The following is a 144,179-nucleotide window of genomic DNA, read 5'->3' as shown; positions in this document are numbered from 1 at the left end:
AAATCAGGACCAAGCTGTTTTGCAGAAGAAAAAAAATAGCTACGGATAAAAGAATTCTAGATCTAACGTATAAATATAGAGAACGAATAAATATACCTGTATAAGATATAGAAAAGACGACTTCGGAGTGCGGAGACAACTTCCAAAAAGTCCCGCCGGAGAGGAAAAATATATTTTTAGCTAGTCAAACCAAAATATTGATTTAACCCGTAATGAATAATTTTTGGAGGCTCTATAGGTCTATATTTATAGGTGAAAAAGAGGTTTAGGGGTTAAAGGCTAGGCAATGTGGGACTAAACGTAGACGAAAAGACAAAATGGGAACGCCTCGCATGGGATGTGGGACTAAACATAGACGAAAAGACAAAAAGGGAGCGCCTCGCATGGGCCTAAAGGCCTTAGCGGTTCAGCCGGCCGCGCGGCAGTCTTCTTTTTTTTAGCAGTTGAAAAGAAAGAAAAGAAAGAAAAAAAAACTATAGAAAAAAAATATGGGGAGGAATATAGCCGGCTGGGCCTGGCCTATTTAAGAGAAAAAAAACAATGGGGCGCCAAAAGCTACTATACTGCGCATGAGGGCGACATATAGTTACAGAGTACGCGCATGTAGTTTTCTTTTTTTTAATAGAGACAGGAAAGGAAAAACTGAATAAAGAAACAATAATAAAACTTTATATAGGCATATTATATATCACAATTTGCAGAAAAAGATTTCCTACAGCATGAACATTTTTGTAAAGTCAAATAAAGTCCACACAAATTACAATAGATCAAACAATGCTACTGCCTTAATAAAATCCAATAAAAATCATTTTAAAAATACCAAAATGATTTCAAATTTATTTCTCTCAAATTTTCTGATGTAGGTAGTCATGTTACCCTATTTTCTGTATATTTTTATTTTTGGTGAAAAATAATTTGAATAAAACCCAAATAACTCCAAATTAAAATAATTTCCAAAATGACTTGAATTTGATCCTTTGAAACTCCCAACTCATATTTCATATGTTTTGAAGAAGTCATTTTATCTTCGCTCGTGAAAATCATTGAGTTGCATAAAGTTTCAGAATTGGAAATATTCTCAGATGAAATTCAATTATTTTCAACACCCCTTGTCATTTAAATAAATGGAAGAAGTCATGTCATCTTCTCTCCAGGGTTTTGTGGTGAAAAGAATTTGAATTCATGGAGATCATAACAGCAAAAATGAAAGTTTGGGAAAGTCCTTTTATTCCCTCTCATTTAACTTTCAAAAAGTTTCGAATTCCACTCAATTTCACTCAATCAATCAAACAATCAATCTATCTGTTTATTATAACATTCCAAAATTTAGAATTTTGGGATGTTGCAAACCTACCACCCTTAAAATGAATCTCGTCCTCGAGATTCGAAGAGGCTAGAAAGAAATAGGTTAGGATTTGGGGTCTTCTCAAAATCCATCGATCATCACCGGGGTCTGGGGTGCTACCACCCTTAGAAGCATGGTTACGCTTCCATCAAAACTCATATACTCCATCCATCTTTGACAGTGTCAGTCTTCTCAGATTCTCGGAAAATTCCTTCTCTGGGCTCTTCCGGTAGTGGCATAACCTTTTCCTCAATCCTTCTGTCCTTTCATCTTGGTATGGTTCTTCCATGACTCGGTCTTCTTAGCTGACGGGTCTGGCGCCAAAAGTAAACAACTATCGATATCTCATGGTGGTCAACGATTTATGGTTTCTCCTGCAGGAAATGGGTCTGGGTTGATCCTCACCGTATAACCTACGGTTGGCAACAACTACCGTGTACAAGGAAAAAAATATTTATACCATTCTAAGGTTCAAACAAGGTTTGATCGTCGTCTCTCTACTATAGGTAAGTCACTCAGATTTACCATCCCGTATAGCAAGGCGAATAATAAGAGTAAGTCGGTATGGTGATCAATCCATCCCGCACCCAAATCATTACCTTGTACATGGTTTAGCGAATCTCGCATTCTAACACTCGGTCATCCTCACAAGCATTGCAGAATTTCTCTTGTGAACGAACTAGGTTCGGATAAATCCATGGATTCTGCAAGCCAAACAAACATCTATCGTTCCTTCACAACTCTCAGGTTTTGCGTAACTCCTATAAGATCGTCTGTCGATAAAAATCGTAACTTCTTCCAGGGTTTTCCCTTCAACAAGAGTGTGCTTGCTTCTTGGCAGGTCCTGGGGCCTGTGGGTTATGGCCCATCTCATCACTGATAAACCTTGAACTCATCATCGGGCAACTGATCCTTAATCCAACATCCAACTTCCTGGTATTCTTAAATCCATCCAATTGTACTGTCTTCCTTCCTTCTATTGGCACCAAACTAGGACATGATTACTCAGACTCATCACGGAATTTCCATTGATACACATTTCCAACATCATAACTCCTTTATATCCAATAGTAATTTATCTCTTCATCCTCGTGGGATATCCCACATACCGAGATAAAAACTTATACTTATGAAGTCCATACTCCACTTCGTGGAACATCATTATCCTTTCCAGGGTCAAGCGTCCTTACAGGGGAATATTGGCCATCTCTGCATGGCACTTCTTCAACTGGGAAACGTGAAACACATCATGAATTCTTGACAGTCCTTCGGGTGACTCCAGCTTGTTGGCCACTTTTCCCATACGCTCCAAAACTCGGTATGGTCCTACAAATCTCGGGGCTAACTTTCCCTTAACTCCAAATAGTTTAACTCCTCGCAGAGGGAACACACGAAGACATGCTCCGTCTCCAATTTCATAGACTACTGCCTTTACATCCAATAATACTCCATACCCTCATATTCTTGGGGTATCCAACATATCGAGATAAAACTCATACTTATTTTGTTCGGAATCCACTTCGTGGAATATCATTACCTTTTCCAAGGGTCAAGTTTCCTCACAGGGTACTACCACCCTTAAAATGCACAATCTTCCATAGACCATTTTTCTCATATCCTCGAAAATGGTTAAAATCTTTCTTCATAGAGTAACAACTCATAAAATCCAAATCAATACCAATGATGCTAACTTTATTGATTCTCAAATTATTACAATCTCCTGCATTCCATTACATGCCTCAATCCGACACCTCACTAATAAAAGAAATGTCCACACTACTACTACTATACTTCTCGTTGCACTCAACTATTTGTCGCAAGTCTCCGTCTCCTTGGGGCATTCTCTGTTAAAGTGCCCTGCTTCATCACAACGGAAACATATTACTTCTGACATATCTCGGGGTTTCCTTGTGATTATATAGCCTCCTGGGGTCCTCATCTTCCCTTTTGGGCAATCATTTTGGTAGTGTCCTGAATTTTTGCACCTGAAACATGTGATATGACTCAGGTCTCTCTTTGTAGAAATTGGGTTGTTCCTGGGATCCAATCTACTTCTCTTCCTGGACTTTTCCGTTCCAATCAGGGCTTCTATTTCCTGTGGGTCATACTCTACTTCCTCTGTCGGGAATTCCACTAAATTCCCATTCAGACAAATTTTGGGAGATGTGTCCTTCTTCTCCACATGAATAGCATGACTTGGTGCAGGGTTTAATTGGTTCTTCTTTGGGTGTGTCCTCCACCTCTTCCTTCATCACAGATTCCTCTAAAATTTCCACGAGGGCTCTTTTCATTGCTTCTTTCTTCTGCTGGATGGTCCTTTGTACCATGGGGTAGATGTGACACTGAGCAGGGTAGTGGGTAGTCCCTTCACACAAGAAACAAGTGATCTGCCGAGTTGGTCATTCTTCAGCTGGGTGACTTCCTTCACAATTAGGGCATTCATCCTTGTGTTCCTTATGGTTGTGTCCTATTTCTCCACAAGGCTTGTATGCACAAGGTTTCTTCATATCCATTCCATAAGGCTTCAATTTCTGGGACACAAGACGAGATCTTTGTAGAGTCCACTTAAATTCTTTCCAAGTGGTTACTCCTTGCCATCCATTGGTGGTTTGGTACATCCTCCACCAAGTAGCAGCACCTCTTTCAAAACATTGAAGAGCATGTCGGGTCATATCCTTTCCGACTATAGGGTTATTCTTCATGTGATCCTCCATGTTCTGAATCCATCGGTCCGTCTCCAATTGACTCATCGGTCCAGAAAATACAAGCTCATCTCCATTCATCCTCTATTGGCTCCATGGGTTTGGGGTGAGATAAGATAGGTCGAGAGGGATGCACACAATACAAACAATAGTTTTGAAAAGACTGATTTTTATTGTGGCTGTCGGAAAAACAACAAACAAATGACAGCTCACAAACATCGCATCTAACATAGGTATAACAGGAGTTGGGTCTTCTAGAGGTCAAAAATCTTCAAAGTCGCCAAACTCTTCAAGTCTTGTTCATGCCTCCAATGGCTTCTTCCGGTCATGCTTGTCCTTCTCAAGTTCTTTTGCCAAATCATCTCTGACGCGAAGTCTCTCATGACGTCCTTTAATATTTCTGGAGTTGCGCTCCAACTTCTGGATCTCAACATCCTTGACATGAACCATGATCCTACTGTCCTTCAGTTCCTGACGAATCTTTGATGTCTCAAGGTTTTGCTCCTCTAGCTTGGCTACTTTAAGTTTCTGCTTCCTAAGTTCTTCACGAAACACTTTTTTGTCAAATACAACTTCCTGTAGGTCCATCCTAAACTTCTTGATGTAATACTCCGGATCCTAGTGATACACCGGTCTAAAGTTAAAACTTCATCTTGCTGATAGGTGCTCCATCAGCCTTCTACCATCCAATCCTTCCATGCATATGCATACTTAACTCCGTACGGTGACAATAGCATAAGCGGACGATAACATCATGGATAGCCGTGTCTATGCCCATGTTACTGCCATGAGCCTTCATTCCATAACTGATATCTCCTGCCTTGGAGTTTTCTTAACAAAACTTTGAGTTCTAATGCTCCATGTTCCGGTCTTTCTCCGATACACCTTGGTCTCGGGTATTGACGGCTTCCATAGTCTGCCAAGTTCCATAAGGGTAACCTTCCTATACCAATTTGGGAATTCTTCAGAGCCTTCAAATTCTCCTAGTCTTCAGAGTCCTTAACCGTTGTAGTTTCCATTATCATAATGCACGGTAAAATCCTCTTCATTCCGAATGGTCTTAGTTGTCCGATATCTTGTACTTCTTGAAGTGGTCTTATCCGTCGAATCATAGAGTGGTCCAAAAGGAAAAAGGGTATGGTCTCACTTAAAGGGAATATTTGAATAAGCTCAGAAAAGGAGAGAGGTAAAAGATCTTTTTGAAAAGGAAAGTTTTAGGGAAAATCCTTCCTATGGGCTTGCCAGTTTCTAGGGTCACGTCCTACAGTCAACATGTGCTCTGATACCATCTTGTAGCGACCCGACCCGAATGGATCAAGTCTCTGTGCTTAAGTGTCATCCCTGGATCGGTATGCTGACACACACAGTACTCGAGGATTTATAACAGAGGCAAATCACATGCATAAAGTAACGTAAATACTATTACCTCAATCCAAATAGCGGAAGTAACAAGGTTGTGGATTCCCATCAACACCAACGGCAAAGTTGAGTGTAGAAATCGTAACCCTAACGTATCACTTACTCGTCGTAAGATATCCTGCAACATGAAACGTTGCAGCCCGAAAACGGGTCAGCACATGGAATATGCTGGCAAATTCACACCATAGAGAAATGATGAACAAAGGCTATCACTACATGCATATATGGCTGGTGGAAAAGCTCTATGGTTATAATGTTTTTGCGAAAAGCCAATTTTTCCCTACTTCAAAGGAATAAATTTTATTTAACTATCATGGTAGTTGTGAAACATTGAGATGGTTGACAGCATCTCAATCCCAATTAAGTATCATCATTAACCCAACAAGATTAATTAAAGTAACATGATCAGATCAACGGGATAATCCAAGAACTAGATACTCAAGATGTCCATAACCGAGGACACGGCTAATCATGATTAGTTTGTACACTCTGCAGAGGTTTGTGCACTTTTCCCCACAAGACTCGATCGCCTCCGCTTGATTTCTCGCACTACATGATGTTTGAGAAACGGATGACCGAGACACAGTCTTTCCGAAGAGGTCCCCTTAACCGATAGATAGGCCGGTACACCTACAATCCCCTACATCTGCTAGCCCATCATGGAAAGGTTTCCCACAACTTACTCAACTATGCTAGAGCCCATAATAGCTTGCGGCTGCACACGGAAGTTTCTAGCATGAATAATCTTATGATCCCTTTGAGCCTGGGTGGCGGTCCTTATACAAACAGACAACACTGGGTTCTCCAGGTGCCTCAATCCACCCAGATGTGAGTTTTAGTTGCCACCTTAGGTAAACCATTATTAACAATCTCACATCTATCATGAATTTCACTCAAACCCAATCCACGTCTACGAGCATAGCATGGCAATATAATAGCAACGTAGAGGTAACTCCCAAGGGTTTGATAAATAAAACAGGTAATAGGTACTACCTCAACTACTTCCCAATACCCACAATTTAATTAGATCCTAACCATGCAATGTTTGAGGATTGATCTAATGCAATAAAAACTGGGTATGGAAGGGTATGATCAAAGTGTTACTTGCCTGCAATGTTGATGAAGATGATTCGCACTCAAAACTCTGGATAGATCTACTCGTCACACTCCGGTCAATCTATCGTGAGCAAGCAGTAGTAACCACACATAAGCAATCACTCAAAAGATCGAGAAGAACGAAGAAGACACTTCGAAAAACATCAAAACCAAGCAAATAACTCTTGTAACATAAAACAATTTCTAACAGTACCAAAATTATGTGAATTTGGCCTTATCAGAAAGTTTAGGTCAAGAGCTTGGCTTTGCAAAAAGAATCAACTCAAACGGAGTTACGGAACTCAAGTTATGAACAAAAGAAGTTCAAATACAAATCTGTTTGAAATCAAATTTTAGAACTTTCAAAAACATGTTTAAGTTGTTTTACTGGAAAAAGGAGATCATAACAAAGAAGTGGGCGTTGGTTTCATCGAAAACGGACGTACGGATAAAAAGATATGATCAAAAAAAATTTGACTATGAAACAAATTTCGAAATTTGAAAATTAAAAAAAATTGATGTGACAGGTTCACTGGATAGGTGAAAACAAGACGAAACTATAGACGCTGGTTTCATCTAATTTGGATAAACGAGTAAAAAGTTATGGCTATTTGAAAAATCAGGGCCAAGCTGTTTTGCAGAAGAAAAAAATAGCTACGGATAAAAGAATTCTAGATCTAACGTATAAATACAGAGAACGAATAAATATACCTGTATAAGATATAGAAAAGACGATTTCGGAGTGTGGAGACAACTTCCAAAAAGTCCCGCCGGAGAAGAGAAATATATTTTTAGCTAGTCAAATCAAAATATTGATTTAACCCGCAATGGATAATTTTTGAAGGCTTTATGGGTAGAAAAGAGGTTTACGGGTTAAGCCTAGGCAATGTGGGACTAAAGGTAGACGAAAAGACAAAAAGGGGAGTGCCTCGCATGGACCTAAAGGCCTTAGCGGTTCGGCCGGCCGCGCGGCAGTCTTCTTTTTTTAGCAATTGAAAGGAAAGAAAAGAAAGAAAAAAACTATAGAAAAAATATGGGGAGGAATATGGCCGGCTGGGCCTGGCCTATTTAAGAGAAAAAAAACAATGGGGCGCCAAAAGCTACTATACTGCACATGGGGGCGACATATAGTCACAGAGTACGCGCATGTAGTTTTTTTTAAATAGAGACAGGAAAGGAAAAACTGAATAAAGAAATAAAAATAAAACTTTATATAGGCATATTATATAACAAAATTTGCATAAAAAGATTTCCTACAGCATGAACATTTTTGTAAAGTCAAATAAAATCCACACAAATTTTAATAAATCAAACAGTGCTACTGCCTTAATAAAATCCAATAAAAATCATTTTAAAAATACCAAAATGATTTCAAATTTATTTCTCTCAAATTTTCTGATGTAGGGAGTCATGTTACCCTATTTTCTGTATATTTTTATTTTTGGAGAAAAATAATTTGAATAAAACCCAAATAACTCCAAATTAAAATAATTTCCAAAATGACTTGAATTTTATCCTTTGAAAGTCCCAACTCATATTTCATATGTTTTGAAGAAGTCATTTTATCTTCGCTCGTGAAAATCATTGAGTTGCATAAAGTTTCAGAATTGGAAATATTCTCAGATGAAATTCAATTATTTTCAACACCCCTTGTCATTTAAATAAATGGAAGAAGTCATGTCATCTTCTCTCCAGGGTTTTGTGGTGAAAAGAATTTGAATTCATGGAGATCATAACAGCAAAAATGAAAGTTTGGGAAAGTCCTTTTATTCCCTCTCATTTAACTTTCAAAAAGTTTCGAATTCCACTCAATTTCACTCAATCAATCAAACAATCAATCCAATCTATCTGTTTATTATAACATTCCAAAATTTAGAATTTTGGGATGTTACAGAGGAGCCACGAAGCAATATCTGACAGATGTGCAAAAGTTTTCTTTGTCAAAAAAGGATAACCATATGCCCGTAGTCCCTCGAGACTGAAAACAGTTGGCACAACTGATTTAAGGATCGTTGTACGACCAGGTCCTTGCAGAGAAGAATGGCTTGCTTGCCCAAGAGATGGAGCAGTGCCGAGCATAGCTAAATGCTGCTCCCGCCGAACTGGAAAACTTCAAGAAGTTGTCTTCTGGTAACGTTCCCCTCCATCGAGGAACAATAATTGTATACCAGCTGTGCTAATTCTGATGCTGATCGCATAATAGGGTCGCCTAATCAACTTGAAGAGAAGTTGAAGATCGCCCGAGAGAGAGAAAGAGAGGCGAAAAGGCAACACGCCGCAGGCGAGCGTGTGTTGACCCGTGTCAGAGAGGAGAAAAACAAGCTACAGGATTCCAACACAACATTGGGTGAAGAATTGAAAGATGTTCGAGCCCAGCTAGCTGATTCCGTGAAGGAGAACAAGAAGCTGCGGGGCGGCATATTCAGTATGTGTCTGAACTATTTTTAAAGTAGTTCAGAGATAAATGGAACTGATATAGTTATGTTTGCAGGCGTATTGACAGGCCGTCCTGAAGAGGAGGTGTCCAGATCATCAAGTGATCTGCTGCAAAGACTGTCGCAAGTGCACGAGCATGCCCGGCTAGCCATGCGGTGCATTGCCAAGGCCTTATGGCCATCCGCCTCCCCTCCAGGAAGTATGGAGGAGCTTGTAGAGCTGTTCAAGGGAGCGCGGCGGCGTATCCGACAATGGAAGATATCGGCCTGCTGAGAGGGTGCGCGAGAGGCCTGGGCCATGGTGAAAATGAGATATACCAAGCTGGATCCTAATCACATGGCCCGGGTTGGACCGCTAGGGTCAAATGGGGAAGAAATTCCCGTTAGTTTAGTATAATGGCTCCCACCCCCAACCTCCCACCTCTCCTCCTACTCTCCCCCTCCACGATCGTCCATTGCGATCTCTAGCTTTCTCCAGGATGGAAGGGCTACTACACTGGGATTTTGCGCCGGGCTTGGCCCTGGCCGATCAGGTGAGGCGCAGGTTTGGTTCCACGGTTCACTTTTCCCCCTCCCGGGACACCAAGGAGTTCTTTTTGGTGGTCTCGTTTTCGTCGGCATCCTTCTGTCTTTCCACCGATTCAGTTGGTATTGCTCTCCAGTGTTGTATTGGTGGCATCAGCTCTGGTTTCAAGGTTGTTCAATTGAGCTCTTGATCATTTCGGTTCTCCTTTGCTAACAATAAAGTGGGTCACCTCATCTATGGTCTCAAGGACAGAATTTGGCCTGATTTTATCTGCCATTTTCATCTTTTCAATGGGCGTTTCTCTCGGTTCTCTAATGATCACAATTGGCATGCTGATGAAGAACTAACAGATCTTTCCTATCGGAGACCCTTGGCGGTCAAATCTAATTTGGGTTTTCTTCATAAAAATGATACTTTTGATCGGGCAGATGAAGGGTGAACTCAGCAAGTTTCATATTGCTCCTCTCAGTCCCATGAATTTCTCCAATGCGAATCATGCTGAAGCATCTACTTCCTTGGTGATTTAGGATAATTCTCGGATGAACAACATGATTCTGGCCCCACAGGAATTTCAAAATTCCCACCCGAATTCGGACCAATCTGGGGCGGCCGACACGGCTAATCAGCCATTATTGCCACTCATTAATACGGCCCATTCTTTGGTGGATTTTTATTTGCACCAGGAGACATTGGAGGAGACACAAATGGCCAACTACCTCATTTTGGGAGGGTTTAAATGCTTGATTGATATACCATATCCTTCCCCTCCGCAGTGTTTTCTGAGTTCAGCTTACAAATATGCTCCCGCACATTCCAGCTGGCCTCCCGTCCTCAAGAATAAACACAAGGCGGATCTGGCCCAAGCCCATTATTCGGGAGAAGAGATTGCCACACTCGCCTCTAATTGGGCCGTGCTCTGTGCGAAATGCTTACAATGGGGGCACCCAAAGATTTCTTGCCCAGCGAGACTCATTTGCATTCAGTGCTCGGCTCATGACCATAAGGCAATTGCTTGCCCCCAAAAACCAGCAAGTCCAATCGAATCAATTACACCTGCTCTTTCCCTGACCACTCCCGGATCGAGTATACCTACCAATTCCATACACAAACCACTCCAATCCAGGAAAAAACGCACCACCGTCCGATGCGAGAGCTGCGGCCACTATGGACACATGTCATCATCTTGCCTATCGCGCAGTAGGGCTCAAAGATGGCAGTGGATTCCCAAGCGGCAAAAGGTTTCCATTCCTACCCCTCACGGTCCGCCTTCCGCCTCGGCTTCACCACCTCCCCAGCCTATCGCTGTCACTCCACCGCCCTCCTCCATCGTTGCTCTCCAAGCCGCAACAATGGCGAACTACCCTCTGAACCCCGTCCCCTTCCTGCCTCCGGGTTGGGCGACCGAACCTGGACCTGCTAACAGGGTAGTCCGCAGTGGCATAGTGGCTCTCCATTCCCGCCGCTGAATCACGACTTCCTCGCCATTGTGGAGGCTAGCCACTCTATTCCTCTGCATCGTTGCCAGGCCATCCGGGATGCGGTTGAAGGTATGCTGCATGAATCTCAGTTATTCACCACAGAGACAAGCGATCATCCTTTTGGCATTGGCATCTTCGGATTTGTTGACTCCTTTGCGAGAGATACGGCTGTAGCTACTCCTTTAGAGCTTGAAGAGGAAGACCTTCTGATCACTTTTGTACCACACAATGCTGCACTCAATAGGCGCACCACCACTTTTGGTTCACAAGTTTGGTTGCTGTACTTTGGATTTCCATATGACTATCAGACAGAGTTTTACATCAACAAATCTGTTGGGGGTTTTGGTGGACTGATTTCGTGGTATAATCCAAGGCAAGACCGCAGATATGTGATGGTTCACGTCCACTTGATTCACATGAGACTGGTCCCTAAGAGCTTTGTTGTTCGTCAGTTAGGAGGGGCCTGTGATTGTTGGACCGTTCAAGTTACTATCCTCCACAGCAACGATTGGAATGCACATCTACCAGAAGTCCCTCCTGCTGGAGAAGAATCTCCGCCCCCCAATGGTGATCCACATCCCCTGTTCGGCCCTGAGATGACTGCAGAGCAGCCCTACCAGCAGCAAGTGCATAACTGGTTTGCGTAGAATGGGGCGCCACCTGCAATGGATCGGCCAGACAGCAATGAGGGTGATTCCGAGTCTGGAGAGGTTCAGATTGATGCTGGATGGGGTGAGTGGCCGGCCCCTCCTGTCCCGCAGCCTCAACTGCCAAAATACCTGATGAACTTCCAATCATGGCTGGCGGCGCAGGGCCTGACTGTCCAGGATGGAATTGTTCCTGAGAACAATATCTCTGATAATGCTGCCCAAGCCTGGAATGACTCCATCACGGTCTCTGACAACTGCAGCAGCAATCACACTGACTTGGCTCTGATTGTTTTTGAGAACCATGAGGTTTTCGACCCTCTTAATGCCATGGCAGTAGTACAGGACCATACGGCTGAAAATATTTCCCTGTCTGTCCAAGTCCATAACACTGGGATTCAGTTCAGTTTGTCTGCACAAGGAAATGAGGTGATGAATTTTCTGCTGGCCAATCCTGCCCCCCGTTTGCAGCTCAACACCTTCCTCACAGCTGCCATTCGCCCCATCCTGGCAACATTTGGACCTTGGCGCAATGGCTATGGCATACGGAACCAGCATGAGCAGCTAGAGCTCCAAATTTCCATTAGGACGGAAGAGCTTTGTATCCTGCAACTCCCCAATACCAATATTGCTCCACATTCTTCCAGGCAGTCCACTGTTGTCATTCAGGACATCTCTGAGTCCCCTGAAGCCCAAACTGCTGCTATTCAGAACACGGAGACACAGAGTACACTGCGGTTCTGGAGTTTGAGACAAACACTTGTGAAGTTCAGAACCATGAAATTCAGATTGCTGAGGTTCACAACCAAGAAGTTCAGGTTTCTGCTGTTGATATGAATGATCTACCCAGTGGGTCTACTGTTGCATCGCCCCGTGTTCTCCCCGTCCTGGTGCCTCAACCCTCTCCTAACAAAAATTCAGTGGCTGCCAGCATCACTCCACCGTCACTGCTGAATATCCTCGAGCCGGTCCACACTGCTGCTAGCAACTCTGAAGATTCTGGGTCGACCATGTATTCACTCTTTGATGACACTTCTTCTGACTCCACAGCTTTGTCTGAGGACCTGATGCGCAAGGACAGGAAGAAGAAACCTGTCGTGGTTGATGAATCCGCTCTGCGTCCCAGCACTCGCTCCAATAAATATGATGGCTTCAAAGCCCCATCAATGGCTGATGGAAGGTCCACCAAGAGCAAGGTTAAGCAGCGTCAGGTGCCCGAGGCCCCCAATCTGAGCACCACCACCTCTGCTGCGCAGAGTTCAGTGCCTCCCCCAACACCTATCCCCATGCTCCAGATGATTGGCACTGTCAAATGCGGCGTCCCGGTGACTGAGCTCTCCGAAGATAACCTTATGGCTGTCCAGGAGAACTCGACCTCGTCCTCCACTTAAATACCCAGCTCCATGCCCCTCAAGAAGCAGTGGAACGTTTTGGTATGGAACGTTAGAGGAATAAATTCTGCTGACAAGCTCCTAGCTATTAGAAATGCTATCGATATCGGCGGGTGTGATGTAATATGCCTGCAAGAAACTAAGCGCATGCATTTTGATTTGGCTTTCCTTAAAACATTCTGCCCCAAACGTTTCGATCAATTTGCTTTTGTTCCCTCACGGGGAGCTTCTGGGGGAATTATTACCATCTGGAATGGCTCTGCATTTGATGGATCCATCTGTTATTCTAAAATTCACGCCCTTGGGGTTTCCCTTACCTCCAAAGTTTCCGGCAATGTTTGGTCATTATATAACATATATGAGCCTTGCCAAGGCAATGATTGCCTTCTTTTCACTGACTGGCTATAGGATCTGGATATACCAGACTCTGAAGATTGGCAGCTCGTAGGGGATTACAACTTTATACGCTCTTCTGAAAATAGAAATAAGGCTGGAGGTGATCCAATGACATCTTAATGTTTAATGACATTATTCGGGCGCAAGCACTAATTAAAATACCTCTCAAAGGTCGTTCTTACACCTGGAGCAATATGCAGGATGATCCGCTCCTCGAACAACTTGATTGGTTCTTCTCATCTTACCACTGGACCCAATCCTTCCCAAACACCATAGTTACTACTTTGGGGAAACCAATCTCTGATCACACACCCTGTGTGGTTCACATTGAAACAAGCATACCCAAAAGCAAGATCTTTTGATTTGAAAACTACTGGACTAACCACTCCAACTTCCTCCAAGTTGTGGCTACATCCTGGAACAAACAGTGCTATGCCACCAATGCTGCTGCTGCCATTTGCAAAAAAATGAAGAACCTTAGATATGACCTCAAAGTCTGGAGCAAACACATTTCCAAACTGTCTATACTCATCCAGAACTGCAACCAGACCCTCTTTCTACTTGATGGGTTGGAAGATCAACGACCCCTATCCCGCCCGGAGATCAATTTCCGACGCATTCTTAAAGCACACCTACTCAAATTGCTACACTTTCAGAACCAATACTGGAAGAAGAGGTGCACCATCCGATATATCAAGTTTTGATCTGAAAATACTAAGCTATTTCATGCGCTTGCCACTGAAAGGTACAGACAAAACTCCATAGCCACATTGAAAACACCCGATGGGCAAACTGTCAGTGACCACACGTCCAAGGAAGCACTCCTGTTCACAACCTACAAGCAGAGATTGGGTGAATCGTCGCCACATGAAATGAAATTTAACCTACCCAACATCATCAAGCGAATTGAAGGGCTCCATACCTTATCCATCCCCTTTACACACAAAGAGATCGATGAGGTTGTGAGAACCATGCCCAATGACCGAGCACCTGGCCCCGACGGATTCAATGGGAATTTCTTGAAATCTTGCTGGCATATCATCAAACAGGACTTCTATAGACTTTGTGAGGAATTTTATACTGGCAATTTAAACCTCACCAGCATTAACTCAGGATACATCACCCTCATCCCTAAGATTAGCTCCCCTGAGACACCCAATGAATTTAGACCGATAACACTCCTCAACTGCTGCCTGAAAATCATAACAAAGATATTGGCCAATAGGCTGCAGGTAATCGTGCTGAAAATTGTACACAAAAACCAATACGGCTTTCTCCGCACCCGTACCATACAAGACTGTCTTGCTTGGGCCTTTGAGTATATATATCAATGCAAGCAATTAGGTGCACCCATCATTCTGCTCAAGCTCGATTTCGCAAAGGCGTTTGACACCATTGACCACTCTGCCATGCTTGCTATCATGAAACAAATGGGATTCGATGACAAATGGTTGAGCTGGATCAAGAGCATATTTGAGTCTGGCACCTACTCGGTCCTTTTAAATGGTGTCCCGGGCCGACAGTTTCACTGCAGATGCGGAGTCCAGCAGGGAGACCCACTTTCTCCCCTAATTTTTGTCCTGGCTGCTGGCCTCCTACAAGCTGCAATCAATGATGCTTATAGACAGCACAAGATCCGTCTTCCAATCCCATCCAACCAACAATCTGATTACCCTGTGATCCAATACGCCGATGATACCATCCTGCTGATGCCTGCATGTCAAGAGCAAATCAAATTCATGAAACAACTGTTACTGGACTATGCTGATTCCATTGGCCTCAAACTCAACTTCCAAAAATCTCTGCTCATACCAATCAATGTAGATGACGACATGGTCAACCAACTTGCTCATCTGTGGGAATGCACTGTAGGTAAAATGCCATTCACGTACCTTGGATTGCCAATGGGTACCACCAAACCAAGCGTGACGGATCTGATGCCACTGGTGGAGCGAACTGAACGCAGATTATCCTCCTCCCTATGCATGCTGGATCATGGTTCTAAACTGACGCTCCTCAACTCGCTCATTACATCCATGATGATATTCCCAATGTGTACGCTAAAGTTCCCTCCCAAGTTGATTGAACACCTTGACAAAATCAGAACACGCTGCCTGTGGCGCAAGAAAACGGACCAAGGGGAAAAAGCCAACTCCCTCGCTGCATGGAATCTTGTTTGCCGCCCAAAAAAGTACGGAGGCCTAGGGATTCTCGATATCAAAACCCAGAACATAGCTCTCCTCCTCAAGTTCCTACACAGCTTTTACAACAAGCACGACATTCCCTGGGTACATCTGATTTGGAATACGTACTACAACAACAAGGTACCCCATGCCACAGATGCTTGCGGGTCTTTCTGGTGGAAAGATGTCATGAACCTGAGCGATCTCTACCGTGGAATCACTACGGTTCAAATTGGTAAGGGTGACACCGTGTTGTTTTGGAAAGATCTCTCGACTGCGCAGCTGAATGAGGAAGCTTTCCCACGGGCTTTTTCATTCACCAAACTGGAAGATGCCTCGGTTGCAGAGTTCTTGGCGATCACCAACCTCCACACTGGCTTCCATCTGTCTCTGACACCACAGGCACGACAAGAGTTGCAACAATTGCAAGCACAAACTGCAGACACAATCCCTGACAACAATGCACTTGACCATTGGACCTATTCCTGGGGAGCCAAATATACCTTGGCCAGATACTATAAATTCTTCTTCAGAAACGTCTTGGCCGATCCGGCCTTCTCCTGGATATGGGATTCCAAATGCACGACCAAAATCAAAGTGTTTGCATGGCTGCTCCTAGCAGATAGAGTCAACACAAGAAACATGCTGAAAAGAAGACACTACAACGTCGGAAATAGCATACAATGTGCACTTTGTGACGGCAATGAGGAGGAAACCGTGGAACACCTTTTCTTCAATTGCCCTTTTAGCCAACGATGCTGGACTGCGCTTGGTATCTCCTGGCCCGACAATGGAAACAGATTGCAACTTCTCCAGGGGGGGAAACTTCGTTGGCATTCGTCGTTATTCATGGAGATCTTCATGCTATCTGCTTGGAGCATTTGAAAAGAACGCAATGGGATCATCTTCCAAAGAATTCCCCCCACCTTTAGTTCTTGGAGGGCTAAATTACGAATAGATCTTGACCTACTACACCATAGGGTCAAGCCCCCCTTAGTGCAGTTTATTTCTGCTTTCCTTGTAACCAACTTGTAACTTTTTTGCAACCCAACACCACACCCCCACCTCTAAGGTGCCTACACACCTCTACTAATATACTGACCACCCATATTTTAACCATGTAAAGTTAACACCTTGACGTAAGTAATGAAATATATGTGTCATTAGGATCCTTTCCTACTGTCTTTGACCCCTCAAAAAAAGTAGAGGTGGCCGCCAAATGTTCCCAGCAGGATTGTAAGTTAGACTGCCTGTTGGACGGTGTAGAGGAGGAAGTGTTCGAGTCCAAGTGACTATGTACTTTCCTCGTCATATGGAACTCTAGCTGAATTGTATATCATTTTTCATGGCAGACCTTTCCGCTTCAACCTCCGGACCCGAAGGTGCAGAGTGTTTCCGAATACCACCGCGGCCGAATTGGCCGGGGTATGCATGGAAAAATAGGAGTAGGGGTCATAGTTGCTTGAACAGACAAGTTGTATCCGGCTAGCTATCTTATATTACATTGAGATTGTAAGAAACATCTTCCAAAGAGAATAATTCCGTTGAGGGTTCCTTTCCCTGGATGTGCATGCATTTAATGTACATGTCTGAATTGTGATGGGAAAATCACAGTGTATATAACTTCTGGGGGTTCGCAATGGAATAAATAAAAAGACATCTTTAATTCACCGATCGAATATTCCCTTAAGAACGCTAGCTTTCGGCTTCACCCAGTCTGAGGTACACATCCGGATGACCCGGCAGTAACAATCGCAGAGGTGCTCCCTTTATGCCCTAGCCGAACTAACGGGAATGTAGGGCATAAGCACAGGAGCCTGGCAACCCAGCTTGGCAAAAACTTAAGTCATATCGATGCATATAATGGCGAAGAAAAGGTACATATGGAAGAAAACGCACATGTGAAGAGCTTGATGCTCCGTGAATAATGAAAAAGCTTCTGTCCAAGAAGCCCCCAGGTATAATGAACGTACATATATAAAGATGTGTACGTCGGCAGTGTTTGGTCCAGCCGTATGAGAGCTTTAAAGCGAAGGAATAAAGGTGGAAAAGAGAGAAAAAGTAATGGAAACTATAGAGGGGAAGCAGACGAACAAAGAATTCGGCGCTAGGCATAGAACCTTCGGAGTCTGGCCGCGTTCCAGGGGTTCGGCTCTAGGAGATTGTCTGATGCATCACGAAGACGGTACGCTCCTCCGGTAAGAACTTCGTCAATTATGAAGGGACCCTCCCATTTGGGCTTGAGTTTGTCCTTTTTCATCTCCGACAAGCGTAGAACGAGTTCGCCGATGTTGTAAGTCTTGGCCCATACTTCTCTGCTTTGATATCTCTAAGCCTACTGTTGATAAAATGCTGAACGGGCTTTGGCGACATCGCGCTCGTCCTCCAGGCCATCTAGGCTGTCTTGCCGATCCAACTCAGCCTCTTTCTCTTCGTACATATGCACTCGAGGTGAGTCATGTATAATATCGCAGGGCAACACAGCCTCTGCACCATACACCATGAAGAGAGGTGTGTATCCAGTAGTACGGTTGGGCGTGGTCCACAGCCCCCAGAGTACGAAGTCAAGCTCCTCAACCCAGTGCTTGTCTGATTCTTTCAAAGACCACACTAGTCTGGGTTTGATGCCGCTCATAATAAGACCATTGGCTCGTTCGACTTGACCGTTGGTTTGCGGGTGGTAGACGGAGGCATAATCGAGTTTAATGCCACGATTAGCACACCAGGTTTGTACCTTGTCGGCTGTGAAATTAGAGCCGTTGTCGATGATGATGCTGTGTGGAACACCATAACGGTGCACCACACCGGATATTAATTCTATCACCGGGCCGGACTCAGCCGTTTTGACCGGTTCCACTTAGTGAATTTGTCCACCATGACCAGTAGGTATTTTTTCTTATGGCTTCCCCCTTTAAGGGGTCCGACCATGTCTAGTCCCCAGACCGCGAAAGGCCAAGTAATGGGGATAGTTTGTAAGGCAGTTGGGGGCATGTGGCTTTGGTTGGCGAAGAGTTGGCATCCGATGCAGCGTTGGACAAGGTCCTGTGCGTCTGCTCGGGCTGTCAACCAATAAATCCCAGTACAGAAGGCCTTGCTAACATGATCCCGAGCTGCGGCATGGTGTCCACTGAGACCGGCGTGAATTTCCGCTAAAAGCTGCCGCCCCTCTTCTTCGGAGATACATCTTTGAAGTACTCCGGTAGTGCTTTTCTTGTAGAGCTCTCCATCGTGAACCTTGTAGGCCTTCGAATGCCGGACAATGCGGCGGGCCTCATTGTGGTCTTCGGGAAGCTCCTTCCTATTAATGTAAGTCCAGAAAGGTTCGGTCCATGGGGAAATGACTGCCATAATGAGATGGGCCGACGGTGTTATTTCGGTGGCCGAGTCCCCGATACTATCGGTGTGTTCGGGATTTGGAGTTGTATTCGGATCTGTACTATTGTTGCCGCCCTTCCCTTGCCACACCACGAATGGCTTGAAAAGCCTTTCCAGGAAGATGCTAGGTGGGACGGGGTCACGCTTAGCGCCGATGCGAGCAAGGACGTCTGCCGCTTAATTACTCTCTCAGGCGACGTGGTGAAATTCAAGCCCCTTGAACCGAGCCGACATTTTTAATATGGCATTACGATAAGCTTCCATCTTTGGATCTTTGGCGTCAAAGTCGCCGTTTATTTGAGATATGGCGAGGTTCGAGTCCCCGTGCACCTCCAGGCGTTGTATGCCATGGATACGGCCATCCAAAGACCATGCAGTAGGGCCTCGTATTCGGCTGCGTTGTTGGAGTCTATGTATAATATCTGGAGTACATACTGGACGACGTCTCCAGTGGGGGATGTTAACACGACTCCCGCTCCTAGCCCTGCCAACATTTTGGAGCCGGCAAAATACATAACCCAATTGGAATATGTGCCGTACTCTTTAGGGAGTTTGGCCTTTGTCCATTCGGCGACGAAGTCGGCCAGTACTTGGGATTTGATGGCTTGACGTGGCTTGTATGTTATGTCGAATGGAAGTAGCTCTATGCCCCATTTTGCGATCCATCCCGTGGCATCGCGATTGTTTATTATGTCATTGAGTGGGACCTCAGAAGCCACCGTGATTGAACACTCCTGGAAGTAGTGTCGTAGCTTGCGGGATGCCATGAAGACCGCGTATGCTATCTTTTGGTAGTGGGGGTACCGGGATTTGCACGGTGTGAGGACAGTAGATACGTAGTATACTGGTTTTTGAAGTGGGAATTTGTGTCCGTCCTGTTCTCGTTCGACGACGAGCACGGCGCTCACCACCTGATGTGTTGCCGATATGTATAGCAACATGGGTCTTTATTTCATCTAGTCCGGCAGTCGCCGCGTCTGTCCATTCGAAGTTATCGGTGCACCGTAAGAGGCGATAGAGTGGTAGCGCCTTTTCTCCTAATCTGCAGATAAAGCGACTTAATGCTGCCACGCAACCAGCTAGTTTCTGGACTTGTTTGAGGTCTATTGGTGTAGCCAACTTTGACAGAGCTCGGATTTTAGCTGGGTTTGCTTCTATTCCTCTGTTGGAGACGATGAAGCCCAGCAGCTTTCCAGCGGGGACGCCGAAGACACACTTTTCTGGGTTGAGTTTAATGTCATATGCGCGGAGGTTGTCGAATGTGAGACGTAAGTCGTCTATTAGTGTTTCGACGTCCCTAGTTTTGATGACGACGTCATCGACGTAGGCCTCTACTGTCTTGCCGATCTGCTTCTCCAGGCATGTTTGAATCATGCGTTGGTATGTCGCGCCGGCGTTCTTGAGCCTGAAGGGCATGGTGCTAAAGCAGAATGGCCTGTATGGGGTAATAAATGTTGTTGCAGCTTGATCGGACTCCTTCATTTTGATTTGATGGTATCCGGAATATGCATCAAGGAAACACAGTGAGTCGTGTTCAGCGGTGGCGTCAATGATTTGATCAATGCGGGGAAGGGGGAAGGGATCCTTAGGGCAAGCCTTGTTGAGGTCCTTGAAATCGACACACAGGCGCTAGGATTTATCCTTCTTTGGTACCATCACCAGGTTTGCCAGCCAGTCCGGATGTTTGATTTCTCTAATGAATCCGGCCTCGATAAGCTTGGCCAGCTCCTCCCCCATAGCTTGTCACTTGGGTTCGGAAAAGCACCGCAGTGTTTGCTTGACCGGTTTAAATCCCTTTAATATATTGAGGCTATGTTCGGCCAACTTGCGTGGGATCCCTGGCATATCCGAAGGGTGCCAGGCAAATATGTCCCAGTTTTCACGCAGGAATTCTCGTAGTGCGGCGTCAACTGTTGTTGAGTTCAGTTGCGCTCCGATAGATGTTGTCTTCTTGGGGTCCGTTGGGTGGACCTGGAATTTGACTATTTCATCTGCTGGTTTGAAGGAGGTGGATTTGGGACATTTATCGAGGATCACATCGTCCCTGTCCACCGTGGAGCGTAGTGCGGTTAATTCTTCGGCCGTGAGGGCTTCAGATAGCGGCCCCACGACCAGGGATGCGGTTTTGTTTTAAGCGCGGAGTGCTATGTCCGGATCACTGACGAGAGTGATTATACTGTTTGGTCCGGGCATTTTGAGCTTCATATACCCGTAATGAGGTATAGCCTGGAAGCGTGTAAAAGCATCCCGCCCCAACAGGGCGTGGTATCTGCTGCTAAAAGGGGCCACTTGGAAAGTTATTTCTTCAGACCGATAGTTCTCCGGCGTGCCGAATACTACGTCAAGTGTGATTTTGACTGCGCACCGCGCCTCCCGACTGGGAATAATTCCTCGAAAGGTTGTGTTACTTTGCTTGACGCGGCTCCTGTCTATTTCCATTTTAAGGAGTGTGTCCTCATAAATGAGGTTTAGTCCGCTGCCGCCGTCCATGAGGACCTTGGTAAGTCAAAACCCGTCCACAATGGGATTGAGGACTAACGCGGCTGGCACTCGGACTGTTCTGTACTTAGGTTCGGCACCGGCATTTAATGTTATAGCCGTGTCGTTCCAAGGGTTTACTGCAGCGATTTGGCAGTCTTCGGCGAGGTCGCGAAGTGCCCTTTTGCGCTTGTTGTTTGAAGCGAATGTCTCAAAGACCGTCAATACTCTTGTGTCGTCGTCTTCTGGGGGATGCTGTTCTGGGGCGTCCTTGATATGGATGTCCTCGCCGCTCTTGGCTACCTGCCGTAGTATCCAACATGCTCTAAGGCCGTGTGTTGCCACGGTATCTGGTGTTGTATGTATTTTGCGTGGGCCATCGAGCCACCCCTCCAAAATGATGCCATGCTGCATAGTGGTTTATGTTTCTTGACTGTTGGACTGGGCGTGCCCCGGGAGTGCGCCCTCTTCTCCTGTAGGGGGAGTTGAGTTGGGACCGACGGTTCCCAGCGAGCTGCCTGAGTTTTCCAGGCGCTCTCCATCGCACTGTACTTTTGTACGATGGTTGCTAAGTTAGCGAATTTGAGTATGCGGCGGCGATTGATGGCGTTGAGGATTCCTTCGTCTGCGCAATTGTTGCAGAATGCTGATATTGTGTCCTCGTCACGACAATCTTTTACCTTGTCCTTTTGACAAGGAGGAATCTGGCCCAGAAGTGGTGGACCATTTCCTAAGATTGCTGTTTTATGCTCTTGAGAGCATCTATGTCCGGGTGGGTGGGTGGAATTAAATCCGAACCCTGACCTGACCGATTATCCAGAGTCTGAAGACCTTCCGGACTCAACAGTCTAGGTTCCTGAGTATCTTCTGATTGTTTAGGACCGCCATCCGATTCTATGTTTGGATGGCTGGTCGCATCCTTTCGTTGGTTGGTATCCGGTTCCTGCTGATCGGCGGTCCGGACATAGTCCTTCTTCTATATCGAAGGAGACTCGTCGTCCTGCTCCTCGACCACCGCTATCTGGTGGGTGACCGGTGGAGTTTCGGTTTCTCTCTGATCGGTCTTAGGCCCGATCCGATCGTAATATGTGGCGATTCCCAAAGCGGCGATGCGATCTAGGAGCTCGTTTAAGGACGAAAACTCTGCCGGATCCATCTGCTTGGAGTGTTCGGAGTTGATGCGAAGGGGGTTTTCGATGGCCCGACAGGTCCTCGTCGGCTTAACGGCCGAACGGGCGATCATGGTAAAGCCGCCCAGCCGGAGGGTTTGACCCGGGGACAGGGCTCCCCGGAGGTGATGTTGTCTTTAAGGACAAGGCGAGTCATCGAACCTTTCGTCGACATCAGAGTGGAACTCTTAATGAAAGCACCAGTGTCGGTGTCAAAACCGGTGGATCTCGGGTAGGGGGTCCCGCACTGTGCGTCTAGGATCGATGGTAACAGGAGATAGGGGACACGATGTTTACCCAGGTTCGGGCCCTCTCTATGGAGGTAATACCCTACATCCTGCTTGATTAATCTTGATGAATATGAGTATTACAAGAGTTGATCTACCACGAGATCGTAATGGCTAAACCCTAGAAGTCTAGCATGTATGACTATGGTAATGAGTATATCCTTTCCGGACTAACCCCTCCGGTTTATATAGACACCGGGGGGAACCTAGGGTTACATAGAGTAGGTTACATAAGAAGGAATCTTCATAGTCGATCGCCAAGCTTGCCTTTCACGCCAAGTAGAGTCCAATCCGGACACAGGTACAGTCTTCGGCCTTCATGTCTTCACAGCCCATCAGTCCGGCCCATGGATAACAGGTCGGACACCCGAGGACCCCTTAGTCCAGGACTCCCTCAGTCATCCCAGAAGTAATGTCTTAAATCATAGAAGAATTGTTGTTGGTATGCAATGCTAGGTGGTAAATATTTAGCAACAATGTAATTAGCATAATCAGCATACCAAGGAGTGTTATGAGAAATATTTATTGCAGCTAACTGCTCATCAGAAAAACTATCATCAATTGGTAGTGGGTCGTCAAGGACATTTTCAAGCCTAGACAAGTTATCAGCAACGGGGTTCTCTGCTCCTTTTCTATCAGTGATATGTAAATCAAATTCTTGTAGCAAGAGAACCCAATGAATAAGTCTAGGTTTAGCATCTTTCTTTTCCACAAGATATTTAATAGCAGCATGGTCGGTGTGAACGGTAACTTTAGAGTTAACAATTTAAGATCTAAATTTATCACAAGCAAACACCATTGCTAGAAATTCTTTTTCAGTAGTAGCATAATTTCGTTGTGCACTGTCTAGAGTTTTACTAGCATAATGAATAACATTTAGTTTCTTATCAACTCTTTGTCCTAGAACAGCACCAACAACATAATCACTAGCATCACACATAATTTCAAAAGGCAAGTTCCAGTCAGGTTGTTGAACAATAGGTGCAGAAATTAAGGCTTTCTTGAGTGTTTCAAAGGCTTCTAAACAATCATCATCAAAAACAAAAGGAATATCCTTTTGCAAAAGATTTGTAAGGGGCCTAGAAATTTTAGAGAATTCTTTGATAAATCTCCTACAGAAATCGGCATGACCTAAGAAACTACGAATACCTTTGATATCTTTAGGACATGGCATTTTCTCAATTGCATCAACCTTAGCTTTGTCCACCTCAATACCTCTTTCAGAAATTTTATGGCCCAAAACAATACCTTCATTAACCATAAAGTGGCACTTCTCCCAATTCAAGACAAGATTTGTTTGCTCACATCTCTGCAAAACTCGATCAAGATTGCTTAAAAATCATCAAAAGACTTCCAATAAACGGAGAAGTCATCCATGAAAACCTCAACAATCTTTTCACAAAAGTCAGAGAATATAGCAGTCATACACCTTTGAAAGGTAGCAGGTGCATTGCATAAACGAAAAGGCATACATCTATAAGCATAAGCTTTTAAGGGACAAGGGAAACTGGTCTTTTCTTGATCAGGTTGAGAAAAAAGTATTTGTGAAATGCCAGAATATCCATCAAGGAAGCAAAAATGTGTGTGCTTAGATAATCTTTCTAGCATTTGATCAATAAAAGGCAGAGGGTAATGATCTTTTCTAGTTGCTTTGTTTAATTTTCTAAAATCAATTACGATTCTATAGCCTGTAACAATTATTTGTGGAATAAGTTCATTCTTATTATTAGGAACAACAGTAATACCTCCTTTCTTAGGAACACAATGAACAGGCTTACCCATCTACTATCAGCTATAGGATAGATTATACTTGCTTCCAGAAGTTTTAATATTTCCATTCTTACCACTTCTTTCATCCTAGGATTTAACCGACGTTGGTGATCAACAACGGGTTTAGCATCAGGTTCCATATTAATCTTGTGCTGACAGAGAGTAGGACTAATTCCCTTTAAATCATCAAGAGTATATCAAATAGCCTTTAGGTGGAGGAGGACCTCCTAGAGTTTCAATATGGAAAATGTTTTAATTCAAACACAGGATCGCCTTTAGTTACAGAAGTTTGCATTAGATACAGATTACTACAGACTGTTCTGTTTTTGACAGATTCGTCTTTTCGTGTGTTGTTTTCTTATTTTGATGAATCTATGGCTAGTATCGGAGGTTATGAACCATAGAGAAGTTGGAATACAGTAGGTTTAACACCAATATAAATAAAGAATGAGTTACGCAGAAACGTACTGGAGTGTTTTTACGCCTCCACTTAAACATGTGGCAGAGGCGGGGCAGGGGCTTGAGCAGCTGACGTGCGGGTCCCACGGGTGGGGCCTGTCACTTATCCAGGTCAGCATGGCGGGGCCGGGCTCTGGGTCGATGACGCGTGGGGCCCACCGCATCTTCTCTCTCCTCCCACGCCTCCTTCTTCTTCCCCCCGCATCTGCTCCTCCTCTCCTCGACAGAATGCACGGCAGGGGTGCTGCCGTCGCCAGGCACGGCGGCTCTAGCCATCTCCGGCCAAGGGAAGGCCACCGGCGAGCGCGGTGCGGCCCACCGCATCCATCCAGAGAGGAAATGAGCGCCAGGGAGAAGCGGGATGGCGCCGAGAGGTTGCAGCGGCCGAGGGAAGAGGCGGCGCCCACCTTGGGAGCCGCACCCACATGCACTCCGGTGACGAACGGACGGGTTGGGGAGGCTATACGGGACACGGAGGAGACGATGGTGGTGGTGGAACGGAGGGAACGGGCTTGGTTCACCGGAATTGAAGCGGATAGAGACGGCGGCCATGGCGGCGATGGTGGACACAGAGAGCTCCTCGAGCTTGGTTGAGAGGCTGGGCGGGACCGTAGGAGAGTTGTGAGGCTGGTGGTGAGCTCGGAGGCGCTCGGGGTGGGCTTATATAGCCGCGGGGCGAGGTGCCGCGCTGTCGTCGCCGCGGACGCGTGTGCGTGCGCATGAGCTCGGGGAAGGCGACGGGGAAGTGATTCAGAGCTCACGGAGGAGTAGACGACGCCGGAGAGAAGAGGAAGAAGTCGAGCACCATTAAAACATGTCGGGGCACTGTGCTCCCGTGGGTGTTCGGCAGCGAGCGTCGGTGAGGAAACGGACGAAGGGGGAGTGGGGTCCAGGGGAACGGCGACGACGCGGGCCAGCTGCTGGACACGCTCACGCGCGCGAAGGCGACGAGAGGGCGAGGGGCCCGAGCAAGAATCCATCCTGGGCGCGGCCAACGGCAGCAGAGCGCGCGCACAGGCTTGCCATTAACGCGGTCACAGCGTGCACTGGCATGTAGCGGGGGAGATGAGCCGGAGTGTGTTGTCTAGTGGCAAGTTCATCCAGGGGAGGTTCCTACTACGGTGGTAGTTAGGTTAAAATCGCTCTGGTTAAATGGTAATCAAGCTCTGAAGTTTACTGCAGTAAACTTGGACGAGCACTGCTGATCCACAGAGACTTGATTGGGGTCAAAGGAGTTGTCTGGGAGGTTTAACTAAGGAAGAACTACAGTACTGGAGATTTAGAGAGGAATGGACCAATAAATAATAGGGTTGCTTTGCAACTGCATTTATGGTCCAGAAACTTGATTTGGATGACGCACTCACGTGGAGTTATGGAATGGGATGCAACTTGGCAAATCCTCATGATATGGACATATAAAGATGCTGTAAAAAGATGATACCAAATGGACAATCCAAAATGGTACTTGCTTTACAAACATCATTTCTGTCCAGAAACTTGGAAAAGTTCTAGAGGAATAATGGCTTGATGAACCATGCCCAAAATGGGTGGAGGTAGGTTATATGGATAATAGAAGGCCTAGAAAAATTGGCAGCCATAATGGAGCAAGATAAAATATACTTGCTTCACAAACTGAAATTTTGGACAGAATCAAAAAATAGAAGATGAGCTCACATGGATGCATGACAGGAGCTCTACTTTGGTGGAGAGCTATGATATGAGGATATGAGGGACCATGCAGAATGGCAACTCATTTGGATATGCCTAGCTACACCTCCTTCACAAAGCTTCTTTCTGGATAGAAACTTTGGAAAATCATAATTAAATAATTACTAGGCAAATGAGGTTGCCTTTTGGCATGTGGCAATGATATGGACAGGAAAAGGTGTCCAAGGAGTTTGGGGTCAATTGGAAGAGGAAACTAGCACTTGCTACACAATGTGCCAGTTAGGGCAGAATAGGAAATGAATTATTTGAGCATGATGATAAACAAGACAAATGAAATATTTTGCCATATTTGAGAAAGATATGACCCAAATATGAGAATTATTTGGGAATTTTAGGAGTGATGGAAATAAAGGTTGCTTCATAACCTAGGGCAATTTGAGTTCTTTCTTTAATAGAAAAGGAATATTCCCAATAAAAAGAATATTGGGATTTGGGCTAGGATGAAAATGACAGGGTCTAGGGAAGGATTTGGGAATGACAAGCCACTCTGGAAGCAAAGAAGAGTTCATCTTCTTCACTTTCCAGACCACAAAGCCACGAAAAAAAGAAAACTCAAGCAAAAAACCTCAGAAAAACAAAAGAAAAAGAAAGGGCCAAAAATCAGGCTGTCACATACCTTACCCCCTTAAAGAAATCTCATCCTCGAGATTTGGTTGCTCAGGGAACAAGTATGAAGATACTGACTTAAGGAATCCTTTTTCTTATTTTTGTTCCCCCTAAATTTTTATCTGACTGGCCCTGGGGTGGTTTGCTTTAATATATCCATATTCTGACAGATCTTACCTTGCTTGTTCATGCTTATACATGCTCCAATTTCTTTTTAGACCTACTGACTTAGCTGACTGTGATTGATTCTCACGACTGAAATATATGTCGGTCTCACAAATCCAAGAGTGATTTCCGCTGGGTGTGTCATCCGGCACTGACAATCTTTCATGAAGTGGTGATCAAAATTTTCTAGTGGGCACCCAAGCTTTAACTCCTTGCATTGGGTTTCTCCACTAAATGCAGGTCCTTCGGGTTCCAAACAGTGAGTTGGGTCACAACCGCTTTCCTGACAGATTTTGGCTTATCACGGAGGTTTCTGAATCATCTTAACGGGTCCCACTGTCTTGAGTATCGGATCCGTACCAAATATTTGATTGTCGCCTGTCGTGCTAGCATAAGAGTTTGACCTGTATGATAATATCTGTAGACTTGACTGACGGTTATTCTGCACCACCCGTGGCTTGCAACAATTTTCATACCTACATCACTGGTCTTGCTCCTTCATTATTGTTTTCTTGGCCTGGATCCTTGGCTGGAAGAGCTGGGTCATATTGCTTCTTCGTATCACCATAGGTACTGTCGGTGCAATTTTTCGGCAATCGTAGCTTATCCATATTTTTCTGACAGGGTACCCCATTAAATGGCAGGTTCAACACCCCTCAAGTTCTGACCGCAGGAAAATGATCATCCGAACCTTTGCAAGAAATCGGCAAATAAATCAGTAGCCACCAGAACGGTCTTTACAACTCAGATCTGGGACATTACTGAAATAACTCAACCATGGTTCAAGATGGCTGAAAAGCAGCTCAGAACATGAGACCAGGTTGATAAAAAGAAGGTGGCAGCTCCGTAAAATAGCCAAAAAGCAGCTATAGGGCTACTGTCACAAAAAGAAACTCAACAGTTGTACGAGACGGCTGAAAAGCAGCTCAGAACTTGTGACATTCGTTGAAGAGAGAAATAAAAGTCGGCATCCACCCCGGATAGCTAAAAACAGCTTAGATCACACACTACTAGAAAAAGGGCTATAGATGGGATTGACACTAATGGCGCACCAGACAAGCGGTGCGCCATTAGTATATACTAATGGCGCACCACCTTCTGATACGCCATTAGAGTTGAAACTACTAATGGCGCACCTGGCCCAGGGTGCGCCATTAGTATCAAAAAAATTTTTTTAACTAGTGCGCCTGTCCAAACATACTAATGGCGCATCCAGAGACAGTGCGCCATTACTAGTTGTAACTAGTAATGGCGCACCTGCCGGAAAGTGCGCCACTAATGTTGTTTTTTCTATTATATTTTTTATTCCCTTTTTTGCAAAACTACTAATGGCGCACTTTTCCACCGTGCGCCATTACTAGTTTAAACTAGTAATGGCGCACTGTGGAACAGTGCGCCATTAGTATGTTTTTTTTTTGCAAAACTACTAATGGCGCACCACCAGAAGGTGCACCATTAGTAACCTGGATTACTAATGGCGCATTTAGAGTTGGTGCGCCATTAGTAAGTGGGCAGCAACAAGATATTTTGGACAGCCTCTACTACCCACACTCACTTTCTCCCCACTTCATTCTCTCCACCTCCTCCTTGTCTCGGGTGCCTCCTCTTTTTCACCTCATTTCCACCATAGATTCATTCAATTTAAGTGGTTAAATTACCTTGTTTTGATAGGTAAGTAAGGGGGGAAGCTATATTTATGTTTTTCTCCCTACAACAATGTGCACATGCACTTTTTATGGCCTAGCTAGATCTATGTATGTTCGTGGTGTTGCATATGTTTGTGGTGTTGCATATGTGTTTGTGTTTGGAGGTGTACCGGTATTTGAAATGCGGTAGTTGCCAATATTTTGCCAGAATGTTGATTCATTTCTGTTTCGGCGAGAATTTTGGCATTAAGCATTCTTTTTGGTCCTATTTTTAGGGAAAGTCATGCCAAATTTTTTCTTGGTTCTAAAATATCGTTTTGCTCTACCCCACAGGCGACCATGGTCCGCATGATGACCGAAGGCATCGTGAATAGGTTTTTGAGGTCCGCGAAGGCCGAGATGCTTCAAAAGAACGAGACGGAGATAAGATGTCCGTGTCGAAGATGCAAGCTGAAGAGCCTTATTGCGGATCCGGAATCCGGGCAGGTGCGGGACCACCTGCTCTTGCGTGGTTTCATGGATGGCTATCGGTGGCAAGGTGATGAAGATGACTACGAAGTCGTCCATGGGGGCCAGGCAAGAAATGAGGAAGGGCAGCAAGACAACCACCGCGGCTCGGGCGGGCGAGAAGACGAAGAATCCCCAGGAGATGATCACGACGGTGATGCTGTACACAGTCATCATGTAGAAGATGCAGGACATGATGACGAGGAAGATGCCGGAGCAGACGACGGGCATGATCATGAAGATGATGATGCCGGCGGAGCAGACGACGCTGGACCATCGATGGGCTGGGTGCAGGACCCTCATATTCAAGAGCTGCTTCTCAAGCAGACGGATAACGCAAGAGCTGCCGCCCGAGAGAAAGCCAAGATGGATCAACTTGAGTTAGACGCGGTTACTCCATTGTATGAAGGATGCAGGCCCGAGGATACCCGCCTGAAAGTAACGCTCATGGCTCTGGAGATGAAGGTAAAACACAAAATGACCGACGCATGCTTCGACGAGAACATGTCATTCTGGCACGAACGTCTTCCCAAGGGGAACAAGTGCCCGACCAGTTTGGAGGAGGCGAAGAATATCATGTGTCCTCTGGATTTACCGCACGTGAAATACCATGTGTGCATGAACAATTGCATCATTTATCGGGACGAGCACGCGGAGTCTACCATATGTCCGGTGTGCGGCGTCACTCGATACAAGAAGAGGAAGAAAGCTCCTCGAAAAGTGGTGTGGTACTTTCCGATCACTCCTTGTCTACAGCGGTATTTCGCGGACCCTAAGGTAGCAAAGCTCCTGCGTTGGCACGCGGATAGGGAGGAGAAGAAGCGAGAAGATGACGCAAATGATCCGGAGATAGATAAAAAAGACAAGATGCTGAGTCACCCTAAGGATGCGAGCCAGTGGCAAGCGTTGAACTTTGAAGACCTAGAATTTGGGAACGATCCAAGGAACATCGTGCTGGACGCGAGCACCGATGGAGTCAATCCATTTGGCAGCCAGAGAAGCACACATAGCACCTGGCTTGTGTTTGTGTGGATGTACAACCTTCCCCCCTGGTTGTGCATGAAGAGGAAGTACATTCACATGAGTATGCTAATTGAAGGACCGAAACAACCAGGGAACGACATCAATCTGTATCTGGGGCTGCTGAAAGAGGAGCTTGACACGCTGTGGAAAACGCCAGCCAATACGTGGGACGCCGCAGAGAAAGAATATTTCCCTATGAGAGCCGCGCTGCTCACGACGGTGCACGACTATCTCGGTTACGGATATGTCGCGGGGCAGGTGGTCCACGGATTTTCTGGATGCGTCAGGTGCATGGATGACACAACGTATCGCCAGCTAGATAGAGATCCCGGGTCTTCGAAAACCGTGTTCATGGGACATCGAAGGTGGCTTCACGACGATGACCCGTGGAGAAAACGCAAGGATCTATTCGATGGTGAAACCGAACCCCGAGGACGCCCGCGTACGAGGAGCGGCGAGGAAATAGACGAGCTGTTGAAAAATTGGAAAGACTGCCCACTGCCGGGAAAGAAGCAAAAGGCGCCAGAGCCGGGAAAGAAGCGAAAGGCGCCAGAGCCGCTGCTGAAGGTATGGAAAACGAGGTCTGTTTTCTGGGACTTGCCGTACTGGAAGATCCACCGTGTGCCTCACAGCCTTGATGTCATGCATATCACGAAGAACGTGTGCGAGAGTCTGCTTGGTACCCTGCTCAACATGCCAGAGAGGACCAAAGATGGGCCGAAAGCAAGGGCAGACTTGAAATCAATGGGCATCAGGCAGGAGCTTCACGCTATATATGATGATGATGATGATGAGGCGAAGCAGGACACGGAAAGTCGTCGCAAAGGCAAAAAGGCCAAGAAGACCAGAAATGACTACCCTCCCGTGTGCTTCACTCTAAGTCAGGAGGAGATCGAGCAGTTTTTCACCTGCCTCGTAGGAGTAAAACTTCCTTACGGTTACGCGGGGAAGATAAGCAGATACCTAGACCTAGCGAAGCTGAAGTTCAGCGGGATGAAGTCTCACGACTGTCACGTGCTGATGACGCAGATACTTCCAGTTGCAATCCATGGGATCATGGACGCGCACGTCCGTGAAACGCTATTTGGCCTATGCAACTTTTTCGACGTCATCTCTCGGAAGTCTGTTGGCGTGAGGCAACTCAGAAGGCTACAGGAAGAGATCGTGGTGATACTATGCGAGCTTGAGATGTACTTCCCGCCCGCATTCTTCAACGTTATGGTGCATCTGCTGGTCCATATCGTGGACGATATCATCCAACTCGGGCCGACGTTCCTGCACAGCATGATGCCGTTCGAAAGGATGAATGGTGTCATCAAAGGATACGTTCGCAACATGTCACGTCCAGAGGGAAGCATAGCCAGCGGCTTTCTGACCGAAGAGTGCATCTCCTACTGCACGAATTATCTAGGCATCGAGAACCCCGTTGGTCTGCCCGTCAACAGGCACCTCGGCAGGCTCGCTGGATGGGGTCACCGTGAGGGTCGCCGCGAAATGCATGTCGACTTCGAGGGTCGACTCGCCGACTTTGAAAGAGCAAACCTAGTCGCGCTACAACACATAGACGTGGTCGATCCTTGGGTGGTAGAGCACAAAACCTTTATTAAGAAGACGTACAATGACCGAGGCCAACAGAGGACGGACGGAGATATACTCAAAGAGCACAACTCATGTTTCACGCGTTGGTTCAAGCAGAAGCTTCTGTCGTACCCTTTACATGAGGATTCTTCCGCGGAAGAACAACTCATATTCGCCTTGTCACAGGGCGCCGAGCACAACCTGATGACCTATGAGGCGTACGATATCAACGGCTACACATTCTACACCGAGGCCAAGGACATGAAGAGCGATGGTTATCAGAACTCCGGGGTAACGATGGAATCCTACACCGGTAACGACAAGGACAGATACTACGGAAGGATCGAGGAGATCTGGGAGCTGAGCTACGCTGGAGAGAAGGTCCCGATGTTCCGTGTCAGATGGGCCAAGAGCGTCCTAAAAGAAGACCGGTATTTCACCACCATGGTTATACCCGAAGCCAAATCCAAGACTGCAGGCGCAAACGTCACCGTGAAAAATGAGCCGTCAAAGCCAATGAGCAAGTGGACCAATGCTTCTTCATTACCGACCCGTCAAAGCCCAGTCGTGTTGTCGTGAGGAGAGGCAAAAGGAAGATCATCGGAATGGATGGAGTAGCCAATGAGCAAGACTTCGACAAGTACGGCGACCCGAGAATCGAACATGACGACGATGATAAAGTAGCAGCATACACCACAAGAAAAAGCAGGACCACCCTACCTAAAGGACGTCCGTTCCACAGAAGAACTCCATTTGCAAAAAAGAAGGGCAAGAAGATTGTGAACAGATAGCTAGCTAAGATCGATTGTATTTAAATCGTAGCCTTCATTTCTCGATTGTATTTCATGGGCACTTTTTGAACTATCATGAATATTTTTAAATTTCATGGACACTCGATCTCGATCCCCCTCCATCTCGATCGCTATCCCACCTCTCCAGATCCGGTCCCCCTCGCCGCCGAGCACCCCCCGGTCCACCGGCCCCCCGCACCCCGCGCACCCTCCCCCGCTCCACAGGCATTACTGTTTGATGATATTTTTTAAAAAATTATTACTGTCTTATAAAAAAATATTACTGTTATGATTTAAACAAGTTTGAACATATTTAAACACAAATAAATATCAAACAGCATTTTAAATGCATAAAAAAATTGTGGAGCCTGGGAATCGAACCCAAGACCTCCTGGTGTGAGAACAGGATGCTGACCAGTCGAGCTAGTAGAGGGAACTTGGTGTGGATCAAGTCAGGTGGAAGATAACCTGTTGGCTCGAGCAGAAATATAAAAAAATACTAATGGCGCACCAGGGTGAGGTGCGCCATTAGTATGGATGTACTTATGGCGCACCGAGGGGTGGTGCGCCATTAGTATTGTGCCCTCGCCCTCGATCCCCTTCCCCTCTCCTATCCCCGGCCCAAACCTATCCCCTCTCTCTCCCTCGCCCTCGCCCTCGATCCCCTTCCCCTCTCCTCTCCCGACGCCGCTGCCCCGCCGCCTCGACGCCGCCCCGTCGTCCTCCTCTCCGCCCCGACGCCCCGACGCCGCGACGCCGCCCTCTCCTCTCCCGACGCCGCCGCCCCGCCGCCCCGTCGTCCTCGTCTCCTCGGCGCCGCTCTCCTCGTCTCCTCGGAGCACCACCACCACCCAGACCTCGTCGCCTCCCGGACCTCGTCGCACCACCACCACCTGGACCTCGTCGCCCCACCTCGTCGCCCCGTCCACACCATCGCCCCCGTGAGTCTGTCTGTTTGTTTTCCCTATTCCATTCAATTTGAGCACTACTGAACACCAAGGCATTTTCGTTGTTTTCTACCGAAGCCCATGGCAAACTAGCGTACAAATTTAAAATGCATTTTTTTCCATATTGGCAGATTTCGTTTGATCTGATGAAAAACATTTAGCTTGAACCAATTGTTGCTTCATGCTGAAAATAGAACTCTTACCCAATGCACTGACATACACAGAGCCATAGCTTTGGCCCGAATTTTGTTTGGGAAAATCTCAGGCAAAAGAAGTCCTGGAACTGGGCCTGCTCCCAATGAAAATGCCAAGACAAACCTGCCAACAAAATGTCCAACTATAAGTACCATATGTACTATAGTGTGATCTTATAATTATAAGAAAGAAAAATATAACTGGCAAAAAAGTTGAGGAGTCCTACCATGAGAACATAGGCAAAATGCTTCATATGTTGGCGACTAGTATACAAGTTAACTGAAAGTAACTACCATAGCGGCTCAGCGGTGGCATAGCCAGATTCCTTGACCTCTACGGGTGCAAATATCGAGTGTAGCTATGGGTTTGGGGGGGCAGGTGGGGAGGGGGGAGATCATAGATCAATCCCCACACCCCTGTCACATGTGCTGCTCACTATGTGCAGTTGCCTGTATATATACAACATTTCCAGAGCTTCTTATGTAAAGTATCACCCTAGTCTTTCATATATCCATTGATTTAGTAGCCATCCAATAAGGAGTGTGATCTGTTTCCTATGTGGTTATGATTTTGGTTGTAATTTTCTGCTGTAGTGCATTATAAAATATGCTCCGACCCATTTAATTTGCTGTCAGTATGGCAAGATGACCTGTAAGCACTAAGTAAATTATTTATGCATTAGGAAAAAGAAATTGGCTTGCTTGAAAGCAGCTTGAGACAATTTCATAGCCGGTGCATCCTTCCTTGTAACCACTGAAGCTACTAACTGAGAAATCAGCTTGTACACTATGAGTAGCTTATGCATGAGTCCTGATGGAATCACTATAAACACCAGGTCACTAAGACATGTGTTGATGCTCTGAAGTAGGTTTTCACTAAGAGAATTCAAAACTAAGACATGTTCTTAAACTGAAGCAGTATTTGTATCACAGAAAAAGTTCTGAAGTTGTTGAAACTTACCTTATGTATCACAAAAAAGGCAAGGAACATCATGAACAACTCTCCATGACTTAATTTTCCTATATGCATTGGCCTGTACAGCAGGTTCACTTTTCCTATATGCATTGGCCAGTACAGCAGGTTCACTTTTCAAAACAAATTAGAGCAGACCTCATACACCCAAGAAAACCTGAAAAAAAATGAAGTTCAAACCCTCACTTTTCCTATATGCATTGGCCTGTACAGTTGGATTTGTTTCTGATTTTAGTGTTTTCAGTCTATTTTTCTATTTCTGCTTTAACATAACGGAATAACTAATGGTGGCTGCCTAATGATGACAGGCTAAGTTTCTGATTTATTTTGTTATAGAAGTGTAGATTCATTGGTAGCAATTGTTTTCAGTGTCTCATGTTGCTTGTAGTGTTTTGTCCAAAATGTTGAATGATACTGCTTGGAGATGCATATATTGTTTCACCTCTTCACATGCCAATGTATTTTCCATGTTGTGATGGAGGCCTTTTTTGCCTTGTCCACCCGAGAGGCCCTTGAGTTTGCCGGAATGTCGATTAACTTCCGTTCCGGCAAATTCAGGTACTCCATATGTCCTATTTTCAGAAAAGGTCATGCTGAAATTTTCCGTGAATTTTAGCATGACTTTGCTAAAAATAGGACATATGGGGTACTTGTGACTAATGCATGGGCCGGGTATCTTAGTAGTTAATTAAGTAGGATCAAGTGCCCCGGCGTACTTGTGACTAATGCATGGCTTTTAGGGTGCCTCGGTGTCGATAAAAACCGAAATGATGAAAGCTTAGGCTTTTAGGGTGCCTCGGCGTCGAAAAACCCTCAATGATAAAAGCTTAGCTTTTAGGATGCCTCGGTGTCGACAAACCCTAAATGATGAGACCATGATCTTGTTCCTTGACAATAACCAACTTTTTGACCAAACTTTGTTCCTATTTAGAGAGAAACATGGCCAACAACGATGAGGCTGGGGGTTCGGGCGTCAAGGCATTCTGGAAGCTGTCCCAGGAGATGGAGGAACAACCTCACTTGTATGAGGACGCCGCCTTCCCCACCGATCCTGAGACCACTGATGGTACCGCCGAGGATGACCCCACTGATGCCACCACTGATGGTGCCGCCGAGGATGCCACCACTGATGATGGCGGCGCACGCACAGATGGCAGCCAACCGAAGAGGCAACGGAAGGACCGGCGCCCGACCGTGCTCCGCACCCTCAAGGAGGAAGTTACTGAAGTGGTCTCCGACGGGAATCCAACGGCGCCCGAACGAATAGTCAAGGGGTACTCGCTTCAGCTCGGGTGCATTCTCTGGAGCACCGTCTCGATCAACACCGAGAACCTGAGGCATCCTGACCGAGGGAATTTGCACAACCTCCTCTTCACGAAGCTGCACGAACGATACAAGTTCCCCGCTGAATTTGAAAACACAAGCCTCAAAGGGAATAAAGTGAACAATGCTGCCCTCACGAAGATGAGCAAGGCTCTGTCTACTTGGAAAAGCAATGTTAAGAGAATGATCGAGAAAGGTGAGAGTTATGAGAAGATCAAGGAGAAAAATCCTTCGATCACCGAAGATGACTACAACGACTTCAAGATCAATTGCTCGAGCACCGCAAACTCCGAATCAAGTAAGTGGGGGAAAGAAATGCGGGAGCTGAACTTAGGGGAACACACACTCGGTCCCGGCGGTTACAGAGTGGCGGAGCCTATATGGGACAAGGAGGAGGCGGACCGTGCCGAGCAAGGCCTACCGCCCCTCTTCGATAAATACGGTGACAAGCAGACCAGGAACTTTGTCAGGGCCCGGTACAAGAAGGACCCGAAAACAAAGGAGCTTACCTCGGATCCGAAGACCAGGGCGCTTGAGCTTGTTCTGGTAAGGAATACACCCCCGCGTAATTAGCTCCATATGGTTGCATTCTAATTAATGAAGCCAAATTTCTAAATGGTTCACATTCCTTCCGCAGGTGACTGAAAGCAGTAGCGCGGGGTCGACTAAGAGCAACCCTTGGGACACCACTCTAAATAGGGTGTTGAATGTAATGAAGAACAAGGATAAGCTCAGTAAGCCGACGTCAGCTGGTCATGTGGCCGGCAAAGGCTTGTCGACAAAATGGTCGTCATACTATAACACTGGTGGGAGAAAGGAGAAAAAGACCAGCTCGGAAAGCCAGGCGCGCGAGGTTCAAGAACTCAGGGCACAGGTGGCGCGGATTCCGTAGATTGTCCAAGAGCAAGTGCAACAACAACTCGGAGTGACGATCACCGCCATTGTGCCTACCTTGATCCAGGGATTAGTGCGTGGATTGCGGGCGGCCAACAGGGGCCGCCCCCGATTCCTAGCTTCACGGCCAGCAACTCGCAGAACGCGATGGCGGGGCCATTGGTGTCTCCGACGCCGGCACGGGAGCTTAATGCACCCGGGTGTACGCCGGCCGGCACCTCTGCAGCAAGCGGCCCCTCCGTCAACTGCACGCCCGCCGTTGGCGGTGCCTCGACATTAGCCGAGCTCGACGCCATCATCACGGTAACTAATTAAGCCTCTCTCGGCCGAGGACTTCATCTCCTTGCCTTTGACTGGGCATCCCTAATGCCCTACATGTTTTCGCAGGGCGCCGCCGACGTTCCGTGCACTCTCCTGCACTTCGTGAACAACGAGTTGGTCGATGTCGCCAAGGGCAAAATCGTTCAACCGGGCAACCCCTTGTTCCACGGTACCCAGATGCCACCCAACTTGTTTAGGGTTCAATTGGTTCGGGTGCTGCCAGGCTGCGACGAGTTGTTACCTCCGATTCGACCCATCGGGGCCGACGATGATGACGTGATGACCCTCAGCGCGTGCCTGAGCTGGCCCCTGCTTTGGCCGAAGAGCCAGATTCGTTTGGGGGCGGGGGACACCACCCCAAAGACAACACCGCCAGTCGTGCCGGCGCCAAGTCGGCCCCATGGCAAGACCGCCGCAACGGTGCCGGACATCCCTATGCCACTGGATCCAAACATGCATATGGCACAGGATCAGAACGACGACGACGATGATACATTAGCCAACGTCGGTCAGTACTTTGCCGATCATGGGTACGGTGGCGACTTCATGGGGCCTCCTTCTCAAGAACCCAACCCAACAAAAGACGTGCGCGATCTAGCTGGTACCGCGGAGAAGCCAAGTTGCAACAGGCGTCGTCTGCAGTTCAGCTCTCAGGAGACGCCTCCAGCTGCCGACTTCACCAAGCCTCAGATAGGCGAGGTGTGAAATATGATCAGCCCCAACACACTCAAGAAGGCGGTCTGTGAGCAGAACTCGGTCCCATTACAGGAGAAGAAGAAGGCACGCAAAATAAAGACTAACAAGGGTGCGGGCCAGCCGGCACCGAATACGATCCGTGCTCAGGACGGGCCACCTTCAACTGAGGATATCTTGAGGAGGGTGCATGTGGCGGGTAGGCCGATGCTACCGAGAAATATGCTCGATGCTGCAACCGGTGCTATGCGGAGTCTGCATGACAGTGTTCTTTCTTTGGAGAAGCGGCGTCTCGGAGAGAAGGATGTGGCATACCCGGTTTTCGCGGCCAAGGTGCCAGAGGGCAAGGGCTTTGTGGATAACTCCATCGGGGGTACGATCGTCCTGCGGTTTGATGACATCCACGCTATGTTGAACCTTCATCCGCTGCACTACACCTTCGTTCGGCTATTTTCGCTGAGTATGGAGATGCGGATCATTCGCGACAAGACCCCGGACATCGTGATAGTCGACCCCTTCTACATGCGTGCCAAGATCTTGGGCAGCGCTGGGGACCGGCAAGTCGCGAGTTCTTACCTCGAAGGCGTCATTCTGGCAAACCAAGATAAGGATAACTTCCTCGTGCCTTACTTTCCCGAGTAAGTCCTCCCCTCAACCGCCCCGTAACATACGAATTCTTAGATTTCGATCGTTTTTCTTTTAACATTCCGTGTTTTCTGCAGTGACACACATTGCACGCTCATCCTCCTAAGCCCCAAATATTCCATGGCCACGTATTTCGAACCGGACCGTCAGTCGAACGTAGACTACACAAATGTCAAGAAGGTTCTTGATGATGTTCTCCCCGGCTAGCGTCAAATCTGGAGGCACCTTCACCAGGCCTATTCGTAAGTACGGCAAGCACGTGTTCTCCCACAATACGACGTTCTGCTGCGTCAAGCAGCCGCCTGGCGGTCAGAAGGGTGCCTACTACGCCATCCATCACATGCGGGCGATCGTACGGGACCATCATCAACTTCTGCTACCGAGTAGACTCAAAGATTGGGCCGCGAGCGTGTTGGCAATCCAGGACGCGGACATCAGACAAGAATTCTTTCGCATCCAGTCGGAGTTTGCGGAAATCATCCATCAAGATGTCCTTCGTACCTCGGGGCAGTTCTACCTCAGAAATCAACCGTCCAATAGTGACATCGACACAATCCTACAAATGCAGGCTGACAACGCCCGTTGTTTCATGACTCCCATGATAGACGGCGGCTTCATCCACGCTCCGATCCCTTGAGTCGAGTCGAAAGCAGTGATGCTGTGTCTAGTTCTGAAACATCGATTGGCTCATGTTGTAATTAAACTTTAATGAACTTGTAGTATGTCTCTTTGGTTTCGAGAGTCATTCAACTTAGATGTAATCGATGCTATTAATGTCTTGCTTTTCTCTTCCGATCGTTCTGTTGCATACTTATATATTGCTTATGTATTGTCTATGAATTGGTACTAACGTTTCGTTTGGCTACTGCATAGCGATGCCGTGGTATGTCGTGTACAAGGGTAAGGTTCCCGGAGTCTACGACGACTGGGAGGAGTGTCGGAGACAGGTTCACCGATTCAGCGGTAACAGTTACAAAGGGTACGCCACTAGGGCCGAGGCCGAATCTAGATACGCCCGCTATCTAGCGGGAGAGGGGAGGGAGCGTTGGAGGAACCGGATGAAGACGAGTTTCATCATGATGACCGCAGCTCTCTTCTATGTGATGGTAGTTTAGATGATCGATATCGACTTGTAATGTGAAGACAAACTCGCGGTCTCGAGACTTGTAATATAATGTTCTATCTTTGTTCGGTCTTTTCAATTCGGAGACTAATATGATGAATTGTATTCGGAGACTAAAATGATGAATTGTATTCAGAGACTAATCTTCTATTGTATTCGATGAATCTGTTGTTGATGTGTGATGTCTATATTTTGTCCAATTATACATTTTGTAACCTGTGAAAAAAACAGAAAATTAAAAAAAAAACCTAATATTCATACTAATGGCGCATCACATCATAGTGCGCCATTAGTATGCCAAAGGATACTAATGGCGCATCACTAAACAGTGCGCCATTAGTATGCCGAAGTTACTAATGGCGCATCCTGTTGTTGTGCGCCATTAGTATGCCAAAGCACCTGGGTATACATGGCCCCCTGGGAGGCATACTAATGGCGCACTGTTGTATATACTAATGGCGCATCTGGGGTGCGCCATTAGTATACCAGATACTAATGGCGCACCAGTGGTGCGCCATTAGTAAAATATACTAATGGCGTGGCACTAATGGCGCACCACTAATGCGCCATTAATGGCCAAATTAGGTGCGCCATTAGTAGGCCTTTTCCTAGTAGTGACAGGCGTGGTGCCCTCATTGGAGAAAAAGGGGACAAGGGCTCATCAGGACCATTTTCCAGGTTCACCGATACTTGCATTGAGCTCATTGATGTCGTCAATCCTCATAATCCTTTGTCACACTGCGGTGTATACTGGCTTTCTTCTCTTAACCATCCTCACGTGGTTGTCAGATCCTCATCCGAGTGACTTGTAAGATCTTGGTGGTATGCTCACCGCATATATATGAGAATCTGATTCCCTGAGACAAACGTGTATTCTGACTGATTCTTGCTTCTGACCGAAATGTTGCGGATCTGATTCTTGGGATTCACTGCCATATGCTATCAATTCGTAGCGTACTACCTTGTACCAATGTCTTACTGAGGAAGATTGGCTGGCTTGTGCTTGAAACTTCCATCGGACAGCTTGCTGAAGAAGACTGGGTATCGTGCTTAAGAAGCCTACCCCCTTAAAGACTTTGCTGGGGAAAGACTCAGTACCTTATGCCGGAAGTTTTTGCGGTTGCTTACTAAAGAAGGCAGAGTACCTTGTACGAGAAATCATCCATATATCGTACTGAGGAAGATAGATGAATCTTGCCTTGGAAGCTTCTTGGGTATCTTGCGAGGGAAGATTGGGTTGCTTACACCAGAAGCTTCTTATTGTGATATGCGGACCGATTTCCACATATATAACCATCTTAAAATTTTGTTATTGATTTCTTGTATGAAACGGGGTTTTGCAGGACTATCCTCCTTTCTGAGTACATGCCATATTTTTGCTTGCTTCCAGGTACATCGGGTTCCAAAATCATCCTCAACAAAAAATTAAACTTGTTTCTGAGCCATACCTTTGATAATATTCTGTCAACCTTGCACACCATCTTATCTTCTTGCTGATTTGATCATTTTCTGCTATGAGGAGTGCACGCTGAGAGAGGCTTGACACTCAGTAACATGATCACCCCCAATCTGAATGCAGTCGGCTGAGAATTCCATACTGTTGTGAGGAGTACACGTTAATGCAAACTTTATACTAACATTCCATCCAGGATTTCTTTGTATTCAGACGAGCTATTTCCAATTTGACTATAGTCTGCTGGCAATTCCATTCTGTTTAGCTGAGTTTCCAATTATATGCATTTCTTGCTGACTCTTCGGGACCGGTATCGGCTGACGAGCAACTTTAATAGGGGAAAATTTGTAACACCGAAGGCCCAAAGAAAGAAACAAAAGAAACGACTAAAACAAAAGCACACAAGCATACTACTAATTTAATTAATCAAGCAATCATCACATATTACTACTACTCACACCATAATATGCATGCACACCTAAGCACACAAATCGCATGGAAACTCCGATATTACGGTCTAATATACTGTGGCGGTGTGCACGAAAATTATATCCATGTGTGGAAGGAGTTGGCGTAACCGAAGCTACACCAAGCACTGGCTCTATAGTGGCTAGATCTGGATCGATACACAGGTGAGGACGAACTTGACGATGAAGTAGCGAGACACAAATGTCATGACCATATCATCATCAAACGTACGAAAGGGATTCGTACACGTCCAAAGAATAGAATGACTGACTAGGGTAGCGGTGGAAAAACAAGGCTCGCTGGCATTGCCCTTTTCTTATAACCAAGATCAGTAAGGGTTGCCAGAGGGACGAGATGGATGGCATGATTCGGGATAGAAACACGTCTATCACCGAAATAATATGGGTAGGTGGCGGAAAAATATATGCGATACCTGAGCATAACTCCTGCAAATGGTGTCTGGAACTCTGGGTACCAGGGCATCACTCTGCTGGGACAGAGATGACGCCGAACACCAAAGAGCGGACATGCTAAGAAGGAGGGTGCAGGCGGTGGACCAAAACGATGCCGCCTACACTCACAAGATCAACCATTAGTGACAAAATAATAATCTATATGCATGCTATGCGACAAACAAATGCAACAATCAAGTGCAACAAACCAACTGGGGTCTATACTACCGCTTTCTAACGTTCGCACGGGCTAAGACATCCTACAGCCAGACCTACTCTAATACCAAGCCTGTGGCACCCCGGCTCAGAGAAAACCGGAACGCCTCGTATTCCAGCCCAGAGATCGAGAAGAAGTCTTCTGGAATATGGCACTGCTTAGCATAGAACAAACCAGCTTACTATTATTACACGAATATGAATACAAGGTCTCCGATATTACAATGAATAACATCGGCACGGCGACACTACGCCATCCTCAGTTGCTCTATGCAAGCAGCAGAACAACTCAAAGCAGCGGAAAAACTTCTAGTAGCGGAACAACAACAACGGTGGTGAACTCCACTCCGCAGGTACTCTGGATGGAACGCTTATCCTAGCTCGCGAACACAGGAACAACACCAAACAAGCAAGCAATCAAGGCACGACCTGCAAACTAGCATGACACGCCAGGTCAGTACATTGAATGTACTTGCAGGCTCACAATAACCAGAAGCATTCAAGAAAAACATCAGCATGGCATTTACAGGTTAAGCAGGAATTAACATGAGATCATCAGAATAACATGGCATGAACAACATGAACATGATACAGGTAGAACAACATGAGCATGGCATTAACATATAGATTTGACGCTACTAGCATGCAACCTGATGAAACCATATGCACTATTTATTCTGCTCGGGTTACTTCATAACCATCACATGCATCACTTACCAACCTCGGACATCATACGATTATCTCAGGATCAAATCAAGCTTGGTATAAACAATACCGTAGTAATCATTAAATGACCACAAGGAGCTTGATTTTTACCCACGATTCTCGCACAACATCACGAATGTACAACAACTCGGTATCCTCGATGCCACGGTGATCATTCCGGCGATCACAACCATGACCAACACTTGGTCTCAAACGGTGCTCTTTCGGGCGATCATAACCAACTTATCTGATCATCGAACCAGGGTTGTCATTAATCAAGTTATTATTAATACTGTTGACTCATGGTGTGATCGACATGAACTGGGCCCTTATCCGTGGGCGCGGCTATCGATAGATTTAATATACACTCTGCAGAGGTTAGTACACTGTACCCACACTACGGAACCCATGGCTTCGCACTCCCATTCGGGTGGACCAACGGCGTTCCGACAAAACCGATCTACTGCCATGACACTCTCCCGGCCACTCCGACCCACTCCCAACTTGGCTAATCCTGGGTGGCCCCGTGTCTACCAAAGACACAACGACCACCGTCGTGGCTAAAACGTCCCTCACGGGGACCGGATCCATAACAACAACAATGGGCACACAAGGCTTATGTCCGCCTACCTGATCAGGGTAGGCCGCCCATAACCTTCCCTAGTTGGAGGCACCGGCAAGAGGCACGGCAATAGACCCAGTTAGGACCTTCCCATAAAGGTAAGCGTGGTTGCACTGGTCAGTTTCGATATGGTGGCACCATGACTCAGCCAACAGTTGTTCAAGTTCAATTAAATCCGATTAAACTTGAATGCAATATGCTGAGCCATGATAAAATAACATGATGCATATACAAAGCATGAGCATGATATCGACATAAGCACGGGATGCACATAACTATCCACCATATCAACTACGAATAATCTCCAACTGAACATGGCATAATGACGAGCAAAAATATTACAAGTGCAACACTACTCATAGTATAACATGACCACTAGCATCAACCATAAATACCATGCAAGAACTCATAAATAACATTACTGAGTAACACTTAACCAACTAACAGCAAACGAACAACGCATATTAACAGTACTCGATAACCGACGTTAGTCATGCACCAAAGAACATGACCAACCCAACATGTACTACTATCAAGCATGGCAATATGAAAGTAATACTAGCAACTAGCAGGGCATGCTAACCAGGTGCATAACAACATAGCAAGCAAGTAAGCACTAACCCAGAAGCATTACCGAAACAACGATAACCATATTTTAAACAAGCAATCATTTAATAAATATTCAAGTTGAAAACCATGGCTATTGCATGACTATCATGCAAGTGGGTATTGTGGCTTGCCTATGGGTGAAGAAGGCACCGGGAAGGAGTGCGGTGAAGGCGGGAAAAGATTTGCCGGAAACAGTTCTCTCCCGGAGGGGCTGTTTAAGCGTAAGGGCAAAATGGTCATTTTCACAGTGTCAACCATAGTGAAAATGAAACCAACGGAACGGGTTCGACGAAATGAAGACGTGGGCTTTGGAATCACCTCATTTGGAATTGTGGTTAAAAGGATATGAAGGGTTGAAGTTCAGGGACTTTTCCGCAAGAATATCACCACAAACAAGTCCCTGAGTTGATAAGGCAGAGGCGCAAAATTAGAAATACGCTTTCTGGTCAAGAAAACGCATTCTGGGCTGAAACAGAGAGGAAGTACGCTTCCTCTAAAAGAAAACGTACTACAGGGAAAGTACGCTTACCTTACACGTAAACGTAATGGAGTGTTTTACGCCTCCACTTAAACACGTGGCAGAGGCGGGGCAGGGGCTTGAGCAGCTGACGTGCGGGTCCCACGGGTGGGGCCCGTCACTTATCCAGGTCAGCGTGGCGGGGCCGGGCTCTGGGTCGATGACGCGTGGGGCCCGCCGCATCTTCTCTCTCCTCCCACACCTCCTTCTTCTTCACCCCGCGTCTGCTCCTCCTCTCCTCGACAGAACGCAGGGCAGGGGCGCTGCCGTCGCCAGGCACGGCGGCTTCGGCCATCTCCGGCCAAGGGAAGGCCACCGGCGAGCGTGGCGCGGCCCACCGCATCCATCCAGAGAGGAAACGAGCGCCGGGGAGAAGCAGGATGGCAGCGAGAGGTTGCAGCGGCCGAGGGTCGAGGCGGTGGCCCACCTTGGGAGCCGCGGCCACATGCACTCCGGCGACGAACGAATGGGTTGGGGAGGCTCTACGGGGCACGGAGGAGACGATGGTGGTGGTGGAACGGAGGGAACGGGCTTGGTTCGCCGGAACCGAAGCGGACAGAGACGGCGGCCATGGCGGCGATGGTGGACACAGAGAGCTCCTCGAGCTCGTTTGAGAGGCTGGGCGGGACCGGAGGAGAGTTGTGAGGCTGGTGGTGAGCTCAGAGGCGCTCAGGGTGGGCTTATATAGCCGCGGGGCGAGGTGCCGCGCTGTCGTCGCCGCGGACGCGTGGCCGGCGCCGCGGACGCGTGTGCGCGCGCATTAGCTCGGGGAAGGCGACGGGGAAGTGATTCCTAGCTCACGGAGGAGTAGACGACGCCGGAGAGCAGAGGAAGAAGTCGAGCACCATTAAAACATGTCGGGGCACTGTGCTCCCGTGGGCGTTCGGCGGCGAGCGTCGGTGAGGAAACGGACGGAGGGGGAGAGGGGTCCAGGGGAACGGCGACGACGCGGGCCAGCTGCTGGACACGCTCACGCGCGCGAAGGCGGCGAGAGGGCGAGGGGCCCGAGCAAGAATCCATCCTGGGCGCGGCCAACGGCAGCAGAGCGCGCGCACTGGCTTGCCATTAACGCGGTCACCGCATGCACTGGCATGTAGCGGGGGAGATGAGCTGGAGCGTGTTTTCTAGTCGCAAGTTCATCCAGGGGAGGTTCCTACTGCGGTGGTAGTTTGGTTAAAATCGCTCTGGTTAAACGGTAATCAAGCTCTGAAGTTTACTGCAGTAAACCTGGACGAGCACTCCTGATCCACAGAGACTTGATTGGGGTCAAAGGAGTTGTCTGGGAAGTTTACCTAAGGAAGAACTACAATACTGGAGATTTATAGAAGAAATGGACCAATAAATAATAGGGTTGCTTTGCAACTGCATTTTTGGTCCAGAAACTTGATTTGGATGATGCACTCATATGGAGTTATGGAATGGGATGCAACTTGGCAAATCCTCATGATATGGACATATAAAGATTCTATAAAAAGCACATACCAAATGGACAATCCAAAATGGTACTTGCTTTACAAACATCATTTTTGTCCAGAAACTTGGAAAAAATCTAGAGGAATAATGGCTTGATGAACCATGCCCAAAATGGGTGAAGGTAGGTTATATGGATAATAGAAGGCCTAGAAAAATTGGCAGCCATAATGGAGCAAGATAAAATATACTTGCTTCATAACTGAAATTTTGGACAGAATCAAAGAATAGAAGATGAGCTCACATGGAGGCATTACAGGAGCTCTACTTTGGTGGAGAGCTATGATATGAGGATATGACGGACCATGAAAAATGGAATCTCATTTGGATATGCCTAGCTTGCACCTCCTTCACAAAGCTTCTTTCTGGATAGAAACTTTGGAAAATCATAATTAAATAATTACTAGGCAAATGAGGTTGCATTTTGGCATGTGGCAATGATGTGGACAGGAAAAGGTGTCCAAGGAGTTTGAGGTCAATTGGGAATAGGAAACTAGCACTTGCTACACAATGTGCCAGTTAGGGCAGAATAGGAAATGAATTATTTGAGCATGATGATAAACATGTCAAATGGAATATTTTGCCATATTTGAGAAAGATATGACCCAAACAATTTATGAGAATTATTTGGGAATTTTAGGAATGATGGAAATAAAGGTTGCTTCACAACCTAGGGCAATTTGAGTTATTCCTTTAATAGAAAAGGAATATTCCCAATAAAAAGAATATTGGGATTTGGGCTAGGATGAAAAAGACAGGGTCTAGGGAAGGATTTGGGAATGACAAGCCACTCTGGAATCAAAGAAGAGTTCATCTTCTTCACTTTCCAGACCACAAAGCCACTGAAAAAGAAAACTCAAGCAAAACCTCAGAAAAACAAAAGAAAAAGAAAGGGCCAAAAATCAGGCTGTCACACCGCCGGAGGCATTCACGTAGAGTCATATTTTGTTCTAAGTATCGAGTTGTAATTTTTGAGTTGTAAGTAAATAAAAGTGTGATGATTTTCATTATTAGAGCATTGTCCCATGGGAGGAAAGGATGATGGAGACTATGATTCCCCCACAAGTCGGGATGAGACTCCGGACGAAAAAAGAGACCAAAGAAGCCCAAATAAAAAAAGAGGCCAAAGAAGCCCACATCAAAAACATTATTTTGATAAGACATAATTGCTTGGTTAGCATGCTTGAAGTATTACTATTTTTATGTCAATATTAAACCTTTGTCTAGAATCTTTTGGACCTAAACGTTCATGCCATAATAAAGAGAATTACATTGAAAATTATGTTAGGTAGCATTCCACATCAAAAATTCTGGTTTTTATCATTTACCTACTCGAGGACGAGCATGAATTAAGCTTGGGGGTGCATGATACGTCTCCAACGTATCTATAATTTTTGATTGTTCCATGCTATTATATTATCTGTTTTGGATGTTTAATGGGCTTTAATATAACTTTTTATATTATTTTTGGGACTAACCTATTAACCGAAGGCCAAGTGCAAATTGTTGTTTTTTTGCCTATTTCAGTGTTTCGCAGAAAAGGAATATCAAATGGAACGAAACCTTCGCGAGGATCTTTTTTGGAACAAATGCAATCCAGGAGACTTGGAGTGGAAGTCAAGGAAGCAACGAGGCGGACACGAGGCAGGAGGGCGCGCCCAGGAGGGTAGGCGCGCCCCCACCCTCGTGGGCCCCTCGTAGCTCCAACAACCTACTTCTTTCGCCTATATATACTCTTATACCCTGAAAACATCTAGGGAGCCACGAAACGACTTTTCCACCACCGCAACCTTCTGTATCCGTGAGATCCCATCTTGGGGCCTTTTCCGGCGATTTGCCGGAGGGGGATTCTATCATGGAGGTCTTCTACATCAACACCATAGCCTCTCCGATGATGTGTGAGTAGTTTACCACAGACCTTCGGGTCCATAGTTATTAGCTAGATGGCTTCTTCTCTCTGTTTGGATCTCAATACAGAGTTCTCCTCGATGTCCTTGGAGATCTATTCGATGTAATACTTTTCGCGGTGTGTTTGATGAGATCCGATAAATTGTGGGTTTATGATCAAGATTATCTATGAACAATATTTGATTCTTCTCTGAATTCTTATATGCATGATTTGATATCTTTGCAAGTCTCTTCGAATTATCGGTTTAGTTTGGCCTACTAGATTGATCTTTCTTGCAATGGGAGAAGTGCTTAGCTTTGGGTTCAATCTTGCGGTGCTCGATCCCAGTGACAGAAAGGGAACCGACACGTATTGTATTGTTGCCATCGAGGATAAAAAGATGGGTTTATACCATATTGCTTGAGTTTATCCCTCTACATCATGTCATCTTGCCTAATGTGTTACTCTGTTCTTATGAACTTAATACTCTAGATGCATGCTGGATAGCGATCGATGTGTGGAGTAATAGTAGTAGATGCAAAATCGTTTCGATCTACTTGACATGGACGTGATGCCTATGTTTATGATCATGCCTAGATATTCTCATAACTATGCGCTTTTCTATCAATTGCTCGGCAGTAATTTGTTCACCCACCGTAATATATGCTATCTTGAGAGAAGCCACTAGTGAAACCTATGGCCCCCGGGTCTACTTTACATCATATAAGTTTCCAATCTACAATTCTAGTTTACTATTTACTTTGCAATCTTTACTTTCCAATCTATACAACAAAAATACCAAAAATATTTATCTTATTATCTTTATCAGATCTCACTTTTGTAAGTGGCCGTGATGGGATTGACAACCCCTTTATCGCGTTGGTTGCAAGGTTCTTGATTGGTTGTGCAGGTACTAGGCGATTTGCGTGTAGTCTCCTACTGGATTGATACCTTGGTTCTCAAAAACTGAGGGAAATACTTATGCTACTTTGCTGCATCACCCTTTCCTCTTCCAGGGAAAACCAACGCATGCTCAAAAGGTAGCACCTACCCTATTGGAAAGACCTAGAGGTCCGCTTTGCAATCAACGTGATGCATGTGACAAAGATTCTTTGCGTGAACCTGCTAGGCTTCTTGGGCGTGTATGGGAAGACAAAAGATACACCGGAGGCACGGGAGGACCAGCAACGTGTGCACAAAAATGACGGCATGCATCCAAAGTAGTATGTAGGTCCTGCCAGCTATGCTCTTACAAAAGAAGAGAAGGAAATCTATTTGGTATAACTATTTGGTATGACCCACCCAGGAGGGGCTGGGTCATACCACTGGCGACTTAAAGATGAAGATGTCGGGTTATGAAGCAAGCCTATTGAAGGCCCAAGACCTAGAGGCGACTAAGGCCCAAGAGGATGAACAACCATATGTTTAACTTGTAAGGCAAGCTTGGTTAGTTACCAAGCTGGACACGTTGCGTATGAGCCGGCCGGGACTCTGTAAGCCGCTGGGCATCGACCTGTGTATATAAAGGGGTTACCCGATGGCGGGTTAGGACAAGTAACAATCAATCAAGAACTAGGTCAAGCGTATTCGCTCCCTGGTAATCGAAACCAAAGCAATACAACCTAAAGCAGGAGTAGGCTTTTACCTCATTGAGAGGGGCCGAACCTGGGTAAAACTCTCTGTGTCCTTTGTCCCGTTTAACCCCTTCAAGCTAACCTAGTTGCAATAGCTCCATGCCTAAGTCTTTTTGCTAGGGTATCTGCCGTGTTAAGTCCACGACAGTTGGCGCCCACCATAGGGCCAGCGCACGGTGGTTTTGAGCTCTTGAAGGGCAGCTTCGCAGGGATCAAGGGATATGCCATGGGCCAGATGACCAAGAGTTGTTGCGGCAAGCTCTACATAGACGGCGCTGGCTCGGGCCCCGAGGCCGGCTCAATTGAGTACGGGTATCGGGTCCCCTTCAGCGGAATCCATGTCTTCATCGGCAAGATCAGCGAGTCAGGGCCTGAGCCAGACATCTGTGCCGACATTATTGAGACGGCTCAGCTCGCACGACCCGCCAAGGTTCAAGCCGCTGTGAAGCGCACCTTTGTTGGTTTCATCCACAGGGCGGATCTTCATGAAGGATCTGTATCAAGAGGAGAGACGGTAGTCTGCTCTGATGGTGAGTCTTCAACTGGTGAGACTGATTCAATGTATCAACTGTAGGACGGTAGGCTTGGAGGTTGTTCCGATGGTGACAGTATTCCAGACCCCTATGAGCCGCCAAATAGGGTTGCACTCTTCATGGACGGCACGCAGCCGGTGTTCGGTTCGACGACTGCTACGGCTATGACCTCTAGCTCAACGGCTGCGGCAACAGCTGGTGCTAGCGCCCCCGCGCGCCCCCCGGCTCAGGTTCTGATCGAGCTGTTGGATGCTTTGGCAACTTTAATGGGAGTAGAGGTAACTCCTGAGACTCGAGAACAGCATAAAGTGGATGTCACGAAGCTACCAGATGAGATAGCTCAAGCCAAGGAAGAACTTGTGGTTGAGAACGCTAGGATGGCCACGGAACGAGCTACTTTGGACGCTCAGACACAACAGATTCAGGTAGAGTCTTTCCGGCTTACCTTGGATCAAAACGCTTCAAACGCCATCATGAGGAGGAGGCATCAAACCCGTCTACCCACAGAGTTTGAGGCTGGGAACCTATTCAACACGCCTGGGGCAGGGACCAGTGACCCGCCCGTGGTGAACCGGGTGGTTGAGCCACCCATGATGGGAGCGCCGGTTGAGCCACGCGTTGCGGACCCGCCTCGTTTGAATTTGACCCCGCCTCCGCATGTTCCGACACCACCTGGTCATTATTCTAATCCTCTAGACAATATGATCGCCGCAGCTACACGATTGGCGGTTCTCCCTGTTGAAGGCAAGTCATCGGTCGCGATGGAGATACGGAGAGCCGGAGAGCTACCCTAGACAGCGTTGGCTCAACAGACGGCTTATTCATATAGCCGTGAACGGATTCATTCAATCCCTCGCCCAAGCCGGAGTTATAGCAGGCATATTGTGTCGCCAGCGGTTTCCAGCAGTGAGCGGCACCACAACCAGCCTCGTAGGCATTACCCACCAGCTACATATTTTATTTTCCATTATGGGTGTCGCCCAGCAGATTGCGTGGGCCATCATACTAGTTGTACATACACTATCAATTCACTTAAAAAACCTAAGTTGTTACAAAAAAGTAAATAGTACTTTTTAAACTTCAATATTTTTGTTGTGACACCAGTATCTCATTTAAAATTTGTTGTCATGTTTTGCCCATTTCTTCTCATTTCTAATACAATTATTCTTATCTGGATTATCCCTCAAATTTTGTTGCCACCTAGGTTGTTGTGTATGTGTTCATCCGCTGTCATAATTTTGATTCATGACATTTCATCTGCCATAAAGCTAGATAAAAGGCGGTTTGAATTAAAAAAATTGCTCCAGTTTGCACATTCATCATCATTATTAATCAAGCAATCAAACACTTGTTCACCATACATTTATCACTTGGTACGAACAATCAAACACATTTTCTGAATGCAACAATTGACACATTAAGGAATATTGCTTTGATTGAAAAACTTTGCTTATTTTTTTGTGGGGGTTCGTGCATGGAAAACAAAAAAATTGCATCTACACGAATCTAAGGAGATGCAATTAAAAAAATGATCTAATTGAATCCCCACAGAGGAAGGATGGCGATTAGAGGCCGTGTTGATGTGCCCATACCTAGGCAAGAAGGAGATCCTTTCGCTCCCCCCTCCCGCGACCCGCGTCGCCCCCATGGCGGCCGGGCCGCGCCCCCCATCTCACGCCCCCTAGTCCCCCCACCCATTCCCTCCTTCCTCCCGCCGTCGCCGGTGTGCTGCTCCTGCCCTTGGCCGGGCGGCCCCGGTGGCGGCGGACTGCTGGCCTTTCCCCTCCTAGTTTTGGGTGGCGCGGGGCAACCCTGGCCCAGGTGGTGCTCCTCGACGGCGAAGGTCCGGCGCGGCGGCGGGTCTTCCATGGTGCACCGCGGGTGGCCAAGGTGGTGGTGGTGCTGCCGTTGATGGCGGGGTGACGGTGGTGGAGCTCCGGCCCTGCAAGCCGGGATCTGGGTCAGGGCACGTCTGCCTCGTTGCCTCCAGTTGGCCTGGTGAGCGGCTCGCGATGGAGATGGAAGCGATGACGCCACACTGCTGAAGCGTGGCGATGGGAGCTTCACGGGCCTGTGTATGTCCGGCCAAGCTTATGGGGATGATACGACCGTGTGTTCTGTCACTACCGGTCTTACTGTTATTTCACCTCATCGTAAGGATGTATATGCACCATATATACCAAGGTACCTGCCTATCATCTACGGAGATGCAGCACAATACTTTGTCTCGATTACTATGAGCCAGATTGCTAATTTGCATTGTACTGATGAGAGCAAGATTATGCACGTCAAGGAACGAGTTAGCCACATGTTACCAAGTTATGTATGCATGCAACCAATAACGTGTAGAATTAGGATTGAGCAAACAAAAGAGTCTGCATGCAACATTGATGCGCCAGAGATAAGCAAGGTCACGTGCATGCATGGGAAATTAGTCCATTACGTAGCTACAATACAAGAAAGAGTCCTGACCAAATACACGTTCCATCAGGTGCGGCCACCCGATCAGGAATTGTACTCCGTGACGTACATGAAGATTAAAGATTTGCTTTTTTTGAAAGGAACTGGGTGGGGTCCACCTGCAGACTACACGAGAAGCCTCACCACCAACCAAACAAGTCATCCGTATTTTTGTTTCGTTAGATTAAATCAAGTTGGTTGTTATCTTTTGGTAGGACAAGTTTGTTTTTCCTTTGAATTAGAGGTGTGCCTAGCGTGTTGGTCAAACCATGGTAGGCTCGGCTATAAATAGCCAGATTATGGTCATTGTAAAGACAGGTTATTTTTATAAAAATAGAAACGATGTGTTTTTAAGGGTAGACATCCGTATCAAGTTTTAGAGGGATCTTTAGAAAACCTTGTGTTGCGATTTCTTTATAGAAATTGTTTTTGCGCGTGAGTATCATCGTTGAGATTGGTTTTCTCGTGCTAAGCCACAAGGCTCAAACCCTCTATTTCATGCACATCGTGTGCGTGGGCGAGAGGCTACTGCTGCTGAAGGTGGAGAGTCGTGAAAGGTCGGGCCGCAACAATGGTTCGGATCTCGCCATCGAGGTTCGGTCCTTATCATTATGGGCTAATCAAGAGGGTAGCGGCGGCGGCGGCCTACGTGCAACAACATGGCGGCAGGGACTTTACGAGCCCCGGGGCTCGGCCGGGCCTGTTTGGCCTGATGTGTCCCTGCTGCCGTGTTCGGTCGGCACCCGCAGTTGGCGGTGGAGGTTGTCCTCCAGGTGAAGGCGCTGCTGCTGCCCTCCAGTTCCAATGGCTCGGTGTGCTCTTGTCGTCGCATCCAGACGGCTACCGTCTATGATGGTGGAGGTTGTCCCCTCCCGCGTGGTTGTGATCTTGTCGGACCTTGTCTACGGCTGCTTCGTCTCGGGCTAGCCGGCCTTGCACGTTGGCCATGGTGAGACGACGATGGTGATTGCAAGAGTGTGGTGGCGTATGTTAGTGGATGGCTTGATTGGGGGAGCGCCTCTGATTGTCCGGGAGGTGGGGTTTTGGGGGTCGGGAGAAATCCTTGTCATTTTGACAACGAGGCGGTGACGCTTGAGAGTGTCATCCCTCCTTCCTGAAGGGCGTCGGGTGTACCTCTTCCCACTCCTCGGAGCGTACCGGGGGAAACCCTAGGACATGTCCGGGCAGCAGTGTCGTCGTCGTCATTGTCCTTCTTGAAGGTGCTGCTTGGTACGCAGCGAATCAGAGTGCTAGGATCATGGTGATAATACGGAGAGGACGCAACAGCTGCTAATCATTTTCGTTTTCGTTGATTCACCGGTGTCAGCATTGTTTCCTCTTTCTTTTCTTTTGGGCGTGGATGTGCTGTTTGCCCCAGCAATGGTTCTCATGTTGTATGATGTGACTGCTATATTTATATTACGGCAATGATAACTCCCGAATGTTCGGGAGTTAAGCATGGCAACCCGAACGGGTTTAGATGGCAAGTTTAGTTTGCGTGAGATTAGGGAAACATGGCAATTTTCTGAAAAAAAAAAGAAAAAGGACGAAGTTGCCATCCCCTATCAACTAAAGTTGCCATCCCCTATGAACTAAAGTTGCCATGTAAAACCGTTCGGGACGAAATGCTCAAAATCCGAACGTTCGGGAATTATTGGATTCCTTATATTAATATAGCGGGGCGAAAGCCTATTTCGAGAAAATCAGAGGCCGTGCTACACCTTGACTTGTTGGCATGAAACTCGCAGCTGAATAAATATGTAGAGACTGATTTCTGCATGACTCATCTTCATTGGACCTGAATAAATATTTCTCACAAACCAAAACTATTTTACATAGATCTGTGTAACATGAAGGTAGCAACCCAAATGCTCTATGGAAGTCTGAGTTCAGCTCATCTTTCAACACTTTCCTCTATCCGTAAAGTAATCCTCTGAAGATGTGGTAACTCCTGGTAAAGCATTTTCTAGGAGACAAGAGTGGGTGTTGGTTTCCAAGAAAAAGAAGGCTTAGTGATTGATCCCTTATGTGTTTGAAACATATTAAAACAACCATATCCAATATTAATGCCAGGGCATAAAGGAGTACTTAGCAAGCTGGCAGCTGAAACAGAGGTGATCCCTTGCTTCTACTGTCTGAACTCTGGAGACCACGCATGGCACATGAGCACCTTGTATTCAGTCTGTCTCTCAGTACTTTTTTTTACGGGCCCTGTCTCTCAGTACTTAGTAGTAGCCAGATGAAAAAAATGATGGGAACTTTGCACCTTTGACTTTGAGAAAACGGTAAGTTGTTTGCCGACTGCAAGTATGTTCAGGAAGGAAAATGTTGTGTAGAGAGTCCGTTATGAATGGCTTACATGCTTGTGGAAGACTTTCCTTTGCTTGTGGAAGACTAAGTTCAGTTTATCTTTCCAACACTTACATGCTTCAGGAGGTAAGAGTGATTGTTGCTCTCCAAAAAAAGGGGCTTGTTGGTTGCTTGCTTAAAATTAATGGCTACATTTTCTGGACTGCACATGCTCTGCATCTCCTGCCATTCTTTTGTTATACCCCTTTGGTTAGGATTCTGAGTTCCGAAACATGAACCTGGTTCAGAAAGCCCTTTAACTAGTATACAAATTAGCTGGTTCAGAACGCTAAGCCAAACAGACCATTTAACTAATTATTAAGGCAAAGAGAGGATTACTCAAATCAACAACCAAAGGTATAGAGTAATTATGTATTCAGTTAGCCAGCGGGAGGATTAACCACATGACCAAGGAACAATACGACTCCTGTCCTCTCCTCAACCGTGGCAAATAAGAAGGGCCGATCCGCCACAAAATCCACCAAATGTTGTGGTTCGCTTTCCTCAAATGCACTACCATCCAGTAGTATGACCGTGGCAGCAGCGGCCACGGTGCCTAGCTCGTCCACCTCCATGGTGGCCTTATGTACACCCCAGAGATGGAGAGCCGCCCATGCCCATCCCCACCGCTCACCATGCCTGAGAAGTCGGCAAGTCGCCACCTTCGAAAACCTGGTGACACCATGTTCAGGCTGGCAGTTTTTGCATGCCTCGGTGCTTCGGCTTGCCTGAGCGTCGCCAAAAGGAGGTTGCAGAGGATGACAGCATCGCCGAATGGAGGTTGCAGCAAGTAGTGTTCCCACTGGAATAGTTTTGAACAGCTGAGTCAACCAAACAAAAAGATGCTGTAACTGCCACCAGAGTACTATAGCAAACAAGTGTATGTTCTGTCTTTGCGTGATGTCTCCAATCTGGCAATGTGTAGTCTGCTACTTTTAATGGTCAACTGCAATTTAATTTGGAAAAGAAAAAAGAGTAGGTGTCACTGAAATAAAAGATAAGAATTTACGTAAATATAAATGAAAAGTATAGGCCATGCAGCAGTAGATATTAGACTGCTTCAATATCTATAAATGAAAAGTATAGGCCATGCAGCAGTAGATATTAGACTGCTTCAATATCTCCAGACTCCTCAACTGATGCAACGAAAATGGAAAAAGGACAACGAGATCATAAATAATCCAAATTCGCAATAAAAAGAGATCATAAATAATTCCTCACATGGGCTGGGCTTTGATCATTCTCGTTCCCACCTAGTACATCATGGGCCATGACCCGCGTACCCTTGCAGCCGTTCCATGCTCTGGCTGAGTAGGCGCTGCTGCATGGCTCTCTCTAATTAGTCCCACCTCGCTAGTTTAGACGACGCTGGAGCAGTTTATAAGGCGAGGGGCTGCTGATGGTAGCACGGCCTTACTTGAACAGGATTTGTTCTATAGGCTCGTACCGCTGCATCCTTTACCAATAAGGAGGCAAGCACTTCAGTTTGGTTGATGCATTCTGACCTCTGGGCCAGAGCGTGATTAACGGCTTGGATTCGCCTGATGGGTGCCATCCAACGGCTGTAGAGGATCGTTCCTGTTCCAGTTCACCCTGGTGCAGGGTGGCTCAGAGGTTGTTTGACAGACTCCACAGATATTTTTTCCTTTTTGGCTGCAGAGCTAGGATGTGGGTGCCATCTATGAAGGTTGGGCTGCTTTGGAGATGCTCAAGCAGTAATCTTTTCAAAATGCTCCAGCGTGTGATGATGTTCATAAGAGTTTAAAATATTAACATCCAAAAAATCAAATCCAAGATTGATGGCCAGTGCATAAGTATAACAACTTTGCAAACTGGCAACTGAAACAGAGTAAGATGGCAGAAAGAAGTTGTTCCTTTGCACATGGCGCTTGTATCAGTCTGCTCTCAATTAGTTCTTTGGCTGGACTCTTATGAAACAGATAAAAAAAAAGGTTGACTGGAACTCTGCACCTTTGATTTTGAGAAGGAACTCTGCACATTGCCTTGGAGAAAACAGTAGGTGTGTTTGCCTGTGGAATTCTTACTGATTTGGCTGTGGAATTCAGAACAAGACTTTCTTTTGCTTGTGGAAGACTAAGTTCAGCTTTTCTTTCAACACTTTCATGCATCTGTACCAGAAGCTCCAGGGGGTGTTGCTCTCTCAAAAAAGGCCAGGGCCTAATTAGGACTGCTGCACTTCAAATATGTAGAGACTGATTTCTGCAGGATTCGTCTTGATACATGTTTGACCACACAAACATTATTTTGCAAACTGTGTGAAAAGAAGTCATTCCTTGCTTCTTATGTCTGAAGTTCTTCGGCTGCCACATGGCTCTTCTATATCAGTTAGTAAACAAGGATTTTTCTTTTATGGGAGCTCTGCACCTTTAAGAAAACTGTAGGTGGTTTGCTTACTGCAACCATGTTAGGGAGGGAAAATGTGAAAAGAGTTCCCAGTAGTGTGGCAAATGTTTTATGGCAATCCAGCTGTAGAATTCAGAGCAATGCTCCCTTTTGCTTGTGCAGTTCAGCTTGTCTTTCAACATTTCTATGCATCTGTAAAACAGTAAAAGGCTGGACACTCCTTCCTGTCCAAGAGACAAGAGTGATTATTGACTGCTTGCTTTAAGACTTTGACACAATATCAACAAAATCATATCCAAGATTAAATGCCAGGGCATAACTAGAAGAGTACGATTTCATAGCTTGCATCTCCTGCCCTTCCTTGGTTGTACCATTATTGGTTGGGATTCTGAGTTCCTAGACATTAATCTTGTGCACAAGGTTGGTTCCACATGTTCAATTACTCAAATCGAAAACCTAAGTGTTCCACATTTTATAGAGTAATCATGTACTTATTCAGTTAACTAGTCAGAGGATTGACCACATGGCCCGCGGAAATGCATGCAACATTCTAATGTTGTACTCCACTATGTTTTTGTAATACCAATAGCATGGCATTTGAGACTAAATTGCACTTAATGTTGGATGTTGTTCTATCACCCACATGATCTTAAGCTATGCATTAAGAATTTTAAATTATATTTAAGTGTGAATGTATTTTATCTTATTCGATTTATGAAATTCACAGCTGGTCTTCGATTATTTGTAAATGTTTAGGGTTCGCTCTAAATGTAAATTGGAACAAACCTTTTTAATCTAGTCATTATTGAATCGGCAACTTGAGATCTTAAGATTTTTGAATCCATTAGTTTCGAAAGGGAACCAAAAATACTATTTTGCATCATGTATAGGGTAAAGCAACATCCGAGTCACTTCGATTGCGCTAAGAAGTGATCACCCAAAAAACATATTGTTCAATTTTTACTTGAAATTTCACCAAGCTCGAACATTGACATGTGTTTTTCCTGAAATTTTGCCGATATCAAGAATACTACTTGGTTTTTTCATCAAAGAGCAGTTGCACGGTAAAGCTCTAATTTTGTGTGCATGCTTTGGAAAAGCACTATACGAAGAATTTCCAACGAAAGTTGTTAGAAAATGGCATACTCCTTCCGATCCATATTAATTGACGCACACTCAGTACAACTTTATACTAATAGAAATATGAGGAAATAAGGAGATGTACAAAACTACAAATGAATACATAGCAATGGGTGAGCGAATTTCCAACAAGTTGGACGGGTGACACAGTGAGGCATGCATGGTATATCCACGTGCATGATAGAATCATACTTCTCATGGATGTTTTACAACTCATCCTCTCTATACGTTGCTCCTAGCTGCTCCTATCTCCCTTCTTCTGCGCACCCGCCTGCCTTTTGCCAACGGAGGTAACAACATTGGTCACTCTGCCTGACTAGATGCCACCTGATGTAGAGAGCATTTGCATCGCCGGCTCTACGAATAACTTCCGCGTAAATTCCAGGAAAATCCAATCCAACTCATGCTTGGGCGAGACAGTAACCTCAAAACGGTCTGAGAAGGCAACATCGCCGAAGATACTCGCTGGTGATATGAGCGTCGGCTGGTAATCATATAGATTTGTCGGAACATCCCCAATATGTTTTAAATGCTCTGGCATGTCGTCTTTGTTCTTCAATGAGACAGCCTCCAGCCTGCGGTGGCCGCCGCAATCGCCTTCTTCCTTTTCCTCATCAATGGCCTCGTGGAGGTTGTACAAGTAGGCACCGGTAATTTTGAAGTTAGCAAACAGAAGGCCACCTCCGCAGTCCCAGGCCCCCAACAAATAATCGTGTGACCGAGAGCTTTGCTTGACCAGAGTGTATACCTTCTCCCAATGGTGATCGGGAGTGAGTAACCAGAGCACCATGTCTTGGCCCGTGCACATGTAGATGCACGGACGCCCACCTATCTGTAACATGTTGCAGGGTTGAATTGGTTGCCCTTCCGGGACAGCAACGCTTGTGACGACCTCGTCGTCGGCATCGAAAACAAGCATGGATGTCGCATCGGTCTCATACTCTTCAAGTCCCTCCTCGTCGGTGAAGCACGATGTGTATATAAGAAAGTACACTTTGTTGTCCGCCGTGTGTAGGCTGTGCTCGCTGAGAATTTCCTTGTCGCATGAGAACACCGTCCTCGGCACTTGCTGGCAGCCGACACTGTCCAATGATGCCACCATCAACGTTGCTGTCGTGCTATCGCCGTCAGCTACGAACTCCGAGATGAGAGCCTTGTAGACCTTGCTCGACGGCGCGTACCCAAACCCCAAGAAGCGGCGTAGCACATAGCCGTCGTCGTCCTCGGGAGCCGCCGGCGGTGGCAACGACGGCACGGACAGGCGCACCTCCTCCTTGGTGGCCGGGTTGAAAACGACGCCGTCGAGGGAAGACCGGGCGGCCAGGAGGACCAGCCCGTTGCAGGTGTTGGCGTACCAGCTGCCGTGCTCGAGGTTGACGGTGTGCTCGAAGGCGAACGCGGGGCCGACGGCATTGAAGTAGGTGGTCTTGCAGTAATCACGTTTGTCGTAGAGGCAAGCGGCATGAGGGAGTTCCAGGCCTGGCGCGCCGAGATGGCGGTGGCGAAGCCAGAAATATGGGCTTATGAGGAGTTGCCAGAAGCGCTTGGAGAGGCCGATGCAGCGCACGGCGCAGCGGGCCGGTAGACGGGCGAGGATCTCATCAGCCACGAACTCGTCTCCGAAGACGGCCTCGTTGTCAGCCGTAGACGCCATGATTCTTGTGTGACCAATGTACCTACACCGACGGCCACCCGCACTATATACGAGACGCAAGTAGGTATAGAACGAAACTAACTCTTGGTTGTCTTTGTGCCGAGTGATTCCTAACAAAATCGACTTGCTCGGTTGTCTTTGCGCTGCCGAAATATAAAAGGAGAATACATCCATCGGTGTGCTAGCAAACTATAATCCGAGTACACCTCGGTGTTTCTTGGCGCCAGGACTCTTGGTCCAACTCGGAGTTGGTACCGCTCGTACAGCGCTAGATTTTTTCTCTCTCCAAAGACTGGATCTTTATTTTAGGGTCACTGCTACAAATCAACCGACTGATTTTAGGGTTGACAGCAGTTTGATTGCGCTGCTGACGGACGTCGGATCAGGCCCCCCGAGCGTTTCTGTCCCTCAAGTTTCTCAGCAGCAATGTCGCCTTCCAGCAGCCGTCGGAGCAAAGCTCAACCCCTGCGGGTCATAGCAGCCGCTGTCGCCGCTGTATGTTGCACTGCAGCTCCCATCGTCGGTGAGGTCCGCTGCACTGCAGCTACCCACACCGGTGAGGTCTCAGGGTGGACACGGTCCGAGCCGGCGGTCCGGTCCGGACCGGACCGAGCAGCGCGCACCGGTAGAAAAAAGCCTTTTAGTCCCGGTTCGCAACAGCCTTTAGTCCCGGCTGTGCAACCGGGACTAAATATGCGCGACTAAAGACCCCCCCCCTTTAGTCGCGCCGATTACGGACCGCGACTAAAGGCTTTAGTCCCGGTTCTTGTGGCTGACCGGGACTAAAGGCCCGTCCACGTGGGCGCCCGTGGTCCGTCGGGGCGGAGGACCTTTAGTCCCGGTTCTCGTGGCCAACCGGGACTAAAGGGCTCCTCCGCAGGTTTAGGGTTTTAGCCCCCCTAAACCTGGTTTCTTTTTAGTTTGGAGTGTTTTATTTCTTTTATATTATATTTTGTGTTTTATTTTAATTTTGATAAAGTTTCAGTACACATATTTTACGCTACTATATACATGCATATGAAATTTCAAACAAGAAAAATTCAAGAGGAATATATAATATATATTCAATCTCGGGTGACCATATACAACTTCGAACAAGTTTCCATACACAATTAGGATGGATGACCATATACAACTTCGTACAAGTTTCAATCTCGGGTATGCATATAAATTTCTTCGTCCTCGGTATAGTGTTCTCCTTTAGGATTGATGACTTCCCTCATGAAAAATCCTGCTAATTCTTCTTGAATTGGTCGGAAGCGAGCTTCTGGACTAAGCCTCCTCCGCAAGTTATCCGTCGCGTTCCGCACGCTATCTGATGCCTTCCGCTCAGTGGTGTGTCTCCGGATGTTCTCACAAACATAGTATCCACATAGATTGGTCCCCGGTGGCTGCTTATCCACATTAACTAACCTTCTGAAATCTAGCTCATGTTTGAATTCACCGACAATTTCTTCTGAGAACCGTCTCCAAACCCTACAGGGCAAAGAAAATTAAATGAATAAGGGAGTTATTAGTTACTTGATATTAGGAAATGAACGAAAGAGACCGATCGATATAGAGCTCAAATGATTGAAAATAATTACTTTTGCAGCATTTTTCTCATGTCGGCCCAACGCTTTGGATCTGAATCCATAGAGTCCATGATTAGAACTCTGGAGGTGTGAAGTTCAATATTTAGCAGAATCCAGTGAAACCTGCGGACACGTTACATGCACAGTCATGCATAACTCATCGATTAGACATACCATGCATGGAGTAAACAAAAGAGAATGGGCACAAGAGAGAAACACTCACCCAAAATGGTAAGGAAATAGAATATGACTTTTGAGTTGATGCTTTCTAAGAAACTTGTACAGGTCTTTCTCCACGTCTTCGGGGTGATGTTGTAACACATGTCCATTAACGATATGTGGGTCAATGAACCCAACATCATGGATGTTTCTTATTTTGCATTCCCAAATCTTCAATCTGCATAATAGCGTACGCAACAATATAGTTAGGACAACATATATATATATATATATATATATATATATATATATATATATATATATATATATATATATATATATATATAGTGCAGGCAATGAAGAACGAGATGAGGTAGAAATAAATCACTTACAGAACGTAGCAACTCAGCATAGATTTGTCGAGGTCGCGCAGATTGAACAGCTGGAACAATTCACTCATATGAACTTCTACAGAGTACCGTTTGGTGTGATGCTCATCTATAACATCCGCATAAACATATTCTTTGTCGGCCCATGTTATGAATTGCTTGTACCAACGTAGCAGATTTCGCATTTGTGGTGGTAGACTCTTTTCCCGCGCAGGCTCGACGAGAGGCCCATTCCGCACATATTGTAATGCTATCTCACATACTGGCGCATCCTCAAGGCCTAAGAAGGCACGAAGAGTCAAACCCATCTCGGACGCTTGTTTCATGGCACCCGCTACAGGCAATCCAAGTGCTGCCGCAGCTGCTATGATCTCGGGGTCCTCTTCCGGACCGGCTTTCACTATGAGCGGGGGGATCGATTGTTTCTTCTGCATCCCGAGCTGGTCAACTTGTTTCCTGCTTTTTTTACTTTCTTCTTTCTCCTCCTTCAATATTTTTGCTTGCCTACGAAGTTCATGTCCATAGTCGTCAGGCATATTCAGCTCGGCTTGGGACGGTGTCGTCAAAAAATCCTTAGCCCACTTCTTTTGCTTCTCAGTGAATACTTGCTTGGGCTCAGGCTCTTTTTTTGCCTTCATATCCGCCTTCCATTTCTCATAATCAGCAGACGCGGCCAATTTGGTTTCAGCTTCACTAAGTTCCCCAGGCCTTGGGAGGAGAGGCTTCAGTGATGGCTCCGGTACCCTTGTGGTCTTAGGTACATAAGGGTCCGGGTTAATAGTCCAGGAGCGGGTTTCCTTGCTGTCCGCCTGCTTCTGCTTCTTCGCCGGAGGTGGATTGGGGGGCGTCGTACCCGCCGGAGGAGGATTGGGGGGCGTCGTACCCGCCGGAGGTTGTGGATCGGGGGACGGCGTCGAATGGCGTGAAGGAGGTGTAGGTGAACCACCACGACCACCACCACCGCCGCCACCGCCACCACCACCACCACCATCGGAGGGGGGTGGACTTGCTAGCCTTGGCGCCTCGCCTGGAAACACCATGTACTTCTTTTTCCATAGAATGAACTGGCGCTTGACATCTCCAAGTCTTCTCTCCCCTTCGGGTGTAGGTTTGTCAATCTCCAGGTCCTCAAACCCTTGGACTATGTCTTCCACCGTGACACGAGCATAGCCATATGCAATGGGGTTGTTGTGGTGGAGTGCTCCAGGTGTACAGGGTAAAGCACTGCCGCTAGCTACCTTCGTGGAAACGTTCCCCACGGGATAATGCAGATCACATTCTTTCATCTCCTTTACATCATCCACGGGGTAGTGAGGCTCCGGTGCACGAATCTCGATCATCGGTGCACTAGCACCAGGCGGGGCATCCGTGGAAGCCACGCTGCTTCTCCGCTGCTGGCTTCCGCGATCCGCTTCATGATCTTCATGCGGCCCTGCAGCCGATTTTTCTTTCACTAGTTCATGCACGGTCTGCTTCAACTCATGGAGTTCCGATGCAAACTTCGTCATAAGATCTGCATCCCGGTCCGTCTTTCTCTTACGGCTTCTGTAACAGTACGGGTCATTGTCCTGGGAAAACCCTACTTTCCACGGAACTTTGCCTTTGCCTCGTACACGTCCTCCGTGTTCATCATTCCCGAGGGCTGTTGTCAGTGCGTCTTTCTCTCTATTGAACTTGATCAAGCCCTCTTGAGCTTGGGTCATTGCGTCAATAAGGGCTTGGGTCGGAGCAAACTGTCTCTGCCGGTGAACACACACCCCTGTCTCCGGGTCTAGCGATCCCCCATGCCCGTACCACCAGCTTTTGGCCCTTGGGTCCCATCCCTCTGTACCTAGAGGGATTCCTCGCACCCTCAGGTCCTCCTCCATCTTCTGCCACCTAGGCTCCGAAAGGCGGTATCCTCCTGGCCCCATAATATGATGGAACTTTTTCTTACTCGCATTATCCTTATTTTTTTCGATATTTCCTTGAAATGCTCCGATTGCTTTTGCCTCACAAATTCTGGCCAATCATCTTTCAGTTTCTCATGTTGTCCATTGAAATCCGGAGTCTTGCCCTTGTTGACATAGTCACGGGTTAAATTTTTCTTGAAGTTCCGGAATGCTTCGCCCATCTTCTGAAGAGCGAACTCTTTAACTAGCCTCCTCCTCTAACGTCCACCCGGAACCTCGTTACCGAATTCATCGACTTTGTTGTATTCCGGAGGTAGAATGAAATGTTCCATAAGCTTTCTCCAGCAATCCTTTTTCGTTCTCTTGTCGACAAAACTGAAACCAAGACGTGCCTTCTTTGGCTCCTTCCATTCCTGGACGGTGATCGGGACGTTGTCTCTAACAACGACTCCGCATTGGTTGATAAACTTTGAGGTGTGCTGTAGGGGCTTGCCGGTTTCACTGACAAACTCAATGGCATATGTTTCTCCTGTTTTCATCGCCTTGGATTTGCCACGCTTTGTCGTACTCGATCCGGAGGGCTAAAAAAAGAAAGAGAGTCGCGCGCGTTAATACATATGTATTCACATTTCAGTAAGTTTGTATCACGAGAGGCTCTCAATGTATATATATACCTCGCCGGAGGTGGTTGCTACTTGCAATTCGAGATCGTCGGTTGTTGACGGTTGACCTCCGTCGACAATGTCCGTTCCTTCACCTTCTTGATCATCGACAATCTCTGTTCCACCGTCAAGGTTCAGATAAGAAGAGACTACATCCTCTTGTTGCTCATATTCTGAGCCCGGCACATAAGGAATCTCGTTGTTGATGATGCCCATTAAATAACGTTCAGCCTCCGGATCCCTAAGCGGCTCGGTTCTATCGTCCGCCATATGTCACTCCTGCATGTAGTAAAAATTCTTTAAGTATAAAGGAATTAAAAAATAAGATTAAGGGGACATAGAGGAGGAGGAATTAAAAAATAAGATTCTTTAAGTAAAAATTCTTTTTTTCTTCTTCTTCCTTTCTTCTTCCTCTTTCTTCTTTCTTTCTTCTTCTTCCTTTCTTCTTCCTCTTTCTTCTTCTTCCTTTCTTCTTCTTCCTTTTTCCTTTCTTCTTCTTTCTTTCTTCTTCTTCCTTTCTTCTTCTTCCTTTCTTCTTTCTTTCTTCTTCTTCCTTCTTCTTTTTTCTTTCTTTCTTCTTCTTCCTTTCTTCTTCCTTTCTTCTTCTTTTTTTCTTCTTCCTTTTTCTTTCTTCTTTCTTTTGGTTTTCATTTGGTTTTCATTTTTTTCTTCTTCCTTTTTCTTTCTTGTTTTTTCTTCTTCCTTTTTCTTTCTTCTTTCTTTTTTTTCTTCTTCCTTTTTCTTCTTTCTTTTTTTCTTCTTCCTTTGTTTTTCTTCTTCCTTTCTTTTTCTTCTTCCTTTTTCTTTCTTGTTTTTTCTTCTTCCTTTTCTTTCTTCTTTCTTTCTTCTTTCTTTTTTTCTTCTTCCTTTTTTTTCTTCTTTCTTTTTTTCTTCTTCCTTTGTTTTTCTTCTTCCTTTGTTTTTCTTCTTCCTTTTTTTTCTTCCTCCTTTGTTTTTCTTCTTTCTTTTTTTCTTCTTCCTTTGTTTTTCTTCCTCCTTTTTTTTGATTTTTTGTTTTCTTTTCTTTTTTTCTTCTTCCTTTGTTTTTCTTCTGTTTTTTTGTTTCCTTTTGTTTTTTTCTTCTGTTTGTTTTTCTTGTGTTTTCTTTTTTTCTTCTTCCTTTGTTTTTCTTCTGTTGTTTTCTTCCTTTTTCTTTTTTTCTTCCTTTTTCCTTTTTTCTTCCTTTTTCTTGTTTTTCTTCTGTTTTTCTTTTGTTTTCTTCTTACTTCTTTCTTCTTCTTCCTTTTTCCTTTTTCTTTCTTCTTCTTCTTCCTTTTTCTTCTTCCTTCTTCTTCTTCTGCCGGCGCGCGGAGGACGGCAGGCAGGGCCAGCGGGCGGCGGGCGGCGGGCGGCGGGCCGGCAAGGGCGCAGGGCACGGGCGGCGGGCAAGGGCAGGGCACGGGTGGAGGCGGCGCTCACTGGGGACGGGGACGGCGGCGCGCAGGGCTTCGGCGTCGGCGTCGGCGTCGGGGCAGGGCTTCGGCGTCGATCGGCGTCGGGGCAGCGCTTCGGCGTCGAGAGAGAGGAGAATGGGAAGTGGCGAAACTGCTAAGTGCAGTATTTATAGACGCACCTTTAGTCACGGTTGGGGAGGCGGACCGCGACTAAAGGTACCCTTTAGTCGCGGTCCGCCTCCCCAACCGGGACTAAAGGGTTTTGGCGCCGCTTTCGCTCCCGCGCAGAAAGACCCTTTAGTCGCGGTTGGGGACAACAACCGCGACTAAAGGGTACCCTTTAGTCGCGGTCCGCCTCCCCAACCGGGACTAAAGGGTCTGTGCTGGAACTGGCGCGGTGCGGTGGGATGTTTAGTCCCACCTCGCTAGCCGAGAGGCTTCGACAGTGGTTTATAAGCGCAGCTGCGCTCACCACTTCGAGCTCCTCTCAAATGCAGGCTTACGGGCCTATTCTGTCACTGTGTGCCTGTGGGCCTACTGGGCCTTCTGCGGGCCTGAATCCTGGCCCATTAATGGGTTTCTAGTCATATTCAGGCCGTGGTGGCCCAGTAGGTGGCATATTTTTTATTTTTTGCCTGTTTTTTGTTTTATTTATTTTGTTTTGTTTTTCTTCTTTTTTTTCTTCCTTTTTTCCTTTTTCCTTTTTTCTTCTGTTTTTTTCTTCTGTTTGTTTTTTTCTTCTGTTTTTTTCTTATGTTTTTCTTCTATTTGTTTTTTTCTTCTGTTTTTTCTTCCTTTTTCCTTCTTTCTTTTTTGCTTTATTTATTTTGTTTTGTTTTTCTTCTTTTTCTTCTTCCTTTTTTCCTTTTTCCTTTTTTCTTCTGTTTTTTCTTCTGTTTTTTTCTTCTGTTTGTTTTTTTCTTCTGTTTTTTCTTCCTTTTTCCTTCTTTCTTTTTTGCTTTATTTATTTTGTTTTGTTTTTCTTCTTTTTTTTTTCCTTTTTTTCCTTTTTCCTTTTTTCTTCTGTTTTTTCTTCTGTTTTTTTCTTCTGTTTGTTTTTTTCTTCTGTTTTTTTCTTCCTTTTTCCTTCTTTCTTTTTTGCTTTATTTATTTTGTTTTGTTTTTCTTCTTTCTTCTTCTTCCTTTTTCCTTCAGGTTTTGGAACTTTTTCTCCGCCATGTTTATTATTCCCTTTATATTCGACGAGAAGCCAGACGGGACCTTCATACTGCTCAGGCATTCAAAAAAAATGACCTTCTCTTCTTTGGTAAGAGCGTAGCTGGCACGACCTTGAAACCATTCCAGATGCCGGTCATCTGGGTCTTTCAAAAGTTGCTGGTCCTGCCGTGCTTCCTTTGTATCATTTGTCTTCCCATACACGCCCAAGAAGCTTAGCAGGTTCACGCAAATATTCTTCGTAACATGCATCACGTCGATTGCAGAGCGGACATCTAGGACTTTCCAATATTCTAGCTCCCAAAATATAGATTTCTTCTTCCACATGGGTGCGTGCCCGTCAACTCCCCGCGGAACTGATTGTCCGCCAGGACCCTTTCCAAAGATGACTTTCAAATCCTTGACCATATCAAATATCTCAGCACCAGTACGTTCCGCAGGCTTCGGCCGGTGATCTGCCTTGCCGTTGAAATGCTTGCCTTTCTTTCTTACGTTATGATTTCGGGGAAGAAATCGACGATGACCCAGGTACACGTTCTTCTTACAATTAACCAAACGTACACTTTCAGTCTCATGTAAGCAGTGCGTGCATGCATTGTATCCCTTATTTGTCTGTCCCGAAAGGTTACTGAGAGCAGGCCAATCGTTGATGGTTACAAAAAGCAACGCTCGTAGGTCAAATTCCTCTTCGTTGTGCTCATCCCAGACACGTACACCAGGTCTGGCCCACAACTGTAAAAGTTCTTCAACTAATGGCCTTAGGTACACATCGATGTCGTTGCCGGGTTGCTTAGGGCCTTGGATGAGAATTGGCATCATAATGAACTTCCGCTTCATGCACAACCAAGGAGGAAGGTTGTAGATGCATAGAGTCACGGGCCAGGTGCTATGGCTAGAGCTCTGCTCGCCAAAAGGATTAATGCCATCAGTATTTAGACCAAATCTTATGTTCCTTGCGTCAGCTGCAAAATCTTTGAATACTCTGTCGATCTTTCTCCATTGTGTTCCATCAGCGGTGTGTCTCAACTCCCCGTCGGACTTACGGTCCTCTTTGTGCCATCGCAACGACTTGGCATGTTTTTTGTTCATGAACAGACGTTTCAACCGTGGTATTATAGGAGCATACCACATCACCTTGGCGGGAACCCTCTTCCTGGGTTTCTCGCCCTCAACATCGTCACCAGGATCATCGCCTTTGATCTTATAACGCAATGCAGTGCATACAGGGCATTCATTCAAATTCTCGTATTCACCGCGGTAGAGGATGCAGTCGTTAATGCATGCATGTATCTTCAGAACCTCTAAACCTAGAGGGCAGACAGCCTTCTTTGCTTCGTACGTACTGGCGGGCAACTCGTTATTCTTCGGGAACATATTCTTCAACATTTTCAGCAAATTTTCAAATGATGAGTCACCTACACCTTCCTGTGCCTTCCATTTTAGCAAATCCAGTGTGCAGCCCAGCTTTTTCAGACTATTATCGCATCCTGGATACAACGACTTTTTGTGATCCTCTAACATGCGATCCAAATTCTCCCTATCCTTGTCAGTTTCGCAGCGTCTCCGTGCATCAGCAATGGTCCGACCAAGATCATCAGCGGGCTCATCATGTGCCTCTTCTTCACCTTCACCTAACCCTTCCCCACCTTCAGCATCATCCTCCATGAAAGTATCACCGAAATGATCATGATAGTTGTCATCGATATCATCCCCTTCTTCATCTTCTTCCATTCTAACCCCTCTTTCTCCATGCTTGGTCCAACAATTATAGCTTCGCATGAAACCGTGCCGAAGCAGGTGCATGTGAACGTCTCTTGAGGAGGAGTAACCCTTCTGATTCTTACAGACAGCACATGGACATATAATAAAACCTTGCTGCTTGTTCGCATTTGCCACTACGAGGAAATCTTTCAAACCCGTAGTGAACTCGCCGGAGAGTCGGGGACCGTACATCCATTGTCGATTCATCTGCATTATTATTATATAAAGTATATAATTAACCATCATGCATTTATTAAACTAACTAGCTAGAAATAATACAAATTAAACAATGAACTACACACATGCATATTTTATCAATGACACATGAAAGGTTCAAGTTGCTAACCGCGATCGCGGAGGAAAAATAAATGAGAAAGCTCAAGTGTGGCTCGGACACTTCATATCATGTTTGTTTCAGGCTCTCGGGCATTTCATCAAACACCTTGTGTGCATAGGAGAAACCAAAAGCAAACCCACCACCCCCTTCTGAAAATTGTGAAGTGAGCTGAGTGAAGTGAAGTGAGCTGAGTCCTATATATAGGGATGGGCCTTTAGTCGCGGTTGGCCAGGCCAACCGGGACTAAAGCCCCTCCCGTCCGCCAGCTGGATGGGCCTTTAGTCCCGGTTGGCCTGGCCAACCGCGACTAAAGCCCCTCCCGTCCGCCAGCTGTCGACCGAGCGCGCTGGGCCCAGATAGTTGGTCGCGGGTCTTCTCCCGAACCGCGACTAAAGACCCCTTTGGTCGCGGTTCGATTGTTTTGGGGACTAATGGGGGCGTATGGAAGCCTCTTTTTCTACCAGTGGCGGCGGGCCTGTTTTCAGGGACCGGACCGACGGCGGTGAAGCCCGGGCCGGACCGAGATGACCGGCGGTCTTGTTTCCATGGTGGTCATGGCGAGGCGGTGGTGACCAGATTGTCGGCAAGAGGATGGGTGTTGTGGCAGGAACAGTGAACAAAGGCAGCAGCGAGGTGGGAGACGTGCGTCGGTGCTGTGGCGAGGTGGGCGACATGCACGAGCGCCGGCGGCGAGGTGGGCGATGTGCCATGGGAAGTGCGCTCTGCGATCGCGGCGGTTAGCCATGAACATTCCTTAGAAGTTTTTTTGTTGCATGCAACTAATGTGGGACGTGCATGAGCCCACGATTTTCTGTCTGCGGGTGTTGCTATAATTAGAGGATCAAACCTGACGTGAAGTCAATTGTCAAATGGCGCCGCGATTTGCGGATCAAGCCTTGTTTTTCTCGTACTTTCGTATTTATTGTTCGACTGAATAAAAGTGCAGAAAGTTAACACACGAACAGGACTGAATACAGTCATATTCAGTTATGGAGGTGTACATTTATACAAGATATATACATGTAGGTGCCGCCACTAACCCAACTAACTCCTGAGCTAACCTCCACTAATCCTGTACACGCGATAAAGACGCACACAACTAGGCAAGGTTTACAGAGAGAACAACGGGTAGACCTGAACATACGCTTCACCAAAAAGAAAACGGCAGCGTAGGATCAAGGCACGTGATTATAGGCAGAGCGTTTCTCCCACTATTTGCGCCTTCCAAAAAATACTTGCCTGATTTGTTGGGTGCGAAAATCACGGCCGATCGAGCTTTTTCCCCTAGTTGATGGCCTGCGTGCGTGCTGTGCTGAAACGGCTGCCATGGCAAGGGTCGAGAACGCGAGATCGTCCGCAGTGCACACACGACAGTGACGGCGACCGGCGGCGAGAGGCTATGGCGCATGGCGAGGAGAGGGAGGAAGGAGTCAGGAAGCTTGGGGACATGGTGGTTCACCCGGGGTCTGCCGTTGGCCGCGATGACGACGAACAGCGGCGGCGCTGCCATTTTTTTCCTCGGTCCTCTCGGTCGGACCGGTTAAAGACCGGACCGGACCGACAAATTTTCGAGCCGTATTTGGCAGACCGGACCGACCCTTTTCTCTAGCGGGCCAGGACCGAGTGGGCCAAGACCGAGCGAGCCACGAGCGGGCCGAAAAGCCCGCTCGTTACGTCCAGCCCTAGTGAGGTCCACCGGTCACAACACGACACGCGCACTCCTCCTCCGCCCGCCTCGCCTCGTCACTGAAGGAAATATGCCCTAGAGGCAATAAAAAAGTTATTATTTATTTCCTTATATCATGATAAATGTTTATTATTCATGCTAGAATTGTATTAACCGGAAACATAATACTTGTATGAATACATAGGCAAACAGAGTGTCACTAGTATGCCTCTACTTGACTAGCTCGTTGATCAAAGATGGTTATGTTTCCTAGCCATAGACATGAGTTGTCATTTGATTAACGGGATCACATCATTAGGAGAATGATGTGATTGACTTGACCCATTCCGTTAGCTTAGCACTCGGTCGTTTAGTATATTGCTATTGCTTTCTTCATGACTTATACATGTTCCTATGACTATGAGATTATGCAACTCCCGTTTACCGGAGGAACACTTTGTGTGCTACCAAACGTCACAACGTAACTGGATGATTATAAAGGTGCTCTACAGATGTCTCCAAAGGTACTTGTTGGGTTGGCGTATTTCGAGATTAGGATTTGTCACTCCGATTGTCGGAGAGGTATCTCTGGGCCCTCTCGGTAATGCACATCACTTAAGCCTTGCAAGCATTGCAACTAATGAGTTAGTTGTGGGATGATGTATTACAGAACGAGTAAAGAGACTTGCCAGTAACGAGATTGAACTAGGTATTGAGATACCGACGATCGAATCTCGGGCAAGTAACATACCGATGACACAGGGAACAACGTATGTTGTTATGCGGTCTGACCGATAAAGATCTTCGTAGAATATGTGGGAGCCAATATGAGCATCCAGGTTCCGCTATTGGTTATTGACCGGAGACGTGTCTCGGTCATGTCTACATAGTTCTCGAACCCGTAGGGTCCGCACGCTTAACGTTTCGATGACAGTTATATTATGAGTTTATATGTTTTGATGTACCGAAGGTTGTTCGGAGTCCCGGATGTGATCACGGACATGACGATGAGTCTCAAAATGGTCGAGACATGAAGATTGATATATTGGATGACTATATTCGGACATCGAAATGGTTCCGGGGGTTATCGGATATATACCGGAGTACCGGGGGGTTACCGGAACCCCCCGGAGGCTATTGGGCCTCATGGGCCCAATTGATGGAAGAGGAGAGGCGGCCAAGGGGCAGCCGCACGCCCCTCCCCCTCCCCAAGTCCGAATTGGATAAGGAGGGGCGGCGCCCCCCCCCCTTTTCCTTTCCCCCCCTCTCCTTCCCTCTCCTCTCCTAGTCCAACAAGGAAAGGAGGGAGACCTACTCCCGGTGGGAGTAGGACTCCTCCTGGCGCGCCTCCTCCTTCGCCGGCCGCACCTCCCCCCTTGCTCCTTTATATACGGGGGCAGGGGGCACCCCAAGAACAACAATTGATCGTTTGATCTTTTAGCCGTGTGCGGTGCCCCCCTCCACCATATTCCACCTCGATAATACTGTAGCGGTGCTTAGGCGAAGCCCTGCGTCGGTAGAACATCATCATCATCTCCACGCCGTCGTGCTGACAAAACTCTCCCTCAACACTCGGCTGGATCAGAATTCGAGGGACGTCATCGGGCTGAACGTGTGCTGAACTCGGAGGTGCCGTGCGTTCGATACTTGGTCGGTCGGATCGTGAAGACGTACGACTACATCAACCGCGTTGTGCTAACGCTTCCGCTTTCGGTCTACGAGGGTACGTGGACAACACTCTCCCCTCTCGTTGCTATGCATCACCATGATCTTGCGTGTGCTTCGGAATTTTTTTGAAATTACTATGTTCCCCAACAGTGGCATCCGAACCTGGTTTTATGCGTTGATGTTATATGCACGAGTAGAACACAAGTGAGTTGTGGGTGATATAAGTCATACTGCTTACCAGCATGTCATACTTTGGTTCGGTGGTATTGTTGGATGAAGCGGCCCGGACCGACATTACGCGTACACTTATGCGAGACTGGTTCTACCGACGTGCTTTGCACACAGGTGGCTGGCGGGTGTCAGTATCTCCAACTTTAGTTGAACCGAGTGTGGCTACGCCCGGTCCTTGCGAAGGTTAAAACAGCACCAACTTGACAAACTATCGTTGTGGTTTTGATGCGTAGGTAAGAACGGTTCTTGCTAAGCCCGTAGCAGCCATGTAACATTTGCAACAACAAAGTAGAGGACGTCTAACTTGTTTTTGAAGGGCATGTTGTGATGTGATATGGTCAAGACATGATGCTAAATTTTATTGTATGAGATGATCATGTTTTGTAACCGAGTTATCGGCAACTGGCAGGAGCCATATGGTTGTTGCTTTATTGTATGCAATGCAATCGCCCTGTAATGCTTTACTTTATCACTAAGAGGTAGCGATAGTCGTAGAAGCATAAGATTGGCGAGACGACAAAGATGCTACGATGAAGATCAAGGTGTCGCGCTGGTGACGATGGTGATCATGACGGTGCTTCGGAGATGGAGATCACAAGCACAATATGATGATGGCCATATCATATCACTTATCTTGATTGCATGTGATGTTTATCTTTTATGCATCTTATCTTGCTTTGATTGACGGTAGCATTATAAGATGATCCCTCACTAAATTATCAAAGTATAAGTGTTCTCCCTGAGTATGCACCGTTGCGAAAGTTCTTCGTGCTGAGACACCACGTGATGATCGGATGTGATAGGCTCTACGTTCAAATACAACGGGTGCAAAATAGTTGCACACGCGGAATACTCAGGTTAAGCTTGACGAGCCTAGCATCTAACAGATATGGCCTCGGAACACGGAGACCGAAAGGTCGAGCGTGAATCATATAGTAGATATGATCAACATAGTGATGTTCACCGTTGAAACTACTCCATCTCACGTGATGATCGGACATGGTTTAGTTGATATGGATCACGTGATCACTTAGAGGATTAGAGGGATGTCTATCTAAGTGGGAGTTCTTAAGTAATATGATTAATTGAACTTAAATTTATCACGAACTTAGTACTTGATAGTATCTTGCTTGTCTATGTTGATTGTAGATAGATGGCCCGTGCTGTTGTTCCGTTGAATTTTAATGCGTTCCTTGAGAAAGCAAAGTTGAAAGATGATGGTAGCAATTACACGGACTGGGTCTGTCGTGGAATTGTCACGGCAGATGTCCTCGTGCAAGGACTTAGTCGTGGAGCCATCGCAGGTAGGAAGCTTAAAGGGGTTAAGAGGGACAAGGGACACGAGGATTATACTGGTTCGGCCCCTTACGGTGAAGGTAAAAGCCTACGTCCAGTTGAGGTGGTATTACTTAGGGTTTCGATGACCAGGGAGCTAATCGCTCTGCCTGGCTCTTGATCTGTTGTCCCCGTCCTGAACCGCCGCCGGGTCACCCCTTTATATAGAGAGGTTGACGCCCAGCGGCTCTCAGAGTCCCGGCCGGCTTATAACAGTATCCCGCCCGGACTCTTAACTACTCTTGCCTTACATTACAAGTCTTGCCATAACGACAGTTTATCACTACGGGCCTTAAGCCGCCTCCGGGTCTTAAGCCCATTATTGATCCGCCATCCTCAAGCTTGATACTGGGCTTCACGTGATGATCATTATGACGTAACCCGGCCCCTCCTGGGCGGGTGACTTTAATGGTTATATCCTCAACATTAGGCCCCAGATTGATTTGAACCGGTTCACGTAAATCTTCAAAATCTTCCGGCTTCTGCTTGGGCAAATGTTATAACCCGCCGTGACGTCATCTTCTGGATTCTTGGTAACCCGCCATGACGTCATCTTCCATTAAATTCATTTTTTTATTCTGTCATATCTTAATGGATCTTATCTTTAAAGACCATCCCGAAAATCGAGGCGTTTCTGCGGCAATATAATCATGTCCTCCGTCTCCTCTTTTCCCGCGCCCATTTACCAGCCGGCCCTTATAAATAGGCCCGACCCATAGGTCTTCGTCACTCTTCCCCTCCATCGTCTTCCTTCTCTGACGCTCGAGAGCCCGAGCTCCGCCGCCGCCACCGCGCCTCTCGTCTTCCTCAACCTCGGCCGCTGCATCACCCTGAACTGGTCCAGAGAAACGGCGGCGACCTCCGCGGCTCATTAGCGCCAGTAAGTCTGTTGAGGATATAACCATTAGAGTCACCCGCCCAGGAGGGGCCGGGCTACTCATAATGATCATCACATGAAGCCCAATACCAAGCTTGAGGACGGCGGGTCAGTAATGGGCTTCAGACCCGGAGATGGCTTAAGGCCCGTAGTGATAAACCGCCGTTATGGTGAAACTTGTAGTGTAAGGCAAGAATAGTTAAGAGTCCGAGCCGGACACTGTTATAAGCCGGCCGGGACTCTGAGAGCCGCTGGGCGTCAACCTCTCTATATAAAGGGACGACCCGGCGGCGGTTCAGGGACAAGTAAGATAAGATCGATAACCAGGCAGGGCGGTTTAGCTCCTGGACGTCGAAACCCTAATCAATACAACCTCAACTGGATGTAGGCTTTTAACTTCACCGTAAGGGGCCGAACCAGTATAATCCTCGTATCCTTTGTCCCATTAACCCCTTTAAGCTTCCTAGCTGCGATGGCTCCACGACTAAGTCCTTGCATGAGGGCATCTGCCGTGACAATTCCACGACAGTTGGCGCCCACCGTGGGGCCAGCGCACGGTGGATTTGAGTTCTTGAAGGGCAGCTTCGAAGGGCTCAAGGGATACGCTGTGGGCCGGATGACCAAGAGTCATTGCGGCAAGCTCTACATCGACGATGCGAACTGGGGCCCCGACGCCGACTCAATCGAGTACGGGTACCAGGTCCCCTTCGGCGGAATCCATGTCTTCATTGGCAAGATTGGTGAGCCGGGCCCTGGGCCGGACCACTGCGCCGATCTCATCGAGACGGCTCAGCGTGCACGACCCACCCGGGCTCTGCCTGCCTTGAAGCGTGCTTTTGTGGGATGCGTCCATGAAGGACCCTCTGAAGGATCTGGATCTGGCGATGAGACGGCTGCCCGCTCTGACGGTGAGTCGTCCATGGATGAGTCAAACTCGTTGTATCAACTTCAAGATGGCAGGCTCAGGGGTTGTTCCGATGGCGACAGTATTTCGGACCCCTTTGAGCCACCGAGCCGGGTTGGATTCTTCATGGCCGGCGCACAACCTGTTCAAAACTCCGCTACTTGGGCAGGAGGCCCTAGGCACTCGCCGGCTCAGGTGCTGATGGATCTCACAGACAAGTTGACGGCCCTGTTAACCGCCACGGTCGCCCCAGCAGATCAAGCTCAGCATGATGCGGAGGTGGCACAGTTAAAGCTGGATCTAACAAAAGCCAAGGAGGATCTGGCGGCGGAAGGGATCAGGATGGCTGCAGAGAGGGCAGCTCTCGACGCCCAGACTCAGCTGATTCAAGCGCAGTCTTTCCGGCTCACGATGGATCAGAACGCGTCCAATGAGATCATGAGAAGGAGGCATCAAAAGGCTCAATCTCGACTCCCTCCGGTTTATGATCCTCGAAACCTCTTCAACACGCCTGGGTTGGGACGTCAATTCAGCCCCAAGTGATGGGGCCTCCCCGGGTGAACGCTGCCCCGCCTCAGTATGTGCCAATACCACCGGGTCATTATGCCAACCCGTTGGAAAACATGGTCGCCGCGGCGGCGCGACTGGCGGCTCTCCCAATCGATGGCGACTCTCCAATGGCGGTTGAAACCCGCCGGGTCAGAGAACTCCTTCAGACGGCTCTGGCGCAGCAGGAGGCATATTCTTATAGCCGGGACAGGATTCATTCAACCCCTCATCCAGGCCGGAGCCCGAGTTATAGCAGACACATGGTCTCAGCGACCGGCTCAAGCAATGTCCGACGCCATGACTTGCCTCCTGGCCACGGCCCGGCTCATAACGGAGCCTTTCACGCGGTAGACCAAGACAGAGCACGGCAAGAGGCGGAGCAGGCGCCTCAGTTGACGGCTTACCAGCCACCCCCGGCTTATCCGACGGCTTCTATTGATGCGGGTATACCTACGAGGACTGGAGGTGTCCCTTGTCTGGTGCCGGCTGTCCGCAATGAACGTCTGCCCAAGGATTTCAAAGGGCCTAGGAACGTGCCCAAGGATTTCCATGGTGTGGTGCCTGGTAAGTCGGCATATCCAGTTGGTAAGATCGAGCTGGAAGTGGCCTTCGGAGATGAGTACAACTACAGGGCGGAAAAATTAACCTTTGAGGTGGTTAAGATAAGAAGTCCGTATCATGCTTTATTTGGGCGGCCGGCTTACGCCAAGTTCATGGCACGGCCGTGTTACGTGTATTTGCAGCTCAAGATGCCGGGTCACAATGGGACCATTACGGTTCATGGCAGCCGAAAGATAGCCTTGGAGTGTGAGGAAGGTGACACGGCTTATGCAGAATCTGTTTGTGCAACAGAGGAGTTAAAGTTTTACAAGGACAATGTCGACCCGGCAGATATGACATCTTTGAAAAAGCCAACCACGGAGCATGAGCCGGTAATGAAATTTAAGTCCGCTGATGAGACTAAACTTGTTGACTTTGTTCCAGGCGACTCATCTCAGCAGTTCAGCATCAGTACCAATCTAGATCCGAAATAGGAAGGCGCGCTCATCGAGTTCATCCGTGAGAACAAGGACATCTTTGCATGGAAACCTTCTGACTTGCCGGGTGTACCTAGAGAACTCGCTGAGCACACTCTCAATATTGATCCAAAGTTTAAGCCGGTCAGGCAATTCCACCAGCGGTTTAATGAGGAGAGGCGGAAAGCCATTGGTGAGGAGGTAGCCTGGCTCTTGGCGGCCGGGTTTATTGTTGAAGTTTTTCATCCAGAATGGTTAGCTAACCCGGTACTCGTGTTCAAGAAGAACGGCACCTGGCGGATGTGTGTGGACTACACGGACTTAAACAAGGCTTGTCCGGCTGATCCTTTTGCTCTCCCCCGTATTGATCAAATCATTGATGCTACGGCGGGTTGTGAGCGCTTAAGTGTTTTGGATGCTTACTCTGGATACCATCAGATTAAAATGGCATTTAAGGACCAGGAGAAGACGGCGTTCATCACTCCCTTTGGAGCCTTCTGTTATGTGTCTATGCCTTTTGGGCTCAAGAGTGCACAGGCGACTAAGCAGCATTGTGTGCAGAATTGTCTTCATAACCAGATTGGGCGCAATGTTCATGCCTATGTGGATGATATCGTGGTTAAATCCTGGGAGAAGGAGACCCTGGTAGATGATCTTAGAGAAACCTTTGATAATCTCCGGGTTTATAAGATGATGCTTAACCCGGCTAAGTGTGTTTTTGGTGTTCCCGCAGGCAAGCTCTTGGGTTTTCTGGTTTCTCACAGAGGCATTGAAGCTAACCCGGAAAAGATCAAGGCAATCACCTCTCTGGCTAAGCCAGCGTGCATAAACGATGTCCAACGTCTGGCGGGCCGCATCGCTGCTTTGAGCCGATTTATAAGCCATTTGGGTGAAAAGGCCATGCCACTGTACCAGTTGATGAAGAAAACAGATGACTTTGTCTGGAATGATGCTACTAATGCTGCTTTTGAGGATTTGAAGAGATAGCTGGCTGAGCCCCCAGTTCTTGCTGCTCCTGTTGACAAGGAGCCCTTATTGCTGTATGTAGCCGCTAACACATGAGCCGTTAGTGTGGCTGTGGTGGTGGAGCGCAAGGAAGAGGGTAAGGAGTATCCGGTTCAGCGGCCAGTTTACTACGTCAGTGAAGTGCTCATTGAGTCCAAACAACGGTATCCACATTGGCAGAAGCTTGTTTATGGGGTATTCATGGCAAGCTGGAAGCTTAAGCATTATTTCCAGGGTCACTCTATCACCGTGGTTAGTTCTACTCCCCTAGGAGATATCATCCAAAACAGAGAAGCCAGAGGAAGAGTGGCTAAGTGGGCTATAGAGCTTGGGCCTCATGGTCTGAAATACGTGCCACGCACTGCTATCAAATCTCAAGCATTGGTGGATTTCATCAACGATTGGACAGAGCTGCAGGTGCCTGAAGAGAAACCGGATAATACATACTGGACTATTCACTTCGACGGGTCTAGGCAATTGGAAGGCTCGGGGGCTGGAGTTGTATTAACTTCCCCTCGAGGTGACAAGTTTTGCTATGTGCTACGGTTGATGTTTCCCTGTACTAACAATGCAGCTGAGTACGAGGCCTTGCTCCATGGTCTTCGGATGGCTAAGGAGATGAGCTTGAGCCGGGTAAGGTGCTTTGGCGACTCAGATTTAGTTGCCCAACAAGTGTCAGGCAAGTGGGATTCCAAGGACCCTCTCATGGCGGCTTATTGCTGTGAAGTTGATGCCATTGCTGGACATTTTCACGGTTACCAAGTAGAGCACATCGATCACAGGATGAACGAGGCGGCTGATGCATTAAGCCGGCTGGGCTCTCAGCGAAAGCCGGTGCCGCCTAATACTTTCTTGGACATTTTGCATAACCCTTCTGTCAAGTTGCCTACAGAGGGAGACTTGGCTGTTCCTGACCCGGAGGCACAGTTGGTGGCGGCTCTCCACATTACCCCAGACTGGATAGTACCTTACTTGGCTCACATGAACCGGGGAGAATTGCCTGAGGATGAAACTTTGGCCAGACAAATAACCCGGCGGTCTAAGTCAATGATAATTATCAATGGCGAGCTGCATCGTCGCAGTGTCACTGGAACTTTCCAGCGTTGTGTTTCCCCTGAGGAAGGTCAAGAAATTTTACGTGAGATTCACGAGGGGGATAGTGGCCATCATGCCGGCTCAAAGTCCCTTGTGGCCAAGGCTTTTCGTCATGGTTTTTATTGGCTGACGGCTCATGCTGATGCGGAGGACTTGGTCAGTAAATGTGACGGTTGTCAGAGGTTCTCGCGACGGGCTCATCTGCCGGCTCAGGAGCTGAGGATGATTCCAATTACTTGCCCATTTGCGGTCTGGGGGCTTGATATGGTTGGGCCTTTTAAAAGATCCAAGGATAAGAAGACTCACCTCTTGGTGGCGGTCGACAAGTTCACAAAGTGGGTTCAAGCAGAGCCAGTTAGTAAGTGTGATGCAGCCACATCGGTTCAGTTCATGAAAAGGGTGATATTTCGCTTTGGTTTTCCACACAGCATTATAACTGAATGGTACCAATCTGTCTAAAGGCGCCATGGAGGAGTTTTGTCAACGAGAGCATATTCGACTTGATGTTTCATCAGTGGCTCACCCTCAATCCAATGGTCAAGCTAAGAGAGCCAATCAGGAAATTTTGAAAGGCATCAAGCCCCGGCTTTTGCTCCCTTTGCAACGGACGCCGGGTTGTTGGGTGGAGGAGTTACCCTCCGTGTTATGGAGCATCAATACTACTCCTAACAGGTCTACAGGTTACACGCCTTTCTTCATGGTTTATGGAGCGGAGGCGGTCCTCCCTAGCGACATCCGTCATGACTCGCCTCGAGTGGCGGCTTATGTTGAGGCGGATAATGAGCGGGCGCGCCAAGATGCTCTTGACTTGTTGGATGAACAGCGTGATGTGGCAGTGGCTCGCTCGGCGATTTACCAACAAGACCTGCGCCGCTATCACAGCCGCCGGGTTAAGTCCAGAGTCTTCCAGGAAGGTGATCTGGTGCTCCGGCTCATCCAAGATCAAACAGATGCACACAAGTTATCCCGCCTTGGGAAGGGCCCTTTGTGGTCAGCAAGAACTTGCACAACGGGTCATACTACCTTATCGATGTTCGGGAGCCCAAAGATTCACGTAAGTCAGAGGAAGAGACCCGTCGGCCGTGGAACATAGCTCAGCTTCGGCCTTAGTGTATATATTATGATAAATAATAAAGCAGGACCTCTGTCCTTTTCTCCTCCAAAGGCAAATGTGTTATTGTTATTTCTATTACAACATTACATGATCACTTGGAGGTTGATCCGGCTTACGATCGTATTCCAATCTCGCCGTTAACAGTATGATCACTTGGGGGCTTCCTGTTCAAACATAGGTCGTATTCGAACCAAAGAGAACATAGCTGTCGATACCCACTTGATTGGCAAATTGCTGAGCTCATTGGGGAGTTTTTCTTGATCGTATTTGAATCATGGCTCAACCCCCTTTGGGAACCGACGTGGATCGTATTCAAATCAGCGTCGTTAAACAACTCTCAAGGTCATTTGGGGGCTTCCTGTTCAAACATAGGTCGTATTCGAACCAAAGAGAACATAGCTGTCGGTACCCTCTTGATCGGCAACGCCAAAGCCACCGGGGGCTATATGATCGCATTCGAATCTTAGCTTAACCCCTTTGGGACAGTTCTCTGGTCGTATTCGAATCAGAAGCCCCTAAGTTTTGATCTTTTGGTTTGCAACAAGTTGTTTTGATCATATCAACAGTGTGCAAGGGCGGTTCTTACTCCGCCGGCTTAACTTTGATTAACAATGTTGATAGCACACAATAAGCCTTATCGATGATGGTGAACCGGAGTTGAGTTCTCAACCTCATTATTTGGGTTACATAAACCGGAAGTATACTTGAAGGCTTGTAAGTATGCTATTATGGTTACCTCGAGGATATAATTGAGAGCTGGTCTTTGATGACTTCGGTTCATATTCCGGGTTATATGTAACATATATGCCTCTCAGTGTGGTAAGCCGCCCAGAGACTTGTGATTTGTTTTCTATGCAGGACAATTAAAGACATTTATTTAACTTAAGGAAAGTAGATGATCGAACATAACCCGGAGGAATATAAAGGAGCAGCTTCAACGGAGTTAAGCACTCTACACGTGCACGATGGCACGACAAAATTAAATGTTTGTCCTACTCTATTACAGGACTCCTCGAGTCCAAAAGGTGAGGCATTGTTTTAAGGTGTAACCATGAGCCGCCTAAGAAATCAAGGTGCTTGTTGGGTTGAAGCTCCCGGCTCATCCCTCTCCGCTCCTCCGACTGTTCCCATGACCTGGAAGGTTGATGATTTCCAGTCAATGCCGCTCAAAGCTTCAAATTGAGCCTCATCATCAATTAACCCGGCCGGGTCAACTTCTGGGGCGAAGGTTTGCTTACGAGTTGGCGGGATTAGGCTGACTGCTTCATAGCGTGGAGTTGGGATCCTCTGATTCACCGTGTCATAGCCCGGCTGGTAGTTGGTAAGATCTGTGTCATTCCCAATCAAGGTAGCCACCGGGCGCACGCTCTTCACACAGGCGGCGAAGTCTTTCTGGTCAAAGGGGGAACCGTCTTCCTTCAGGCTGGGGTATCCAAGAGCGATGTCGGCCGGGTCTAGCTCCAGGAGAAACGCCTTGGCCCGGCTCAGAGCAGCTATAGCTCCGGCTCTTGCAGAAGCCCGTCTCAGCTCTTGGAAGCGTTGAGGAAGAATGGCAAGCCGCCTGAGTACGTCTGCCAGGTGAGTAGGAACTTCATTGGACAGAGCCACAACGGCTAAAGCACGTTGTGACCCGGTGTAAAGTTGCTCCACCAAGGTGTAAACCGCCTTCAGCTTGGTCAGCACGTTCTGATTTAGATTGGAGCTTCTGGGACCTGCATAATAACGTCAGGTGAGCTGATGGCAACGATGGGACTTATGAGACATGAAGAATGTAAACTTGTTAATAGCTTACAGAATAACTTACCGAAGATTGCGGAGACCATCTGTGACACATGGTGTTTTAAGCCGGAGAGTTCGGCGGTTCTTTCAGTAAGGGCAACCTCCGCTTGTTCGGCTCGGCTGAGCAAGGCAGTCTTCTCGTCGGCCCAAGTTTTTCTTTCTGTTTCAAATTTTTTCTTCAGTTTTTCTTGTGCAGCAACATTGAACTCAAACTTGGCATTGGCCTTCCGGGGCCCAGTTTCCTGAGTCTTCAGGCGGTTCTTCAGCTCAGAGATTTCCGATTCAAATTTCTTGCAAACAGCCTGTACAAATTCCGGGTTACAGTTTGAGTGGTTATCATGCAACATTAAAGTCCCAAGCACTTTGCAAGCAAAGACACTTGGCACTTGGGGGCTAATGTATGCTGAAAGATTCTATTTATAAGTGCCGGTTCATGAAGGTAAGCCGGAAGTTAAGTCTACAACATATTCTATCATAAGTAATAGACTTGGGGGCTAGCATGGTAAGGATGACTATGGAGTAAGCAAGAGAGTTGTACCTCAGATTTTTGCTGTATCTGCTTCACCATGTCAACCTCCAGGTCCCGGCTGTTGTGCACTTGACCAATATAACCAGAAACAATGTCTCCAATGCTCAAGTTAGCATAGTCAGTGATATCCAGTCTGGCCCTGCGGCGCTCCAGCAGTTCTTCTTTAGCAGAGCATTTAGCCAGTACAGTGGGTCTTCCCGGCTCAACATATTCGGTCCAGGTAATCACCACATCCGGGTCATCGGCCGGTTGAGCTGAGCTGGGAATCTCCGGGTTGTCAGAACCCGCCATGGTTTATTCTTCAGTTGGAGCGGTGGTTTCTGGAGCTGGTGCAGATGGCGACTCACAGGCAGAGGCGTTGGGTTCTATTAAGTCCGGCTCTTCGACCGGTATATTTTTCTTTGCCCTCTCGCTGACCTTTGCTTGTGCACTGAAAGTCAAAAGGTTAGTACAAAAAACATAAATAAGATAAGCACAAAATGAGATGATCATCATATCCCGGGTGCAGTCTTGAAAGCCGGCAAGTTAGGTTGCATGGAGTCGCCGGAGGAAGGTGAAGTTTCCTGATAGTTTGAATCAGAAGAATTGAGTGGTTGGCGAGTGATGCCCGCCAAAGGATGAAAAGGATATAAGTTGGAGATAACCTCGGTCCGGCGCTTCCTTGATGCTTCCGGTAAGCCGGAGGAGAGGTCTGCATCCTTGCTGGCCCGGGTTTGCCTCCGTCTCTCATGAATCTGTTGCTTCAAAAGAAATTGAGGATCTTGATAAGCTAAAGGATGGGAAAATCTAACTTTCGGGGTTACTCTTCGGACTTTCAGCCTTGGCAAGGGTTCCGAGTCGGAGGAAAGTATAGTTACCTCTTCAATCACCGGGTTACTCGCTCCGGTGTCCTCCTGCTGATAATCAATATCAATAAGGTGGTTAAGAACAAACAAAAAACAAGAGAAGGGCATAAGAATGAAGGGTTACCTCTGACTCGGAGGAGTCATCCAGCTGAAGCAGGTCAGAGCCGCTAGGCTTACTCCCCTTCTTGCGGGGAGCGGCTCTCCTGGCGGCTTTCTTAACCTTCCTGGCTTTTTTAGCAGCCTCATGATCATACTTGACCTTCCAGAACTTATCATTCGCCTGAAAAATACAACAAAGGTTTCTTGAGGTTAAGATGAAAATTGTTAAAATGGAAAGTAAGGTGCTCAGATCAGTAGCTTACCGCCGGAGCCGGGTTAGCTTTGCAGAAGGGACATAAGCCTGTCCTCCCGCAGTCTGCTAAGCTCTCGTTCAGAAGGGACTTGGTCATGTCGTCAACGACGTCCTCAGGTAAGTCGTTGGGGCTGTGCCACAGAGGATCATCCTTCCGGCCCGTGTAATCACACATTAAGCCAGGCCGGCGGCTCAAGGGAATCACCCGCCAAGCAATCCAGACCCGGACCAGATCAACACCGTTAAGGCCGTTTCCCAGAAGAGCCTTGATCTTGTTGATGGTGGGGATAAGCGGTTGTCGCTCAGCTTGAGATAGCTTGTCTGGCAGGGGGTGATTTGACTCCAAACGCAGGGCGCAAAAGCCGGGCAGAGGGTTTTCACCAGCCGGAGAAGTATCCTGGAAGTAGAACCACGTCTGGTTCCAGTCCTTTGGGTGGCTAGGCGGCTCAGCATAAGGAAAGAGGCAATCTCTCTGTCGTTGGATTGAAATTCCGCCAAGTTCCAAGCTAGGCTCGTTGGCACACTCGTTCTGGCGGTTCAGATAAAACAGCTCTCTAAAGAGCAGTAGGCTGGGCTCTTCTCCGAGATATACCTCACAGAACACTTGAAAGTTACAAATATTCCACACGGAATTGGGTCCAATGTCTTGAGGTCGCAGATCAAAAAAGTTCAGAACATCTCTGAAGAATTTTGAGCCAGGAGGAGCAAAGCCCCGGCTCATGTGATCAGCAAATATCACAACCTCTCCATCTCTTGGTTGAGGTCTTTCTTCGGACGGGTCAGGGGCACGATAGGACCTGACCTCCTTCTTAGGCAGGTAACCCGTCTTCACGAAATCATCTAAAGTATCATCGGTAACGTTGGATCTCACCCAGTTGCACGTAATGGGTGCCTTGGGAGCCTTGGGCGGCATGGTGAAAGACGAAAGCCTATGACAAAAGAAAATGTCCGGTTCAAATATAAGCCGGAGGAAGATTTAAGTTCAGTACTCAGATGGCAGCTTATGAAGGGGCCTAATGATATATGGCTAAGTGTGTCGGGTTATCTAAGCTGCTGTGGATATCATAAGTAATTCAAGTTGTTTAAAACTCAATCATGAATAAGCCGGAAATTTCACAGCGTATGGCCTCTTTTAAGCCGGAGATATGAGCCGCCATGATTAACAGATGCAGGTTTTTTGTCTAAGTGTTGTACAAACAGGTTTCACAGGTTGCAGGGATTATTTTGGATCAAACGATCGTCCAAAAAGAAAAAATTTCTAGACCTAGAACGCTGATACAGAGAAGTTCATGAGCTCAGAACGAGGTCTTTCTGCGGACAAAAGGGATCTACTAGCATAAAAATGAGTGCGAAACCACTACTGCAGGAGTTCTACCCTGTTTTCCGGATCAAAAGGTGTCGCGGTGGAAGAACTGTGAAGAACTCGAGATGAACTACGAAGAACAGGGGAAGAACGACAGAACCCTAATGCGAATCTACTGTATGGAGTGGCGAGGACTTACCGGCGCTGATGAGATGCGGAGGTTGCCGCCATTTCTCTGGACCGGCTCAGGGTGGTGCAGCGGCCGAGGTTGAGGAAGACCAGGGGCAAGGCGGCGGTGGCGGAGCTCGGGCTCTGGAGGGTCAGAGGAGGAAGACGATGGAGGAGAAGAGTGACGAAGACTTATGGGCCGGGCCTATTTATAAGGGACGGCTGATAAATGGGCGCGAGAAACGAGGAGGCCAAGACGTGATTATCTCGCCACAGAAACGCCTCGATTTTCGGGATGGTCATTAAAGATAAGATCCGTTGGGATATGACAGAATAAAAAATGAATTTAATGGAAGATGACGTCACGGCGGGTTACCAAGAATCCAGAAGATGACGTCACGGCGGGTTATAACCTTCGCACAAGCAGAAGCCGGAAGATTTTCTTTCAAAGGGATTGAAGATTGACATGAACCGGTTGAAATCAATCTGGGGCCTAATGTTGAGGATATAACCATTAGAGTCACCCGCCCAGGAGGGGCCGGGTTACTCATAATGATCATCATGTGAAGCCCAATACCAAGCTTGAGGACGGCGGGTCAGTAATGGGCTTCAGACCCGGAGATGGCTTAAGGCCCGTAGTGATAAACCGCCGTTATGGTGAAACTTGTAGTGTAAGGCAAGAATAGTTAAGAGTCCGAGCCGGACACTGTTATAAGCCGGCCGGGACTCTGAGAGCCGCTGGGCGTCAACCTCTCTATATAAAGGGACGACCCGACGGCGGTTCAGGGACAAGTAAGATAAGATCGATAACCAGGCAGGGCGGTTTAGCTCCTGGACGTCAAAACCCTAATCAATACAACCTCAACTGGATGTAGGCTTTTACCTTCACCGTAAGGGGCCGAACCAGTATAATCCTCGTATCCTTTGTCCCATTAACCCCTTTAAGCTTCCTAGCTGCGATGGGTCCACGACTAAGTCCTTGCATGACGGCATCTGCCGTGACAATTCCACGACAAAGTCCTTGCCATTCCATACAGTAGATTCGCATTAGGGTTCTGTCGTTCTCCCCTTTTCTTCGTAGTTTCATCTCAAGTTCTTCACAGTTCCTCCACCACGGCTCCTTTTGATCCGAAAATGGTACAAAATTCCTGCGGTAGTAGTTTCTCACCCATTCTTATGCTAGGAGATCCCTCTTGCCCGCAAAAAGATCTCGTTTAGAGCTTATGAACTTCTCTGTATCAGCTTTTTAGGTCTAGAAAATTTTCCTTTCTGGACGATCGTTTGATCCAAAATAATCCCCGCGATCTGTGAAACTTGTTTATGCAACTGTTAGACAAAAAACTGCATCTGTCAGCCATAGCGGCTCATATCGCCGGCTTAAATGAAGCCATGCTTTGTGAAATTTCCGGCTTACTCATAATAGAGTTAAATAACTTAAATTGCTGATAATACCAACGGCGGCTTAAATAACCTGACACAAGTAGTCATATATCATTAGGCCCCTTCATGAACCGCCGTCCTGAATATTGAACTGAAATTTTTCTCCGGCTTAAATTTGAACCGGAAATTTTCCTTTGTCATAGGCTTCCATTTTCCACAATGCCGCCCAAGGCTCCCAAGGCACCCATTACGTGCAACTGGGTGAGGTCCAACGTTATTGAAAGCACCTTAGATGACTTCGTAAAAACGGGTTACCTGCCCAAAAAGGAGGTCATGTCCTACCGTGCGCCTGACCCGTCCGAAGAGAGACCTCAACCAAAAGACGGAGAGGTTGTTGTATTTGCTGACTACATGAGCCGGGGCTTTGCTCCTCCTTGCTCAAAATTCTTCAAAGATGTTCTGAACTTTTTCGATCTGCAACCTCAAGACATTGGACTCATTTCCGTGTCGAACATTTGTAACTTTCAAGTGTTCTGTGAGGTATATCTTGGAGAGGAACCCAGCCTGCTACTCTTTAGGGAGTTATTTTACCTGAACTGCCAGAATGAATGCGCCAACGGGCCTAGCTTGGAACTTGGTGGAATATCAATTCAACGATGGAGGGATTGTCTCTTTCCTTATGCTGAGCCGCCAAGCCACCCAAAGGACTGGAATCAGACATGGTTCTACTGCTAGGATACTTCTCCGGCTGATGAGAACCCTCTGCCCGGCTTTCGCGCCCTGCGTCTGGAGTCAAACCACCCCCTGCTAGACAAATTATCTCAAGCTGAGCGTCAACCGCTTATCCCCACCATCAACAAAATCAAAGCTCTTCTGGGAAACAGCCTTAACGGCGTTGATCTGGTCCGGGTCTGGATTGCTTGGCGGGTGATTCCTCTAAGCCGCCGCCGTGGCTTAATGTGTGATTACACGGGCCGAAAGGATGATCCTCTTCGGCACAGCCCCAACAACTTACCTGAAGACGTCATTTATGACATGACCAAGTCCCTTCTGAACGAGAGCTTAGCAGATTGCGGGAGGACCGGCTTAAGTCCCTTCTGCAAAGCTAACCCCGCTCCGGCGGTAAGCTACTGATCTGAGCACTTTACTTTCCATTTTAACAATTTTCGTCTTAACTTCAAGAAACCTTTGTTATATTTTTCAGGCTAATGATAAGTTCTGGAAGGTCAGGTATGACCATGAGGCTGCTAAAAAAGCTAGGAAGGCTAAAAAAAGCCGCCAGGAGAGCCATTCCCCGCAAGAAGGGGAGTAAGCCTAGCGCCTCAGACCTGCTTCAGCTGGATGACACCTCCGAGTCAGAGGTAGCCCTTGATTCTTATGCTCTTCTTTGTTTATTGTTTGTTCTTAACCACCTTATTGACACTGATTATCAGCAGGAGGACACCGGAGCCAGTAACCCGGTGACTGAAGAGGTAACTATACTTTCCTCCGACTCGGAGCCCTTGCCAAGGCTGAAAGTCCGAAGAGTAACCCGGAAAGTAAAATTTTCACATCCTTTAGCTTATCAAGATCCTCAATTTCTTTTGAAGCGACAGATTCATGAGAGCCGGAGACACACCCGGACCAACAAGGATGCAGATCTCTCCTCCGGCTTACCTGAAGCATCAAGGAAGCGCCGGACCGAGGTTATCTCCAACTTACATCCTTTTCATCCTTTAGCGGGCGTCACTCGTCAACCACTTAATTCATCTGATTCAAACTATCAGGAAACTTCACCTTCCTCCGGTGACTCCATGCAATCTAACTTGCCGGCTTTCAAGGCTCCACCCGAGGAATGATGATCATCTTATTTTGTGCTTATCCTACTCATGTTTTTGCACTAACCTTTTGACTTTCAATGCACAAGCAAAGCTCAGCAAGAGGGCAAAGAAAAGTAACCCGGTCGAAGAGCCGGTCTTGACTGAACCCAACGCCTCTGCCTCTGAGCCGCCGTCTGACAACCCGGAGATTCCGGCCCAGCTCAACCGGCCGATGACCCGGATGTGATGATTACCCGGACCGAATATGTTGAGCCGGGAAGACCCACTGTGCTGGCTAGATGCTCTGCTAAAGAAGAACTGCTGGAGCGCCGCAGGGCCAGACTGGATATCACTGACTATGCTAACTTGAGCATTGGAGATATTGTTGCTGGTTATATTGGTCAAGTGCACAACAGCCGGGACCTGGAAATTGACATGGTGAAGCAGATACAGCAAAAATCCGAGGTATAATTCCCTTGTTTACTCCATAGTCATCCTTACCATACTAGCCCCCAAGTCTATTACTTATGACAGAATATGTTGTAGACTTAATACCGGCTTACCTGGTAACACTCAAGGGCCGGGTTAAACAGCCTAGGTGAACCGGTCTTTTACCTTGTGTTTTAATCAAGTATTTGAGCAACTTTGCCCATTAGCCCCCAAGTGCCAAGCACATTTGCCTGCTGAGTGCTTGGGACTTATTTTCATGAACCGACACTGTAAATAAAGCTTCTCAGCCTACATTAGCCCCCAAGTGCCAAGTGTCTTTGCTTGCAAAGTGCTTGGGACTTTAATGTTACATGATAATCACTCAAACTGTAACCCGGAACTTGTACAGGCTGCCTGCAAGTAACTTGAGTCGGAAATCTCTGATCTGAAGACCCTCCTGAAGACTCAGGAAAATGAGACCCAGAAGGCCCATGCCAAGTTTGAGTTCAGTGTCTCTGCACTAGAAAAACTGAAGAAAAGATTTGAAACAGAAAGAAAAGCCTGGGCCGATGAGAAGACTGCCATGCTCAACTGGGCCGAACAAGCGGAGGCTGCTCTTACTGAAAGAACCGCCGAACTCTCCGGCTTAAAACGCCATGTATCGCAGATGGTCGCCGCAATCTTCGGTAAGTTACTCTGTAAGCTTCTAAGTTTACATCATTTACGCCTGATAAGTCCCGCCATTGCCATCAGCTCACCTGACTTTGTAATGCAGGTCCCAGGAGTTCCAACCTCAACCAGAACGTGCTGATCAAGCTGAAGGCGGTTTACACTTTGGTGGAGCAACTTTACACCGAGTCACAACGTGCTTTAGCCGTTGTGGCTCTGTCCAATGAAGTTCCCACTCACCTGGCAGATGTACTCAGGCGGCTCGCCGTACTTCCTCAGCGCTTCCAAGAGCTGAGACGGGCTTCTGCAAGAGCCGGAGCCATAGCTGCTCTGAGCCGGGCCAAGGCGTTTCTACCGGAGCTAGACCCGGCCGACATCACTCTTGGATACCCCAGCCTGAAGGAAGACGGCACCCCCTTTGACCAAAAAGACTTCGCCGCCTGTGTGAAGAGCGTGCGCCCGGTGGCCACCTTGATTGGGAATGATACAGACCTTACCAAGTATTAGCCGGGCTATGACGTGGAGAATCAGAGGATCCCAACTCCACGGTATGAAGCAGTCAGCCTGATCCCTCCGACTCATAAGCATACCTTCGCCCCAGAAGTTGACCCGGCCGGGTTAATTGATGATGAGGCTCAATTTGAAGCTTTGAGCGGCATTGACTGGAAATCATCAACCTTCCAGGTCATGGAAACAGCCGGAGGAGCGGAGAGGATGAGCCGGGAGCTTCAACCCAACAAGCACCTTGATTTCTTAGGCGGCTCATGGTTACGCCTTAAAAACAATGCCTCACCTTTTGGACTCGGGGAGTCCTGTAATAGAGTAGGACAAACACTTAATTTTGTCGTGCCATCGTGCACGTGTGGAGTGCTTAACTCCGTTGAAGCTGCTCTTTTATATTCCTCCGGGTTATGTTTGATTATTTACTTTCCTTAAGTTTAAAGAACTGTCTTTCATTGTCCTGCATAGAAAACAAATCACAAGTCTCTAGGCGGCTTTCCGCACTAAGAGTCATATATTTTACATATAACCCGGAATATTAACCAAAGTCATAAAAGACCGGCTCTCAATTATATCTCGAGGCAACCATAATAGCATACCTGCAAGCCTTCCAGTATACTTCCGGTTTATATAACCCAAATAATGGGGTTGAGAACTCAACTCCGGTTCACCAGCATCGATAATGCTTATTGTGTGCTATCAACATTGTTAATCAAAGTTAAGCCGGCGGAGTAAGAACCGCCCTTGCACACTGTTGATATGATCAAAAGAACTTGTTGCAAACCAAAAGATCAAAACTTAGGGGCTTCTGGTTCGAATACGACCAGAGAACCGTCCCAAAGGGGTTAAGCTAAGATTCGAATGCGATCATATAGACCCTATTGGCTTTGGCGTTGCCGATCAAGAGGGTACCGACAGCTATGTTCTCTTTGGTTCGAATACGACCTACGTTTGAACAGGAAGCCCCCAAATGACCTAGAGAATTGTTTAATGACGCTGATTCGAATACGATCCACGTCGGTTCCCAAAGGAGGTTGAGCTATGATTCAAGTATGATCAAGAAAACTCCCCAATGGGCTCGGCAATATGCCAATCAAGTGGGTATCGACAGCTATGTTCTCTTTGGTTCGAATACGGCCTATGTTTGAACAGGAAGCCCCCAAGTGATCATATTGTTAACGACTAGATTCGAATACGATCGTAAGCCGGATCCACCTCCAAGTGACCATGTAACGTTGTAATGGAAATAACACATTTACCTTTGGAGGAGAAAAGGGCAGAGGTCCTGCTTTATTATTTATCATAATATATACATGGCTATAGAAATATGTACATTATGAGAGCCGGTGGCTCAAGTGTAATAAGGCCGAAGCTGAGCTATGTTCCACGGCCGACGGGTCTCTTCCTCCGACTTACGTGAATCTTTGTGCTCCCGAACATCGATAAGGTAGTATGACCCATTGTACAAGTTCTTGCTGACCACAAAGGGCCCTTCCCAAGGCGGGGATAACTTGTGTGCATCTGTTTGATCTTGGATGAGCCGGAGCACCAGATCACCTTCTTGGAAGACCCTGGACTTAACCCGGCGGCTGTGATAGCGGCGCAGGTCTTGTTGGTAAATCGCCGAGCGAGCTGCTGCCACATCACGCTGTTCGTCCAACAAGTCAAGAGCATCTTGGCGCGCCCGCTCATTATCCGCCTCAACATAAGCCGCCACTCGAGGCGAGTCATGACGGATGTCGCTAGGGAGGACCGCTTCCGCTCCATAAACCATGAAGAAAGGCGTGTAACCCGTAGACCTGTTAGGAGTAGTATTGATGCTCCATAACACGGAGGGTAACTCCTCCACCCAACAACCCGGCGTCCGTTGCAAAGGGACCAAAAGCCGGGGCTTGATGCCCTTCAAGATCTCCTGATTAGCTCTCTCAGCTTGACCATTGGATTGAGGGAGAGCCACTGATGAAACATCAAGTCGAATATGCTCTCGTTGACAAAACTCCTCCATGGCGCCTTTAGACAGATTGGTACCATTGTTAGTTATAATGCTTTCTGGAAAACCAAAGCGAAATATCACCCTTTTCATGAACTGAACCGCTGTGGCTGCGTCACACTTACTAACTGGCTCTGCTTCAACCCACTTTGTGAACTTGTCGACCGCCACCAAAAGGTGAGTCTTCTTATCCTTGGATCTTTTAAAAGGACCAACCATATCAAGCCCCCAGACCGCAAATGGACAAGTAATTGGAATCATCCTCAACTCCTGAGCCGGCACATGAGCCCGTCGCGAGAACCTCTGACAACTGTCACATTTACTGACCAAGTCCTCTGCATCAGCATGAGCCGTCAGCCAATAAAAACCATGACGAAAAGCCTTGGCCACAAGGGATTTTGAACCGGCATGATGGCCACAATCCCCCTCGTGAATCTCACATAAAATTTCTTGACCTTCCTCAGGGGAAACACAACGCTGGAAAGTTCCAGTGACACTGCAACAATGCAGCTCGCCATTGATGGTTATCATTGAATTAGACCGCTAGGTTATTTGCCTGGCCAAAGTTTCATCCTCAGGCAATTCTCCCCGGGTCATGTAAGCCAAGTATGGTACTGTCCAGTCTGGGGTAATGTGGAGAGCCGCCACCAACTGTGCCTCCGGGTCAGGAACAGCCAAGTCTTCCTTTGTAGGCAACTTAACAGAAGGGTTATGCAAAATGTCCAAGAAAGTATTAGGCGGCACCAGCTTTCGCTGAGATCCCAGCCGGCTTAATGCATCAGCCGCCTCGTTCTTCCTGCGATCGATGTGCTCTACTTGGTAACCCTGAAAATGTCCAGCAATAGCATCAACTTCGCGGCGATAAGCCGCCATGAGAGGGTCCTTGGAATCCCACTTGCCTGACACTTGTTGGGCCACTAAGTCTGAGTCGCCAAAGCACCTTACCCGGCTCAAGCTCATCTCCTTAGCCATCCGAAGACCATGGAGCAGGGCCTCGTACTCAGCCGCATTGTTAGTACAGGGAAACATCAACCATAACACATAGCAAAACTTGTCACCTCGAGGGGAAGTTAATACAACTCCAGCCCCCGAGCCTTCCAATTGCCTAGACCCGTTGAAGTGAATAGTCCAGTATGTATTATCCGGTTTCTCTTCAGGCACCTGCAGCTCTGTCCAATCGTTGATGAAATCCACCAATGCTTGAGATTTGATAGCAGTGCGCGGCATGTATTTTAGACAATGAGGCCCAAGATCTATAGCCCACTTAGCAACTCTTCCTGTGGCTTCTCTGTTTTGGATGATATCTCCTAGGGGAGCAGAACTAACCACAGTGATAGGGTGACCCTAGAAATAATGCTTAAGCTTCCGGCTTGCCATGAACACACCATAAACAAGCTTCTGCCAATGTGGATACCGCTGTTTGGGCTCAGTGAGTACTTCGCTGACGTCGTAAACCGGCCGCTGAACCGGATACTCCTTACCCGCTTCCTTACGATCCACCACCACAGCCACACTGACGGATCGTGTGTTAGCGGCTACATACATCAATAAGGGCTCCTTGTCAACAGGAGCAGCAAGGACTAGGGGCTCAGCCAGCTGTGTCTTCAAATCCTCAAAAGCAGCATTAGCAGCATCATTCCAGATAAAGTCATCTGTTTTCTTCATCATCTGGTACAGTGGCATGGCCTTTTCACCCAAACGGCTTATAAACCGGCTTAAAGCGGCGATGCGACCCGCCAAACGGCTTATAAACCGGCTTAGCCAGAGAGGTGATTGCTTTGATCTTTTCCGGGTTAGCTTCAATGCCTCTGTGAGAAACCAGAAAACCCAAGAGCTTGCCTGCGGGAACACCAAAAACACACTTGGCCGGGTTAAGCATCATCTTGTAAACCTGGAGATTATCAAAGGTTTCTCTAAGATCATCTACCAAGGTCTCCTTCTCCCTGGATTTAACCACGATATCATCCACATAGGCATGAACGTTGCGCCCAATCTGGTTATGAAGACAATTCTGCACACAACGCTGGTAAGTCGCCTGTGCACTCTTGAGTCCAAAAGGCATAGACACATAACAAAAGGCTCCAAAGGGAGTGATGAACGTCGTCTTCTCCTGGTCCTTAACTGCCATTTTAATCTGATGGTATCCAGAATAAGCATCCAAAAAACTTAAGCGCTCACAACCCGCCGTAGCATCAATAATTTGATCAATACGGGGGAGAGCAAAAGGATCAGCCGGACAAGCCTTGTTTAAGTCCGTGTAGTCCACACACATCCGCCAGGTGCCGTTCTTCTTGAGCACGAGCACCGGGTTAGCTAACCATTCTGGATGAAAAACCTCAACAATAAACCCGACCGCCAAGAGCCGGGCTACCTCCTCACCAATGGCTTTCCGCCTCTCCTCATTAAACCGCCGGAGGAATTGCCTAACCGGCTTAAATTTCGGATCAATATTGAGAATGCGCTCAGCGAGTTCTCTAGGTACACCCGGCATGTCAGAAGGTTTCCATGCAAATATGTCCCTGTTCTCACGGATGAACTCGATGAGCGCGCCTTCCTATTTCAGATCCAGATTGGCACTGATGCTGAACTGCTGAGATGAGTCGCCTGGAACAAAGTCAACAAGTTTAGTCTCATCAGCTGATTTAAATGTCATTACCGGCTCATGCTCTGTGGTTGGCTTTTTCAAAGACGTCATATCTTCCGGGTCAACATTGTCCTTGTAAAACTTCAACTCCTCTGTGGCACAAACAGATTCCGCGTAAGCCGCGTCACCTTCCTCACACTCTAAGGCTATCTTTTGGCTGCCATGAACCATAATGGTCCCATTGTGACCCGGCATCTTGAGCTGCAAATACACGTAACACAGCCGTGCCATGAACTTGGCGTAAGCCGGCCGCCCAAATAAAGCATGATACGGACTTCTTATCTTAACCACCTCAAAGGTTAATTTTTCCGCCCTGTAGTTGTACTCATCTCCAAAAGCCACTTCCAGCTCGATCTTACCAACTGGACATGCCGACTTACCAGGCACCACCCCATGGAAAACAGTATTGGACTGGCTGAGGTTCTTATCAATCAATCCCATACGACGGAAGGTCTCATAATAGAGGATGTTGATGCTGCTGCCTCCGTCCATGAGCACTTTAGTGAATTTATATCCCCCCACCTGAGGAGCCACCACCAGGGCCAGGTGACCCGGATTATCAACCCGGGGAGGATGATCTTCCCTACTCCACACAATAGGCTGCTCAGACCATCTTAAATAGCGTGGAACCGCCGGCTCAACAGCATTCACAGCCCTTTTATGAAGCTTCTGATCTCGCTTGGACAAACTGGTGGTAAACACATGATACTGTCCACCATTGAGCTGCTTTGGATTGGTCTGGTATCCCCCCTGCTGCTGCTGATGACCCTGGCCGTACTGCTGATTAAAGCCCCCTTGAACATTCTAAGAATTGGAATTTGAACCGCCGCCCGGGCCATGAAAGCCGCCGGCGCCTGAGCCGCCGCCCGGGCCATTGTTGCCATTGAAAGCATTGGAATTCTTAAAGGCCTTCATGATTGCGCAGTCCTTCCATAGATGAGTGGCCGACTTTTCCCTAGAGCCATGCCTTGGGCAAGGCTCATTTAAAAATTGTTCAAGCGTCGGGCCTGACCCGCCGGCTCGGGGAGGTGGTCTCCCCTTGCGCCGGTGGTTGTTACCCTGTGAATTGGCGTTGGCCACAAATTCCATACTGCCATCAGCCTTACGCTTGTTGCCTCCTTGGTTCGCCGGGTTATGCGGGGGACCCTTGCCATTGCCATTCCGTTTTCCCTTCCCTGTCCTTTCATCATCCGACGCGGGATCCTTGGTACTATCAGAGTCGGCGTACTTGACCAGAGCCGCCATCAGCATACCCATATCATTGCAATCGCGCTTGAGCCGCCCGAGCTTCATCTTCAGGGGCGCAAAACGACAATTCTACTCTAACATTAAGACTGCAGAGCCGGCATCCATCTTATCATATGAATGTATTATCTCTTTGACCCAGCGAACCCAATGGGTTGTAGACTCACCCTCCTGCTGCTTGCAGTTAGTCAAATCCACAGTTGACATAGATTGCCTACATGTATCTTTGAAGTTTTGGATAAACCGGGCTTTTAGCTCAGCCCAAGACCCGATAGAGTTCGGTGGCAGCCCTTTCAACCAAGTGCGGGCAGTTCCATCTAACATCATGGTGAAGTACTTGGCCATTGCCGCTTCACTGACCTCCAGCAACTCCATAGCCATCTCATAACTCTCGATCCATGCTCCGGGTTGTAAATTCGCCGTGTAATTAGGTACCTTCCTCGGCCCTTTGAAATCCTTGGGCAGACATTCATTACGGATAGCCGGCACCAGACAAGGAACACCTCCAATCCTCGTAGGTATACCCACGTCGATGGAAGCCGTCAGATAAGCCGGGAGTGGCTGGTAAGCCGTCAACTGAGCCGCCTGCTCTGCCTCTTGTCGTGCTCTGTCTTGGTCTACCGCGTTAAAAGCTCCATTATGAACCGGGCCATGGCCTGGAGGCAAGTCACGGCATCGGACATTGCTAGAGCCGGTCGCTGAGACCATGTGTCTGCTATAACTCGGGCTCCGGCCTGGACCAGGGGTTGAATGAATCCTGTCCTGGCTATATGAATATGCCTCCTGTTGCGCCAGAGCCGTCTGAAGAAGTTCTCTGACCCGGCGTGTTTCAACCGTCGTCGGAGAGTCGCCCTCGATTGGGAGAGCCGCCAGTCGCGCCGCCGCGGCGACCATGTTTTCCAAGGGTTGGCATAATGACCCGGTGGTATTGGCATGTACTGAGGCGGGGCAGCGTTCACCCGGGGAGGCCCCATCACTTGGGGCTGAATTGGCGTTCCAGCCCCGGGCGCCGTGATCTCTGGCGGGTTACTGGGCCCTGCCCCAAGCGTGTTGAAGAGGTTTCGAGGATCGTAAACCGGAGGGAGTCGAGATTGGGCTTTTTGATGCCTCCTTCTCATGACCTCATTGGACGCGTTCTGATCCATCGTGAGACGGAAAGACTGCGCCTGAATCAGCTGAGTCTGGGCGTCGTGAGCCGCCCTCTCTGCAGCCATCCTGATCCCTTCCGCCGCCAGATCCTCCTTGGCCTTTGCTAGATCCAACTTTAACTGTGCCACCTCCGCGTCATGCTGAGCTTGATCCGCTGGGGCGACCGTAGCGGTTAATAGGGCCATCATCTTGTCTGTGAGATCCATCAGCACCTGAGCCGGCGGGGGCACAGGGCTTCCTGCCCCGGCGCCGGGTTTTGAACAGGTTGTGCGCCAGCCATAAAGATTCCAACCCGGCTCGGCGGCTCAAAGGGGTCCGGAATACTGTCGCCATCGGAACAAACCCTGAGCCTGTCATCTTGAAGTTGGTATAACGAGTCGGTCTCCTCTGTGGATGACTCGTCGTCAGAGCGAGCGGCCGTCCCCTCGCCAGATCCAGATCTTTCAGAGAGTCCTCCATGGACGCATCCTACGAAAGCATGCTTCAAGGCAGGCAGAGTCCGGGCGGGTCATGCACGCTGAGCCGTCTCGATGAGATCGGCGCAGAGGTCCGGCTCAAGGCCCGGCTCACCAATCTTGCCAATAAAGACATGGATTCCGCCGAAGGGGACCCGGTACCCGTGCTCGATTGAGCCGGCGTCGGGGCCCCAGTTTGCAACGTCGATGTAGAGCTTGTCGCGACGACTCTTGGTCATCCGGCCCATAGCGTATCCCTTGAGCCCTTCGAAGCTGCCCTTGAAGAACTCAAATCCACCGTGCGCTGGCCCCACGGTGGGCGCCAACTGTCGTGGAATTGTCACGGCAGATGTCCTCGTGCAAGGACTTAGTCGTGGAGCCATCGCAGCTAGGAAGCTTAAAAGGGTTAAACGGGACAAGGGACACGAGGATTATACTGGTTCGGCCCCTTACGGTGAAGGTAAAAGCCTACGTCCAGTTGAGGTGGTATTACTTAGGGTTTCGATGACCAGGGAGCTAATCGCTCTGCCCGGCTCTCGATCTGTTGTCCCCGTCCTGAACCGCCGCCGGGTCACCCCTTTATATAGAAAGGTTGACGCCCAGCGGCTCTCAGAGTCCCGGCCAGCTTATAACAGTATCCGGCCCGGACTCTTAACTACTCTTGCCTTACATTACAAGTCTTGCCATAACGGCGGTTTATCACTACGGGCCTTAAGCCGCCTCCGGGTCTTAAGCCCATTATTGATCCGCCATCCTCAAGCTTGATACTGGGCTTCATGTGATGATCATTATGACATAACCCGGCCCCTCCTGGGCGGGTGACTTTAATGGTTATATCCTCAACAGGGTCCGTAACTTGAGGATTATCCTCATTGCTGCACAGAAGAATGACGTCCTGGAAGCACCGCTGGGTGCCAGGCCTGCTGCCGATGCAACTGACGACGTTAAGAACGTCTGGCAGAGCAAAGCTGATGACTACTCGATAGTTCAATGTGCCATGCTTTACGGCTTAGAACCGGGACTTCAACGACGTTATGAACGTCATGGAGCATATGAGATGTTCCAGGAGTTGAAGTTAATATTTCAAGCAAATGCCCGAATTGAGAGATATGAAGTCTCCAATAAGTTCTACAGCTGCAAGATGGAGGAGAATAGTTCTGTCAGTGAGCATATACTCAAAATGTCTGGGTATAATAATCACTTGATTCAACCGGGAGTTAATCTTCCGGATGATAGCGTCATTGACAGAATTCTCCAATCACTGCCACCAAGCTACAAGAGCTTCATGATGAACTATAACATGCAAGGGATGGATAAGACGATTCCAGAGCTCTTCGCAATGCTAAAGGCTGCGGAGGTAGAAATCATAAAGGAGCATCAAGTATTGATGGTCAATAAGACCACCAGTTTCAAGAAAAAGGGCAAAGGGAAGAAGAAGGGGAACTTCAAGAAGAAGAACAAGCAAGTTGCTGTTCAGGAGAAGAAACCCAAGTCTGGACCTAAGCCTGAGACTAAGTGCTTCTACCCTAAGCAGACTGGTCACTGGAAGCGGAACTGCCCCAAGTATTTGGCGGATAAGAAGGATGGCAAGGTGAACAAAGGTATATGTGATATACATGTTATTGATGTGTACCTTACTAATGCTCGCAGTAGACCCTGGGTATTTGATACTGGTTATGTTGCTAATATTTGCAACTCGAAACAGAGGCTACGGATTAAGCGAAGATTGGCTAAGGACGAGGTGATGATGCACGTGGGAAATGGTTCCAAAGTCGATGTGATCGCGGTCGGCACGCTACCTCTACATCTACCTTAGGGATTAGTTTTAGACCAAAATAATTGTTATTTGGTGCCAGCGTTAAGCATGAACATTATATCTGGATCTTGTTTGATGCGAGACGGTTATTCATTTAAATCAGAGAATAATGGTTGTTCTATTTATATGAGTAATATCTTTCATTGTCATGCACCCTTGAAGAGTGGTCCATTTTTGTTGAATCTCGATAGTAGTGATACACATATTTCGTAATATTGAAGCCAAAAGATGCAGAGTTGATAATAATAGTGCAACTTATTTGTGGCACTACCGTTTAGGTCATAACGGTGTAAAGCGCATGAAGAAACTCCATACTGATGGACTTTTGGAACCACTTGATTATGAATCACTTGGTACTTGCGAACCGTGCCTCATGGGCAAGATGACTAAAACGCCGTTCTCCGGAACTATGGAGAGAGCAACAGATTTGTTGGAAATCATACATACAGATGTATGTGGTCCGATGAATGTTGAGGCTCGTGGCGGATATCGTTATTTTCTTACCTTCACAGATGATTTAAGCAGATATGGGTATATCTACTTAATGAAACATAAGTCTGAAACATTTGAAAAGTTCAAAGAATTTCAGAGTGAAGTTGAAAATCATCGTAACAAGAAAATAAAGTTTCTACAATCTGATCGTGGAGGAGAATATTTGAGTTATGAGTTTGGTCTTCATTTGAAACAATGCGGAATAGTTTCGCAACTCACGCCACCTGGAACACCACAGCGTAATGGTGTGTCCGAATGTCGTAATCATACTCTACTAGATATGGTGCGATCTATGATGTCTCTTACTGATTTACCGCTATCGTTTTGGGGTTATGCTTTAGAGACGGCCGCATTCACGTTAAATAGGGCACCATCAAAATCCGTTGAGACGACACCTTATGAACTGTGGTTTGGCAAGAAACCAAAGTTGTCGTTTCTTAAAGTTTGGGGCTGCGATGCTTATGTGAAAAAGCTTCAACCTGATAAGCTCGAACCCAATTCGGAGAAATGTGTCTTCATAGGATACCCAAAGGAGACTATTGGGTACACCTTCTATCACAGATCCGAAGGCAAGACTTTTGTTGCTGAATTTGGAATCTTTTTGGAGAAGGAGTTTCTCTCGAAAGAAGTGAGTGGGAGGAAAGTAGACCTTGATGAGGTATCTGTACCTGCTCCCTTATTGGAAAGTAGTTCATCGCAGAAACCGGTTTCTGCGACGCCTATACCAATTAGTGAGGAAGTTAGTGATGATGATCATGGAACTTCAGATCAAGTTGTTACTGAACCTTGTAGGTCAACCAGAGTAGGATCCGCACCAGAGTGGTACGGTAATCCTGTTCTGGAGGTTATGTTACTAGACCATGACGAACCTACGAACTATGAAGAAGCGATGGTGAGCCCAAATTCCGCGAAATGGATTGAGGCCATGAAATCTGAGATGAGATCCATGTATGAGAGCAAAGTGTGGACTTTGGTTGACTTGCCCGATGATCGGCAAGCAATTGAGAATAAATGGATCTTCAAGAAGAAGACTGACGCTGACGGTAATGTTACTGTCTATAAGGCTCAACTTGTTGCAAAAGGTTTTCGACAAGTTCAAGGGATTGACTACGATGAGACCTTCTCACCCGCAGCGATGCTTAAGTCCGTCCGAATCATGTTAGCAATTGCCGCATTTTATGATTACGAAATTTGGCAAATGGATGTCAAAACAACATTCCTGAATGGAATTCTGGAAGAAGAGTTGTGTATGATGCAACCAGAAGGTTTTGTCGATCCAAAGGGAGCTAACAAAGTGTGCAAGCTCCAGCGATCCATTTATGGACTGGTGCAAGCATCTCGGAGTTGGAATAAACGCATTTGGTTTTGTACAGACTTTTGGAGAAGCCTATATTTACAAGAAAGTGAGTGGGAGCTCTGTAGCATTTCTAATATTATATGTGGATGACATATTGCTGATTGGAAATGATATAGAATTTTTGAATAGCATAAAGGGATACTTGAATAAGAGTTTTTCAATGAAAGACATCGGTGAAGCTGCGTATGTATTGGGCATCAAGATCTATAGAGATAGATCAAGATGTTTAATTGGACTTTCACAAAGCACATACCTTGACAAAGTTTTGAAGAAGTTCAAAATGGATCAAGCAAAGAAAGGGTTCTTGCCTGTGTTACAAGGTGTGAAGTTGAGTAAGACTCAATGCCCGACCACTGCAGAAGATAGAGAGAAAATGAAAGATGTTCCCTATGCTTCAGCCATAGGCTCTATCATGTATGCAATGCTGTGTACCAGACCTGATGTGTGCCTTGCTATAAGTCTAGCAGGGAGGTACCAAAGTAATCTAGGAGTGGATCACTGGACAGCGGTCAAGAATATCCTGAAATACCTGAAAAGGACTAAGGATATGTTTCTCGTTTATAGAGGTGACAAAGAGCTCATCGCAAATGGTTACGTTCATGCAAGCTTTGACACTGATCCGGATGATTCTAAATCGCAAACCGGATACGTGTTTACATTGAACGGTGGAGCTGTCAGTTGGTGCAGTTCTAAACAAAGCGTCGTGGCGGGATCTACGTGTGAAGCGGAGTACATAGCTACTTCGGAAGCAGCAAATGAAGGAGTCTGGATGAAGGAGTTCATATCCTACCTAGGTGTCATACCTAGTGCATCGGGTCCAATGAAAATCTTTTGTGACAATACTGGTGCAATTGCCTTGGCGAAGGAATCCAGATTTCACAAGAGAACCAAGCACATCAAGAGACGCTTCAATTCCATCCGGGATTTAGTCCAGGTGGGAGACATAGAAATTTGCAAGATACATACGGATCTGAATGTTGCAGACCCGTTGACTAAGCCTCTTCCACGAGCAAAACATGATCAGCACCAAGGCTCCATGGGTGTTAGAATCATTACTGTGTAATCTAGATTATTGACTCTAGTGCAAGTGGGAGACTGAAGGAAATATGCCCTAGAGGCAATAATAAAGTTATTATTTATTTCCTTATATCATGAGAAATGTTTATTATTCATGCTAGAATTGTATTAACCGGAAACATAATACTTGTGTGAATACATAGACAAACAGAGTGTCACTAGTATGCCTCTACTTGACTAGCTCGTTGATCAAAGATGGTTATGTTTCCTAGCCATAGACATGAGTTGTCATTCGATTAACGGGATCACATCATTAGGAGAATGATGTGATTGACTTGACCCATTCCGTTAGCTTAGCACTCGGTCGTTTAGTATGTTGCTATTGCTTTCTTCATGACTTATACATGTTCCTATGACTATGAGATTATGCAACTCCCGTTTACCGGAGGAACACTTTGTGTGCTACCAAACATCACAACGTAACTGGGTGATTATAAAGGTGCTCTACAGGTGTCTCCAAAGGTACTTGTTGGGTTGGCGTATATCGAGATTAGGATTTGTCACTCCGATTGTCGGAGAGGTATCTCTAGGCCCTCTCGGTAATGCACATCACTTAAGCCTTGCAAGCATTGCAACTAATGAGTTAGTTGTGGGATGATGTATTACGGAACGAGTAAAGAGACTTGCCGGTAACGATATTGTACTAGGTATTGAGATACCGACGATCGAATCTCGGGCAAGTAACATACCGATGACAAAGGGAACAACGTATGTTGTTATGCGGTCTGACCGATAAAGATCTTTGTAGAAGATGTGGGAGCCAATATGAGCATCCAGGTTCCGCTATTGGTTATTGACCGGAGACGTGTGTCGGTCATGTCTACATAGTTCTCGAACCCGTACGGTCCGCACGCTTAACGTTTCGATGGCAGTTATATTATGAGTTTATATGTTTTGATGTACCGAAGGTTGTTCGGACTCCCAGATGTGATCACGGACATGACGAGGAGTCTCGAAGTGGTCGAGACATGAAGATTAATATATTGGATGACTATATTCGGACACCGGAATGGTTCCGGGGGTTATCTGATATATACCGGAGTACGGGGGGGTTACCGGAACCCTCCCCCCCGGAGGCTATTGGGCCTCATGGGCCTAATTGGTGGAAGAGGAGAGGCGGCCAAGGGGCAGCCGCGCGCCCCTCGCCCCCAAAGTCCGAATTGGACAAGGAGGGGGGGGGCGGCGCCCCCCTTTCCTTTCCCCCTCTCTCCTTCCCTCTCCTCTCCTAGTCCAACAAGGAAGGGAGGGTGTCCTACTCCCGGTGGGAGTAGGACACCTCCTGGCGCGCCTCCTCCCTGGCCGGCCGCACCTCCCCCTTGCTCCTTTATATATGGGGGCCGGGGGGCACCCCAAGAACAACAATTGATCGTTTGATCTTTTAGCCATGTGCAGTGCCCCCCTCCACCATAGTCCACCTCGATAATACTGTAGCGGTGCTTAGGCGAAGCCCTGCGTCGGTAGAACATCATCATCGTCACCACGCCGTCGTGCTGACGAAACTCTCCCTCAACACTCGGCTGGATCAGAGTTCGAGGGACGTCATCGGGCTGAACGTGTGCTGAACTCGGAGGTGCCGTGCGTTCGATACTTGATCGGTCGGATCGTGAAGACGTACGACTACATCAACCGCGTTGTGCTAACGCTTCCGCTTTCGGTCTATGAGGGTACGTGGACAACACTCTCCCCTATCATTGCTATGCATCACCATGATCTTGCGTGTGCGTAGGAATTTTTTTGAAATTACTACGTTCCCCAACAGCCACGCCACACCACGCATCGTCACGGCGCGCACGCCGCTGGTTGCGGGTTGCGGGAATGAGCCGAGCCGAAGACGTTGGACCATCGGCTGTTGCCGGAATAAGACCAGGCCCATCTACCCGACGGCCTATATAAGAAGGCGCTGGCCAGCGCTGACCGGTGGAGTGAACCCTAACTCAGTTCACTCATCCCCTCTCATACAATCCTAGCCGTCATCTACTGTTCCTTTCCATGTGCTGCTTTCGGCGATCCCATCCCAACGACCGCGTGCACGGTTGGTCGGGGGAGTAGGTGCCTCCCGATCCGTCCCCGTCTTCGTCCGTCTCTGCTTCCACTACTTCCCCTGCACCGACTTCATGGTGGACAACGAAGCCGCCAAGAAGAAGGCCTCGGCCGATGCCGAGGCCGCCGCCGCCGTCGCCGCGTTGGCCTGGCCAACCGGAGAGTATGACTCGTACATCCTCTATTTTCTCGTTCATGTGCTGGCTGTATATAAGCTGTTCATAGATGTTTCGGTTCTATGTACTGTACATGCTCACATGCTTAGGTATTGGTATGAGATGCATACCGTATTTGCCATGCTTACTGTCTACTCGTGGATTAGATTGGTCGAAAATTTGCTAATATTTCCAACAACCAAAAAACCTTATTTTAGGCACTTTTCGACTCATGGCTTCGCCGCTACTCTGAAACCGGAAAAGTTTACTGGAATGCATTTTAAGCATTGGCAAACGAGGACCACCTTGTGGCTAACAACATTGAACGTGTTCTAGGCTGGTGGTGTGTCTCCCACGGTAACGATTGCTCCTGAACAGGATAATGCGTTTAGGGATGCAACCACCATCTTTGTGGGAGCCGTTCTTACTGTGATCGGAGACAAGCTTGTGGATGCATATCTCCATATACGCATTGCCAAGAATTTGTGGGATGCACTCGAAGCTAAGTTCGGTGCAACAGATGCTGGAAGCGAGTTGTAGGCTATGGAGCAATTCCATGATTAAAAAATGGTTGATAATCATTCTGTATTGGATCAGGCCCATGAGATACAATGCATCGCTAAGGAGTTAGAGCTCCTGAAGTGTGAGTTACCGAATAAGTTATTCGCGGGTTGCATTGTTGCAAAACTCCCTCCTGGATGGAGGAACTTTGCTACTTCTCTCAAGCACTTAAGACGTGGATTCTCTGTTGAGGATGTCATTGGTCATCTAAGTTTTGAGCAGAACTCGAGAGGAAAGGACTCACACGTGAACGGGGCAGAGGGTTCTTCTAGCGCCAATGTGGTGCAGAAGAATTTCCACAAGTTCAAGGGAAAGAACTCTGTCCAGTAGAATACTACCTTTAAGAAAAAGGGTAAGAAGAAAGACAAAAAGAGAGATGGCTGCTTTACTTGTGGTTCAGAGGAACACTGGGCAAACAAGTGCCCAAACAAGTACAAGAAGCCAGGACAGGACTCCAAGTTTGTCAATCTCACTCTGAGCAACAATGATGCGGCATCTAGGTATGGTAATCTGTTTACCATACTTTCAGTTTGTCAGCCCACCGATTGGTGGGTTGACACTGGGGCCAATATTCATGTGTTTGCTGATGTGTCTTTGTTTTCTTCTTACCAGGACACATGAGATTGTTCCGTCCTGATGGGGAACGACTCGCATGCTTCTGTTCATGGTGTTGGCACGGTAGATCTGAAGTTTACTTCGGGAAAGATCGTGCAACTGAAGAACATGCAGCATATCCCCGCCATCAAGAAGTATCTCATTAGTGGCTCCCTTCTCTATGTAAAGAAGGGTTTAAGTTAGTATTTGAGTCTGACAAAGTATTCGTATCTCGGTATGGACTATTTGTTGGAAAAGGATATGATTGTGGTGGTTTTTTCCACCTTTCCATGGAGGATTTCTGTAATAAAGCCGTGAACCAAATTCATTCTAATATGAACGAATGTGAGGTTTGGCATTCATGTCTTTGTCACATAAATTTCGGTTGTATGACGCGGTTAGCTAAGATGAATCTAATCCCGAGTTTCACTTTAGCCAAAGGCTCTAAGTGCCATGCGTGTGTGCAAGCAAAGCAACCTCGTAAGCCTCACAAGCCTGCGAAGGCGAGACACCTGGCACCACTAAAGCTCATACATTCAGATCTCCGTGAGATGAATGGTGTGTTGATCATGTCATGTCTTGAATAAAGTTCCCGCGAAGGATAATGAGACTACTCCCTATGCGCAATGGGAAAAGAAAAGAACTACACTCTCTTACTTGCGCACTTGGGGCTGTTTGGCGAAAGTCAATGTCCCTATCCCCAAAAAGCGTAAGCTTGGACCAAGACCATGGACTGCGTTAATTTGGACTACGCTAAGAATAGTGTTGGCTATAGATTTCTAATAGTAAAATCTCAGGTACCTGAACAGAAGGTCGGTACAATTATAGAGTCTAAGGATGGTACATTCTTTGAGCATATTTTCCCCATGAGAGATATGCAAAGCACTTCTACACTGGAATCTGATGAGACTCCTGAACCTGCCGTTTCGATGGAATAATATGAACAAAAAAGTGATGAAAGTTCATCGGAGGATGACGAGGAAGCTATTATTAGGAGCAAGAGACAAAGGACTGCACAGTCTTTTGGTGAAGATTTCCTCGTGTACCTCGTTGTAACACCCCGGATGTAACTTTCCATATTTGTAACTCCAACTCTTGCCATTTTCGGCTATGTGTTATGATATTCCCTTCGTGGTTGGGTTTCGTTTTCGTTTTGCATTTTTGTTCATGTCATGCATCTCATATCATGTCATCATGCGCATCTCATTTTGCATACGTGTTCGTCTCATGCGTCCGAGCATTTTCCCCGTTGTCCGTTTTGCAATCCGGCACCCCCACATGCACCGGCGCACCCCTCTTGTTCCTTTTCGTGAGCGGGTGTTAAACGTTCTAGGAATGGACCGAGGTTTGTCAAGTGGCCTTGGTACACCACCGGTAGACCACCTGTCAAGTTTCGTTCCATTTGGAGGTCGTTTGACGCTCCAACGGTTAACCGGGTAACCGCAAAGTCCTTTTGTGTGTTGCAGCAAAACCCCCCTCCAAACAGCCCAATAACCCACCTAAGTCACCTCCATGCTCTCGGTCGTTCGATCACGATCGTGTGGGCGAAAACCGTGCCTCATTTGAACTCTCCTAGCTCCCTATGCCTATATAAACACCTTCCCCTCCGAAATTTGCGTCCAAACCCTAGCCCCGCTCCCTCCGCGCGCCGGACACGTCCACCCGGCGCCGGACGAATCCCGCCGCCGCGCCCGACCAATCAGGGTGCAACACGTGGCAGCGCCGCCGCCACCGCCACCGGCCCGCGAAGCCCGTGCGAGGCCCCCGCGGCCCGTACGCCCGCGCCCTCCCGCGGCTCCCCCGCCGGCCGCGACTCCACCGCCGCCCGAGCGACGCCCCGCCGCCCGCCGGTCGCCGCCGTTCGCCGCGCCGTCGCCGACCTCCGTCGCCTCCACCGCTCCGCCCGCTGTCGCCGACCCCGCCCCCGTCGTCTCCCGCCAGCGCCGTCCCGCTCCCTCTTCCCCGCGCCTCCGTTGCCCTTCCCCGAGCGCTCCTCCGGCCTCCTCTCCGACCCCGGCCAACTCCGGTGATCCTTGTAGAGCGCGCCAGATCTGGATCAGGATAAGGTTGACTTTTCCCCTACCTTCGATTTACTCATATTCTGGAGCCCGGTTCATCACCTCATAACTCTTTGCATAAACTCCATTTCATGCGCATGATATATTGAAATGTACGACTCGAGATGCTCTTCAGTTTGTTCCATTGTTACATACTCGTTTGAGTTCATCTTGGTGCCCAAATCTCTGGTGCAAGAGTGCTATATGATGTTTACTACTGTTACTTATCAGAACTTCGTGGTTTGTTATTTTTGTTGCATTTGACGTGTGCATCTTATGGGCATGAGCTCAACAGGTGTTTTGATCTATGCCATGCCATCTTTACAGAGGTGTATACCATGTATTTTTGTGATCTATGTGGTGACTAGCACAAGCATGCAAACTAGGCTTCGTGATGTTTCTGTTTTCAGGGACTTGGAATTTTGCCAAGTCTGTTACTGCTGTTATTTTGTTGCCACGTATCCATGTGGTTACAGTGAGATCCATGCTTCTTTTGAGTATATTCAGTAAGGATGTTTTGTAGAAATAGTTGTTCTCTATCCATCCATGGCCCTGTTTGCAAATATGGGGTGACCTAGCATGACTCATGATTGCGCCCGACCAATCGGGGTGCGAAACGTGGCAGCACCGCCGCCCACCGCCGCTGGCCCGCGAAGCCCGCGCGAGGCCCCCGCGGCCCGTACGCCCGCGCTGTCCCGCGGCTCCCCCACCGCACGAGCGACGCCCCGCCGCCCGCCGGTCGCCGCCGTTCGCCGCGCCGTCGCCGACCGCCGTCGCCTCCACCGCTCCACCCGCCGTCGCCGACCCCGCCGCCGTCGTCTCCTGCCGGCGCCGTCCCGCTCCCTCTTCCCCACACCTCCGCCGCCCTTCCCCGAGCGCTCCTCCGGCCTCCTCTCCAACCCCGGCCAACTCCGGTGATGCTCGTAGAGCGCGCCAGATCTGGATCGGGATAAGGTTGACTTTTCCCCTCCCTTCGACTTCTGCTAAGTCCCGATTTACTCATATTCTAGAGCCCTGTTCATCACCTCATAACTCTTTGCATGATGCTCCGTTTGATACGCACGATATATCGAAATGTTCGAATCGAGATGCTCTTCGTTTTGTTCTATTGTGCCATGATCGTTTGAGTTCATCTTGATTCCCAAATCTCTGGAGCAAGAGTGCTATATGATGTTTACTGCTGTTACTTATCAAAACTTGGTGATTTGTTATTTTTGTTGCATTTGATTTGTGCATCTTATGGGCAAGAGCTCTACAGGTGTTTTGATCTATGCCATGCCATCTTTACATAGGTGTATACCATGTATTTTTGTGATCTATGTGGTGACTAGCACAAGCATGCAAACTAGGCTTCGTGATGTTTCTGTTTTCAGGGACTTGGAATTTTGTTGTCTGTTACTGCTGTTATTTTGTTGCCATGTATCCATGTGGTTACAGTGAGATCCATGCTTCTTTTGAGTATATTCAGTAAGGATATTTTGTAGAAATAGTTGGGCTATATCCATCCATGCTCCTGTATGCAATTATGGAGTGCCTTAGCATGACTCAATCTTGCTCTACTTTTGCTATAAAATATTCCTGGCAGAATGTTAGCATGATATTCAATTTTGCCAAGGTTGTTGTAGTTGATCCTTTCATGCTATGTACTTGCTCTTGCCATGGTTAGCTTCATAAACATGCCAGCTTGCTGTAGGTATGCTTGTTTTGTCATGCATTGCTTTTTAATGAGTGAATCAAGCTCACCAAGATGCCTTCATAAGTCTGAAACCTGTTAACGAAACTTGCTATGTTTACATGGGTGCCATCATATCTTCTGTACCTTTTTGTCTCATGACCAGTAAGGGAGTTTTGTTCTATGATTTTAGTAGATTCATGCCATGCCTTGTTTTGCTACGTTAAGTTCCTGCAGCATGTGTTTCCTTGCTCTGAACATTGCTACCTGATGCTGTTTCTGCCATGTCCAGTAATTTCACCAAGTCTGTGAAACTGATATCTTTTGCACTTTTGCAATGCTTGTTTGAACCTGTTATTTTGTGATATAGCCGTTGCTCAGTGTTCATCCTTTGTCAAGCATCTCTTGTAGATTACTGCCATATGATTTGTTGCTATGTTGGGGTTTTGTAGCATAGTTACTTGATGTATTCTAAGTGCTATCATGCTATTAATCGCAGATTCGTGTCATTCTTGCTTTGCTTGCCATTTGCAAACCGTGCATCCGTTTCCGGTGATCTTTATATCCATTTCGACCGAAATCATCTCACCTTTCCAGTGGCATACTTGGTTTGCGAAGTTACTTCCTTGTTCATCCTTTTTCTTCCGGAGCACGCATATGCATCGCATATCACATCTCGTATTTCATGCATGTTTTGCATCATGTTGCTTGTGCATTTCCCGTGATTGATTGTGGTTCCATTGCTTGTGTTCTTGCTGTGGGTAGAGCCGGGAGACGAGTTTGTGAACGAGGAACCTGTTGAGTATGCTTACGAGGATCAAGCTTTCGACAACTCGGAGAACCTTGCAGGCAGGATTACCATACCCTCAAAATCACTTCTATCTTTGCTTTGCTAGTTGTTCGCTCTATTGCCATGCTGCGCTACCCTACCACTTGCTATATCATGCCTCCCATATTGCCATGTCAAGCCTCTAACCATCCTTTCCTAGCAAACCGTTGTTTGGCTAAGTTACCGCTTTTGCTCAGCCCTTCTTATAGCGTTGCTAGTTGCAGGTGAAGTTGAAGTTGGTTCCATGTTGGAACATGGATATTTTGGAATATCACAATACCTCTTATTTAATTAATGCATCTATATATTTGGTAAAGGGTGGAAGGCTCGGCCTTATGCCTGGTGTTTTGTTCCACTCTTGCCGCCCTAGTTTCCGTCATATCGGTATTACGTTCCTTGAGTTTGCGTTCCTTACGCGGTTGGGTGATTTATGGGACCCCCTGGACAGTTCGCCTTGAATAAAACTCCTCCAGCAAGGCCCAACCTTGGTTTTACCACTTGCCACCTAAGCCTTTTTCCCTTGGGTTTTCGCGAGCCCGAGGGTCATCTTTATTTAGACCCCCGGGCCAGTGTTCCTCTGAGTGCTGGTCCAAACTAGAGCACCGTGCGGGACCGTCCCTTGGCAACTTGGGTTACGTTGGTACCTGTACGCTTCGCTTATTCGGTGTGCCCTGAGAACGAGATATGTGCAGCTCCTATCGGGATTTGTCGGCACAGTCGGGTGGTCTTGCTGGACTTGTTTTACCATTGTCGAAATGTCTTGTAAACCGGGATTCCGAGACTGATCGGGTCTTCCCGGGAGAAGGTTTATCCTTCGTTGACCGTGAGAGCTTATGATGGGCTAAGTTGGGACACCCCTGCAGGGTATTATCTTCCGAAAGCCGTGCCCGCGGTTATGAGGCAGATGGGAATTTGTTAATGTCCGGTTGTAGAGAACTTGTCACTTGACTTAATAAAAATACATCAACCGTGTGTGTAGCCGTGATGGTCTCTTCTCGGCGGAGTCCGGGAAGTGAACACGGTTTGAGTTATGCATGAACGTAAGTAGTTTCAGGATCACTTCTTGATCATTTCTAGCTTCGTGACCGTTGCGTTGCTTCTCTTCTCGCTCTCATTGCGTATGTTAGCCACCATATATGCTTAGTGCTTGCTGCAGCTCCACCTCATTACCCCATCCTTTCCTATAAGCTTAAATAGTCTTGATCTCGCGGGTGTGAGATTGCTGAGTCCCCGTGACTCACAGATTCTACCAAAACAGTTGCAGGTGCCGACGATACCAGTGCAGATGACGCAACCGAGCTCAAGTGGGAGTTCGACGAGGAACGTGGTCGTTACTATGTTTCATTTCCTGATGATCAGTAGTGGAGCCCAGTTGGGACGATCGGGGATCTAGCATTTGGGGTTATCTTATTTTCATTTGGATTTGACCGTAGTCGGTCTATGTGTGGATTTTGGATGATGTATGAATTAATGTATGTATTGTGTGAAGTGGCAATTGTAAGCCAACTCTCGTTATCCCATTCTTTTTCATTACATGGGATTGTGTGAAGATGACCCTTCTTGCGACAATACCACAATGCGGTTATGCCTCTAAGTCGTGCCTCGACACGTGGGAGATATAGCCGCATCGTGGGCGTTACAAGTTGGTAATCAGAGCCATCCCCGACTTAGGAGCCCCCTGCTTGATCGAATCGCTGGCATTTTTGAGTCTAGAACAAAAATGTTTTGAGTCTTAGGATTATATATATCGGAGAGTAGGATTCTTTTTACTCCTCAGTCCCTTCGTCTCTCTGGTGAGGCCTCCTGACGTAGAAGTTTTGACTCTTCTCTCCTCAAATTTCACTAAAAAAAAATTTTAGGATCACGCGGGTATCTTGGAATCGTTCCGATGGTTTTGTGACGAGAACATTGTTCTTGGTGCCTCCTGACATTTAGGGGTGGTGGCAGTGTCCCGGGGAGTTGAGCTCCGAGGTGTTGTCATCACAATTTTATCATTGCAGTTCTGCAATACCTGAGTTTCACCGACATCGAAAATCTCTTTTATGCAGTTGTTGGTGAGATCACCTCGACGCCACCCAGTACTGGGGCGGGAGTTCGGGAGTATTGCCATTACTCGTATAACGGATGCTTTTCGAAGGTTGAGGTACACGATTTCCGAAGGTTTCTTGGTTATGTGTTGACGGATGGATACAACTGGATCTAGGGATTGCTAGTTAGGGTGATATATTTTGTGTCCCCTGTATCCCCAACACCAGATGGCATAACCAGAAAGTTTTGGGAGTTTATAGGTGGGATTCAAGTAGCTCTTAGCATTTCTTCCCGCAGATATTTGGTTTGTGATTGGGTAATCCTTACCACTTATTTGTTCCAGGCGTACCTTTTTATTTTTATTCATCAATCTCTTATCAAGTGGCTTCTCACCTTAATGGAAGTGTGATGATGTACTATGGAATTCCTTCGTTCATCCTTGTTCTAATGTTTATTGTGAAGACTATATGTTGCAATTTCTATCCGTTGATTCAACTTGTCTATTTGTCAATCAAGATGCTAACGGATGTCACCCTCTTCAGGATGGCTCCGCCAACGGGTCAGAATCCGGAACGCAATGAAGGGAGTCAGGCGAACCCTCCGCCACCACCTCCGCCTCCGGAGGCATGGCAAGCTATCATGGCAGCCACCAACGCCAATGCTCAGATGATTTTGCAACTCTTGCAAGAACGCACCCAAGGGCAAGGCAATCAAGGAAATCAAGGCCAAGGCAACAATCAGCCTAATTTCGCTACCCTCAACCAGTTCCTCGCAAATCAACCGAAGTCTTTCAGCTACTGTGCCATGGCCACAGACGCCGATGATTGGCTCGTGGACATCAACAAGTGTCACGACCGGTTTTTCAATAAAATAATTATTGAGAAACCAATCCCTGTTACGGACCAGCGAGGAAGAATTCCTTCTCACTTATAGACAATATATTGGTCACAGAAGAAAAATACCAGGAGTACTAAATATAATATAAGGTTGAGCAGAGACTGCCCAACAATTTATTACATGCACGCCGATAAAACAAAACGGCGGATAGGGTGGCAAACTACTAACTCACGATAAAAACGGTGGTGGAAATATCATCGCGAAGCGAGTGACATGATTCCAGAATACTACAACTCTTCGAGCGTCGGAGTGAGGCTCGAGAAGACTTATTGCGGGTGGCGGAAGCGTAAACGATACAAGTGACCAATATCCGGGATCGCGCAGGACTGACTGGGACTCCTCTAGGCGTCGGACGCGCTATCAAACTCTTCATCCAAGAGATCGCCTTCGTCAACATCTGGCCAAATCAACAAGCCAGGTGAGTACTATGAAAGTACTCGCAAGACAGTTCGGACATAAAGTATAACAAATGCAAACATGAAGCACATGAATAAGTTAACCAGAGCGATCAGACATAGAGATAATAAATACTGGGTGCCAAGCGAGGGTCTGAATGACGCCTCGAGCGGAAACTGCAGAATAGTAATGCGGGTGCCAAACGAGTGTCTGAAAGACTCCTCGAGCGGAAAATGCGGAATAATAATACAGGTGCCAAACGAGTGTCTGAAAGACTCCTCGAGAGGAAAATTCGGAATAAAAATACCGGTGCCAAACGAGTGTCTGAAAGACTCCTCGAGCGGAAAATGCAGAATAATAATGCCACAGTCGGGCGTCGGGGCGACACCACATAAAGGGCTTATAACAGAAAGTAAAGACAGTGCATGGCGCAGTCAGACGTCTGAGCGACATCACATAAAGGGCTTATATCGAAAGTGAGAAACGAGTACACGCCACAGTCGGACGTCTGCGCGACGTCACATAAAGGGCTTATGTCACAACTCATTAATACAATAGCTCGGAGACATAAATTATCAAGAGCATGAGACACAAAATAAAGTTAGTCCATCAACTGGAATAACAATAAATCTGAGATTTTACCGCTTGAGCTTGTTCACCGGGGGCAAGATTTTCACACGGATAGATTTGGATGTAAAGTCTACATTACTGATCATGGATACGATGATTTGGAAAGAATTGACTCTGCAGAGTTTGTACTTAACCACAGCCAACGGATTTCAGTAGTCACGGGGACTAGTTCCATCTACGGTGTTCTGGGAGGAACACGTCTAACCAGTACACACCCAATTTAACCATCCGAAGCCAGGGATCACCCTCGGCAACATTCAGGAAAAACCCTGAGTCGGGGAGGCTACAACCTCGCGTAGCATGGGATCAAATTTCTATACGCGCGCTATAAGGGGGTGCCCCCCCTCTCAGTCCCAACCAGAAACACCCATGCCCCCTGACCGAATGACTGGCTTTAATCCTGGGCCAAGGTACCATCATCCCGGCCTCTCTGTTTGGTGTGTACACGGAAAGAGGTTACCAACTTACTAAACCGTATCCTGGCAATGAGACATGTGGTAGCACGGAAAGGGGAAGGGACGATAACACGGCTCCAACCATGTTAACGTCGGAAAAGTCGGATGACACAAGGCTGGCATGCTACAAAAGTACCACCTTGCTGCCCTTCATGTCACCACATGATTAGGCCACCTCTCATCAGAGGTCATCGTAATTTTGTAACATGCGGGAAAAGATCGATAACTAGCTCCAACCACGTTAACGTCGAAGAGAGTCGGATGACGCAAGGCTGGCATGCTACAACAGTACCACCTTGCTGCCCTTCATGTCACTACATGATTAGGCCACCTCTCATCAGAGGTCATCGCAACTTCGGAACAACCGGGTCGTTGCCTTACAAGCAACGAGGTATTTATCGACACTCACATACCACGCACAAACTTTCACATGAACATGCAAAACATCTGCCATATCAAATGTTCAAACATGCTTGCCTGGTTCGGAGAAGTCGGAGTCTAGCTCGGCGAAGTTCGCGGCTCCGTCCCCTCTCCCGGAACCTACGGCAATCACGAAACGGGGTACTAACGTGAAAACCAACACATGCACAGAAACTTTGCCAAATATTTTTCAAATAAATCCCATAAAAGACTAGACAAAATTTGGAGATTGACAGAAAAAGAATCACTCAAAAATACCTTTTCATTAAAAAGTTATAAAGGTTTCTGTCCAGGGACCTTTCTGTAATGAAACAGAAAAGTTCCAGGGTTTTAACTAAGAAAACAGAAAACGCTTCGGCTGGGAATGCGCAAGCGCAAGGAGAAAACGTATTTTGCCCGAAGGCGCCAACGGAAAACGGTTCGGGGAAATAGAACAGAGGCTGACACGCGGGGCCCGCATGTCAGGTTTGAAAGCTCGCCGGCGCCCGAAGACGGCGATGGACGCCGGCGTCGAACCACGGCGAGTTAGGAGAAACGGAGGGTACCAAGAGCTTCAGTGTCTTCTTCCGCGTCGGTGGGTGGTGGACTCATCCAACGGGGAGCACCACGTCGACGGCGACACTATCTCCGGCGGACGGCGGTTCGGGGGAGGTTGGGGAACTCCGGTGGAGGGCTGCAAAGTATGAATTGCGGCGCGGGTCAGAACGGGTGATGCAAGGAGAAGCTACTGGCAAGAGAATGGGGGCTGTGGAGCACACACGGGGGCGAATTGGGCTGGATCCCGTGGCGGATCGCGGCGGCCGGAGTCGAGGAAGGAGACCCCCTCGCGGCTCTTCCAGTGGCTGGGCGTGCTCTAGGGGAAGTGTAGGGCTGGTGGGTGCTCGAGTTGAAGCTCGGGGCCCCTATTTATAGGCAGATCGACGGGGTGGCCGTGAACGGAGAATCTCCGGCGAGCGATTACGGCGGAGCAGTGGGTTGGCAGGGGGTTTGAGCGGTCGAGCAGCATCAGTGGATGTTACTGGACTTGATTTGCAGCTGAACGGGGTTGGTCTTGGCGTAATGGCGTCTGCCCACGGTGAGGTGACCGCACGAGCTCAACGGCAGCAGAGAGCGTGCTCCGCGCCCTGGGGTTCACGACGAGAGCGGCAGCGCATTCGGGGGAGTGGACGTCCATGCGGCGGGCTCCGGTGGTTTGGGCGGCGCTGGGTGGAGTTGGCGGCGCCGTGTCTCCCGCTGGCGTCCGCAAAGCCGCCGCCGGCGTCGGTCACGGGGCGGCGCACCTTCTGCTGCTCGTCGCCGACGCCCGCAAGATGCCAGGCACTCGTGCAGTGCAGGAACGAGAGGGCGAGGACGAGGAGCAAGGCGACGCGAGGGTACTGGCGAGATCGACGCCCGTTTCTGAAGAAAACGACAGCAGCCACTTGACTGAACTCTGAACTTACTGAATCTTGACAGTGACCAAGCATTGCAGGTGTTCGACAGTAGGTTTTGGTAAAGAGATAAATTTTTCTGGAGCTGTAACTTGGTGAGACGATCACTCAAAGCACCCAGGGGCTGCCTGAATTTACTTGGAATTTTTGGAGAAGGTTTTGAATGAATTTCACCAAATTTGGCAAATCTGGTCCAAACTTGCAGCTGATGTAGTTTGAAAATTTTGAACTAGAGACCAGTGGATCTTCATGGTTCTAGGTTGAGGGTTCAAAGGACTAGGAGGGGGAAGAAGTTTGGTGGTAAAAGTCCAAACAGAAAATGGAGTTCCTTTGTAAATCTCCAAGAGGTAGAATAGAAGGCAGAAAATATTTGAATAGAATTTGAATGGAAAATAAATACATGGGGAGGTTCAACTTGCTGGATTTGATGTAAATCCTGATCCAGAGGCGAGGGAGTGTTTAGGAGAGAGGATTTGCACTTATGCCATGGCAAGAAGGAATAGTTGAAAGTGGCAAAGTACTTTCCAAAAGCCATAGTGCAAATTGAAGAAAAGGTTTTCAAAAGTTATTCTCTCAAATGAAAAGCATTTTGTCTTGAGCCCAAATGAAGAGCAAGAACTCCCCAGGTCAAAGGCAGATCTTGGGTGAATTCAAATAAATTTTTTGCCATAAAGAAAAATATTTGAGAGTGAGAGTTCTCTTGAAGAAATTTTTTAAATCACTCCCTTCAAGTCAAATAAAAAAAATCTTTTTGAAAAATTCAATAGAAACTTGGGTTTCACAACACCTACCCCCTTAGGAAAAATCTCGTCCTCGAGATTTCTGCTGATCCTCAAATAGATATGGATACTCTGCTCGGAGGAAATCTTCCCTTTCCCATGTGGCTTCATCCTCAGTGTGGTTGCTCCACTGGACCCTGAAAATTTTTGTCGTTTTCTGACGGGTCCTCCGTTTAGACTCTTCTAAAATCTTTACTGGCCTTTCTCTGTAGGTGAGATCTGGTTGCATATCAATGTCCTCACGAGGTACATGTTTCTCCGGGTTACTCACACATTTCCTCAACTGCGAGACGTGGAATACGTCATGGACGTCTGACAGCTCCTTGGGTAGGTCTAGCTGGTAGGCTACCATGCCTCTTCGTGCCTTCACACAAAATGGTCCAATAAATCTTGGGGCTAGCTTCCCCTTAATTTTGAACCATTGCACACCCCTCATAGGAGATACTCGGAGGTATACGGAATCACCAGGTTCAAAGCTGACCTCACGATGCTTCTGATCACAGTAGCTCTTTTGTCGGCTCTGTGCTGTCTTGAGTCTGTCCCTGATTTGTTTAACTTTTTCCTCGGCCTCCTTAAGCATATCTGGGCCGAAGATACGGCTGTCACCTGTTTCTGACCAATTCAATGGGGTACGACACCTCCGTCCGTACAATGCTTCAAAGGGTGCCATTTGCAAACTGGTTTGGTAACTGTTGTTGTACGCAAATTCGGCATACGGCAAACTCTCTTCCCAACTGGATCCATAGGTGAGCACACAGGCTCTTAGCATATCCTCTAGGGTTTGGTTTACACGTTCTGTTTGTCCATCTGTCTGAGGGTGGTATGCTGTACTGAAAGCTAGTTGCGTGCCCAGAGCTTGTTGTAGGTGATCCCAAAATTTGGAGACGAATTGGGTGCCTCGGTCTGATATTATAGTCTTTGGGACTCCATGCAAGCAAACTATACGGGAGAGATAGAGTTTTGCCAGTCTTTGTGTGGAGTAGGTAGTCTTCACGGGAATGAAGTGAGCAACCTTGGTTAGTCGGTCTGTGATGACCCAGATGGCGTCATTTCCACGCTGTGATCGGGGTAATCCGACAATGAAGTCCATTCCGATTTCATCCCATTTCCACTCCGGTATCCTGTTAGGCTGGAGTAGCCCTGCTGGCTTTTGGTGCTCGGCCTTGATGCGCTGACATGAATCGCAACAAGCAACGAATGTGGCTATATCTCTTTTCATACCGTGCCACCAAAATCTTTCCTGAATGTCCTTGTACATTTTGGTTCCTCCAGGATGTATCGAGTATGGAGCGGTGTGGCTCTCCGTCAAGATCTGTTGCTTGAGTTCCTCAATGTTAGGTACGCAAAGTCTGTCCCGGTACCATAATGTTCCTTCACTGTCCGTGACGAATTCTAAAGTCTTACTACGGTTCATGTTCTTCTTTATGCCTTCGATACTGGGATGTCCCTGTTGAGCCTTCTTGATTTGTTCCACTAGGGTGGGTTGTATCTCCAGGTTCGATATGGTGCCCTCAGAGACTAACATCATGTTGAGCCGAGTGAACTCTCGTTGAAACTCAGGCCTCAAGTTTTGCTGACCGTCACTGTCCGGGCTGGGGTTTCGGCTAAGGGCATCGGCCACTACATTTGCTTTTCCTGGGTGGTAGTGGATGCCGACGTCATAGTCTTTGACCAGTTCCAACCAACGTCGTTGGCGTAAATTCAGCTCTGGCTGTGTGAAGATATATTTGAGGCTCTTATGGTCCGTATATATTTCACAGCGATTTCCCAACAGAAAGTGCCTCCACTCCTTGAGTGCATGTATAACTGCTGCTAGTTCCAAGTCATGTGGTGGGTAATTTTCCTCATGTTTTTACAGCTGTCTGGAGGCATATGCGACAACTTTGCCATCCTGCATTAGCACACATCCGAGACCTTTTCGGGACGCGTCACAATGCACCTCAAAGCTCTTCTGTATGTCTGGTACGGTTAAGACTGGTGCGGTTGTTAGCTTCTCCTTGAGTTCTTGGAAGCTCTGCTCACATGCTTCCATCCATACGAATTTGTTGTCCTTCTTGAGTAACTGTGTTATAGGTTTTGCCACAGTGGAGAATCCTTCAATAAACCTCCTGTAATACCCGGCCATCCCTAGGAAACTCCGCACATCTGTAACATTCGCGGGTGGCTTCCAGTCTAGTATGGCCTTGACTTTTTCTGGGTCTACGGCCACGCCTTCTTGGTTCAAAATATGGCCCAAGAAACCAACTTGTCTTAGCCAAAATTCGCATTTGCTAAATTTGGCGTACAACTGATGTTTCCTCAATTCTCCCAGAACAATCCTGAGGTGCTCAGTATGTTCTTCTGGTGTCCTTGAGTAAACCAGAATGTCGTCAATGAATACCACCACAAATTTGTCCATGAATTTCATGAATACTTTGTTCATGAGGTGGACGAAATATGCGGGGGCGTTTGTTAGTACAAACGGCATCACCGTAAACTCGTATAACCCATATCTGGAAGTGAATGCTGTCTTGGGGATATCCTCTGTTCGTACCTTCAGTTGATGGTATCCTGATCTCAAATCAATCTTTGAAAATACTTTAGCTTGTGCGAGCTGGTCAAACAAATCATTGATCCGTGGCATCGGATATTTGTTTTTGATGGTGACCATATTGAGGGCTCGATAGTCTATGCACAGCCTTAAAGTCCCATCCTTTTTTTTGGCGAACAACACAGGCGAACCCCATGGTGAGGAGCTGGCTCGAATAAATCCTTTGTCCAATAATTCTTTTATCTGCTTCTTTAGCTCCACCAATTCTGAGGGTGCCATTCTATATGGCTTCTTATAAATGGGAGCGGTGCCAGGTGCTAGTTCGATGCTGAATTCGATCTCTCGGTCTGGTGGCATACCTGGTAGTTCTTCCGGGAACACATCAGGGAACTCGCATACCACTGGCACTTTTCTTAATTCTGCGATGTCCATCTTGTTCAGTTTTGGTTTCTGTGATCGTGGCCTTTCTTGAGCGGAAACTCTTATAGTCTTGCCGTGATGGTGAGTGAGAATCACTGTCCGATTGAAACAGTCGATGAATCCTTTGTTGGTGGTCAACCAGTCCATTCCTAAAATGACATCCAGTCCTTTACTTTCCAACACGATGAGATTCGCGTGGAATGGTAGTCCTTCGAACTCAATGACCACTCCCTGGCAGTAACCCTGAGCAATTTGCTTATTTCCGGGGGACTTGATGATCATAGATTTTTCCAAGGGGAGTATCGGAAAACCATGTTGCGAAACAAAACTCTTCGAAACGAACGAATGGGAAGCTCCAGAATCAAACAAAACCGTGGCAGGTACTGTGTTGACAGGGAACGTACCGAGCACGATGTCTGGGGCATTCTGCGCTTCTTCCCTGGTCACATGGTTCAAGTGACCCTTCCTGTGGTTGTTGCTGGGATTGAAGTTGTTGCGCTTGGGGGCTGGATTGTTTCCACCATTGTTCGGCTTGGGTGCCGAGTCTCTTGGCTTCGGGCACTGTTTAGCATAATGCCCTTGTTGACCACAAGCATAGCAGGTGACCCCTTGACGGTATGTGAACTCCTTGTCTCTGGCATGAAATTGTCCGACGGGTCTTGGCTCAGTAGTCGTGGATCTCCTCGTGTCTGTCCTTGGGAACTCAGCCTTGCCTCGGTTGCTGCGGGCAAGAGTCGTCTTGTCCCTCTTCCGCTTGCGGATATCTTCCAGACTATGGCGCTCATTCTCCAGGGTGATGGCCTTGTCCACCAGCGTCTTAAAATCCGGAAAGGTGTGTACAATCAGTTGGCATCTTAATGCTGGTGCCAGGCCGTCCAGGAATTTTTCCATCTTCTTGTTTTCTGTCATGTGCTCGTCGTAGGCATAGCGAGACAGTTGGGTAAACTGGCCGTTGTATTCTGTGACGGACATGCCTCTTTGCTTCAGGTCATCAAACTCTCTCTTCTTGATCTTTAGGATGCTCCTGGGGATGTGTGCCCAACGGAAGCCTTCCTTGAATTCTTCCCAGGTGATGTTGTGTTCCCTGGGATGCATGTGTAGGAAGTTTTCCCACCATGCTGCGGCTGCTCCAGTAAGGTAGTGTGGCGCATAAAGCACCTTCTCATGATCTGAGCATTGAGCGATAATCAGTTTCCTTTCAATCTCGCGAAGCCAATCATCGGCTTCCAGTGGCCTGTCGGTGTGAGCAAAAGTTGAGGGGCGAGTCTTCTGTAACTCAGATAACTTGGAATGTGGTTGATAGGGTTCACGGTGGTTTCCCATATTGATGACATGGTTCATCATCTCCTGGTCCTGTTGCTGGCTTTGCTCGAAGAGACGGCATACTTGAGATAGTGCCGCTTCGCTGTCCTGTTGGCTGGACTGACCCTGAGTGAAATTGTTGCTGGTCTGTGTTCCGTAAACCTCTTCTGGCTGATTGGGCATAGAGCGAGTCCAAGGGAGAGACATTTTTCCAGTCTGGGGTATCATTTGCAAAACCCATGAGAAAAACCGTGTAGCGCAGGAAAACCCTTGCAAAGGCAATAATCAAAAAGGCTTCAAGGTTTTCAAGAAACACAAATGATTTTCACGGAGAAGAAGTGCTTAACACAAATCTTACATGCGAAAGCAAACACAAGATATAGCACTCAGGTTGCGCGTACACAATCCTGACATGTTATTAAAAACTAGCGTACTACTCCGGAAGGCAGCAAACACACCAATACAAACTAGCGTACAGATAAAAACAACACATCATACAAGCAGGCATAACACGCGGCTACTCGGTGCTCTCAGTCGGAGATGGTGAAGATCTCCTTCCCCTTGCCGTTGGCAAGGCTCAGCGGTCGAGGAGAATCAACCTCCTCCTCTCTAGCTGGTTCCTGGCGTGCGACGCTGCGCTGCGGTGATGGTGCGGGGGCGACTGGCGGTAGAGCGCGTGCGGCAGGCGGTGCGGCTCTGACTGGAGTAGGAGCGATGACTCGGTCGAACTCCTCAGTGGTAGGCAGACGGCGAGCAGTGGCCAAAACGGCCGGTGCATACGAGGCTGAAGACGAGACAAATGTCAGAGGCGGCGCCGTGTGGAGAAGCTCCTTCCTGCTGGCAGGACCACCCCGGACTAAGTCCATGCGGGCAGCCACAAGATCATCTACGAGGTTGTCGAAAGACTCCTCCAGAGCCTTGAGATACTCCACAACCATCTCGATGGCTTCATCTCGCTCTCCCCGATGGCAGGCGAACGCATAGTGGCTGGTGTAAGGCACATGGCATGGGAGGTAGCGGTAGCGACGAGTCTTCATCGTAGGAAGGATGTCCCGAAGGCAAGCTATCGCCTCACGGGCAGCCATCTGCATGGCATGCCTCTCCGTAGGAATGGCCCTTCCCGTAAAATGGAAATGGCGAGCAGCAGATCGTCCTCCCCTGTATTGCACCACAGCCTGGTGCATAGACACGTCGTCACTGAGCTTGTGCTGATAGAGTGTGAACTCCGGGCGAGCTGCTGGCCCGATCGCGAGCTTGGTGATGGAGACGAGGAGCTTGACAAACCCCTCGGGCACGTTGGTGAACACTCGATTCTCACAGCTGCTGCCAGCCATCTACAAAAGTAGGAAAAATTCTGAGTAGTCATGTCATAAATTTTATGATGACCAACAGAAAATAGCTACAATTGCAAAATGCTGAAGAAGCACTAAAGACGCTAATAACCGATTAGCGATCGCACCTAGTGGCTTCCTACAGTCAGCCTGGCTCTGATACCAAGCTTGTCACGACCGGTTTTTCAATAAAATAATTATTGAGAAACCAATCCCTGTTACGGACCAGCGAGGAAGAATTCCTTCTCACTGATAGACAATATATTGGTCACAGAAGAAAAATACCAGGAGTACTAAATATAATATAAGGTTGAGCAGAGACTGCCCAACAATTTATTACATGCACGCCGATAAAACAAAACGGCGGATAGGGTGGCAAACTACTAACTCACGATAAAAACGGTGGTGGAAATATCATCACGAAGCGAGTGACATGATTCCAGAATACTACAACTCTTCGAGCGTCGGAGTGAGGCTCGAGAAGACTTATTGCGGGTGGCGGAAGCGTAAACGATACAAGTGACCACTATCCGGGATCGCGCAGGACTGACTGGGACTCCTCTAGGCGTCGGACGCGCTATCAAACTCTTCATCCAAGAGATCGCCTTCGTCAACATCTGGCCAAATCAACAAGCCATGTGAGTACTATGAAAGTACTCGCAAGACAGTTCGGACATAAAGTATAACAAATGCAAACATGAAGCACATGAATAAGTTAACCAGAGCGATCAGACATAGAGATAATAAATACTGGGTGCCAAGCGAGGGTCTGAATGACGCCTCGAGCGGAAACTGCAGAATAGTAATGCGGGTGCCAAACGAGTGTCTGAAAGACTCCTCGAGCAGAAAATGCGGAATAATAATACAGGTGCCCAACGAGTGTCTGAAAGACTCCTCGAGAGGAAAATGCGGAATAAAAATACCGGTGCCAAACGAGTGTCTGAAAGACTCCTCGAGCGGAAAATGCAGAATAATAATGCCACAGTCGGGCGTCGGGGCGACACCACATAAAGGGCTTATAACAGAAAGTAAAGACAGTGCATGCCGCAGTCGGACGTCTGAGCGACATCACATAAAGGGCTTATATCGAAAGTGAGAAACGAGTACACGCCACAGTCGGTCGTCTGCGCGACGTCACATAAAGGGCTTATGTCACAACTCATTAATACAATAGCTCGGAGACATAAATTATCACAAGCATGAGACACAAAATAAAGTTAGTCCATCAACTGGAATAACAATAAATCTGAGATTTTACCGCTTGAGCTTGTTCACCGGGGGCAAGATTTTCACACGGATAGATTTGGATGTAAAGTCTACATTACTGATCATGGATACGATGATTTGGAAAGAATTGACTCTGCAGAGTTTGTACTTAACCACAGCCAACGGATTTCAGTAGTCACGGGGACTAGTTCCATCTACGGTGTTCTGGGAGGAACACGTCTAACCAGTACACACCCAATTTAACCATCCGAAGCCAGGGATCACCCTCGGCAACATTCAGGAAAAACCCTGAGTCGGGGAGGCTACAACCTCGCGTAGCATGGGATCAAATTTCTATACGCGCGCTATAAGGGGGTGCCCCCCCTCTCGGTCCCAACCGGAAACACCCATGCCCCCTGACCGAATGACTGGCTTTAATCCTGGGCCAAGGTACCATCATCCCGGCCTCTCTGTTTGGTGTGTACACGGAAAGAGGTTACCAACTTACTAAACCGTATCCTGGCAATGAGACATGTGGTAGCACGGAAAGGGGAAGGGACGATAACACGGCTCCAACCATGTTAACGTCGGAAAAGTCGGATGACACAAGGCTGGCATGCTACAACAGTACCACCTTGCTGCCCTTCATGTCACCACATGATTAGGCCACCTCTCATCAGAGGTCATCGTAATTTTGGAACATGCGGGAAAAGATCGATAACGTGGCTCCAACCACGTTAATGTCGAAGAGAGTCGGATGACGCAAGGCTGGCATGCTACAACAGTACCACCTTGCTGCCCTTCATGTCAATACATGATTAGGCCACCTCTCATCAGAGGTCATCGCAACTTCGGAACAACCGGGTCGTTGCCTTACAAGCAACGAGGTATTTATCGACACTCACATACCACGCACAAACTATCACATGAACATGCAAAACATCTGCCACATCAAATGTTCAAACATGCTTGCCTGGTTCGGAGAAGTCGGAGTCTAGCTCGGCGAAGTTCGCGGCTCCGTCCCCTCTCCCGGAACCTACGGCAATCACGAAACGGGGTACTAACGTGAAAACCAACACATGCACAGAAACTTTGCCAAATATTTTTCAAATAAATCCCATAAAAGACTAGACAAAATTTGGAGATTGACAGAAAAAGAATCACTCAAAAATACCTTTTCATTAAAAAGTTATAAAGGTTTCTGTCCAGGGACCTTTCTGTAATGAAACAGAAAAGTTCCAGGGTTTTAACTGAGAAAACAGAAAACGCTTCGGCTGGGAATGCGCAAGCGCAAGGAGAAAACGTATTTTGCCCGAAGGCGCCAACGGAAAACGGTTCGGGGAAATAGAACAGAGGCTGACACGCTGGGCCCGCATGTCAGGTTTGAAAGCTCGTCGGCGCCCGAAGACGGCGATGGACGCCGGCGTCGAACCACGGCGAGTTAGGAGAAACGGAGGGTACCAAGAGCTTCAGTGTCTTCTTCCGCGTCGGTGGGTGGTGGACTCGTCCAACGGGGAGCACCACGTCGACGGCGACACTATCTCCGGCGGACGGCGGTTCGGGTGAGGTTGGGGAACTCCGGTGGAGGGCTGCAAAGTACGAATTGAGGCGCGGGTCAGAACGGGTGATGCAAGGAGAAGCTACTGGCAAGAGAATGGGGGCTGTGGAGCACACACGGGGGCGAATCGGGCTGGATCCCGTGGCGGATCGCGGCAGCCGGAGTCGAGGAAGGAGACCCCCTCGCGGCTCTTCCAGTGGCTGGGCGTGCTCTAGGGGAAGTGTAGGGCTGGTGGGTGCTCGAGTTGAAGCTCGGGGCCCCTATTTATAGGCAGATCGACGGGGTGGCCGTGAACGGAGAATCTCCGGCGAGCGATTACGGCGGAGCAGTGGGTTGGCAGGGGGTTTGAGCGGTCGAGCAGCATCAGTGGATGTTACTGGACTCGATTTGCAGCTGAACGGGGTTGGTCTTGGCGTAATGGCGTCTGCCCACGGTGAGGTGACCGCACGGGCTCAACGGCGGCAGAGAGCGCGCTCCGCGCCCTGGGGTTCACGACGAGAGCGGCAACGCATTCGGGGGAGTGGACGGCCACGCGGCGGGCTCCGGTGGTTTGGGCGGCGCTGGGTGGAGTTGGCGGCGCCGTGTCTCCCGCTGGCGTCCGCAAAGCCGCCGCCGGCGTCGGTCATGGGGCGGCGCACCTTCTGCTGCTCGTCGCCGACGCCCGCAAGATGCCAGGCACTCGTGCGGTGCAGGAACGAGAGGGCGAGGACGAGGAGCAAGGCGACGCGAGGGTACTGGCGAGATCGACGCCCGTTTCTGAAGAAAACGACAGCAGCCACTTGACTGAACTCTGAACTTACTGAATCTTGACAGTGACCAAGCATTGCAGGTGTTCGACAGTAGGTTTTGGTAAAGAGATAAATTTTTCTGGAGCTGTAACTTGGTGAGACGATCACTCAAAGCACCCAGGGGCTGCCTGAATTTACTTGGAATTTTTGGAGAAGGTTTTGAATGAATTTCACCAAATTTGGCAAATCTGGTCCAAACTTGCAGCTGATGTAGTTTGAAAATTTTGAACTGGAGACCAGTGGATCTTCATGGTTCTAGGTTGAGGGTTCAAAGGACTAGGAGGGGGAAGAAGTTTGGTGGTAAAAGTCCAAACAGAAAATGGAGTTCCTTTGTAAATCTCCAAGAGGTAGAATAGAAGGCAGAAAATATTTGAATAGAATTTGAATGGAAAATAAATACATGGGGAGGTTCAACTTGCTGGATTTGATGTAAATCCTGATCCAGAGGTGAGGGAGTGTTTAGGAGAGAGGATTTGCACTTATGCCATGGCAAGAAGGAATAGTTGAAAGTGGTAAAGTACTTTCCAAAAGCCATAGTGCAAATTCAAGAAAAGGTTTTCAAAAGTTATTCTCTCAAATGAAAAGCATTTTGTCTTGAGCCCAAATGAAGAGCAAGAACTCCCCAGGTCAAAGGCAGATCTTGGGTGAATTCAAATAAAATTTTTGCCATAAAGAAAAATATTTGAGAGTGAGAGTTCTCTTGAAGAAATTTTTTAAATCACTCCCTTCAAGTCAAATAAAAAAAATCTTTTTGAAAAATTCAATAGAAACTTGGGTGTCACAACAAGCATTTTGAATGTAGCAATGTCAGGCTTGAGGACTTTGTCAAGTTCGCTTCTTTTCAACTCAAGGATCAAGCTGCCGAGTGGTATCAACAATAAAAAGATTCCAGAGGAGGTCTAGTGATTACCTGGGATGATTTCCGCTGAGACTTCAAAGCTCACCACATTCCACAAAGTGTTGTTGAGACCAAGCGTGAGGAGTTCAGCAATCTCAAGCAAGGCAGCATGTCCGTGTATCAATACAATACCCAGTTTCAGAAACTCGCTCGCTTCGCTAAGCAAGACGTTCCTGATGAAAAGAGTATGATCTATCAATTCAGAGGTGGCCTCAGAGAAGATCTACAATTACCTCTCGTGCCTTTTGAGCTGACCAAGTATGATGATTTCTACAATATGGCACTGAAGCAAGAGGCTGCTCAACTCAAGTTTGAGGCTTCTAAGAAGAGAGTCAGGGACGCAGTTCAGTCTTCTTCTTCCTCACTAGTGGCTGCTAAGCAACAGAATTTCTGGTTGCCTCCTCCTCCTCCGTATCGTCAGCCTTTCCAGCAGAAGAACAAAGGTGGCCATGGATCTTCCCACTCATCCAACCCTGGCTATCAGAACAAGTCTCAGAATCAAGCTCCAAAGTTTAATGCTCCTTATCATCGTCCACTCTCAGAGGTGACTTGCAACAAGTGTCAGCAGAAAGGTCACTATGCTAACAAGTGCTTCAACCAAAGGCGCCTTCCGCCTCCTCCTCCTGTGAGATCTTCTAGCAATGCAGTGGTCAAGCATAATCCCAAGGCTGCAAAGGTGAACATGATGAATGCAGCTCAAGCGGAGGAATCTACTGATGTGATAATGGGTAATCTCTCAGTTAATGATATTCCTGCAAAAGTTTTATTTGATACTGGTGCATCGCTTTGTTTCATGTCAAGATCTTTCTTTGCAAAGAATGATTTTACTTGGTCTTACTTGGATAAACCATTGGGTGTTGTTTCTCCGGGGAAGTCAATGAGAGCCAACTCGATAGTTCCTGATGTCTCTATCAAGATGGGTGACTATAAATTTCTGTCTTCTCCAATTGTTCTTGGTGACTCGGATATTGATCTAATTCTCGGGATGGACTGGCTTTCTAAGCACAAGGCTCAACTCGATTGTGCTGCCAGGGAAATTCAATTGACACATTCTTCTGAGGATGTTATCATCTATGCCGCTCGTGATGGAACCATTCGGTTGTTTTCTCTCAATGAGAAGGGCGAGTTGGATGCTATTTCTCAAATTCCAGTCGTTTGTGAGTACCAAGATGTCTTTCCAGAAGAGCTTCCGGGTATGCCTCCTCACCGGCCAGTTGAGTTCGTTATCGATCTTGGGCCTGGCACGGAACCCGTTTGCAAGCATCCTTACAAGCTTGGACCCAAGGAGCTAAAAGAATTGAAGAAACAGCTCGATGAACAAGAGCGTCTGGGTCTGATCAGACCGAGTTCATCTCCATGGGGTTGTGGTGTTCTTTTTGTCCAGAAGAAGGATGGCACGGACCGACTTTGTGTCGACTACCGCCCATTGAACAAGAATACAATCAAGAACAAGTATCCACTTCCCAACATCAATGAGTTATTCGAGCAACTTAAAGGTGCTAAAGTATTCTCCAAGCTTGACCTTCGTATGGGTTATCATCAGATTCGCATTCGTGAAGAAGATATTCCCAAGACAGCATTCAGAACAAGCTTTGGTTCTTATGAATATACTGTCATGTCTTTCGGCCTTGTCAATGCTCCTCCAACATTCTCTCGGATGATGAACTTCATCTTCAACCCCTATACCAATGAATTCGTCCTGGTGTATCTCGATGATATCTTGGTCTTCTCCAAGAATAAGAAGGATCATGCCAAACATTTGCAATTGGTGCTCGACAAGCTCAGAGAGTATCAATTCTATGCGAAGTTTTCCAAATGTGAGTTTTGGCTTGATGAAGTTCTTTACCTTGGTCATATCATCTCTGCCAAGGGCATCGCTGTTAATCCCGAGAAGGTGTCTGCAATTGTGAATTGGGAACTTCCTCAGAACGTCAAGCAGCTCCGCAGTTTTCTTGGTCTTGCAAGCTATTGCCGAAGATTCGTTGAGAATTTCTCTAAAACTGCAAAGCCTCTTTCCAACCTCCTCCAGAAGCATGTGAAGTATGTCTGGGCTCCTGAGTGTGACGTTGCTTTCAACACTCTCAAAAAGAAACTCGTCACAGCTCCTGTCTTAACTCCTCCTGACGAATCCAAGCCATTCGAAGTTTTCTGTGATGCTTCTCTTCAAGGTCTCGGTGTTGTGTTAATGCAAGAGAAGAAAGTTGTGGCCTATACCTCTCGTCAGTTGAAGCCCAACGAAAAGAACTACCCCACTCACGATCTTGAGTTGGCGGCAGTTCTCCATGTATTAATCACATGGAGACATCTCTTGTTGGGAAGAAAAGTGGACATATTCACCGATCACAAGAGTCTCAAGTACATCTTCACTCAGCCCAACCTCAACCTCAGGCAAACTCGATGGGTCGAAATAATTCAAGAGTACAATCCGAGTATTGAATATACTCCAGGCAAGGCCAATGTCATTGCAGATGCTTTGAGCAGGAAGGCTTATTGAAACAACTTAATTATCAAGCCATTTCAACCGGATCTTTGTGAAGCTTTCCGCAAGCTGAATCTCCAAGTTGTTCCTCAAGGCTTTCTTGCCAACCTCCTAGTCTCTCCTACTTTGGAAGATCAAATTCGTGAGGCACAACTCCTGGATGCCATGGTGAAGAAGGTGAAACGTGCTATTGACAAGGGTCTTTCCAAATACAAGTGCTATCGCATTGATGACAGAGACACTTTGTTCTTTGAGGACCAGGTTGTGGTTCCTAAAGGTGATCTAAGGAAAGTCATTATGAACGAGGCAGCCAATTCTCTTCTTTCCATTCATCATGGAAGTACGAAGATGTACCATGACCTCAAGCAGTCGTATTGGTGGACTCGAATGAAGCGAGAAATCGCTCAATTCGTGAATGAATGTGATGTCTGTCGAAGGGTGAAAGCAGAATACCAACGACCAGCTGGTCTCCTCCAACCTCTTGCTATCACAGAATGGAAGTTTGATCATATCGAAATGGACTTCGTGACTGGATTTCCCAAGTCCAAGCGCGGAAATCATGCTATCTTCGTTGTCATTGACAAGCTTACTAAAGTGGCTCATTTCCTTCCAATCAAAGAATCTATCACAGCAGCTCAGTTGGCAGAGCTATACACCGTCAGGATTGTCTCCTTGCACGGCATTCCACAATTGATATCTGCAGATCGTGGAAGCATCTTCACTTCTAAGTTCTGGGAGTCCTTCCAGAAGGCCATGGGCACCAACATTCGTTTCAGCACAGCTTTCCATCCTTAAACTAATGGCCAAGTCGAGCGAGTCAATCAAATCCTTGAAGATATGCTCAGGGCTTGTGTCATTTCCTTTGGCATGAAATGGGAAGATTGTCTTCCATATGCCGAATTCTCCTACAACAACAGCTTCCAAGCGAGTTCAGGCAAGGCCCCATTCGAGATTCTCTATGGCAGAAAGTGTCGTACTCCTCTCAATTGGTCAGAGACTGGTGTACGGCACCTTCTTGGCAATGACTTAATCACAAAGGCTCAAGAAATGTGTAAAGTCATCCGTGAAAACCTCAAAGCCGCGCAATCGTGCCAGAAGAGTTACTATGATAGTAAGCACCGTGATGTGGTTTTCGAGATGGGAGACCATGTCTACCTCCACGTCTGTCCAATGAAAGGCACTCGTCGCTTCGGTATTAAAGGGAAGCTTGCCCCTAGATACGTGGGTCCTTTCAAGATCATTGGCAAAAGAGGCGACCTCGCCTATCAACTTGAGCTTCCCTCCAACTTCGCGAACGTGCACGATGTGTTCCACGTGTCACATCTTCGCAAGTGCTTCAAGACTCCTGATTGCACCATCAACTTCGAAGAGATTGACCTCCAAGAAGATCTGTCTTATCATGAGCACTCCGTTGCTATTCTTGAAGAAACTGAGCGCAAGACTCACAACAAGTCAATCAAATTCCTGAAAGTGAAGTGGTCGCACCATTCCGACCGAGAAGCCACCTGGGAAAGCGAGGACCACCTCCGTTCTGAATATCCGGAGTTCTTTCAGTCCTAGATCTCGGGACGAGATCCTCTCGTAGTGGTGGAGTGTTGTAACACCCCGGATGTAACTTTCCATATTTGTAACTCCAAGTCTTGCCATTTTCGGCTATGTGTTATGATATTCCCTTCGTGGTTGGGTTTCGTTTTTGTTTTGCATTTTTGTTCATGTCATGCATCTCATATCATGTCATCATGCGCATCTCATTTTGCATACGTGTTCGTCTCATGCGTCCGAGCATTTTCCCCGTTGTCCGTTTTGCAATCCGGCACCCCACATGCACAGGCGCACCCCTCTTGTTCCTTTTCGTGAGCGGGTGTTAAACGTTCTCGGAATGGACCGAGGTTTGTCAAGTGGCCTTGGTACACCACCGGTAGACCACCTGTCAAGTTCGTTCCATTTGGAGGTCGTTTGACGCTCCAACGGTTAACCGGGTAACCGCAAAGTCCTTTTGTGTGTTGCAGCAAAACCCCCCTCCAAACAGCCCAATAATCCACCTAAGTCACCTCCATGCTCTCGGTCGTTCGATCATGATCGTGTGGGCGAAAACCGTGCCTCATTTGAACTCTCCTAGCTCCCTATGCCTATATAAACACCATCCCCTCCGAAATTTGCGTCCAAACCCTAGCCCCGCTCCCTCCGCACGCCGGACACGTCCGCCCGGCGCCGGACGAATCACGCCGCCGCGCCCGACCAATCAGGGTGCGACATGTGGCAGCGCCGCCGCCCACCGCCACCGGCCCGCGAAGCCCGTGCGAGGCCCCCGCGGCCCGTACGCCCGCGCCCTCCCGCGGCTCCCCCGCCGCCCGCGCCGGCCGCGACTCCACCGCCGCCCGAGCGACGCCCCGCCGCCCGCCGGTCGCCGCCGTTCGCCGCGCCGTCGCCGACCTCCGTCGCCTCCACCGCTCCGCCCGCTGTCGCCGACCCCGCCCCCGTCGTCTCCCGCCAGCGCCGTCCCGCTCCCTCTTCCCCGCGCCTCCGTTGCCCTTCCCCGAGCGCTCCTCCGGCCTCCTCTCCGACCCCGGCCAACTCCGGTGATCCTTGTAGAGCGCGCCAGATCTGGATCAGGATAAGGTTGACTTTTCCCCTACCTTCGATTTACTCATATTCTGGAGCCCGGTTCATCACCTCATAACTCTTTGCATAAACTCCATTTCATGCGCATGATATATTGAAATGTACGACTCGAGATGCTCTTCAGTTTGTTCCATTGTTACATACTCGTTTGAGTTCATCTTGGTGCCCAAATCTCTGGTGCAAGAGTGCTATATGATGTTTACTACTGTTACTTATCAGAACTTCGTGGTTTGTTATTTTTGTTGCATTTGACGTGTGCATCTTATGGGCATGAGCTCAACAGGTGTTTTGATCTATGCCATGCCATCTTTACAGAGGTGTATACCATGTATTTTTGTGATCTATGTGGTGACTAGCACAAGCATGCAAACTAGGCTTCGTGATGTTTCTGTTTTCAGGGACTTGGAATTTTGCCAAGTCTGTTACTGCTGTTATTTTGTTGCCACGTATCCATGTGGTTACAGTGAGATCCATGCTTCTTTTGAGTATATTAAGTAAGGATGTTTTGTAGAAATAGTTGTTCTCTATCCATCCATGGCCCTGTTTGCAAATATGGGGTGACCTAGCATGACTCAATCTTGCTCTACTTTTGCTATAAAATATTCCTGGCAGAATGTTAGCATGATATTCAATTTTACCAAGGTTGTTGTAGTTGATCCTTTCATGGTATGTACTTTCTATTGCCATGGTTAGCTTCAGAAACATGCCCTCTTGCTGTAGGTATGCTTGTTTTGTCATGCATTGCTCTGTAATGAGTGAATCATGCTCACCAAGATGCCTTCATAATTCTGTTACTGCCATGCTCTGTTTTCTGCAAAGTCTGAAACCTGTTTACGTGGGTGCCATCATATCTTCTGTACCTTTTTGGCTCATGGCCATTAATGACTTTTGTTCTATGCTTTTAGTACATTCATTCCATGCCCTGGTTTGCTATGTTATGTTCCTGTAGCATGTGTTTTTCTTGCTCTCAACATTGCTACCTGATGCTGTTTCTGCCATGTCCAGTAATTTCAGTCTGTGAAACTGATATCTTTTGCACTTTTGCCATGCTTGTTTGAACCTGTTATTGTGTGATCTAGCCGTAGCTCAGTGTTCATCTTTTGTCAAGCATCTCCTGTAGATTACTGCCATATGCTTTGTTGCTATGTTGGGGTGCTGTAGCATAGTTACATGATGTATTCTAAGTGCTATCATGCTGTTAATCGCAGATTCGTGTCATTCTTATTTTGTTTGCCATTTGCAAACCGTGCATCCGTTTCCGGTGATCTTTATATCGATTTCGACCGAAATCATCTCACCTTTCCAGTGGCATACTTGGTTTGCGAAGTTACTGCCTTGTTCATCCTTTTTCTTCCGGAGCACGCATATGCATCGCATATCACATCTCGCATTTCATGCATGTTTTGCATCATGTTGCTTGTGCATTTCCCGTGATTGATTGTGGTTCCATTGCTTGTGTTCTTGCTGTGGGTAGAGCCGGGAGACGAGTTCGTGAAGGAGGAACCTGTTGAGTACGCTTACGAGGATCAAGCTTTCGACAACTCGGAGAACCTTGCAGGCAGGACGACCATACCCTCGAAATCACTTCTATCTTTTCTTTGCTAGTTGTTCGCTCTATTGCCATGCTGCGCTACCCTACCACTTGCTATATCATGCCTCCCATATTGCCATGTCAAGCCTCTAACCATCCTTTCCTAGCAAACCGTTGTTTGGCTAAGTTACCGCTTTTGCTCAGCCCTTCTTATAGCGTTGCTAGTTGCAGGTGAAGTTGAAGTTGGTTCCATGTTGGAACATGGATATTTTGGAATATCACAATACTTCTTATTTAATTAATGCATCTATATATTTGGTAAAGGGTGGAAGGCTCGGCCTTATGCCTGGTGTTTTGTTCCACTCTTGCCGCCCTAGTTTCCGTCATACCGGTATTATGTTCCTTGAGTTTGCGTTCCTTACGCGGTTGGGTGATTTATGGGACCCCCTGGACAGTTCGCCTTTAATAAAACTACTCCAGCAAGGCCCAACCTTGGTTTTACCATTTGGCACCTAAGCCTTTTTCCCTTGGGTTTTCGTGAGCCCGAGGGTCATCTTTATTTAAACCCCCGGGCCAGTGTTCCTCTGAGTGCTGATCCAAACTAGAGCACCGTGCGGGACCGTCCCTTGGCAACTTGGGTTACGTTGGTACCTGTACGCTTCGCTTATCCGGTGTGCCCTGAGAACGAGATATGTGCAGCTCCTATCGGGATTTGTCGGCACAGTCGGGTGGTCTTGCTGGACTTGTTTTACCATTGTCGAAATGTCTTGTAAACCGGGATTTCGAGACTGATCGGGTCTTCCCGGGAGAAGGTTATGATGGGCTAAGTTGGGACACCCCTGCAGGGTATTATCTTTCGAAAGCCATGCCTGCGGTTATGAGGCAGATGGGAATTTGTTAATGTCCGGTTGTAGAGAACTTGTCACTTGACTTAATTCAAATACATCAACCGTGTGTGTAGCCGTGATGGTCACTTCTCGGCGGAGTCCGGGAAGTGAACACGGTTTGAGTTATGCATGAACGTAAGTAGTTTCAGGATCACTTCTTGATCATTTCTAGCTTCGCGACTGTTGCGTTGCTTCTCTTCTCGCTCTCATTTGCGTATGTTAGCCACCATATATGCTTAGTGCTTGCTGCAGCTCCACCTCATTACCCCATCCTTTCCTATAAGCTTAAGTAGTCTTGATCTCGCGGGTGTGAGATTGCCGAGTCCCCATGACTCACAAATTCTACCAAAACAGTTGCAGGTGCCGACGATACCAGTGCAGATGACGCAACCGAGCTCAAGTGGGAGTTCGACGAGGAACGTGGTCGTTACTATGTTTCATTTCCTGATGATCAGTAGTGGAGTCCAGTTGGGACGATTGGGGATCTAGCATTTGGGGTTATCTTATTTTCATTTGGATTTGACCGTAGTCGGTCTATGTGTGGATTTTGGATGATGTATGAATTAATGTATGTATTGTGTGAAGTGGCGATTGTAAGCCAACTCTCGTTATCCCATTCTTGTTCATTACATGGGATTGTGTGAAGATGACCCTTCTTGCGACAATACCACAATGCGGTTATGCCTCTAAGTCGTGCCTCGACACGTGGGAGATATAGCCGCATCGTGGGCGTTACACTCGTGGATGACGACACTCCCAGTTCCATCTCGGAAGCCTATGCATCTTCGGATGCTGACTACCTAAAGGATGCGGTCCGTAGCGAGATGGATTCCATCTTGGCTAACGGGACATGGGAGATCACTGATTGTCCTTATGGTTGCCAACCATTGGGATGTAAGTGCGTGTTCAAGGGGAAGCTTAGGCCCGATGGTACTGTTGAGAAGTACAAGGCTATTTTACTTGCCCAAGAATCGATCGTCGGTATCTCAATACCTAGCTAAATCTCGTTACCGGCAAGTCTCTTTACTCGTTACGTAATGCATCATCCCGCAACTAACTCATTAGTCACATTGCTTGCAAGGCTTATTGTGATGTACATTACCGAGAGGGCCCAGAGATACCTCTCCGACAGTCGGAGTGACAAATCCTAATCTCGATTTATGCCAACTCAACAAGTACCATCGGAGACACCTGTAGAGCACCTTTATAATCACCCAGTTACGCTGTGACGTTTGGTAGCACACAAAGTGTTCCTCCGGTAATCGGGAGTTGCATAATCTCATAGTCATAGGAACATGTATAAGTCATGAAGAAAGCAATAGCAGTAAACTAAACGATCAAGTGCTAAGCTAACGGAATGGGTCAAGTCAATCACATCATTATCCTAATGATGTGATCCCATTAATCAAATGACAACTCATGTCTATCGTTAGGAAACTTAGCCATCTTTGATTAACGAGCTAGTCAAGTAGAGGCATACTAGTGACATTATGTTTGTCTATGTCTTCACACATGTATTATGTTTTCGGTTAATACAATTCTAGCATGAATAATAAACATTTATCATGATATGAGGAAATAAATAATAACTTTATTATTGCCTCTAGGGCATATTTCCTTCAGAAGGATGCTGGGTATGGTATATTTCCCACTGTTCTTTCAGTATGTCATTCTCCTGATTGGTTAATTGACACAGGTGCTAATGTGCATGTATGCGGTGATATTTCCATATTTTCGTCTTATCAGACCACAGGGACATCCACCGTGCTGATGGGCAACGGTTCAAGTGCTTCTGTTCGTGGTCTTGGCACGGTCGGTCTGAAGTTTACTTCGGGGAAGATCATGCGGCTAAAAAACGTGCATTATGTCCCCTCCGTCACTAAAAATCTTTTTAGCGGATCTCTTCTATGTAGAGATGGCTACAAGCTTGTCTTTGAGTCGAATAAATTGTAATATCCAAGTATCGAACCTTTGTTGGTAAAGGCTATGAGTCAGGAGGTTTGTTTCGTTTATCCTTGTCAGACGTTTGCAATAAAGTTGTTAATCATGTTTGCAATAATAGTGAATCAAATGTGTGGCATTCACGTCTTTGTCATGTTAACTTTGGTTGCATGTCGCGATTAGCGAAGTTGAACTTAATCCCTAGTTTGACCACTGTCAAGGGATCTAAGTGTCAAGTGTGTGTGCAAGCTAAGCAACCTCGTAAGTCTCATACGACTGCGGAAATGAGAAATCTTGCACCACTAGACCTCATACATTCAGATCTTCGTGAAATGAATGGCGTGTTGACAAAAGGTGGAAAGAAATATTTTATGACATTAATTGATGACTCCACTAGATACTGCCATGTGTATCTTCTGAAATCTAAGGATGAGGCTTTGAACTATTTCAAGATTTATAAAGCGGAAGCGGAAAACCAAGTTGATCGAAAGATCAAGAGGCTTAGGCCCGATCATGGTGGAGAGTATTTATCAAATGAATTTGATTCCTTTTGTGTGGAACATGGTATAATCCATGAGAGGACGCCTCCCTATTCACCTCAGTCAAATGGGGTGGCCGAAAGAAAGAACCGTACTCTAACTGATTTGGTTAACATCATGTTAGACACATCGGGTCCCTCCAAGGCATGGTGGGTGGAGGCGACATTGACTGCATGTCATGTCCTAAACCGAGTTCCCACAAAGAACTAAGAGATAACTCCATTCGAGGAATGGGAGAAGAAAAGGTTAAAGCTCTCTTATCTATGAACCTAGGGTTGTTTGGCAAAAGTCAATGTGCCAATTCCAAAGAAGCGTAAGCTTGGACCAAAGACTATGGATTGTATTTTCCTTGGATACGCTTTTCATAGCATTGGTTATAGATTCTTGGTTGTAAAATCTGAGGTACCTGACATGCATGTCGGTACGATTATGAAGTCGAATGATGCAACTTTCTTTGAAGATATCTTTCCCATGAATGATATGGCTGCCTCATCTAATCAGGAGATGCCTAGTTCATCGAATCAGGAACCAGTTATAATTATTAAACCTGTCATTTTGATGGAACACTTTGAAAATCCTGTGGAGAAGAACAATGAAGTTCACTAGGAGCAAGAGACAGAGGACTGCAAAGTCCTTTGGTGATGATTTTCTTATGTATCTCATAGATGACACTCCCAGTTCTATTTCAGAGGCCTATGCATCTGAAGATGCTGACTACTGGAAGGAAGCGGTCCGTAGTGAGATGGATTCCATCTTGGCAAATGAAACTTGGGAGATCACTAATTGTCCTTATGGGTGCAAACCTATAGGGTGCAAATAGGTATTCAAGAAGAAACTTAGGCCTGATGGTACTATTGAGAAATACAAGGCACGTCTCGTGGCCAAGGGTTATACCCAAAAGGAAGGTGAAGACTTCTTTGATACTTACTCAGCTGTGGCTCGACCGACCACTATTCGAGTACTACTTTCTCTAGCGGCCTCACATGGTCTTCTCGTTCATCAAATGGATGTTAAGACTGCTTTCCTAAATGGAGAGTTGGATGAGGAAATTTATATGGAACAACCAGATGGGTTTGTATTAGATGGTCAGGAAGGAAACGTGTGCAAGTTGCTGAAGTCTTTGTATGGACTCAAGCAAGCACCCAAACAGTGGCATGAGAAGTTTGAAAGAACTTTAACAGCTGCAGGCTTTCTTATAAATGAAGCTGATAAATGTGTGTACTATCGCCATGGTGGGGGCGAGGGAATTATCCTTTGCTTGTATGTTGATGACATACTGATTTTCGGAACAAATCCGAAGGTTATTAAGGAGGTCAAGGATTTCCTATCTCGTTGCTTTGAGATGAAGGATTTAGGAGTGGCTGATGTCATTCTGAACATCAAGTTGTTGAGAGAGATGATGGTGGGATTACATTGCTTCAATCTCACTATGTGGAAAAGATCTTGAGTCGCTTTGCCTAGAGTGACTGCAAGCCCTCTCCAACACCATATGATGCTAGTGTGTTGCTTCAAAAGAATCGAAGAATTGCTAGATACCAATTGAAATATTCTCATATTATTGGCTCGCTTATGTATTTAACCAGTGCTACAAGACCTAACATCTCTTTTGCAGTTAGCAAACTGAGCCGGTTTGTCTCAAAACCAGGAGAAGTGCATTGGAAAGCTCTAGAGAGAGTTTTGCCTTATTTAAAAGGCACTGCGAATTATGGACTTCACTACACGGGGCACCCAAAGGTGCTTAAAGGGTATAGTGACTCAAACTGGATCTCAGATGCTGATGAGATAAAGGCCACTAGCGGATATGTATTCACTCATGGAGGTGGCGCTGTTTCTTGGAAGTCTTGCAAGCAGACCATCTTAACGAATTCAACAACGGAAGCAGAACTCACATCACTAGATACAACTACGGTCGAAGCGGATTGGCTTCGTCGTCTCTTGCATGACTTGCCGGTTGTTGAGAAACCTGCACCAGGTATCCTTATGAACTGCGACAATCAAACTGTGATCACGAAACTGAGCAGCTCAAAGGATAACATGAAGTCATCAAGACACGTTCAGAGAAGGTTAAAGTCTGTCAGGAAAATGATAAACTCCGGAGTTATTGCATTGGATTATATCCAAACGTCTAAAAATCTGGCAGATCCTTTTACTAAGGGTCTATCACGTAATGTGATAGATAATGCATCGAGGGAGATGGGTATGAGACCCACAATATGAGTTGTTCACAGTGGTAACCTAGTCTATGTGATCGGAGATCCCATGAATTAGATGTGGAAGACAAGTTGTTGATCAACTGAGAGGAGAGTATCCTTACTATTAACAATATCACTCCATGAAGAAGCAATACTCTCCTAATCTGCATGGCAGGTTGATGTATATCTTAATGTGTTCTAAGTGGCTCATTGAAGCAGAGATGTTGTCCTGCAGAACATCTTTTGAAGAACGCACCTATATGAGTCTGATTGTTAAACATCGCAATCTATGAGAGTAGGGTTCTCTCTAGTAAACTCATGAAAGGTGTCGTGGAATTGTCACGGCAGATGTCCTCAAGCTAGGACTTAGTCGTGGAGCCATCGCCGCTAGGAAGCTTGAAGGGGTTAACGGGACAAGGAACACGAGGGTTTATACTGGTTCGGCCCCTTACGGTGAAGGTAAAAGCCTACGTCCAGTTGAGGTGGTATTGATTAGGCTTTCGATGACCAGGGAGCTTAACTGCTATGCCTGGCTCTCGATGAGATCTTTCTTGCCCCTAAACCGCTGCCGGGTCGTCCCTTTATATAGGGAGACTGACGCCCAGCAGCTCTCAGAGTCCCGGCCGGCTCATAAGAGTGTCCGGCTCGGATTCTCAACTATTCTTGCCTTGCACTACAAGTTCTACCAGAATGATGATTGTAACTACGGGCCTTAAGCCATATCCGGGTCTTAAGCCCATCTTTGGCCCACCATCTTCAAGCTTGGCACCGGGCTTCTGGCGATGACCATTACAAGTAACCCGGCCCCTCCTGGCGGGTGACTCTAAGGTCTATATCCTCAACATTAGGCCCCAGTTTGATTTGAGCCGGCTCATGTCAATCTTCAATCCTTTCGACAGAAAAATCTCCGGCTTACAATTGTGTGAAGGCCATAACCCGGCGTGACGTCATCCTCTGGACTCCGGGTAATCCGCCATGACGTCATCTTCCATTAAGTCCGTTTTTTACTCCACCAGATCCGCAACGGATCTTATCTTTACTGCCATCCCAAAAATCGAGGCGTTTCATGGGGAGATAACCACGCCGTGGTCTCCTCGTTTCTCGCGCCCACTTATGAGCTCGCCCTTATAAATAGCCCGGCCCGACGGGCCTTTAGCCACTCGTCTTCCTCCTCACGCCACTGTTCCTCCGCTCGAGCTCCGTTGCTGTCGCCGCCGCGGGTCTCCTCCTCCTCACCAACTCCGGCCGCTGCATCAACCTGTTGTGTCCAGATAAAACGGCGGCGACCTCCGCGACTCATCAGCACCTGTAAGTCCTGGCTACCCCGTAGAACAGATCTGCTGTAGGGTTCATACTGTTCTTCCGTGTTCTTCGCTGTCGCCCACAAGCTCCGGTAGTTTTCATTTTTACTGCCCTTTTTTGATCTTAGCCTTGTATAGAACCACTGCGGTAGCTGTTTAGCACCCATTTTACATGCAAGTAGACCTCTTTTTACTGCATAAAGGCTCTTTTCGAGCCCAAGAACTTCCCTTGCGTCTGTTTTTAGGTCTAGAAACTTTCCTTTTGATCGACCATTTTGATCCAAATTATTTACTGCAATGTGTGAAACCTGTTTTCACCACACTTAGTAAAAAATTGTACCCGTTGAGTCATGGCGGTTTACATTTCCGGTTTAAAGAAACCACGCGCCGTAGGCCCTTCCGGCTCAAAGGAGGCCATGCACCATAGAATTTTCTGGCTCATCTGTGATAAGGCCGTAGACAATCGAATTATTCTCAATACCTCGGGCGGCTTAAATAACCCGATGCACCTAGATATATGTCATTAGTCCCCTCCATAAGCCGCCACTTTAACATTAAACTGTAAATTTTCTCTGGCTTATAATTAAACAGGACATTTACTTTTATCATAGGCTGCCGACTTTCACCATGCCTCCCAAAGCTCCTAAAGCCTCCAACACTTGCAATTGGATGAGGTCCAATGTCACCAATGAGACTTTAACGGATTTTGTCAAGTCAGGTTACCTGCCTAAGAAGGACGTCATGTCCTACCGTGCCCCTGACCCGTCAGGGGAGAGACCACAGCCAAAGGATGGGGAGGTAGTGATTTTTGCGGATCACATGAGCCGGGGCTTCGCACCGCCCGACTCAAAGTTCTTCAGGGATGTACTGAATTTCTTTGACCTGTGGCCACAAGATATAGGACCCAACTCGGTGTCCAACATATGCAATTTCCAAGTGTTCTGCGAGGTTTATCTTGGAGAAGAGCCCAGTCTGCTACTCTTCAGAGAGCTCTTCTACCTGAACCGCCAGAACGAGTGCGCCAACGGGCCAAGTTTGGAACTTGGCGGAATCTCCATTCAGCGACGGAGAGACTGCCTCTTCCCTTACGCCGAGCCGCCGAGTCACCCAAAGGCTGGAACCAGACGTGGTTCTATTGCCAAGACACGTCACCGGCTGACGAGAGCCCGCTGCCCGGCTTTCGCCCCTCATGTCTGGAACCAACTCACCCTCTGTCTGACAAGTTGACTCAGGTGGAGCGCCAACCTCTGCTCCCCACCATAAACAAGATCAAGGCCCTCCTGGGCAATGGTCTCAACGGAATCGATCTGGTCCGAGTCTGGATCTCCTGGCGGGTGATCCCATTGAGCCGCCGCCCCGGCTTAATGTGCGAGTACACGGGCCGAAAGGATGACCCCCTGAGACACAGCCGCAACGATCTTCCTGAAGACGTTGCTGAGGATATGACCAAGGCTCTCTTGAACGAGAGCTTGGCACACTGCGAGAGGACTGGGTTAGCCCCCTTCTGCAAGACCAACCCAGCCCCAGCGGTAAGCCGCTGATCTGAACATTTTATCTTCTTTTGTAGATAACCGTCATCTGAATCTTTAAGAAATCATCCTTGTATTCTTCAGGCTGATGACAAGTTCTAGAAGGTCAAATATGACCATGAGGCGGCCAAGAAGGCCAGGAAGGCGAAAAAAGCCGCCAAGAGAGCCGCTCCCCGCAAGAAGGGAAGTAGGCCTACTGCCTCAGAGCTGATGCAACTAAGCGACAGCTCCAAGTCAGAGGTAACCCCTGAACCTGTAAACCCTTGTTATATCTGTTATTTATTTCTGTCCACCTTATCAATACTACTCATCAACAGGATGTCACCGGCGCAAGTAACCCGGTGGTTGAAGAGGTAATGTCACTTTCCTCCGACTCGGAGCCCTTGCCAAGGTTGAAAGTCCGAAGGGTAACCCGGAAAGTAAGCTTTTCACATCCTTTATCTTATCAAGATCCTCAATTTATTTTGAAGCGACAGGTTCATGAAAGCCGGCGGCACACCCGGACCAACAAAGACACTGACCTCTCCTCCGGGTTACCTGACGCATCGAGGAA

General features: G+C 47.4%; 1 non-coding gene across 1 annotated transcript; it reads left to right on the top strand.

The window, feature by feature from the left end:
- Positions 1-57,095: 57,095 nt before the first annotated feature.
- On the top strand, positions 57,096-57,317 carry LOC120967712 (small nucleolar RNA U3). The gene has a single exon (XR_005761436.1). It is a non-coding gene; the product is annotated as a small nucleolar RNA U3 (small nucleolar RNA).
- Positions 57,318-144,179: the final 86,862 nt, after the last annotated feature.

Source organism: Aegilops tauschii, chromosome 6 (genome assembly GCF_002575655.3).
Source record: "Aegilops tauschii subsp. strangulata cultivar AL8/78 chromosome 6, Aet v6.0, whole genome shotgun sequence".
Classification (NCBI taxonomy): Eukaryota; Viridiplantae; Streptophyta; class Magnoliopsida; order Poales; family Poaceae; genus Aegilops; species Aegilops tauschii.
Note: the sequence above shows the minus strand (reverse complement) of the source record. Positions and strands in the feature narration are given on the sequence as shown.